The sequence below is a fragment of the Equus asinus genome, chromosome 27, assembly GCF_041296235.1.
Source record: "Equus asinus isolate D_3611 breed Donkey chromosome 27, EquAss-T2T_v2, whole genome shotgun sequence".
NCBI classification, from domain to species: domain Eukaryota; kingdom Metazoa; phylum Chordata; class Mammalia; order Perissodactyla; family Equidae; genus Equus; species Equus asinus.
This window is the reverse complement of record NC_091816.1, coordinates 18,551,416-18,695,594: the sequence shown is the minus strand read 5'-3', so window position 1 is coordinate 18,695,594 and position 144,179 is coordinate 18,551,416. Positions and strand designations below refer to the sequence as shown.

At 36.0% G+C, this 144,179-nt stretch overlaps 1 long non-coding RNA gene across 12 annotated transcripts; it reads left to right on the top strand.

Annotated features, from left to right (window-relative positions):
• Positions 1-53,701: 53,701 nt before the first annotated feature.
• Positions 53,702-102,790, top strand: LOC139042275 (uncharacterized). Of its 12 annotated transcripts, none has more exons than XR_011498819.1 (5): positions 53,702-55,220; positions 58,577-58,642; positions 93,932-94,031; positions 97,745-97,920; positions 100,691-102,790. It is a non-coding gene; the product is annotated as an uncharacterized lncRNA (long non-coding RNA). The 12 variants fall into 12 exon arrangements; XR_011498814.1 differs by having other exon boundaries at positions 97,745-100,913; positions 101,136-102,790; XR_011498809.1 differs by adding an exon at positions 88,086-88,129 and having other exon boundaries at positions 97,745-102,790.
• The last annotated feature ends 41,389 nt before the right edge of the window (positions 102,791-144,179 follow it).

The following is a 144,179-nucleotide window of genomic DNA, read 5'->3' as shown; positions in this document are numbered from 1 at the left end:
AAACTATTCTAATTTTACTGCCACTAACCACTCTGTTGTGAGTATTTACAAACTTGGCTTTGAACTTAGAGCAGTATTTGTTTTGCACAGAGGAAAAAAGTCTCCTGACTTTGAAGCACCTTCTCTCGTGTGTGTGTTCAACACAGTGACTATTGCACTGGGCCTTATGCGTCAATACAGGTCATCCACTGTCTTCAAGAAATCCATTGGAACCTCCGTTTACTAATTGTGACTTGTCCTTTTGTCAAGGATTTAAATATTTTGTATCAGTTCAACAGAGATTGGAGAGTTGAATGTATGTAATCTCTCTGCCATCTGGCATAAAAGTCCAATAAAATCTCATTAACAGGTGCTTCAAAATTTTTGTCTCTAAAAAATTGCTGTTTGAAAAAAATAGGATCAAATTATGGCCCTTCATGTTGCTTTTACATTTTTACTATTTTATAGGGGTCATTGTCTATAAAAATTGTGCCAGCCTGTAAAATCTGAATCATATCTAGACAATGTGCAATGATGAACGATGAGACTGAAAGAGGAAGTTAGGAATGCTTGGAAAATGTCATTAGCCAGATCCTGCCAGCAAACCACTAACAATTAAGGGTTCAGTTCCTCAGGAGGTATATTGATTCTGAAAGTCCGCTAATGTTCCATGAAATGAATTCTGAGTGATTCAGCCTAATGATTTGCAAGCTCACTTATTCACTTAAAATATGGAAAAAGCCTAGCTCAGTGTCTGGAACCCAGTAAGAGTCAATAGGAAGTTGCACTTTATGTTCTCCTTTGTCAATATTTGAAAATCAAGAGGGTTCTTTGGACTTGGCCAAATTATCTCTTACTAACATCTTCAGATGTTTGTGTAAATTTTGCTTATCAAGATGCAACCAACCATCAAGTGTTCTAATGCTATATCAGGTGGTACTTTCAAATAATAACTATTCAAAAATGATATATTGCACACGTAAGATTTGACCTTCGCTGGAGGTATTTTGTCAGAGGTTAGAGACCATCCCTTATAGGCATTGCACAAGGAAAAGATTAGACCTGGTGACTTTTAAGATTCCCTTAAACTCTGAAATATTTTGAAGTCTGAAACATTAGGGAAATACTTATAATTCCATTTTCTTATGCCTAAATTTTTAAAATTAAATCTTAAACATTTCCTTAAAGTAAACCTTATTCTTAGAGTTATGGTTTATTCTGCTAATCTTTGAGCTTTTATTTATGAAGGACCACATTTTTTGACGATAGTGGCTCTTGTTTTAGATTTCTAAAACAAAGGCAAGTGATTCACATGAATTTCACACTTTATATGCATATGTGCTTAAATTTGGAGAGTAATTAGATCAAGAGGAAATTCAGCCATTTTATTAATCTCAATATGATTTGAAGAAATAAGACACATTTATAAACATATTCTCTATAATATCTAGCACCTTTCACAGTTGTCATATTTTTAAAGATATAGGTAGATAAATTGTCATAAAAAATCTCTGGCCATTTTTGTAGGGATGACAAACATGAATTCATAGAATAAATTATGAAGACTTACTTAGGTAATATCTAGTTTAGGAAAAATTGCAGAGAATAAGAAATAATCTCGTTTCTGAATATTGATTTTTTACATTGTTTTGTATTATGCATTATTGCTAAAAAATATATTGGTATTTTTGTATCCCAAATATTGAAACATATGTCCAGTAAAATTTTTATTTTGGTTATGTGCATATTAACACTCTCAAGATTTATCCTCCAATAAATATAACTTCAAGGTATATAGATCAGCAATCATAATCTGGCATTAAAGAACATCAGTGTTTAGTTATGTACATAATCTTTTTCAGTCATAGATATATTAGTTTTCTATTTCTGCCATAACAAATGACCATGAATTTATCAGCTTAAGCAACACAATTTATTATTTTATAATTCTTTTAACAGAGGTCCAACATAAGTATCAGTGAACAAAATTGAAGGTTCTGGCAGGGCTGTGTTCCTTCCTGGAGGTTCTAAAAGATGCTCATTTGGGATGTTGGTGGGATTCAGTTCCTTGCAGTTGTTGAGCTGGTAGCCAAGGTCTTTTCCCATTTACTAGAGGCATCCCCACCCTCTTTGCTCTTGGCCCCTTTCCTCTATCTCCCAAGCCAACCATGATGGATCAAGTTCTTCTCGTGTTACGTCTCTCTGACCAGCTCTTCTGCCTCCATCTTCTGCTTTTAAGAGCTCATGTGATTAAATTGGGCCTATCCAAATAATACAGGATATTTTCCCATATCAAGGTTTATAGCCCTAATCACATCTGCAAAGTCCCTTTAGCTACATAAGGTAATGTAGTTACAGGTTCTCAGATTTAGGAAATGGATATTTTGGGGGGGGGGGCCATTATTTTACCTACCACAATAAATAGAATAAATCTAAAGTGCTAATGATTATAATATTCTTAATCACCTCCATATCAGCCACAAAAGAGAGGAGGTACTTATCAGAGCTTTTGTGCAGGGTCTCGAAATAATACATATTATAATAATTCAAACTTTAGCCCACAAACCAGGGAGTTATTTCTGTACTGTTTAGGGCATAGTTATTTCACCACTTCTTTCTTCACAAGATGATGTTTTTCTGATTTGCTATTACTCCTCCTTTTCCCAGCTTCTGGGGCCCTAACTAATCAAATGATAACAATCATCAAAATAACAACCAAAACAATAACAGCAATCATACGATAACTCCGCTTCCCTGCCAGCTAATATTTGCCAGCACTGTGTTAAAAGCACTAGTGTGTTATCTTTAAGATCTGCTGTTGCCTCAAGAAAACTTCACGAGTTGTCCCAGCTGGAAAGTCAGGAGTTAAAACCAGGCATGACTGACTCCAAAGTCTACAGTTTTTCACAACAATTTTGAATTGTTTTCCAGTTTAAAGTGTAATTTACGCTAGAAAATAAAAAAATGAGTTACAAGTAAAAAACAATGATATTTCAAGGAAATTATGAATATTCATACAATTGTCTTATTTTTATAATATTTACACATTCCGTGATCATTTGAAGCTAGTATTTTATTAAGATTATTTCTGGAGAATAAGACAGAGATAATTCTTATTGTGTTGAACAAAAATATACTAAAACATTACTTTTAAATCATTTAGAATTTTCCATTTTATTACCATTAGAATTTTCAAGTTTAATGATACCTTATGCCCCTCCCATTATCAAATCTAACTCCAGAAAAACTCTTGACATTGTTTAAAAAAAAAGCAAATAACTGATTTTTTTCTTTAGGTTGTGATGCCACTGCATTTATAAAAAGATTTAATTAAATTCAGATAATAGGTTTTCCCACTTCCTAGCTCTATATACACCTTTATTGATTACTTTTTTCCAAATTTTTTTTCCAAATACATGCAAAGATGTAACAATGGGTCTGTGTTACATTAATACATCCCGTATCAAAAGCTAGATTGCAAAATATTGCAAGTTAATAATACTGCATTATGTTGAGTCTGATCCCTGTGCATGGTACAGAACTTTGCTTGAAAGAGATGGGCAATTAGTAAGTGTATAAAAAGAAAGACATTAGTAAATGATAAAAAAGCAACCCCTAAACTGGCTACTGAATCAATGATCATAGTCTCCTTGGGTATCAGTCTTGATGCAAATGTAAGCTGTACCTTTCAGATCGGAGCCCTCATGAGTCAACATGAAGACTTTTTAGAGAAAGTACAGTGAGTTGGGAAGTCTCAGGAATGCATATATTGATGAATTTCACCATTATGTCAGGGATCCACTGCATTTCACTAATGACCAGCTTGGCCATCCAATGTGTACCACCTATATAAGCAATCATGATAGGGAAGAATTGATTCTACTTGTGATAAAGCTTATTATCAGTCAGATAATATAATTAATTATACCCTCTGAAATCTTCAGTTGCAGACTTCCTGTCTTGAACCTGTGGTTTACCATTTCTATTTAGGTGGAGAACCATCACATAATTAATAAACTTTTATAGGTTATGATGCCTTGGAAAATATCATTAACTTGACCCCAGCTACCTGTATTGAATTTGACCTCATGACATTAGAAACCATAAGCACCTGACCCTCGCTGGGAAGTGAAAATCTGGTGGTACTTTTCTCAGATGTCATTTTCTTAGCCCATTCTATTCTTCTATTATTAACTGGTACTTAAATTGCAAGACTCCACCCTTCATTACTGTCAGTAAACCATGTTTTCCTTTATGCCTATGACCAGTATCACAGACATCCCTCTGCCATTCCCCTCAATTTCCTCCACTGGCCCAGTCTAGTAAGCTATCCTTCTAAGTTTCAGCATGAAGCAGAGTTTCTACCATTCACCATGATTGTGTGATATCCATCCTGTTTTGATCACAATCATTCATATCTGCTTTCTATCTGAGCCAAACGTTGGAATGCTACAGAAGTTCATGTACAATCAATTTACCTTTCAGACTCACTGGTCTTATCACCATGTTTGTGAAACCTCCCCAAAAAAAAACCTCCTTTAAAAAGTAGCTTGAAGGGGGCCAGCCTGGTTGCCTACTGGTTAAATTTGGTGTGCTCTGCTTTGGGTTTGTGGGTTCAGATCCTGGGTGTGGACCTACACCACTCATCAGCCATGCTGTGGTGGCAACCCACATACAAAATAGAGGAGGATTGGCTAATCTCCCTCAGCCAATAAAAAAAAAAAAAAAGTAGTTTGGAGCTCCATCTGGAGCAAATATGAGTATTGAATGAGTACATTGAATTAGAAAACCTTCACATGACGTAGTCAGCAAATGTGAGAAATAGAGTTGGTAATTTGGCTCTTGCTGTCTGTTTTAATTTGAACGTCCTATACCTGAATTATTGCTCCTAGCTCTGATACTTTTGTTTTCCATTAAGTCAAATAAGACTGGATATTAGATTTTATTTTTCTCCATTTCAGCTATTGCTGGTGGATCATTTGACTCTCCTTGTTACTTCCTTATGATATCTCAATCCATTCTAGAAAAGACTCAATTGCTTTTCCTGGTCCAGATGCTCACTTATGGTGTCCTTCCACACCAAGAATTATTAAACAATGATCGTCTTCTTCTTCTTTTTTTGATGAGGAAGATTGGCCCTGACATAATATCTGTTGCCAATCTTCCTTTTTTTTTTCATTTTTTTACCCCCAAAGCCCCAGTACATAGTTGTATATCCTAGTTGTAAGTCATTCTAGTTCTTCTATGTGGGATGCCACCACAGCATGGCTTGATGAGCAGTGCATAGGTCCACGCCCAGGATCTGAACCAGTGAACCCTGGGCCACTGAAGCAGAGCAGGTGAACTTAACCACTCAGCCACAGGGTCAGCCCCAACAATGACCTTCTTAAGGAAAGTGGCTCAATGTCTTTACTGAAGAAAAAGGAGAGGAAAGAAAGAAAAGGAATAAAGGTGGAGTAAGAAAGAAAGGAAGAATGTGGAGATTCTGTAAGCAGCATTTACCATTATACACATTTATTATATACATTTAATAATATCAGGCCATACAGTGTAGGAAAAAAATGTGGTGTAAATGAAAGAGTGTGGCTTTTTTTCCAATAAAGCTGAATTTGATATCTAGGCAACCCTTTTGTGGACACTGAGAAGAGTTAGAAGATGAGCTTCGATTTCCTCATGCATTAAACGGAAATATCCCTGCACAGTTTTATGAGAATTAAATAATATAACAAATTGGCAAAGAGTCTAACATTCAATCACTAAAAATGCTGTTTTCTTATCCCAGAGACATAAAGATGTTAGTGCTATGAAAGTTGAAGATCGTGATGACAAAACGCATTCCAAGCTGCAATTTTGACATAATTGAGGAGATGACCAGAATAGATACCTAATCAAATCTGCTAAAATAGTGATAAGGGAGGTTGCCCTTACCACTGGCTGGGGTTTGAAAAGAAGGTATTAACCCTATATGTACCCATAGACTCTGGACACAGAAAATCAGGAGAGAGCCTTAATTTTTACTGGTGGACCATAGTCTTCTCCACTTCAGTGCTACTTTTCAGAAAATCCTTCTAATTCCAGGACAACATTCAAGGAAATCTAAGAGGTATAGTACAATGAGACCACAGAGGGATGCAGAGTCATAGCCAACAACCAGAACGTGCTGGAAGCTTATACACCAAACTGTTCACAGAAGCTGTTTCTGGGGATAGAATTATTTTGGAATGGGAGATTTTCACATTGTACCGTAAATAATTCTGCACTGGATTTGATAAAATGTTACCATAAACATGAATTGTATTTTTGATGAAGACGTAAAAATGAAGTATTATAGTTTTCAGGGTACAATAAGGAAATAAATTGTAATAGTTTTACGTTAAATATAATATGTCTAAATAATTTTATACTTCATCATGAAAGAAAGGTGCACACCTTAATTTATAAACATTTGATTAATGTAGGCAGAGAATAGTGTCTCCTGATTTAACAGTGTTCTCCGGAAGTTCCCGCTCTTCTTAGTTGCTTCTTGTCAATATCAAATCAACACGTTATTAGTACCTTCGTTGCGTGGGATGGTGAGGAGCCTGTGGTAACCAAATTATACATGAGACTCTCTTACTCTCGAGTTTATAGTTTATTAGAGGGAGAGATAAAACAAAATAAATGTCAAAATAAAGTAATATAATAATAATTGTGGGAAATGCTTTGAAGCCAGGGAACAGAGTCTTGTTAGAGCCAAAACTAGGCCCCGGGAATCTGGGTTAGACTGGGAGACCAGGGAAGGCCTATCTGAAAAAAAAAAGGCTGTTAAAGAGTGACCTGAACGTTGAATCGGGGTTAGCCGTGAAAAAGTATTAAAGATTGTACAGAGAATAGTTTTACTTCCACTTTCTTCGATACAATGCAGCAAAGGAAAAAGCACAAGCCCGCAAGGAAAATTGAATGGGGTAGCAGGAGACTTGAGAGCCGTAAGGGAAATAGAGGTATTAATAAATCATGAGAAGGAGCCTAGAAGCAAGCTGATTTGAACTGCAAGACTCAGAGAGGCTCTGGAATTGAAGACTCTCCCAGGAACCTCCGAAAGTGGGGCCGAAAGTGAGGCTGAAACAGGAAGCTGGGCTGAGAATCTATTTAATATGCGGGTCCCTGGGTTCTTCCTCCAACCCTGCAGAGCCAGGGGGCAGACGTCCCCGCTCTGAAGGGGGAAGCTTCAGGCTTACTTTCAGATGAAGGTATTTCAGAGTGATGTCAGAGAAGGAGAAATCTAGCAGAGCTAAGTGGTGGGGCGGTACACACTAAAACCTGGGGTTAACTAAATCTATACACTTAATCTTAACAACCACTTTCCACCCCCAAGCTCACTATGACTAGTCAGCCCCCATTGGAAGATTATAAAATACTTATGACCCATAAAACTGACATCAGGAATCCTCTAATAAACTAACCCAATCAGAAATAAAAACAGCATGGGAGGGAAAATAAATTTTAAAAATGATTAACACCATTTTCAAAAATGTAAGAGAAAATATTGCACCCATAAAAAAATAAAAGGATGCTATTTAAAGAGAAATTCAGAGATCCAAGAAAGAGTTGCCAGGAATTGAAAAGCTTAATAGATGGTATGTTAGTCTGCTAGGGCTGCCCTGGCAAAGTATCACAGACTGCAGGCCTTAAACAATAGAAATTTATTTTCTTACAGTTCTGGAGGCTAGAAGTCCAAGATCGAGGTGTACACAGGGTTGGATTTCTTCTGAGGCCTCTCTCCTTGGCTTGTAGATGGCTGTCTTCTCTCTGTGTCTTCACTTGGTCTTCTCTCTGTATGTCTTTACCTATATGTGTTCCTATTTCATCTTCTTATTAGGGTCTACCCGAATATTCTCATTTCAACTTAATTGCCTCCTTAAAGCCTGGATCTCTAAATATAGTCATGGTCTGGGGCACTTGGGGTTAGGACCTCAGCTGGAGGGTAGGAATTTTGGGGAACACAATTCAGTACATAACAGATGGCTTACAAGCTAAAGTTGTAGAAATCACCGATAAAGCAAATCGTAAGTTTAAAATATGATAAATAGAAAAGTTTAAAAATACAACAGGATTAGTTCTACAGGTTGAATGTAATAAGAATTCCAAATCGTACAGTACTCCCCCCAGCAAAACAATTAAATTAAGAAATTTTTACAGACTCAAGTGCTTTGAGTTTTCTGGTTGAAAAGATTTGTCAAATGCCTACCACAATTAATGACACAAATACCTACCGCAAGGCATATGATCAGGAAATGTTACAACACTGGGCACAAAGATAAGATGTTAAAGTGTTTTAGAGAGAGACAAAGAAAATAAGGGCACATGCGAAGCATATGGAATCTGAATAGCATCCAAATGGTTACCTGCAGCCCTGGAAGTTTAATCCCAAGTTGGAAATATGCCTTCAAAACTTAAGGAAAGTTTATTTCTATCCTATAAATCTATATTAAATATAAATGTCACTTACATATGATGATAGAACAACAAAGTTTTTCAGATAAGGAAGACCTCAAAAAATTGATTTCCCTTGACTATTTCTCAGGAAATTATTGAAAGAGGGGTCTCCCCAAAGTGAAGTAGTGAAACAGAAAACAGTAATAAATGGAAACCAAGAAAGAGGGAGCTCAGCACAAGAGAAAGAAGGTTATGGAATACAAGATCTCAGGGCAACAGCTGTGCAGCTGACCTTTCTGTTCCTGACTGAAGAGACAATCCGAGGGCTCCGGGGAGATGGCCACAAGAACGTGACAACATCACACCCCATGTGTTTGGATGTATTGAAAGAAGATTTACACTTACGGAAGGAAGTTATTGTGAATAATTGATAGGCATATAGCCAACTAAGCAAGGCAATTTTTAACTCCAGTTGGAGAGTTCAACTCCAGTTAAAATGTAGTAGAAGGGAAAAGAAATAATTTCTACCACATGGAACAGCTGTGAAGAAATTTTCCGAGTCATAACTTTTTCTTACATGCTGAATAGTGCTAAACACAACTTCCTGAATTTTGATTGAAGCAAATGAAATCTAGGGCCATTTCCTGAGTTGGTCAAAAATGGAGGAGAAACTGACAGGAAGCAGAGTTTCTAGTTCTAGTTTCGTCTAGAAGCAGGAAGAACCTAGTCACAATAGTAGTGATGGGGACCATTCGAAAAGTCAAGGCTGAAAGTTATCTACTCATTGTCCCTTGCCCTGTTCTTCCTTAGGACTCTGTTCCTATAAAGTCAGGGACAAGGATGTGCCCATCTGTAAAAGTATACTTCTCAAATTCCATTTTAGGTTCTTTCGACCATTGAGATATAAGCAGAATTTCTGAGGTGGTGATCACAGAAAATTATTTTTTTAAAGGGGCTAATTCAGCTAGGAGGCAGGCAACTTTTTGTCTTTCCATTCTTCCTCCTTGAGAATATAGACCTCAATCTAAGGATGGTGAAGAAGGACTCGCCTGACCTGCCCTGGATGGCTGACCTCCGGAATTCTTCCAGAGAGAGAGGGAAAGCTATTTCTTGTTGAGTCAAAGTTATTTGAGTTTGCCAATTTTTGTCACTAAACAATACCAACTGAGGGGCCTGCCTGGTGGCGCAGTGGTTAAGTGCGCACGATCTGCTTCGGTGGCCCGGGGTTTGCTGGTTCGTATCCTGGGTGCGGACATGGCACCGCTTGGCACACCATGCTGTGGTAGGCGTCCCACATATAAAGTAGAGGAAGATGGGCACAGATGTTAGCTCAGGGCCAGTCATCCTCAGCAAAAAGAGGAGAACTGGCAGCAGTTAACTCAGGGCTAATCTTCCTCAAAAAAAAAAAAATACTAACTGATAGAATATCAAGTTTATCTCTTTTGCTTCAATGTGATGTCGCCAATCAACATGTACCTCCTTCATGTTTTTGTTTCCTTGAAATGTCTTTAGATTTGCATTTTAAGCCCCACTTCATCTTTTGAGATGAGTTCCTCAAATTATCTGTGGTAAAGAGCAAGTTTATTTGTAATTTCAAATTTTTGCAGACTCATTTTTGTTAAAATATACTGTTGCGTTCTCAGATGTCATGCAATGGCAAATTGCTATTAAAGGGCTAAATGTATAGTCTCAATTTATATTCAATTTCTATACTTATATTGTCCCAGACCAGCAGTAGGATGTGCATTGGATTTCAACTAGCACTACCTTAAAGGAGATATCTATTTATACCTCATCTATCTGACTATTTTCTTTCTTTCTTTTTTTTGAGGAAGACTGACCCTGAGCTAACACCCATGCCCATCTTCCTCCCCTTTATATGTGGGACACCTACCACAGCATGGCTCACCAAGCGGTGCCATGTCCGCACCTGGGATCCGAACCAGTGAACCCTGGGCCACTGAAACAGAATGTGTGAACTTAACCGCTGCACCACCGGGCTGGCCCCTGACTACCTATTTTCATTTTATCATTACAACTTCACCTACACGAAGTTTAAACAGACATAGAATTGCAATCTTAGCTGCACTTGGAAAGGGGAAACCAAATCAGAGACAAGTGCTTTTACTTCTGAACAAAATTTTCCATTTTCAACTTTTCCTCCTCAAGGAAAAAAGAATACTGAAGTCATTCTGATATATTTTTTTCCATTTGTCTGCAACATTTGTATTTCAAACTGACCTTCTTCATTTTTCAAATTGGATATTTCTAGCATTGTTTTTCTTGCCCTTGAAGTGAAAATTTCACCTGATCTATCTGGATATTAGTTTATTTTAATTATACTTTTGTTGGTAATTAATGGATTTATTCAACTCAAGATAGTTCTCCTCTTCAAGAAATTCTTCTAGTCCCTGCTGCTATCTTACTTTCCCAGTTATTACGGCTTAGATCTCTAGTCGATCCTGCTCATGTCCCATGTTCTCATTCATGTTTCATGTTTTGTTCTGACTCTTCGAACGGCCTCCAATGTCACTGCTTTGATTTCTCTGGTAGCAGTCCTGTTCTTTACTTTAAAGATTCTAAAAGTAACAAATTCTGTCACTGTCTTTCACCTTTCTTTATTAAATCCAGCTCTCTTGCCATCTCTACTTTCTCCCTGGCCAACTCTTTGCTAAGGTCTATCGCCCAAACGTTCTCAACGTTCATGCCATGAACATCCTTGTTTCATGAAATGCATTAAGAAAACGGAGCAGATTATTTTGCTCCTTTTCTAGAGCCTTCCCTGAAAGTGTTGAATAAAAAGTTTCTAATTTTATGTTACTCAATCTTTTTATAGGGTTACCATTTTATTTTATGTAGGTATTTATTTATTGAAATGTTCTCTCGTCCTTCATTTAGAAGATAGTTTAGGCCTCAAGTTTGTCTTTCAACAGAATGGCCAAGTTCTGTGCATTTCTCCTTGCTCTCCTCTTGGTTTCTGTTGGAAGCCTTCTTTATATTAACTGGAGTGTTGCTTGCTGTGTTTAGCTCCTAGACCAATTTGAGAGTCCGTCAGATATTTTTGTTTTGTCTGTGTACTGACCTGAGAAAGTGTCTCCAGCCCTCGCTGCCTGTTTGCCAATATTTAAGAAGCGGAGTCTATCCTTGTTCCTTTAGCAGTTTGTTGTCCTTCTCTTGCCAGAAACAACTTACTATGAAGGCTGCAGAATACGTGTCCACTGGTGCTTTTGGATGGAAGAAGGGGTCATGGATCCCCTGTGGTCAGTGCTGGACCTGGATCTGAAGGGAGGAAGAGGTGAAAAGGTCACACCTTTGTAACCCTTCTGCCTCCCTAATATTCTGTCTCAGGATTCTTACTACAACCAAAGACATAGCTTTTCATCTTTCCTGTATTTTAATGACAATTTCAGCAAGAAATTAGGCACTGCTAACTAAGCTTTACTTTATGATAGCAGTTAAACTATCTTTGCTGTTTTGTTGCCTTGGGCCTGGTTATCTAAGGAAAAGAGAGAGACAGAGAGATTGATCCATTAGAGCTCCCTGAGTTTTCCCACAGCCACTAGAGTTGAATGTGTTTACATAAACCATTCGGTTTTTCTATGAAAACATTTTATCACTAAATCAGATTGCTATCATTTGATATATTTCCTTTTCTTCTGTCAACCTTTTTTTTTTTTAGTAGTTTCAGAACTGCCATTGTTTTTGGATATACAAGCGTTTCCTGAAAACCATTGAAAGAGAGTATAGAACTTCACTTCCATTTTATTTAATTATCATCTGGCTTATAATACATTTCTACATATTTCCTATTCCAAAAATGCAGTTTCATAAAAGCTGTCCTTCACAAGACACGAGGACTCGATTCATTTTGGAAGAAACCCTGGTTCCAAGTAGATTCTATCAGCTCTCTGACCATTACATGTGTTTCATCTACTGAGAAAGGCTTCTGGAAGCTGTCTCCTGATTATTTGATATGTCTTCTTCAGGGTCTTAGTCTTAATCATTTCATTTGTTTTGTCTAAAAGTATTCTGTTGAATTGAGCCAGCCATTTTACATCACTTTTCTATAATAAACGAGTTTAAACTCACAAGAGAGTCTTTTCTCTCCAATTTCTAAGAAAATCACTGTGTAGTTTTAGGATACGCATAAAATTTGACCAAAAGCAGTTTCCTCTTCTGGACTTTCTGGGGCTATGTTTCCTTTTCTTTGGATAATCCTTTAGCTTTTCTATCATTTTACTTATCTTACTGGTATCACATGAGGTCAAGTTTATAAAGCATTCAACAAGAAAGTACTGTGGAAATTGAATCAATAAATAAATGTGCATTCAGCAAGATTTTTCTCCCAGGCTTTACGTGCTTTATGTGCATTTATTATTATTCATAATTTAACGTTTACTGAGCACTGAGAATCGTACTCTGTTTGGAATAGAAAAGTAGATGCCATCTCTGTCCAAAGGACTTATATTCTCATGGAAAATTCAGTTTTTACAGTGTTTGAAAAGGTAACCCTCACTGTCAGATAAATCAAGGGAGAAAATAGACTGTAAAGTTTGAACAAATTTAGCTTAAAATTTATTTTTGCCCATGAAGCCCTGACTAATGTCTGCATGGAGATTAAAATCTCACTAAAAGCATTATTAACATACAAGAGTATTAAGTAAAAGGTGTGCCCTTGATAATCTGCAATGTAATATAGGCTTGAACCTCTACAGGAAGTCTACAGACAGGGCAGGCTCCAGGTACAGTAAGTACATCAAGACTCTAGCCCTCTTGGTTGCCATGATTCTCTTAGTTTCACCTACTTACTTTGCTTAGCTTCAAGGCCAGGTTGGGGTAAATCCAGCTTTGACAAGTTCTAGGCATCACATACAGAAATGTCCATGTCCTGAAAACATTAGGGATCAACTATTCTTTGTGTCTTTAATACACAGGCCAGGAATGTTTCTGAGGAGTTCTTTCACAGCAAACTTTCCTCGCTTCCTGTTGGCCAGGTCTGAGTTATTCGACCTTCTGTAAACCCTTCACTGTAAAGGGAAATGAGATTTCCTCTGGCATAGATGGAGGTTGCAAATGGAATCATAGTGACCATTAATAGGAGGTCATTTGTGTAGGGTAACAGCACGTGTAGAAAAACAGGATCTTAAGTCGGAATTTTTAGAAGTGATATGCTAATAAAAGGTTTGTCTTTTTAAAAATAACTTGTTATCGGGCTGGCCCAGGGGCATAGTGGTTAAGTTTGAGTGCTCTGCTTCAGTGGTCTGGGGTTCACAGGTTCAGATCCTGGGTGCAGACCTACACACCACTCATCAAGCCATGCTGTGCTGGCATCCCACAAGTAAAATAGAGGAAGATTGGCACAGATGTTAGCTCAGGGCTAATCTTCCTCACCAAAAAAAAATTTAAAAAGAAAATAAATAAAAATAATGTTACAATTCTTAATGACTGTCTTTTGCTTTCCTGTTTTAGGCCTTATAAACAAATTTATTTCAATTATAACTTCTCTCATTTTTGCACGATGAAGTCTCTATGAATCTTATACCCCTCTACTTTATATTTTTGCTTACAATTGCTTCTGTAAATATAAATGTTGATAATTTATATTTTTTAACTTTGAAAAATAAAAGTTGCTTTTAAATGTTTGATATTTTAAAAATTGCTTCTGACAGTATTTGAGGAATAAAACTTGACTGATTTTGTCAAATTTCTGGAGTTATTTTATGCATTTTTTATTATTTAGAACAATTTATTATGGTTTAACATGCACAGTCTTTTATGATATATGTAATTCTGAAATTCCACATAATTTGATGACAAATCTTTCCTGTATTTCTTTTATACTGTTCCTTTTAGAGAGAGCTCATTGGTACTTTAGAAGTAAATTAGTCTTATTTAATAACTCTAAAATTTGAAGCAATTTGAAGTCCTGATTCCTTTCTTACACCTAGCGAAGGAAAGCCAGGCCATAAGATTTGGTCTTGTCTAAATTTATAGAAGAAAACAGAGAAAGAGATTTCAGCAGTGCTACTCAAACTATGTCTATGGACTGAATGTTTGTGTTTCCCAAAACTCATAAACGAAGCCCTAATTCCCAATGAGGTGGGATTTGGAGGGAATTAGGGTTAGATGAGGTCATGAGGTTTAGGAACAAATATTTGTTGTCTCCGCCACCCAGTCTGTGATATTTTGTTACAGCAGCCTGACTAAGACACTGGTCTACAGACATGGCTGTACTTTGTATAGTTTGTCACTGGCATGTGATGAAGTAAGAAACTGAGAAGTATTTGGCTTACTCCATTTGTTGAAGAGACTATAGACCAACTTACATATCCTGGTCATGGTATGTAATGTTTTAAGGTTAGTCTGTCAATTGTAACCCAAAAGTATATAAAATCCAGACCCCACTTATTTCAACAAAAAGTAGTTGAATTTTGACTACAACTTTACAGGATAAAGCCTTAGAACTGACTACTGATAAAGGACTGAAAATGAATTTTGTAGTGTAGCATCAATTGCTTCGTTGTGTGTAACCATTAAAGATGAATATGCTCAACTTGCCAAAACTTTTCTAAAATCTCTTATACTCCTGTCCAATTTTTGTAGACAGTAAGACTGCTTTTATGCTATGAGTATTATTAAAATAGTTTAAGATTTTATTTTTTTCCTTTTTCTCCCCAAAGCCCCCCAGTACATAGTTGTATATTCTTTGTTGTGGGTCCTTCTAGTTGTGGCATGTGAGACGCTGCCTCAGTGTGGTTTGATGAGCAGTGCCATGTCCGTGCCCAGGATTTGAACCAACGAAACACTGGGCCCCCTGCAGAGGAGCACCCAAGCCACGGGGCCAGCCCCCTAAAATAGTTTAGATATGTTATATCTTAAATAACCAAATTCAATAAGCTAACAAGGATGAGACAAACATTTGCTACATTAACAAATTTATTATTAGATACATTGTTCATTTGAAGTGTCAAGTGTACTTATAGCTATCTGGTATGGGGAATCATTATTTCAAGCTCACATTTTCATACAAGTAAGATTGTGAAACCAAAAACAGTCACAACATGTATAGATTTTATACTTTTCTTTTTCCTATGATATATGTTTAAAAATGTGCAGCCTTTACTTTGTGTCTGTTTTTATTTCATTGTTCTGTTTATTCATTTTTAAATTTTTATAAAATATCGGTGCATAATAGATTAGGAAAAACCCCTCTGATCCTTTATCACAAAAGTTTTGAGACACACTGTCCTAAGAAACAGGGCTCTATCCATTCTCATTTTATATGGGATTAGTGAGCAGTGAAAATACAGATACCTATTAAACAAAATTCAGCTCTAAAATGAAAAGAAACAAGATATCATTGCATAAGTTATATCTGCAAAGATCTCTAGAAAAATTACGCTTCCCTGTCCAGAAGATACTAATCATGAGCCTCAGCATCCCCAACTTTTCTTTGTAAATCTGGTGGGTACAGGGAAGGGGTGGGGGAGAAAATAAGCACATTATAACAGAGTTGCAATAGAGATGTGCATGGGTTTAGGGACGTGGGTATAAAGAGACGCAGATGAGAAGGAAAAACAAGGCTGCAGTCAAGGCAGAGAGAAAAAAAGGGAAAAGAGAGAAAAATGGTGAGTGCCAGTAAAAGTAATTAACTTTCCTCCATCCTGTGGAGAAGGCCTTGGCACCCTGTGTGTCTTGGGTGGAAAGTAGGCAAAAGAAGCAGTAAGTACTTCTTAGACTGTGATTTCCCCAAGGCAGGCAAGTTTTTAAAAACACGTTAAATTAGCTAGGAGCATGGTGCCAGAAAGAGCAGAGAAGACTGAAGAGACGCCAAGTGACAGGAGAATGCTGGCAGCTTTAGCAGGTCAGGGTATGTGATGAGTCCTGAGCAAGGCTAATGGTTCAAAGATGGTACAAATGTAGTCAATTAATTTCCTATTCAATAAAGACAATACGTAATATTTAAAGAGACTTTATTTTGTACCAGGCATGTGCAAATTGCTTTATAAAGATTATTTTACGTAATCTGCATACCAATCCTATGAGTTATGATATTATCATCTCCATCTCTTTGATAAGGAAACAACCTTGGAAGTTTTTCACTGTTAAATGCTTTTGTTAACCACTAAATTATTCTGATTTAACAATTATGAGACTCCTTTGTATGTCTTTGGGTTAAGAGTTTTTGTTCCATGTTTCAGACACCACCGCAAGTCTGGCATGTAGGAAAGGAGTTTTACATTCAGAACACGTTCTAAAAGTAATTTCCTTGGGATGTTCTGTGAGCAATTTAAAAAATATGAGTTCTACACATTTTGGAGGCAAATAAAAGGAAAAGGTAGGGGACAAATGTAGGCCTTCAACAAATTAGAGGCATATTAGAATGACTATTTCAAAATGTTTTGAATGTCTTAATTATCTAACTTACATCTATCCCAGAAGGTATCTTTGAAATTAATTCATTCCCCAGTAAAAGAAGTTGGAAGAACTAGTTTTCTTGACTTGAGATCCTTTATACAAGGGTCAGTGTGCTCCATGGTGGTTGACCATGGGCTTTGTTGGACCTCCAATATTAGAACTGGAAGGCTACTCCTATCTTCTGTTCTTGGCAGATATGGCCAATGGATTAGACCATCTTTCCTCCTGAGTTCATATTGGATTTCAAAATCTCAGGAATTGGCATCCCAGAATGCCATTACCTACCAGTGGATTGTAGTTGATGCAAGAAGTGATCCATATTTGCCATCCATGTGTTAGGGAAATCCCACACAAGACTTTATTCTCAGTTGTGTATTTTAAGCTTCTACTATAAAGTTGACAAAGTATTATATAAATTTTGAGCAGAATATTGCTGTAGTAAATAGAATGTCAGTTACTTTAAACACTTGTCAAAGCTACGCCAACCACAGGAAGTCTGCAGCCAAAACCATTTTTTATAACTTCCTCAGTCTCTGAGCATGATGCATTCACATTTTGACAGTCAACTTTGTTTAGCTTTTGAACTCTGACAAGAATAAAGCCTCTAGTGGAGCAAGGAGGAGAGAGCTTCAGTTAAAAAGAATTATTGACAAATAGTGTTAGCCCCTAAGAAGGGGGAAAAAAGAGGCTGTGAAAAATAGATTTTTTTACAGTTTTGCTTCATTTGCAAATTGTAAATTGCCCAAATCATTAATATAGAAAGATCTACATTTTTATTGTCTGCCTTGTTGCCTTTTTTGCTTCAGTCCCTTAACTGCAAGTAAATGTTTATGTCTTATGAAAAATACCAAATATGGATTATATAACAGAGTGTCAAATCTTCACGGGGAACACATTATACTACCAATTTTATAAGGCACTACTAAATTGCTGAGAAAAGAAAATTACATTTGGATGAGTGTAAACTAATGTTGAATGGATAATTATATCTACAGCTTTTAATATATTGACTAGAGAAGCTGTCACATTTATAAGCATCACGTTTCTTCAAGTCAAAACCTTTTAGCTATGGTTTCATTGAAAAACAAAATCTATTGTACTTGTCATGCTGCTTTGAAGGCTAATAACCAGCTTTATTGGGAACACTGTGACACATTTATATCCGCACTGCTGAAGTGTGGTCCCTGAAATGAGGCGAGGGAATCAAAAACAAGCACCCTCAGACAGAGCACCCCACCAGCCTGGACTCTCAGTTATGCAGCTTGTAGATGGTCTGGGCTCACTGTTTGTACTTCCTTAAGCTTTTATATGAGTACCATATCCCATAGAGGGAAGGCAGGATATCAGACTTTTGATTTTGGCTAGTCCAACATAGGGTTTCATGAAGCAGTAGCTTACAAATATGGTAGAAATGCAATTTCTGATTATTTGTGCATTTCAGTCAGTCTCCCTGTCCCAAAGTCATAGGAGATGACTGTGTACTCTTTATGGTATTCAGAGTAGTATTCTTTGCACATTTCAAATAAAATTTACAGTGAAAAAAACACAGCCATCTGCCATGCTTATGTAATTTGCATTTCTATGACCAGACCAATAATTTAAAAAGCTGAAAATTTGAGTCATTCTTTATCTGGGATGGAATTAGGTTCAGAATCCTTTCTTCCAATTCAAAAGTTCCAGAACACATGCTGTTTACCTCGGGGCCAATTATACTCTTGATTAAAATTAGTATTCCTATATAAACATCTACCACGGTTGGCCTCAGAGTTGTATTAAATTAACCCTCAACTTAAAAACATCTTACAGCAGTAGTCTTTTGATCTAATGCTAATGTTAATGCACATACGTTAGGTCTATGCAGTTTATACTCTGTATAATCTTCTTAAAATTAATTTTTGATCAATTTTGCCCACGTTATTATTCTTAGCTAATTCTTTGTAGCATTACCGTTCAGTCTAATAAAAGCATTTTAGTCAGGAATTGGAAATGAACTTCAACCAAATTTATTATAATGAGCTCTTTTCTGCTGACACTGCCCTAGGAGCAGGACTGTCAAGCACAGAATGAATTGACTATGGGTATGAATGACATTAGGATATGTGTGGTATGATTTAGAACAGAATTTTCAAAACCAGCAGTTAAAACTTAGTTAAAGTCTTATGGTTTTCTTATAAGAGTGAGTAATTTTTGCTAAATATAATGGTCAATCAGTCTGGTTTCTTAAATACTTATGTCTCTATCACGATATATTCCCAAAGCCACTTATATTCAATCGTTAATTAAAAAATAGGAACTGAACACCCACTATGTGCTAGGCACTATTTACATCAGAGATCAAAACAGATAAAAATCTGTGCTTTTCTGGAGTTTTATTATAGGGGAGGTGGACCAACGATCAGGTAAATGTGTGAAAATATATAACAATGATAAATACTAGGAGTTGAAATAAAGTAGGGGAGTGGGGGTGTTGGTAGGAGGGAATGAGTTGCAATTGTTCATAGGGTGGCTAGGGAGGGTCTCCCTGAAAAGTTTTCTTCTGAAAGAATCTCTAGAAGGAACAATGAATATCTCTGGGGAAAAGCATTCCAATCAGAGGAAACAGCAAGGGCTAATGTCCTGGGATGGTTGGTCGTCTCACATTTCAAGGACCAGAAAGATGGTCAACGCTTCTGGCTGGAGCAGAGGAAATAAGAGGCAACCTCAGAGGTCAGGGTTGAAGTGAGGAAGTGAGGACAGAGAAGCAGCAGAGGGTCTGAACAGATAGGGTCCTGACAGTCACATGAAAATTTTGGTTTTTATTCTGAAAGATATGGCAGCTTTTGGAAGGGTTTAGACTCAAGAGTAAAATGATCTTGTAATTTTTACGGTATCATTCTTACCGAGAAATCAGTGAGAAGGTTATTGCAATAGCTCTAGGGGAGAGAAGATAGTATTTTGGCCCAGGGTGGAGGTTTGGAGTTAATGAGAAGTGATCTGACTCTGTATATACTTTTCCTGTTTTTTATTGTGGTAAGATTCACATAATATAAAATTAATCATTTAAAAATGTATAGTTCAGTGGCATTTAGTACACTCACCTCTGCTTAGTTATGAGAATTTTCTGATGCTCCAAGAGGAAACTCCATATGCATTAGGCAGTCACTTATACAGCCCTGTATCTCCAGTCCCCGGTACCACTAATCTGCTTCTGCTTCTGTGGATTTTCCCATTCTGGACATTTGATACAAATGGAATAATGCAATATATGGCTTTTTAATTTCTTTTCTGGTGAGGATGATTAGCCGGGAACCAATCTTCTAGTTTTTTTTATGTGGGATGACCGCCACAGTGTGGCTTGATGAGTGTTGCTGAGTCCATGCCCAGGATCTGAACCTGCAAACCCCCAGCTGCCAAAGCAGAGCATGGGAACTCAACCACTATGCCACTGGGCTGGTCTCAATATATGGCCTTTTGTTGCCTGGCTTCTTTCACTTAACATAATGTTTTGAGGTTTATCCATGTTGTAGCTTGTATCAATACTTCATTCCTTTTTCTGGTTGAATAATATCCTATTGTATCCATTCATCAGTTGATGGGCAATGCATTATTTCCACTTTTCAGCTATTGCATATAATGCTCTGGATACATTTTAAAGACAGTGCAGGGGCCGGCCTGGTGGCACAGCAGTTAAGTGCACACGTTCTGCTTCGGCGGCCTGGGGTTCGCCTGTTCGGATCCTGGCTGCAGACACGGCACCACTTGGCAAAAGGCATGCTGTGATAGGCGTCCCACGTATAAAGTAGAGGAAGATGGGCATGGATGTTAGCTCAGGGCCAGTCTTCCTCAGCAAAAGAGGAGGATTGGCAGCAGTTAGCTCAGGGCTAATCTTCCTCAAAAAAAAAAAAAATTAAAGACAGAGTAAAGAGGTTTTGCTAATAGACTAGATACAAGTTTTGGAAAAAAGAGAGGAGTCAAGGTCAACGCCAAGGTTTTTAGGGTAAGCATTGTAAGTAAGTGCTAACCGTTAATAGAAAACAGGAAGACTGTAGGAGGAGTAGGCTTCAGTTGAGGATGGGAGATGGGATAGCATAGCTCAGTTTGGGATTTAATAGCTCAAGATGACAATTCCAAGTGGACATGTCATACAGGCAGGTAGATATAGGAGCCTGGAGTCCAAGACTTGTCATTAGGTGGTACTTAAAGCAGTGAAAATGGACTATATCATGCAGATACTTATTGTGGAGAAAAAAGAAAGATTTTTCAGGCCTCCTAATGCTTAAAGATTAGGGAAAATGAAAAGGAAACAGCAAAGGAGACATTGCAAAGTGGTCAGAACAGGTGGAAGGAAAATCAGAACACTGTGTTGCAGTCATTTATTATAGATTATAACTATTACAATATATTTTTTGTAAATGTAAATTGTTAAATATCTGTTTTTAAGATTAAATACCCTTTTTTTGTATTTACTATGTGCTTATTCTGGCTTTTAGTGTCTCTGATACATTTAAAAATTGTTGATGATTTCTTGATATAATAATACAAGAGGATGCTGCTACTGTATTTAACTGTGTCTACACTGGTTTTTACAATAAATTTTATTGTAAAATTAATAATGTTGAGATATGAAAAGAAGCATAGGAAGAAATATATTTCACTAGTTTTAATACTTATTAAAAGTTAGTTTTGTCAGTCACTTTTTTTATTGTTGAAACTTCAAGGAGGGTATAAACATATACATCATGTATGGAGAAATGAAGCTCTAGATGTGGGAAAATTGGACCTATTCCTGGAAAAGAGTAATGGTACTCAGGTCAATCCATTGGAGCTTGACTGAGTTAGTCCAGTGGGTTTTTTTTTCTGCTACATACATGTGTATTGATTAAATTTGGATCAATCCAACTTTGTTCAAGTATGTTAGAAACAAAAGCACTGTATAGATAGACACATGAGTTCCTGGAAAGGAGGATTATTACAGGCCAGATTTACTCTGGACAGTTCCAATTTGCATATATTAATCCATCTGGGAAACTAATAGTTCTCCCTTTTACTATCAAAAGTGTCCCATTGGCCAGCCCAGTGGCCCAGTGGTCAAGTTTGAACGTTCCACTTTGGTGTCCGGGGGTTTGCCAGTTTAGATCCTGGGTGCGGACTTATACACCGCTTGTCAAGCCATGCTGTGGCAGGTGTCCCACACATAAAGTAGAGGAAGAGGGGCATGGATGTTAGCTCAGGGCCAGTCTTTCTCAGCAAAAAAGAGGAAAATTGGCAGCAGATGTTGCTCAGGGTTAAATTTCCTGAAAAAAAAAAGTGTCCCATTTTGGAAGATAAATGACATATTTATACTTATGGTAAAGAAACAAAAAGAGTTGATAAGGAACATACAAAATACTTTTGACAATATCTCATCCAAACAAGGGAATATTACTCATTATTCTGAAATATCGAATTATGCAACATAACCCACATTTTAATGAGCAAGGAACTATGCTTGAGACATTCTTTTCAAAAGTTCCCACATAATGCAAGCTTCTTTTTCCATGGAAGATTACATATCACCAAAACCATGATATATTAGGCTGCACCATGAGTTTGCCAATACTCAATCATAACCTACAAATTAGAAATTTCATATAGTCCGAACCCATAAATCAAAGAGATATATATATATATATGTCTTAGCATATATATACACTATATATAAGTATATATGTATAAGTATATATATATGTTTTAGTAGTTTATTAGTAAATTTTAAATATCTCTTGATAAACATAAGATCAGCTGCCTTCCTCCAAAAAAGACTTCACCTCTTTTTTTCAAATGGGAGTGGTTTTACTCAAGACTGTATGTATTCCTAACTTTTAGTCTAATACATATGCAGATATGTTTTCTTTAATACAGTAACTTTGCCTTTAACTCAACAGATGACATTTTCGAGTTATGAAAGCTGTAACAGCATTGCTCCAAATTATACATTAACAAGTTACGTTCTCCCTAGAGTTCATGGAGTGGAAAACAGATGAGCTCCCTTAGGCACAAGGAAGAGTTGTGCCACCATCCAGAGTGGCCACATAGTTATCCATTCAGAAATGTGTCTCTCTGGATGAGAAAGCAACAACCACAAATCATAACCACACCCTTGCCACAGAGTCAATAAGAGAGAGAAACGAATGGCCAACTGGTAAGCATATATATACACTTTCACCTCCAGTGTCTATGAAGACTTCTTAAAAGAAAAAAAGGAGTGCTAAGATTTAGTGATTGTCTATTAAGTGTCAGACACTTTCATATACATTTTCTAGCTGAAGGAACAGGCTGAAAGAGGTGAAATACCAGCTCACAGGTGGATGAGGTGAAACTGCAATTCCAAAATCTGGCCAATGGGACTTCAAAGTTTATATGTTTCTCCTGAATTACGTAATATTTTGTGGCAAATTTTATTGATGGCTAATGAGTATTTGTTAAATAATGAATAGCCACTTCCAATGAATTCCCTAGTCATGTACAACTGTGCTTGAGAAGTTTGTAGGTCAGGATGTTCAGAAGATGGGAGGGAGAATATTACACGGTCATAATCTCCCTGGCTCTCATCCTTACCCCTAGTTTTGAACAAAATAAAAATTGATGGCATCCTCCATGGTTGCTTGTTATCCAGCAGCACAGAAGCTATTGCTCCTTTCATATTGTGAGCAAAATATGCCCAAATGAATGTTATGAGGGAGGTCCACAAAGGGGTGCCTTCTTATGCCCACTAGAAAAGCAGTCCTGTCGTATAGATTTTAATAATGTATGGCTATGGGCTCCACAGAAGCATTTTAAGACTTCATCTACCTAGACAAGCCAAATGATTGTCAATCATACAATCCAGCTACACTTTGCCCTATTGAGATTACCTCTACTATCCAGGAACTGTCACAGTTTACAGTTTGCACAGATATGTTTTCATTTGAATTTTCAAGTCTAAAGAATAGCTAGTGCTGGGTGCAATTGTGGGTTACACCTGCATGTACTCAGCCTAATATGTTAGTTAATCCCATTATTGGGCTTAATTCAGTGATTCTTCATCACACCCACACAACTGAGCTCTTGTATTCCTGTCATAGAGCTAGAAACTCAGGACATCATAACAATGAATGTACCATCCTATCAGTTCTTAGAACTTTCAGTCTAGGAGGAGAGGAGAAACTGATGACAACATGATAAAGGCTACTGTAAAGATATTCAAAAATTCCATGGGAGCACATAGGAGGGAAATCCTAAAAATATTTTAGCAAGTGAATATCTCAAGTGAGGTTTGCTAGATATATTTAGAGATAAGGGAGGAAAATATTAGCATTTCTCCATTTAACTATTTTAATATATAAAGAATTATATATTTATCAATATATGGTAAGTGGGTTGGCATCCTCACTAAGTCCTTCCATCAGATGGTCTCATGTTGGTCTCACTTCACACATGATGCCCACATACATTGAGGGACAAAGGGAAACCCAAGAGTGCTAATCTAAAGTTTTCATTTGCTTTTAGGGGATTGAGATATTTTATAGTTTTCATATACCCAGTAAACAGATTTACAAATCACATTATCTAATTGGAAAACAACTAACCCGCATGAAATGAACAAAAAGTTTATAAAGATTACTCCAGGGCCATCCCCAGGGGCCTAGTGGTTAAGTTTGGCACACTCCACTTCCACGGCCCTGGTTTGGTTACCAGGTACGGACCTACACCTCTGTCTGTCAGTCTGTCAGTGGTCATGCTGTGATGGCGGCTAACAAACAAAAACAGGATGATTAGCAACAGATGTTAGCTCATGGTGAATATTCCTCACCAAAAGCAAAAAGATCGCTCCAATCAATGGGCAGATTGAAGATAATACTAATTTTTAAAAAATAATTAAGGGATGAAAATGATATGGCAGAATTCTCATCTCACTTTCATGGAGTAAGCTCTGCATCAATCAAAACATGAGGTGAAAATAATTGTTGTCAAGCAATCAGGCAAAATTTAAAAATATTGAGGAATTTATAAAATTTCAAATGAAGAATATCTGTGATATTTACTTGCAGCTGCTTAATTGAGAATGAACGTCAACTTAACTTACATGATGCCTTGAGGTATTAACATGTGAAATATGAAGTCATCATTAGAATGACATTTAAATCAGCATTCAGAAAATGAAGATAAACTTTTGTAATGTTTAACTAATATTTAAAAGTCTTAATGCTCAATTAGTACTTTACAAAATTCCACTAAACTTTGTGATAAATATTAAAACACTCTTTTGAGATTTCTTCCTTACCAGCAATGGAGCAGACTGCCACTTTTGGAAACACATTCTTCCTGCTAAAATAATAATTTGGGAAGCTATATGGCAAAAAAGTAATATTTTATTAGCAAATATATAATTGAAGATTTGAAGAAACTAGTGCCAAAATAAATCATACAATGTACGTCACTTGCTGTACAGCTGAACAAAACTGCAGTCTTAGTAACAAATTTAAATTAATGGGGATTTGGAGGTTCTGTTCCAATGATGAAATACACAAAGAAATCCTTTTTCTCAGCCCCTAAAGCAAAGGTATTTTGAAAAAAAAAATTGATCTCAAGAGTAAATAACTTGTTAATAAATGACAATAAAACAATGTTTTAGGCAGAAAACTTGTGTACACAAAGCCATTATTGGAATAGCTGCTTTGAGTAGAATTTTTAAAAAGGGATTCTGCAGAGGGAGCACCACAAGAGAATTTCAATCACTGCATCAAGCACAGACAAGAAAGTGAAGCGAAGAAGCAGAAGTCAGAAACACTACCGAATGTCACTCTTACGGTAATATTTAAAACGTAGTTCTTCAAACGATGGTAGGATATTTATAAGAATTTTAATCAGCTGGAATGACAAACAAAGCTTTATTGCTTTTCCCCAGTAAAGTACTTATAGATTTTATTGCTACTGAATGCAACTTATTTATTTATTTACCTGTTATAAATCAATTTATATAAACTAGAATAAAAAACCATTTCACCCATTTCTCCCACCCTGCCCCCCGACTTCTGGCAACCACCAATGTGTTCTCTGTATTTATGAATACGAGGTTGGTTAGCTTTTTTAGATCCCACATATAAGAGAAAGCACACAATATTTGTCTTTCTCTGTCTGACGTATTTCACTTAGCTTAATGCCCTCAAGGTCCATTCATGTTGTCGAAAAGGCAAGGTTTCATTCTTTTTTATGACTGAATAATATTCCATTGCATACACATACCACAATTTCTTTATCCATTGATCCATCGATGGATGCTTAGGTTGTTTCCATATCTTGGCTATTTTAAATAATACCACCATGAACATGGTGGTGCGTATATCTTTTTGAGCTAGTGTTTTTGTTTTCTTTGGATAAATACCCAGACGTGGAATTGCTGGATCATATGGTAGTTCTATTTTTAATTTTTCTGTTTTCCATAGTGTTTTCTATAGTGGCTGCACCAATTTATATTCCCATCAACAGTTCACAAGAGTTCCCTCTTCTCCGTGTCCTCCCCAACACTTTTGATTTATTGTCTTTTTGGTAATATCTACTCTACCAGGTGGGAGGTGATATCCCATTGTGGTTTTGATTTATATTTCCGTGATGATTAATGATGTTGAGCAACTTTTTGTGTACGTGTTGGCCATCTGTATGTCTTCTTTGGAAAAATGTCTTTTCAGATCCTCTGCCACTTTTTAAATCAGATTGTTTGCGTTTTTTTGCTATTGAGTTGCATGAGTTCTTTATATGTTTTGGATATTAGCCCCTTATGAAATCTATGATTTGCAAATATTCTCTCCCATTCAGTAGGTTGCTTTTCATTTTGTTGATGGTTTCCTTTGCAGTACAGAAGGTTTTTAGTTTGAGGTAGCCCACTTGTTTATTTTTGCTTTTGGAGTCAGATTCAAAAAATCATCGCCAAGACCTATGTCAAGGAAGTTACCACCTATGCTTTCTCCCAGGAATTTTATGGTTTCTGGTGTTATATTCAAGCCTTTAATCCATTTTGAGTTGATTTTTGTATATGATGCAAGATAGTGGTCCAGTTTCATTCTTCTGCACTTGGCTGTCCAATTTTCCCAGCGCCATTTATTAAGGAGACTATCCTTTCCCCATTGTATATTTTGGCTCTTTTGTGATAGATTAATTGACCATATATGTGTGGGTTTATTTCTGGATTCTCTATTCTGTTCCATTGATTTAGGTGTCTGTTTTTATGCCAGTACTATACTGTTTTAATGACTATGTAATATAGTTTGAAATTAGGGAGCATGATGCCTCCAGCTTTATTCTTCTTTCTCAAGATTGCATTGGCTATTCTTATAAGTATAGGAATACAAATATAAATATATACGTATATTTGTTTATATAGATTTTATTGTTACTGAATAAAATGCAATTTATTTCTATATATTGATGTTGTATTCAGAAACCTGATACCGTAAAATTTTATCTGGAGATTTCGTTTTGTATTGTTGCAGTACATAATCATCATATGAAAATAATGAAAACTATATTCCTTCCTTCTCAATTGTTGCAAATCTGTACTTATTTTTCTTGCCTAACTGAGCTTGCTAAAACATTTAGTACAACGTCAAATAAAATTGGGTATAGCAGGTGCCCTTGTATTTTCCTTCACATTAGAGCAAATGTTATCTTCCTTTCTCTGTGAAGCACACTGTTTGTTGGAGATTTATCAAGTTTAGTTCAGTTCATAGGTTAAGATTTTTTTTCATGTATGGGTGCTTTTCTTCACCTTTGAGGTGATTAAAGGGTCTTTAACTTGTCTAATGTGGTGAACTTCATTCTTTCTAATGTTAAAATCAACCTCTCTATTCTGGGATAGATTTCTTAATGTTTTATGAATAGCTGAGTCTACTGACTAATATGTTTGCATCTTTGTTTGTGTTATGATTGACATGCCATTTTCCATCTTTTTACTGTCTTTTCAGACGTGGACATCAAATCAAATTTATTAGTCTTGTAAAATGATATGGGGAATGTTTCTCTCTTTGTATATTCAGGAAGTATTTATTTAAAATTAAAATTGTTTGTCCCTTAAATGTTGGGTGAAACTCACTTGTGTAATTGTGTTGATCATCTTCCATATTCAGGATTAACTATTAAGTGCCTTCTTACTTCATCAAGTTCCCACTGTAACAGAATTTTACTTTAAATTACTCTTTTTCTATATTTTAAATGGCATTTTAAAATTATTTTCTGTGGCAGAGTCTGTCAGTGTGTTTAGTCTATCATTCTTCCAGAAATGGAAGTTCTCTCTCACTCATGTTCATATCTATTCTTATTCTCATTTTATGTGGAGATCTCTGCTCTGGAGGGTAAAGAAAGTTTCCTATATGAGAAAAGTTTTTCTTCTATTTGGTTTTCCTTTTGAATGAAGAAGGAAAAGAATATACTCAAGGTGAAATCATAGCACATTCACGAGTCCAGAAGTGAGAGAACACGTGGCTTTTTTTGAGAACTGAAAGTAACTCACCATGACTGGGTTTGGCAGAGGGTGTTGTCTGAGTCGTGCATGAGATGTAGGTTTACATAAAATCTTGGGAGGCATTCAGAAAAAGCTGAAAAATTTGGATTTTACCCTGAGAATAATGGAGAGAATTTGATTATGATGATGGTAATGATGGTTGTATAAACTTATACTATTCACTGAATTATTGCCATTTATTACGCCCTGTGCCATAAACTACATGGATTGTTTTTAATCCTCAAAATAAATCTGTATAGTCAGTTTTGGGAATTTTAAGAAATTAATGGGCGAGCATTAATATACTATGTATCAGACATTGTGGGAACTTGAGATATGACCAGACTTTAGTGAGAATGACTAATTAGAGATGGGTAGAGTCTATGAATGGGTAGTATTGATAGTAACAGTGATAGTGTTAATATTATGAAGCAAAAGAAGTATCTTTTTATATTGTGATCTTTTCCATTGTATAGTAGCAACGTTTTGCCAATATCACATATTGAGTTGCTCAGGTGTTATCTTTCTTTTATCATCAAAACTGTCTTTTAGAAATGATATCATAATCTCACTCAAAATTAAGCTAAAATTTTCCCAAAGAATCTATATTTTATTTTGAAGAAGGAAGCCTTCAGGTTTAATTGTTCCATTTCAGCAATCATACAAACAGTAAAAAAAAAAAAAAAAAAATGTGAGAGATGTGCAAAATTTCTACTCACCACTCTGTTAAAGAGCAAGAGGGAACTCATTTCATCCAACTATTTGGAAAGATATGTCAAGTTTCAGGTCGATTTGAACTGAAAATGTTCTAATTTGTTAGGGGCTATATGTTATGTTTATGTATTCATTCATTCATTCATTTTTACGCATCAAGCATGTATTGATAATCTATTGTCTGCAAGAGGTTAAGGATCTATAATGATGAATTATAAACAGTTCAAGTCTTGATAAACTTGTAGTAAAAGGGAATATTAGAAAGTATATAGGTGGGAATTCCAGGTTGAGACAGTACTATAAAGCTGTCGTACACAATTTTCCATTTCAGTATCTACAACTTGACAATAAACAATAATAATAACATGAAAATAATTGCAACAATAACAGATAATAATAGCATTAATACACACATACACACACACACACCACGCTTAGTAAGAACCTTAGTATACTTAGCCTGGTTAGTAAGAACCACGAGAGTATTCTGGAGTGGGAAGGCAAGGATTAACACGCTCCGTATCCCCAGGAGCTAAACTTGGAGGGGAGCCTCAAAAATTCCAAAAATTTTCAGTAATACCCACAAATGTAAAACATAAAACATGCCACAGAAAAGAAAAAAACTTAGAATGAAAAAAGAAAGATAACGAACTCAGCATGGAAGACTGCAAGGGACTGACCGGAATGTGCACAAGTATTCTGAGTTATACGGTAATTTAAAAGAACTTGAATATAATGACACAAGAGCTCAAACACAAATTATAAAATTAAAAAATTAAATAAGGGCTCGGTCTGATGGCACAGTGGTTAAGTTGTGTGCTCTGCTTCGGCAGACCAGGGTTCACAGTTTTGGATCCCAGGTGTAGACCAACACACCACTCATCAAGCCATACTGTAGCGGCATCCCATATAAAATAGAAGAAGATTGGCAAAGATGTTAGCTCAGTGACAATCTTCCTCACACACACACAAAAAGAGAGAAAGATAAAAAGATATCACAAATCTCAGGAAATAGCAAAAGCATTTTCTCAAAACTCATCAATAAATTACAAACAGCAAGGAATAGATTAGATAGAACAACAACAAAAAACCCCTGAATTTTTGGCATAGAGAAAGGACGAAATAATCAGTGAAAAGGCAAGAAGATTCTCATCAGTATAAGAGTTTTTAAAGGCAATTCAGTGTAGAATAAATGGTGCCTATGATTCAAAGAATTTAGTCAATAAAAATTTTGTCATAGATACAATTCAAGAAAACTTTTCTGAAATACAGAATCCTTAGAAAAAAGTGCACACCATGTGCAAATGTATGTGCACCCATGTGTGACCTGACCATATATATAACATAGAAATATATATATGCAGAGATTCATTCAGAGAGAACCTAAACCACAAAAAGAAAAGCTTTAGACTGCCATCAGTCTTTCCATCCAATGCCAGAAGACAATAGATAAAATTCTGCAATATTTTATAGGAAAGAAAATGTTACAGAAGAGTATTACACCTAACCGAGTATTCATTTATGGATAGAAGTGACAAGCAGGCTTACTCAAATGTGGAAGAACTTATGCAATATATCGCCTGCTAACTTCTGTTAAGAAAAAGACAAACTGTGTATTGAAATTTATTTAATAAAATAGTTCAACAAATTATGTAATGCATCCTTATGGAGAACTCAGGAAAGGCAGAAACCTTTATCCAGTATTGATTATCAATGACTCTCTATAAATGTAGAATTTCTATAGGAAAATGTGTGAAATTAGTGCAGAAGAGATAAATATTATACATTTTGTTCACAAAAATGAAGAGGTGATCAGAGTAGAAGTGAGAACTATGAGAGTTCCAAGGTTTTTAATCTATGGTCAGGTAATATCTAAAATTAAAACAGATCGTTTAAAAATAGTGACTGAAGTCCCTTGTTTTAATTACTATTTGTTCCTAAATGCAGAGAGATCTTTCAAGAAGATAATACCTCTTGTGGTAAAGAAACTTATATTCGATTTTTAGCAGTGTTTTATTTAGGTTTTCAGTTTTACTTGAAATTTTCTTTTACTAAATTTAAATAAATCCAAATTAGCATTGTTATTAAAACAGCATAAACTATATGATAACGTTTTAAAAATTGCCTTTTTAGCTCTAAAAATCAGAGCTCATGCCAGGTAGCCCAGTAGAAGGACTTGAATATTGGGGACTATTTGCAAAGGTGTTTGAAGAACTAAAAGGCAATTAGGGGCCATTAAGGAAGTCCATAGATTAGCAACACCACGAAGTCAGTCCCACTCCATGGCTGGAGATGATAGAAGTGATGGTACCTCGGCCCCAAAGCTAGGGTGGCCAGATTGCAGTGGGCTTGCTGAATGTACATGTAAGCTGCCTGGTAGCAGCCAGAACCACAGATGAAGGGGCTGTCCAGGGTGAGCCGGGGCTGTGAAGAAATATAGCTACTGCCAGAGGAGCAGCTCAAAGCAGAATAAAAGGAGACCTATCTCTATGTCTGCTTCCTAGTCTTTAGGATCCTGTCAATTCCTCATAATAGCAAGACCTAGCCAGGACCCAGTGGTCAGGATAGCTGGAACTCGCAGAGGAAGAGCAGGGAACGGATCTGAGAATAAACATTTAAAGTCGCTGGTACCTCTGCATAGAAAGATATTTAGGTGGATGGTTATCTTTAGCTTAAAAATGGTTATTTCTGAATGTTGGACTTCTGGATGATGTTTAATTTTCCTTATTTTTGCTGTAGATGAGTTAGAAGAAACTTACAAATGCTAATTCTTAACTTTAATATTTGAACTTAGATTGATAAATGAGAAAAAATATTTAAAGAGGAGTGCACAGCAGTGGGAAAATGATTAGAATATTTGGAAAAGATTAATACATTTGATATTGCTACCACAGTTTACATAGAATAACATTCGAGAGAGCATGATGAGAGGATGGTGAGGCAAGTATGGAAAGGGGCTTTCTTACCAGAAGTTTGAGTTTTTTCAGTTTACATTGGACCATTCTAAAACATTTATGTTAGAAAGACAGACCCACAGATGTGCTTTAGATCTCCAGCCCTCACGACAGCTAAGGGATATAGTGGAGGAAAAAAAGTTTCAGAAAATATTGCCCAAGTCTGCATTACAGTATTTATCTCACATGCTTGAGTTAGTAACAATGCTTTAAACTTGCTATGGTATTTGATAGGTGATCAGCTTAGTCCTGGAAAAGACATTTATATTGTCTTTAGGTTAATAGTTTCTCTCCCTGATAACAGGGATGTCATTGGAATATAAAGTGATGAAAAATTTTGGAAGTTTGATAGCTTATTATAGTTGGCAAAAATCTCATATATAATTTGTTGAATAAATTAACCTCAGGCCTAAAACTGATTAGCCAATGATTCCCTGTTAACCCTTACAAAGTTTAACAGTTCAATTTTCAAGTATTGTTTAATGCCTAGTGTATGCATTTAATAACAGGCACTGAAGAGGAAATATAAATGAAGTATAATATATTTATCTTAATAAATTTACAAGTTAAATGGAAGGCATAGTATGGATTCAGTATTAGAGTCATTGATAATGTCAGATTGTATACAATGAAGGACAAATTGAATGGTTGGACAGCAGGTGTCATAAAAGCTCAAACAGTTGGGAGACCACAGGGAATGGAATAGTTGAAGAAAACTTCATGAAGTAAAGAAATGTTAGGATCTCCCTAGAGTTTTATGATATTTTGTTTTTTTCATGATTATCATTGTTTAATTATTTCTAAAGGACTGCTTTAAGTATTTCTGCAGCCTGTTGATATGGAATTATTTATTAACAAATGAAATGCTTGTGTTAAGTTTTCTTTAGTTCACAAAGAGCAGAAATAATTATGATTAAAATGTAATTCAAGTGTCTACATTAGCTTTTTGGATTATTGCCCTTCATTTGTCTTTCAATGAAAATATATTCATCACCACATTGAAGCACCGACATCCAAATTCAGTCTTATTAAACCTATTGGGTATACATATCCTTGAAATATTTCAATGTCATTGAAACGATTAATTGATGAAATACCATATCAATGGCATGGCAGATAGTGATTTGTTTTTCAAAGAGACCCTTTAGCATAGCAGATGACACTGTTGTTCATTTATCAGTGTATATGGAGAAGAATCATAAGAATATAAAGTAAAGAATGAGTCTATCATACTGTAAAATACTTAACCATTCTGACTTGAAGTATTAAAAAACAGAAAATAAGATTCAGTAGATTGGTTTTGTCTAAAATGTAATGACGTGTTACATTTACTTTTAATTTAAGAATTTTAAACCTTGAAATATGAAAAAAGTAGTTTTCTCTGTTCCCTAGTTTTGCCAGGGTGATTGATGAATACAATGTATGTTTTCCTTTTTCTTGGCTGCTTATCTTATGGTGAACATCTGATGTTTTATCTACTACTTAAAAACCAACCAACCTTGTGGTACTGTTCCTCTTCCAGTCCAACTGTGAGGTTAGGTTGGATCTAGCAATCGACATACTCTGCCACGCTACTCACAGTTGGGTGCATGGCAAAGGCCTGGTCCCTGTTCCATGACCAAGAAGAGTGAGCTAAGAATTAACATGTGAACCCAGTGAAGTAATTGATTATTTTATCCAGTATATTTCCATATAGAGCTGGCAAAAAAAGGCCTCTTACTTCCCCAATATAAGTATCAGTACTTAGACAAGGCTCCTGAAGGCCTTGTCTCCTTTCATCCAGAGAAGTCTGAGAGAAAGTAGCCAACAATTTGCTCTGACTGCCTAATTCTCAGATTGAAATTATATTAAACTGAAACTGCTATGATTCTGATATCTCTCTTTATTTCTACATGTGATTGAAGTACCCATCTGTGAATCTCCTTTTTTTTTCTTTTTGCTGAGGAAGATTCACCCTGAGCTAATATCTGTGGCAAATCTTCCTCTATGTTGTATGTGGGCTGCCACCACAGCATGGCCAGTGACCAGTGGTGTAGGTCTGCACCTGGGAACCAAACCTGGGCCGCTGAAGCTGAGCATGCCAAACTTAACCACTAAGCCACGAGGGCTGGCCCTGAATCGCCTTTTTAACTTAAATTACTTTGAGCTGTTTCTTTGTAATCTGAAACCTAAGTGCCGGGGTCCCGCCCCGGCGGAGTCCAGGTTCCTGAGGGATGGACGGCGTCAGCGCAATGAGGGAGGGGGAAAATAAAGGGGACGTGAGACTTGGGTTGGTGTTAGCAAGTCCGACTTTACTGTGCACAAGTGTCGTTTATATATTTTTCAGGATTAGTACAGAAATAGTTCTACAAATATTCTCAGAGAGATAAGGAAGTAAAAAACGAGCACAAGAATATTTATTAGCATTCTGTTCTATAGAGCATAAGGTTAATGGTAGTCTTCTCCGCAATTAACTAGTGTTTGTTGTCTCTAAGCTAAAGGAGATAGGTACCTAGGCGTCTGTTGTAATTCATGGTAAAGTTAAATCAAAGAGAGAAGGTCCAGGCCTCCGGACAGGACAGCAGTCCGTCTGGTTGCATCCTGGTGAAGCCATCCCTGCCTCCCTCAATCATTTACGCCATTAGTGTAGATGGTTAATGGGAACAAAAGGCGACTCCAGGGTGTCTTATCCCCAGGGCTATCTGCATTCTCAGCGGGCAGTTAAACATCTTTACTTTTGCGCGCCCTTTAGGGGGTGGAAGCATTCCTTTGTCTTTTAGATTGTAGAGCTAACAGTCCCTTAAGTACACTGCCGGAGAAAGTATCACTTTGTTAGTAAAGTAAAGGGCTGAAAAGCTAAGCTAAACTATATATCTTCAAGAATAAAAAAGAGAAATAAGTATACACATAACCTTGATAGAAAGCATGCATGTAATTCAGAAAATATCAGGGGTGTCGGCCGGCCATCCTTCACCGAGGGGCATTCTTGCACCCCTCGGCCCTTCTACTCACCAATTATTTATTATTTATTGCTTTTAGGAGAAAACCTCTATAACATTTTAACAGAAAGCAGAAGGTCAAGAATAATATATAGATACTTCTTGATCATCCAATTAACCAGCAAACTTAGAAGGACGATGCATATGTATATTTAGACAAAGAACTGGAGGGAGAAGGAAACATTAACCAGATGGAGGCCATAAACCTAATTCGACATCTTATCTGGGCAGGATTCCTTTCTGATTGTCTCAAATGGGACTGTGTGCTCCTCCATTAATTAACTGAAAAATATCTTGAAAGTTACCTGCAGGTGGTCACATTCTCTTACTATATCTAATTTTCCCGGGAGGTAGTGCCTCTCAAGCAGCCACCCAAAGGAGTGAAAACTGGAGGTTAAGAAAGGAAAAGGAATGAAGGGCAATTAGAAGCAGCACAGGTTTCAGAACTATGTGAGGGGCTGGCCAGTTATTCTTCACCAAGGAGCGACCCTGCACCCCTCGGCGTTAATCGGCTGGACCCTGTCAAACAGCCGATCAAATGATGTAGCCACGGCTCCCAGCACCTAAGAATATCTTCTGTTTCATATCTTCCTCATGGCAATATATGTGAAAAATAATTACAGGTCCACAATATTTTATTCTAGATCCTTGGGGTCAGATATGGTTCAGAAGTCAGATGTCATGTAAAATTCCAGGAGTGTTAGGGCTGCACTCTGGAGACAAACTCATTATGATTTCTATAGTGAAATGAATGAATATTCACACTAAATGGGATTAAAAAGAGTTATAAATGTGCAGATGTTGTTTCAGGTCAGTTTTGTTTCCAAATGACTTTTGACACCAAAACTAGGAAAAGCTTATTTTCAGGGGTCTTTGGATTTTGGAATTGCAGAAAAGGATTAGGAGCTATGCTTGAGTCTAAGCTACTATTGAAGAATAAATCTCCTAATCTTAAAGATACAATTTACAGAACCACATTTGATGAAAATTTGCAGTAACTATCTCGCACATTGCTTCCAGCCATTCCGGTCCCCAGCCTAGAAGCTGCCCCCGCAGTGAGGTGAGGTGGTATGCGAGGTTGAAATGGGCATGAATGTGGGTGTTTGGAGATGAAATGTAAGCAACAACAAGATTTTATCTAGTATAAAATATCCTTCTGAAAGACCAGGAGAAAATCTGTCCTGTTTAGATAGTAGAGTTTATCTGCTCACTGCTTATGACAAAGATATCCGGGGCCCGTGTTAATTCTGTTCAAAAAGACATCTGATTTGATAGTACCAAAATTTAGGAACTTATCTATTTATCCATTTTGTCATTTCCTTTTTTCCAGGAAGTAAAGTTTCAAGCAACTTTAAGAAAAGAGAAAAAAATCACAGAGAGCCAGATCAAAAACTATCATTCCAATTATGTCAAAGAAATGTAAGAATCTTTTTGTTGATAGTAGGTAAGATTTCATAAAATGGTTTCTCTTAATGATCATCATCATAAGTATAAAACTCATCATAATAGCTAATATTTATTGAGAATTAATTTATTCTGAGCCATGCACTCCGCCAACACTTTACACGTATTATTTACCTTAATTTTTACAACAACCCTGTAAGGTAGCTGAAATAATACATTTTATTTTACGATTAAAAATTGCGATTTAGGTCAAATAATTGTCTAAAGTAGCATATTGTATGGCCACCTAATCCCTATTGAGAGAATGAAGGAAAGCTTTTTGTAGCAGATAAAAAAAGTCTAAGTTGAGATCTGAAATAGCAGTTAGCTGAATGAGAAAACAAACAAAAAAAAGCTATGTGGGAAAGCCAAAAGATGTAAGCATACTTGTGCATTTGAAGAATAGAATGTAATCTGATATTGTTCTAGGACAGACTACAAGTGTTGCAAAAGAGGCATCAAGAGATACTGGAGAGGTAAGAATAATTCAGTTCATGCAGGGTATTCTAAGCCATATTGAGGAGTTTAAATATTGTCTTGAAGATCATGAGGAGCTATGGAAATGTTTATGCTAAAGAGAAAACTATTAGAATTTACATTAACTTATCTTTCCAGTTGCATTATAAAGAATGGGTTAGAAAGAAGCAAAAAAGAAGAAATTCATTTAGAAAGCTACTATATATTATAACAACCTAGGTGAAAGATTAGTGGTATGAAGTAGGATAAAGAAATTACAGTGGTGGGTAAAATTGGTTGGATTCTAGAACTTTCTAGATTGTAGAATCTATAGGAACTGATGGTTCATTGGTTGTACAGGGTGAGATAGGAGAAGTTAAAGCCTGTGCTGAGGATTCAGTTGTAGGCCCCAGTGCAGATGGCAGTGCCATTTACTGAGCTAGAGAACAAGGAACATGAACAGGGATTGGGATAAAGACAAGAAGGTGATTTTTCCACAAGATGGGTTTGAACTTCCTTTGGAATGTTCCAATGGAGAAATATAATATTTGGATATACGAATATATATTTTGAGAAACATCAGAAATAAAAAGACTTGAAGCTGTGGGAGTAAATGGGGTCAGATCACAAGCACTGAGATTGTACAGTGAGAGGGGAAACTCTTGAGAAGTGAACTCTGAAAACTCAAAAACTCTAAAGATGGGACAATCAAGCCTCAAAGAAGCCAGTGGAAGAGAATATTTCAAGGAGGATGGTAACAAGACATTAAGTTTGATACCGACAGAAGAGTATCCATTAATGAAGTTGGTAAGAACAACTTCAGTAGAACTGGTGAGACAGAACCTAGGATTCAGTGGGTCACGGAGAGAAAGGGTAATAAAGAAGTCTGATTGAGAAACTTTGGTGGTCTTATAGCCCAAAACAGTAAAAGGTGCCACCACCACGTCCATATGAAAGTCAATGTAAAATATTTCCTTCGAAGCAATGAAAATAAATCCCTAAATTTAAAGAGCTTCTTTTTAGATTTTCTGATTATAAAATTGTGGCTAAATTAAGTGAAGCTAAGCTATGTGGTTCAGTACTGAGAGTGAAGAGGGCTGGACAGCCAGTACAAAACAACAATCTCAGAAAATATGGCTGTCGGAAGGGGAGAAATACTGCACAGGGCAGAAGGGGTTGCCAAAGAGGAGAGAGTTTTTTTTGTTTGTTTGTTCATTTGTTTTATTTTTGTGATAGGAGAGAACTGAACACATTTAGATTTTATAAAATTTTATAAGACATAAGAAGAAAACACCCTCACAGAACCATCCAGAATAGTGTTTGACCAAATACCTGGGCACCCCATGGTCTGGTGGAGTTGACACATCAAATTAACCAGCACAGGGAAGTAAAAATATTTCCTGTCTGGGAATGCTTTGTAATGTGATATGTAAATGTCATATATAAGAACAGTCATAATTTTCCTTCATTTCTTCACTTATTGTTCGACTAAAATGAAAAAAGATGGACTCAATCATGAGGTACCTGATTTATTTGAAAATCATGCTCTTTTCTACTTTAAATACTTCAGGAATTTAATATAACTCATAATCTTTTCATCACCATTGATACTCTCCTCTAGTTCTTGAGTTCTCAGTATTCCTCTTAAAAGAGAAGCTAAAGGAAATATTGCCTAATAAGTTAACATTTCTGTGAAAACCAGAAGCTGACAGACTGTCATATAAAACATTGCCTATATTTTGATCATTAAGGAATTCTGTTGAAAAAAAAATCACTATTTGAGATTTCATCTTTCATCTTACAAATTTGAAGTAAAAATTAGTTTAATTTTGTAATTAATTTCTGTTTTCAGCATTGATTTAATCATATTTACATCAAATTACATATTACTCATGTGAGGATATTACTTCACTGGCTTATGTAGTTGAATGTAGATTGACCTTAAAATGTTTTTTTAGGAATTGAATATATTGCATTAAAAACTGATCTATGCCCCACAATTCCAGTTACTTTGGCTTCTAATTTTATTATAGTTCAAAAAGATACACTTCCCCCTCAAAAAAACAATGAAAGTCGTGAAAATAGCCTGTGTCTGATAACCATTCTTTCTTCAAGAACAACAGATTTGTAATCTGCAACAGAAAATTCCTAGTTCTAGAAAATTATATACTGCCAATTATTTAGAGTGTCTTTTACCAACCAATCATATGGAATTATTATCAAATAATAATTCACCAACATCCTCAAAACTAAGTAACAGGAATTACCAATGGTATCATTTCTTATAAATAAATATAAATGCACTATTTAAGTAAATCAAAAATCATTGTGGAGTTGCCTACTAGTTAATTCAACATAAATGGAAGCTTCAAAGATAAATATAAGATCTTACTCCATGTCAGGCATTCAGGGTACAAAAGGTGACCATGTCTAATATAGTCCCTGCCTACACATAAAATATAAGTTGCAAGACGCGTTACAGCTCATTTGCTAAGAACCATCAGTCTGGCTTTCCAGCATGGTCCACCCCTGGTGCTTCCTTTGGTTAGTTTTGTTGGTCGAATTGCAGTTTCCTCATCAGTCCTAGGGAGATGTTTCTTGAGAGCTACTTTAAAACATTAAAAAAAGTCAATTTTTTTTAATAGGGAGATCAACCTTTATTTTTTGAAATGGATACACGTTACCATATATAAAAATATATATAGCATACACACAAAATTTCAGAACAGCATTTGGTTGTTTTTTAACAGTACCTTTTTGACCTTTACGCATATAGATAGTTTGATTTTTAAAGGTTCCTCTGAGGTTAAGGAGTAGAATTATGAAAAACTTAAAGGCAAAACAATTTAAGTTGCAAAACAGCAAGACAGCACCAGAAGTAAATCCTCCCTACTGGGAAGTAAGCTGATTAAAGATGATTACCAGATGCAAACAGGAAAATGCAAAAATGCATAGATTATATAAGGTCATAGCAGGAACTGAAAGCCAGCAGCAAGTCAGCAGTCCAGCCAATACTCACTTTGTGAGGGTGTAGTTTGCTACTTAAAGATCCAGATTTGAATTCTTGGATCCACCTCTCTAGTTCTTTAAGTATAATACCCTCATGTCACCCACACGTATTTGTCTGGTGAATCCAAAAAATGAAAACACATTCAGACTACCCTGGGTGGACTTCCTTGCAGACTGTTAGTAGCTTGAACACTAGGACACAATTCAGGTTTTTACATGTGTCAATTCAGTCACTTCTCGAACCATCCCATAAAATCCAAAATACCTATACTATAAAATATCTTAAAAGTTAGGCATGTTTTCAAATGTTTAAATATAACCTAAGCATATAATTGTCATATTGAATAGAGCAGAGTAGAAACTAAAGAGAAGAAAACAGAGGGAATTAACATGAAATTAAATCTGAATTTAAGTTCTCTTTGATGAGTTTAAAAATAGGCACTTTCTTGCCAATGCAATATAACACGTGTGAATATTCATTTATTACTATGAAATCTAGTTTGCTTCCTCAAGAAAGTACAGCTAACAGCTATAATTTTCACAATTATCAACTTAAAATTTTCTTTTTCATCTTCCATTTGAAAATTTAAAGAATTTTGATTATCAGTGCTAATCAGACTGAGGAGTAATATATACAAAATGTATAGTTAGTCTGAAAAAAGAAGTTTCAAGTTATATATTTGGTTTGAAGGACCTAAGGTATTTTTCCCAAGAAACTTTACTTTTATGTGCTAATGAATACTTATCATGGATCACTTATTTATTTATTTATTTATTTATTTATTTAAAGATTGGCACCTGAGCTAACATAGGTTGCCAATCTTCTCTCTTTTTTTCCCCCCTGTTCTTTCCAAAGCCCCCCAGTACATAGTTGTGTATTCTAGTTGTAGGTCCTTCTGGCTCTGCTATGGAATGCTGCCTCAACATGGCTTGATGAGCGGTGCCAGGTCCATACCCAGGACCTGAACCAGGGAAACCCTGGGCCATCGAAGCAGAATGTGCAAAATTAACCACTCAGCCACAGTGCTGGCCCCTCATGGAGCATTTATGATGAGCTCAGAGCCAGCTCAGGCTTTCAGAGAAATTTATACTTATAATCTCGTTGAGGAAACAATTTGCACAAATATGTAACAAGCAGTACAAGGCAGCGTTGAACTGCTCAAGGGTGTGTCATCAGCGGTTCAATTTGCACTAGTTGGACAATTTCTTTCCAGCTAATGCAGGGAAAGCAAATCATATTCTCCTTCCTTCTCATGCCCCAGCTTTTTGCAATGAACCCACAGAAGTCCTGATCTGGAAGGTTCAGCTAGATTCTAGTACCTGAATTTTCTGCACATGGGCCTTTTCTTTCCTGGAAAATTCCTTACTGATCATCCTGTACTCAGCTAGGGTGCCAACTTCTCCAATAAGCCCTGCTGGACCTTCCAGACTGGGTCAATGTCTCCCTCCCTGTGGTCCACTGCACTTGCCCCACTGTGCTGTAATGACAGACTCATTTACAACCTCCTTCCTGATTGGACACAGAGCATGTCCAAGCACTTAGCACAACACCTGGGTCTTATATGAAAATAGGATGAATGAATTCTGTAAAAAATAATGAAGTAGAAAGTACATAAATTGTCCTTCTAACCCCAAACAGAGGAGTAAGAATGAAAGTGCTCTCTCTGAAGCTAAGATCTGGTGGCCAAATAAACACTGATGGGCACGCACATTATTTTTAAGTCTCTAACAATCAAACCTGGGACAAGACAACTTCAATGACCACCACTCTAACTGCCAGCCATTTCACGAGCTGCTTCTCTCTCGCTCCCTCGTATACGATGAGTTCCTGGATGCAATAAATTTCACTCTAAATCTTTCACAAATGCATCCACTTTCCTATCACTTATAACATTCTAGTCAAACTACGATCATCTCTTACTTGGACAAAAGAAATATCATCCCAAATAATTCCATCAACTTTGTTTTTACTCCCTTCCAAATTTCTCTCTTCACTGAAGACAAAGTTATATTTTGAAGATACAGATTGAGTCAGAGTAATTTCCCTTCACTGGCTTCCCACAGCGCTGAGATCACTCCTAACATGATGCGTGGATCTGCCCCACCAGTCTCACCTGCCTGACGTCCTACCAACTTCCCCTGTGCTCCACGCACTGAGCCACACCTGTGTTCTCTCAGTTGCTTCACGATGCTAAGCTTTATTCTAACTCGAGCCTTTCTATATGCATTTCCCTCTTCCTGTAAATCTCTAGGACTCTGCTCCACCACCCCTGCCTAGCTCGCTCCATTCATTCTTCAGAGAACAGCTCAAATACTCTTCTTCCAGGAGAGCTTCTTCTGTCTCCCAGTTGAGTCTGGTCTCCCTACTCCCTCAATGCTTGTACTTTTCCTTTAATATTACTCGCTACAACTTATAGCCATATACTCATGTATGTGATTATCTAATTAGTCTGTTTCCCCTACTAGGTTAAAAATGGCAGGGAAATTCGGACTGTTTAGCTAAACAGTTACCTAATATCTACTGTAGGGCCTGCCACATCATGGGTACTCCAAAAATCTTTCTGGAAGAAATTAATGAATTAAAACTGCAACAAAAACCAAATTGAAGAATCATGAGTATAACAAATAGTAAGAATATGAGCTTTCAGTAATAACAAGGACATGGGGGAAATAAATTGCTAGATCATCATGCTGAAAACTGAAACTAAAGCATGCCTACATATGATTTCCGTTTCCCCAAACATTTTTGGAATGGTCCAGAGCAACTTTGTTTCAAAAGAAACTGACAAATGAACAGCAGATGTAGCAAGTGTATCATTAACATAAGAATTGAGTGGGTGCGCATAGGACTCCATCTTCTGCTATGAGCTTTGCACAGAAAGCAAAGGGCAGAAGCTGAGCACTACGGATTGGGCTAACACTGTGTGAATGTGTGAGAGGAGGTACCAAAATGGAACAGCCAAGTAGGAAATTCAGACTGTTTCTCCTTTGCTAATAGATTACTGGTGCAAATGAGATAAAATAAAAGACAATGATCAGAAATGTGTTAAATCATCGAAAAATTTTTCTTTGGGTACAAGAAAGTTTGTGAATAGGAGAAGAGGCTGGGTAAATCAGATAAAATTCCTGACAGATATTGGCCTTGATTATAGAAAATGGAGTTCTTCTGTGTGTCAGAAATAACTCAGACAAAGACTTTGATGAAAATATTAGGTAAACAATTTTCCAATTGTTAGAAGCTTAGAGAGCTGGAAATTTGAAGCATCTTGGGCTCTTCAATTGACAGCTGCCACACAGACCTCGCCAAATGCAGATGACCAGGGCTAACTTAATTGGCTATTGCCAAGAGAATTAGACATATTCAAACTTAATAATTTTCCTAAAATATTTAAAAGGAAGGAATTCTGGGAGTGGAGCAGTGCATAAAGGACAAGGGGATCATCTTGGAAGAACAAGTATTTTATACGCAGTTTTCAAAATTCCTTGCCTGGAGTGCATCCAACATTTAAGGGCTTAAATTTTACCTTCCCTATCTTTGGATTTTTTTACATGAATGATAGACTATAATGTTGGGGGTTTACTTATTTTCTTTCTCTACTTGCAATCAATATTCATTTTACCCTTGGTTTTCTTTGTTGTTTTTGCAGTTGCTTCTTCCACTTCTCACCAATTCATTTTTAGTGCCAAAACAAAAAGGTTGGTAATTTGAGGCCAAATTCTCCTTATTCTATTCCACATTTGCAAAAATGAAGCAAAGGCAACATTTGTCAGCTTTCTGGCAGAGATGCTTATGATAGACAATCATTTGTGTTGTTTTTGGAGAAAGAGGACTGAAAAATCTTACTTTCTCATCCCTACATAATAAATTTTGGACTATATGACCACCTCTAAGGCCAACTCCAATATGCAGAATTCCAGCAGTTGGATTTTTTTCGGAAACAACTGCAGTATTCTGTGTGCTTGTGGCTTTATGAAAAGCACCCATCTCTTTATTCATCATCGTGCGCATTCTCCAGGTTATCTGCTCCCTCCTTAAGCCAAATATATTGGTTCTGAAATTCAGTTAGGGTCAGTGTGGCTTGAAAAGACAGATCATGGGCTTTGGTTGCTGTCTGCTGAATGAATCTGTTCCTTTTTTTCTTCCATTCTCCTTCACCCTCCTGCCAAATTGCCTTCTGCATCATTTTCTCCCACCCAACAATGATTCCCTGTGGGTGTTGATCAGAATTTGGAAAACAAGAGCTCAAGATATACTTTGAGTACCCAACCACAAGTCTGAAGACTGATTTGGCAGGCTTGGTTGGCCTGGTATCTCAACTTCCTTTGGAACCTGACCTTGGAAATGAAGAAATCAGGATACCTATTGGGTTACTCCTTCTATAACAAAATGACTCTCCGGGAGCAGTAAATTCTGGCACTTCATAGTAATGAGTTTCTCAATTCTTTATATAACATACTTAGCTCTTTTGGTTCTAACAGGTTCTTACTCGAACATGGTGCACAACACGAATTCCTAGACAAACACAGGTCCAAGGCAAAGTCATAGAATCTATTGCCTGCTGTGTTGCCTTGACCAAGCTGCTTTCTCCAGTGGTTTTTTGGCTCTATTCTCTATTTGCTAATTTCTAACATTCCGAATGAGGAAGTGATGTTGCATTGCACTATTTGTATGGAAGAAATTCAAGAATGCACTCAGAAGTTTTATTTTATGTAACTTCAACATGTTATTTCTGTCTCTGACTGAACACTGAGTGTAGAGCATTTTTCTTCATTTGGACAGGAAAGATTAATTTGTTCTTGGGATTCATGATTCTCTTTGCCAGGCATTGGCGGAATTTGTGGATGACAGTGTCACAACTGTGTTCTATGACACAGACACACTTAGAGCTTTTCAAAATGAAAATGCCTTGTTTTTATTTACTTTGGATAAGATATATTCACATTTCCGAATGGGTATGTATATCAAACATCATAATAAATAAAAATTTCCAGCAGAACAATAAACATTTTATTAAATAAGGTAATAATGCAAGCAAAATATCTACTACCAAATAGAAGCCTAAAATGGGGGCTGGCCCCGTGGTCGAGTGGTTAAGTTTGGGAGCTCTGCTTCGGCAGCCCAGGGTTTCAGTGGTTCGAATCCTGGGCAACGACATCGTACTGCTCATCAGGCCGTGTTGAGGTGGTGTCCCACATGCCACAACTAGAAGGACCCACGACTAAAATATGCAACTATGTACTGGGGGGATTTGGGGAGAAAAAGCAAAAAAAAAAGAAGATTGGCAACAGCTGTTAGCTCAGGTGCCAATCTTTAAAAATAAAAGAAGTCTAAAATGGAGAATTAGTCAACCATCTTTGTTTTCTAGTCTAGCTAGGAATTATAGAATAAAATTTGGGGAAAAAAATTGTAAAGTTACTTTTTCCTCCTTATAAAGATTCAAAAACTAAAGCATTTCCAATTGCCTGCTATGAGATTTCATGATTTTATCTCTATTCTCTATAGGTTTTGGAGGTTACTTTCTTATTCCCTGTTTGAATATTAATTAGTTATAAAATATTAATTAAATAAAAAACCATAGTTATATTCTACAATTCCTGTAATTATGAAATGTTTATAAATTGATTACCAGTAATCATAATATTCTGATAGAAAATTAATTCTGCAACTGACTTTCTACTCTGAGAAAATTTAAATGACAACAGTTACTAAGACCTATTTTTCTGTTGAAACAGCTGTAGTTTCAATAATTTTATGTAGAGTTTAAACAAGAAGACTATATGTGTCATTTCCTTTGTTTCATTTCTGTCAAGTTAATATTTTTGTGGCTAAATGTACTTCAAGCACTTTTTTCATACAATTTGCTTCCAGGTTGAAGCAATTTCAAAACCCAGATAAGTAGCTGAAGTAGAAAGTTTTATTTTTGTTGGTAATAAATCAACAAATCCAATTAGGAAAATGTGTGACTCCAAAAGTTTGACAAGACAACATAGTCAGCTTTCAGTTTTATAGAATCAGCAATTTAAGGCCAGTAAACATAAAACAAGCTCAAATATATTATTCAAGAAATGGGCCATGAAATTCCATTGTTTAATCAGCAGAAAAGATTTGTCAGGGGGATAAATTGTTATGTGGAGCCTGCAGGTTTAATCCAAACCTGAATCTTGGTTTGCAGTGCACACGACACTTACCTTGAGGCCTGAAAGGATGAGTTCTCCAAGGACCACAGATGGAGAAGAAAATCTCTCATATAAGGGTAACTACACTACCACTGTCTTTTTCTGAGAGTAACACATAATCAGCTAATGACTTCTTCAGAGTGAAGATGGTTTACAATTAATAGAATATTTTTCTCTAAATTCTCTTGAAGTAATATATAGTTTTATAAAATAGAGCCACAAAATCCGACTATTGGAAAAGGCTTGTCTTTCATAAATTTCATAATTGTATTTCTCATAACCTTTATTTCAGAACAGTTATAGTTTGAGTCTTGGAGAATGGTGTCTCGACAGTCCATGTCAAAAACAAAAACTTGCTAATGTAAAATACAAGAGCTAGAAAAAAATGAGTTGATTGATTTTAAATTTTAACAAAGTTTTATTAAATAATAGGTCAGCATTCTACGAGGGATTATGTAAAGAACATTAAAAAATCTTTGACCCTGTCAAGGCATTATGCTAAATTAATACATATTATAATTTTTAATGTGTGGTTACTATTCAGTGCTTGTCCTCTGTGAATATTGATCATTTCATAGCAGGATCAGTTTTTAACTTTATAGCTTAAAATCTGCTGAACATGAATTAAGAGGAGATGGCAGTGGATGAGACTGAGGAGAGCTGGCATGTTGTCTTTCTCCCTTCCTTCTGAGATCGTCTCCATTCAGTTTGCTAGTCCGATCAAGGGAGATCCTTTTGAGAATTACCTCTAAAGAGATAATTTGATAGTGACAGGCTTAGTTTCATAGCACAGGCGTTTTACTTAAGCAAATGATGATGAGTGGTGGAAGGCTCCTCTTTCCAATTATATCTGCCCCATTGGCCATTTGAGAGTTCCCCAGTGTGTACTTTCTTGGAGATGAAAATGCAAGTGTTACCTGAATGTTCGAGAATGATATTGGCAAATGGAAATAGATCCAAAGACAAGTAATTAGCTTCAAGAGGGCCTAATAAATATATCATATGAGGAATAACTAAAAGGACTGTTGACAATGTGCAAAATGGAAAATTTGGAGAGAGGAAGCTATTTCTCTCCCAATCTAGGAAATGCTGCCATATGCAAGAGAGAATGTAGCACACTAATTGTAGGTAACTTCAAGGGCAGAAATAGGAACAATGGCTAGAAATAGTAGGGTATCCAAGGTGAATAAATATACAAAAAGATTTTACAATTTCAGTGGTCCAAAATGAAATGAACTGCCATAGGAGATAATGGTACCTCTGTCAAAACGGACTACTTATGCATTGGCTAGAAGCCATATGCTGGAGATGATGGAGAAAATAAAGTTAACACATTAAATGTTGTGTGTTCCAGGCCTTGTTTTAAGTGCTTAACGTATTATCAATGCATTTAATCCTGACAACAATCTAGGAAGGTAAAATCTACGTTACTCCTTTCTATAGATGAAGCAAAGAGAAGTTTAAATAACATATTCAAGGTCACACAAGTAGTAAATGTGGAGTTGCGTTTTGAACTCATGCAGTTTGTCTTCAGTATCCATTCCCTTAACCACTATACTGTAATGTAATGTAACTCCAAGCGTGGTCTATGTTACGACTGTTGATATCAATATTATACAAGTATTTTTCAGTTATCTAGTGTGATGGAACTAGGAAGAGTACAATATGTATGGAAAGGAAAAGGAAGTCAGAAAAAGTCAAGGTCATTAAATGTTGCTGCAAATACCACTCAGAATGAAACCTCAAGCAAGATTTAGAAGACTTCCCAAAACAAAGTTCCCAATATATTTTAGGCTGATCATTGCTTATAGATTAGAGTGGAGAATGCTGTTTCAGTCTTTATCAATTGGTAGACTGGGGAGTAAAATTTCTCTAACAAAGTAAACTTCAAAGGAACCTATTTTCATCATGTTTTCTCACTGCTCTGTAGTCTTCCAGACCTTGAGTATAATTCTAGGTTCCCCATAATCTGACCCCACTCTAATGTTCAAACCCTTCAGTGAGACTGATTTTTTCTCACTTCCCTTCTCCTTCTTCCGTTTTCTCTGTCTATATGCAACCTCACTTTAGCCTCTGTTCCTTCACTTATCTTATCTTATTAACCTAAAATTACCAAATCCTAACTCATCTACAGGTGCATGTTAAGTTTGATCTCTTCTTGAAGGCTTTCCAGAGTTGACAGCACCAATCTTCCTTTATTCTAAATTATGATTATAAATGTAGTTGGGAGGTTTAGCATTTCTTTATTCTCTAATTAGTTCTCTCTATGTAGGGTGTAAACCTTATTATGCGTACTTGGACAGCTGTAGTTCAATATTTTTATTTCTAATACTATGGATAACTGCTAATGATTTACTTCTAAATTTCTTTAGTTGACAGATACAATTATTTCTGGAGGGGTTAACAGTGAGTAGTTTTTGTCTTGTAACAAATTTCTTTTAGATATTAAAAAAATCTTATTAAAAATACATTTTCTGGAGTTCCAGTTACTGGTCTGCTGGTTCTCAGCTTCATTCTAACCCTTCTTTGCCCTCCTCTGTGTGGAGGCTGGAAATGTGCAAAGTAACCTCTTCATACTCCCTTGCTGGCAAGTTTCCAGTAAGATTTTGCCCGTGGGAAGCACTGGCAGGAGGTCACAAGAGGGAGGAAGAAAGAAGCATTATTTATTTTCTGTTTCTGCGGTGCTTCTGGTGGCAGCAGTGGCAGCATGGGGAGGTGACTATGGGCTCCAGGAGCAATTTTAAGTGCCAGAGTCACAAGCATATCAATAGCTTCAGCAACGTCAGTGGAATCCATGTTCCCAGCTCGGCAGCAGCGAAAGGAGCTATAGCATCCATGTGTCTACGTCAGCAGACGGGCTACTTCCTGTGTTCAGCCCAGGGTTAGAAGGAGACACCTGATTTCCAAGTAACATTCCCTTCTCCCTTTTACTCCTCCCCTTCTTGATTTTACTTCTTTTGCCTTTCCAACAATTTCATAGGCAATTTCCCTGATTCAAATCCTTCTCTACTTGAAATATCTGGAGTGGTTGCTGCCTTTCTGACTAGACACTGACTGATTCATCTAAACTGATTCCACATCTGGTGCTGGGATCATCTCTACAACATCCTCTCAATTAAGTGTCTATTCTCTGTTAAAATTCTCCCAATGAGGTTGCATACACTCAATAAACACATCCTATTTCTGAAGAGCCTTCATTAAAAGAAAACAAAAGGTATTCTATTATGTTGACTTGAACTCTGTCTCATTGTATTTTCTTCTCAATTCTATTTTATGGGTTTCAGGGCACCCAGCAAATATTAGTCATTATTCCTGCCTGAACGCTGAGCTTCTTAGAGTTGGATTAAAGGCATAGAAAGATAGGCATAAAATTATTTACTTGAATACTGACAAACGCTGTTTAAAATGTGAGTTTAGAGGCCAGCCTAGTGGTGCAGTGATTAAGGGCACACCTTCCAATTTGGCAGCCTGGGGTTTGCCGGTTCGGATCCTGGATGCGGACATGGCACCGCTTGGCAAGCCATGCTGTGGTAGGCGTCCCACATATAAAATAGAGGAAGATGGGCACAGATGTTAGCTCAGGGCCAGTCTTCCTCAGTGAAAAGAGGAGGATTGGCAGCAGATGTTAGCTCAGGGCTAATCTTTCTCAAAAAGAAAAAACTAAAATCAAAAGCAAACAAAAATAATGTGGGTTTAGATCTTTAACCTAATGTGCATACTAATATTTGAGCCATGGTATAAAATTTACACAGCATATTCATTGTTGTTCATTTAGCAAATACTTATTGAGCCCATTCTATGATCCAGACAAATTTCTAAGTACAGGGTGGATGAGTGAACCAAATAGATGACGTCCATAAAATGGAGATGAGGAAAGGCTGAGGTGAGCACATCTGATTCTTCATCCTAAATCCACCAATTAGAGGAGTAAATCCTCTTTCTCCAAGGTGGAGTGAATAGGGCTCTTGCAGAGAAAACGAGAGCCAGTTAATGTCAATTGGAAGGCTCCTTTTGTAAACATGAAGCAGAGACCTTGAGGTTCCCTTTGGCTTAAACTAGAAATGGCCTATATTAAAATTCAAACATCATGGGAGACCGAGCAGATTAAACCTTATCTTTCATTTAAATGTCAGGGTGATATTTTCTGTGAATAGCTTTTGTGTATGGGTATCTGACAAAACTCTAGGAACATTGGAAGTAGTGATTTTCAAAGTATTTGACAAATAGTTTGTCATGGGTACTGACCAGTCAGAGTGGACACTGGCTATCAACTATCTTATGGCCATATCAGGGTCAACTGGTGAAGCTTGTCATTGGGCACTGAGGACCTGAGGAGGAAAGATCAAGGTGGAGAGTGATGAGGAATCCGGAGGTACTAAAGAGAAAGTCACCCACTTTTGCTTACTGACACCTGGCCTAAACATAATTCTGACTCTAATTTTAGTAAATTATATAATCAAGAATCACTTTTACTCTGAAATTTAAAAGATTGCATTCAACTTTTAAATTATTTGGAACATAGTCACTTTCCCATATGTTCTAGACATAACTTTTTATTTGATAATGTATCAAATGTTTATTTAGCTCCTTAGCTGACCAGAGTTTTGAGCAGGTGTCTAGCTTCTAGCTGTGCAAGTAATCTTCAATGTACACGTTTATTCTCATTTCAGTTATTTCTAATAATTCTATATCTTATTATTTTTATATATTTTTTTCAGTTTTTCAATACTTGTCTATTTATTTTTTTGAGGAAGATTGGCCCTGAGCCAACATCTGTTGCCAATCTTCTTTCTTTTGTTTTTCTCCCCAAAGCCCTAGTACATAGCTGTATATCCTAGTTGTAAGCCATTCTAGTTCTTTCTATGTGGGATGCCGCCACAGCATGGCTTGATGAGTGGTGCTAGGTCTGCACTCAGGATCTGAGCCAGCGAACACTGGGCCACCAAAGTGGAGCACATGAACTTAATCCCTTGGCTATGGGGCCAGCCCCTATAATATTTCTATTTTGTATTTTTTCTACAATATGATGAAAGTACTTGAGTCAGTTTAAATAATCTCTCTTGATTTGTCATTATCATCAATGCTGGGTTCTTTGAAGGCATTTTTAACTGAGGGCCAAGCCATTAAAATAAAGAAAATAATAAATAAAAACATAAATAAAAGTCAACTTTTCCTTTTATAGTGTAAAATATTGTTGCTGTATAAAACTTTTTTCTAAAATGATTTTACAGTCATTTATAATTTTTATTTTTTCAAATGTCAAAAATATTTGCTTTCATAATTAGAAAAATTTTGCATAAATAAGTCCTTTGTACACATGATCTAGATACATTGGGTTAGCATTCTTTTTAATTCTGGCACATTTTCATTCCAATAAAATTAGAGATTTTTTTATTTTTGTATTGGCTGAGGAAGATTCTGCCTAAACTAACATCTATTGCCAAACTTCCTCTTTTTGCTTGAGGAAGGTTCGCCCTGAGCTAACATCTGTGCCAATCTTCCTCTATTTTGCATGTCAGTTGCTGCCACAACATGGCCACAGCTGAGTGGTGTAAGTCCGTGCCTGGAAACCCAACCCAGGCTGGCTGAAGCAGAGCACACCAAACTAAACCATTAGGCCATGGGATTGGCCCCAAAATTGGGGAATTTTGTGGTAAGCATATTTTTATTTGGTTGCATTGTTTTAAGAAATAATGCAGATATATTTCCAGCTATCATTAAATATGTGTTTGCTTCAACTAAGAACTTAGATTTATTATGAAATCAATAACAAAAGCAATCCCTTTCTAACCTGTTGCAGACTCAATCTTTATAAAGTGCATTGATATAGTTTAGTAGTATTATAATGTCATCTTCAGGAATCTCAACAAAGATAAATAAAAAGACAACTGCTCTAGATTTTTAATTAGAAAAATATGCAATAATCACATTATTGCCTTGGTATATACATATACAAACATACCTGAGTATTTCAATTTTATAACCAAAGACAAACAGCTTTAAATTTCAGGGCTCATTTAGTACTTATTAATTTTAATTTTACTATCTGATGATTTAATCCTTTAAAATTGTATACCACGATAACATGTAATAAAGAGATATTAATTTTTGTAGCCTACATTTTTAATACCAAAAATTGTGATCTTTTATGTTAAATACATCTAGTTTCCCAGATTATAAGAGCTAGAGCTGTAATACAACATAGAACAAATCTCAATTTTCAGAGGTTTTCATAAACTACTCTAAATTGTTACCTGATATTCAAATGACTTAATTTAGGAGGGTGAAGAGTTAGCTCGCCTCTGCTCGGATGCCACACTCACACTTCCATGAAGACAGGGTTTGTATGGGTAACATTGGCACATAGCCGACAATAGATTGTCTACTCTGATTTGAATGGGTAAGTTTAAGCTACATATCAGTGTCATAAGAGTAAAATGATTGGTTCATATGTAGTATAAATTAAGTTTTCAACCTTTACCATTGGAACAAGTAGTTTATATTTTGCATTTTCCTTGGTTTTGTACCTCTCCAATTCTATTAAGTATCAACTGCCATGGTGCTCCACTTTTCTTTCATTAAGTGAGAAAGAAAAGAAGGGGATGGCTCAGAAGGACTTTGGAGACTCCTGGCATTTATGTGGGTATATGTCCAAAGGACGTAACTCTGACTCTCAACAAAGTTTACAGAAGCCTATAAAAGATATTTAGTTATGCAGGAATTCCTTACCTGACTATGGGAACCAATACACTACAGTGGTTGAGAATATAAGCTCTGGCACCATACATGATTGCAAATCCTCCTGTCAGCGCTTAAAATCTATGTGAATTTGAGCGGTTAATTAACTTTCCTCTGCTTCAGTTTCCTTAGTTTAAAGCAGAAATTTTAGTGGTATATATAGGTGGTAATACCTGTGAAAGCCTGTCATGACAGTCATTACTATTATTTCACAAATGTCAGGTAATAAAATGTGGAAATTCAGAAATGATCATTGTTATGAGATTATTCATCATTGTAAATTGGCTCAGCTTCTTTCCGACCACTGATTTCCCAATGCAAATTGACTATAACCACCTTTGTGATTGCCGCTTACTCATTATCTCTGAAAAAATGATTTGAGTCAATGTATTTAAAAGAAGGAATGGCACATTATTTATTGAATGAAGTAAAATGAAATTCGTCTCACATTTTTCTTTCTTTTCCCAATTTTAAAAAATAAATCAGGATACTAAAATTTAAGGTTAAGAAATGTTTCTATATTTTAAGTTGTCACATCCTGAAATAGAATGAGAATTAGAAATAAATAGTAGGCATGCCTTCAATGGTGATTGGTACACATTCAATACTCCTTTATTGATATGGCAAGTTGTACTGACATGTCACAACTCTTTGAAAATGAGTAGATTGGATTTTTTATGCTACTGGGATGATAGCCTTCTTAGATGTTACTTTTTCTGAATCCTAATTGCAACACATTTGAGTTAAATCATGTCCCCTGAAGAAGATATGTTGAAATCCCAACCCCCAGTATTTCAGAATGTGACCTTATATGGAAACAGTCTTTACAGAGGTCATCAAGTTAAAATGAGGCCATCAGGGTGGGTCATAATCCAATGTAACTGGTTTCCTTATAAAAAGGGGAAATGTGGACACAGAGAGAGGGAAGAAAAGTGAAGATGCAGGGAGAAGATGGCTCTGTGACTGAGTGATTCATCTGCAAACTGAAGAATGCCTAGGCCTGCCAGAAGCTAGGAGAGAGGCCTGGAAAACGTCCTTCCCCAGGGCCTTCGGAGGGAGCATGGCCTTTCAGAAGCCTTGATTTTGGACTTCCAGCCTCCAAACTTGTGAGACAATAAATTTCCATTATTCTAGGCAACCCAGTTTATGGTACTTTGTTACTGCAGCCCTTAGCCAACTAATACAGGGCCTTTGATCAAATCTGGACCAGGATTAAGAGGGTTTTAGATCGCTTTCCTATTTCCATTACAGGGAGCAAGTTCCTTTAGGCTTTTACCCTTTTTCTGGCAACTCCAAGCCAGCACTTCATATAAAATAGCCAGAGAGAAAGTCCACTCTATGTAGAGTTTATGAAGATCACTTTCTCACACTATCCTTTTTCAAAAATCCATCACTTTGAATTAAGAAAATAATCCCGTGAAGAAAACCTTGGAAATATTTCCTACAATCAATAATTAGCCAATTGCCTTAGTTTCCTATAACTGCTATAATAAAAGAGGTCTCTCTCCTCCCTTTTTGTTTCTGTTGCTTCATCACTGTTACTGTCTTTGAACCTCCTACCTCCCTCTTATAAAGGCCCTCGTGATTACATTGAGCTCAGCCCGATAATCCAGAATAACCTCCTCATCTCAAGATTGTTAACATCATACCTTCAAAGTCCTTTTTGCCAGGTAAGATAAAGTATTCACAGACTCTGAAGATTAGGATGTAAACATCTTTAGAGGACCATTATTCAGTCTACGACAACAGTAAGTACCCCCTTTGCAAAATATGTTGCTATAAATACCAATTAAATCTTGAAAGAAACTTTTCAAAAGCTGGTCTTTTAAAATTGTTCCTAAAGAAATAGCTGGGAAAAAAACATACAGATTTAATAGAACTGCTACACCTTTTCTATGATAATCTATTCATTTATTCAGTAGATATTTATTTTTAAAAGTGCCATGTTTCCAGCACTTTCTCGGTTTCTCCTCATGGAACTTACATCATAGTAGAGGGAGGAAATTACAATAACTAAACAAAAAAATAAGTGCTATAGTTTCCAGGCCCTGTGAAATAAAGTTGAGTGAAGGAAGATAATTACTATTTGGGACAAGGATATTTCTCTACAGAAACTGACATTGGTACAGTCTTGAATTAAATGAGGGAGAAGACAAAGTGAATACTTGCGTGTAGATATTTCTGGGGAGGAACATTTCTATTAGGAGGTTCTTTGCGTCAAAAACATACTATTCTTAAGTGAATAATAATTTACTATATCTTAATAAAAATAAGAAATTTCTCTTAATCTGTTGTCGTACCAGATATAACCTAAGGGATCCTGACGCAAAATAAAAAATGAGGATGCTCTCTCACAGGTACGACGTGGAAATAGACTCAGATAGAATCAACTCCATAATTTTCAAAAGGAGAAGAGTTCAGTCATTAAATTCTTTACTCGTTAAGGTGAGGCTCAGATTCAGAAGCCAAGACTCTAAAAAATCCTCTCTCTCTCTCTTTCAATATATATACATATAATTTCTGTATCTAGAAGGGTAGTTTGTTGACATTCTTGTCTATGAAGAGAGAAAGTTAATTGTATATAAAAGCTCATACTTTTATTAAACTATTGATTTGTATATAGCTATAGGATATCAGATATTACAAAAGTTAATGTATATCTGGTTTGAAATAGATACACTCAGATAAACCAAGACTTTTTCTTTTTTAATGGCAGTACTGGAGTATAACTTACACACCAGGAAGTTTATTTTCTTGTTTTAAGTGTCTGTGGAAATTTGTTATGTTACAGATGACCTGTAAGTAGAGATGGATATTCCTAAGAGTAATGAAATGGTCAATGTTCAAAGGTTTTACAATCTAGCTGGAGAAATAAGCATGAGTACAACTACCAAAAATGTAATAATACAGATATTATTACAATTCAAATAAGGTATAATAGTCTTTTGGCTATTTTCTTAAGTAATTCTTTTTTTCTTTTTATCTTCTTACCTCCTTCACCCATTTCTACTACCCCCTACCCCCTGCCGCTGGCAACCACCAATCTGTTCTCTGTATCTGTGAGCTTGTTTTGTTTTGCTTTTAAATATTCCACATACGAGAGATCATATGGTATTTGTCTTTCTCTGTCTGACTTATTTCACTTATTATAATGCCCTCAAGTTCCATTAATGTTGTTGCAAATGGCAAGATTTCTTTCTTTTTATGGCTGAATAATATTCCGTTGTGTGTGTATACAATTTCTTTATCTATTCATCATTGATGGTTACTTACGTTGTTTCCATATCTTGGCTACTGTAAATAATGCTGCAATGATTGTAGGAGTGCATATTTTTCAAATTAGTGTTTTTGTGTTTTTTCACCAGAAGTGAAATTGCTGGATCATATGGTAGTTCTATTTTTAATTTTCTGAGGAACCTCAATACTGTTTTCCATAGTGGCTACACCATTTTACATTCCCACCAGCAGTGCAAGACGCTTCCCTTTTCTCTACATCCTCTCCAACACTTATTTCTTGTCTTTTTGATAATAGCCATTCTAACAGGTGTTAGAGATGTTGAGCACCTTTTCATGTGCCAATTGGCCATCTGTGTGTCTTCTTTGGAAAATGTCTATTCAGATCTTCTGCCCAGTTTTTAATCGGATTGTTGTTTTTTTTGCTATAAAGTTGTATGAGTTTTTTATATATTTTTGGAAATTATACCCTGACCAGATATATGTGGTTGCAAATGTTTTCTCCCATTCTGTAGGTTGTATTTTCACTTTGTTGATGATTTCCCTTGTTGTGTAAAAGCTTTTTAGTTTGATCTAGTCCAACTTGTTCATTTTTGCTTTTGGTGTGAGATTCAAAGAATCATCACCAAGAGCTATGTCAAGGAGCTCCACTACCTATATTTTCTTCTGAGAGTTTTATGGTTTCTGGCCTCATGTTCAGGACTTTGATCCATTTTGAGTGGAATTTTCTATATGATGTAAGATAGTGGTCCAGTTTCATACTTTTGTATATGGCTGTCCAGTTTTCCCAGCACCATTTCTTGAAAAGACTGTCCTTTCCTTTTTGTATATTCTTGGCTCCTTTGTCATAAATTGATTGACCTATAAGCATGGTTTATTTCCTGGCTCTCTATTCTGTTCCATTGATCTTTGTGTCTTTTTTTATGCCAATATAATATTGTTTAATTACTATAGCTTTGTAATATAGTTTGAAATCAGGGAGCATGATGCACCCAACTTTGATCTTTCTCAAAATTGTTTTGGCTATTTGGGGTTTTTTGTAGTCCCATACAAATTTTAAGATTGTTTACTCTATTTCTGTGAAAAATGCCATCAGAATTTTGATAAGGATTGCATTTAATCTGTGGATTGCTTTCAGTAGTATGGACATTTTAACAATATTTATTCTTCTAATCCGTGAACATGCAATATCTTCCCATTTGTTTGTGTCTTCTTCAATTTCTTTCATTAATTTCCTCTAGTTTTCAGTGTACAGGTCTTTAACCTCCTTGGTTAAATTTATTCCTAAGTATTTTATTCTTTTTGATGCAATTGTAAATGAGATTGAGTATAGCTGTAGTAGATTAGATATTACAAAAGTTAATTATATCTGGTTGAATATAGAGACACTCAAATAAACCAAGACTTTAAATTACATGGTATATCATTTTGAAAAGTAAGGATTATCCAAAGGCCTGCAATCCATTCTTTCCATTTACCAGATTATCCAGAAAGAAAAGGAAAAATGCAACCTGATCGATTTGCCAAACAAAATGCTAAAAAGTATTTGCTAACGGAACAGTCACTAACTTTGAAATGATTTTAGTAGAACGTATTTACTCTATCTAGATTTGTTTGTGATAAACAAACTTGAGATCTATGGAGTTATTGAATATATCATCTATTATGTCAGTCAGTATCAGATTTAGCAACCATGGAAATGGTTGACAGATGCAGAATAATGCCCCCCATCCCCCCACAAAAGACATCCGTGGACTGATCCATGAAACTTGAGAATGTTACCTTACATGGGCAATGGGGAATGAAGATTCCAGATGGCATTGAAGTTCCTAATCAGATGACCTTAAAATAGGGAGATTATCTGTTTTTGGATTTGAAGATGGAGGAAGGATTTCACAAGCCAAGGAATGCTATTGACTTCTAGAACCTGGAGAAAGCAAGGAAATGGATTTTTTTAGAGCCTTTAGCAGGGAATGCAGCCCTGCCAACATGTTGATTTGAGCCTAGTGAGACCCACACTGGACTCCTAACATACAGAACTGTAAGATAATACAGTTGTGCTATTTTAAGCCCTAAATTTGTGGTGATTTGTTACAGCATCCATAGAAATGAATCTAATATTTCATGATCAAAATGACTTATTTTGTGTAAGTGATGATACATAGAGCTCTGAGAGAACTCATTTGCTAAATCAGATTTAGCCAGGCTATGTCCTGATGCAGAAAAGAAGCACCTTGAGAGCTGTATTGGCAATCCAATACTTTCTGCTTCATCTCTGCCTCATGGTTACTTATATCCTTGAAATTAGTAGTAAAATGTGATACTGTGTAAAATCTCTTATTCCTGTGAGTCTGATTTAGCGCACCAATTGTTTATATTTTCTCATTGCCTGATTTTTTTCTAAATAAGAACTATCAATGATATATTATTATTCAATTCAGTAAGTGTTTATTTGGCAGATACCGTGTCCTAGTAGAGAATTAGATAGTATGTAAATGCATAATAAGTGAATGAAATAATTACTGTTTCAGGGAACTTACAATCTACTTGAATCATTTCAATTACAGCTCCATAGATATCAGAACATCATTTGAAGATGCTTGTTTCTCCTCTGCCCAAGATGAGAGTCAAAAGTATGTATTGACTTCAAGAAAATCTAACAAAAACCTTCATATCTTTACAGCAGTGTTGGCAGACTTTGAATCCTATTACTGAAAAAAGAAAATTAATCAGTTCTGGAAAGTGTCAAGAACAGAGAAAAAAATGCTAAGATAAGGCTGCTTCTGTGAGCCAATGGGAATTTTATACATAGTAGGCCTTCAAGAGTTGTTTGCTGAGAGTGATTGAGTCATCACCGAAGTTACATGGAGAAAAAAACTAAGTCGAGTTCACTGTGCTCTGCTCCTGTCTCCTCTATCAATTAGCAAGAATAAAGCCAACTCAATAAGGTGAAAAGTACAAACTTTTCAAGTCTAGAATAAATAAGCACAAGGTCTAGATCATTACTATAACAGGGAAAAATTGGAAAATCTGGTTTAGACATTGCTATTATACTTTAGAATTTAACTGTAGCTTCAATTTTGAGAAACAGATTTGATTCTGTACTGCTTCAAACACAGTCAGGACAAAATCTAGGTTGAAATAGCAAGGAGTACAAAAATAAAAATCTCAGAATTGAGGAAATTGAACTTGTCTAAAAACTCTGACAATGATCAGGGATCAATATCTGATAAAATCTCTATAGACTAGAACTGAAAACAACTTAATTAAGTGAAATTATTGATTGGGGCATGTAGTATAATGGTTACTTTATGTATGTAATGAGCATCTAAAAGTAAAAGTATTTCAGAAATATGCCAAATTTTATTATATCAACTCAGAGCTCTATTATTTTAATGTCTACTATTCTTAATGTTCCAATTTCCCTTGAGAAATGAAAGAAATCCCAGTGAACTGAATGCCCACCTCAAAAGGTGCTTTGATGTGAGGGTAATAAAAATAATAACAGCTATCACTTATCAAGTGCTAACAATATGTCAGACACTACATGCTCTATCACTGCGCAAATTATGTCACTTACGTCTTTCAACATCCTAATGAGATCTTATATAGCCCTTATTTATATGGGGAAATTAAGCTCAAGAAAAATTTGGTTATGTAGCTTGATAATACATGTAGTATGTAAGAAAGCTCAAATTGGAATCCTTGCCTATGACATAGCACATGCTTTTAACAACAACCTAGCCAACTTCTCACTTTTACTTACTCCCTTATTTACCCAATGTCCACTGTCCACTGGAAAATGTTGGTTAATTTAAGACTCAGATGAAAGGTCATTACCCATCAGACTATTTCTCTAATATTCTAGGCATAGTCTAATGCATCATGCTTCTGCTGATCTATAGAGAATATACAAAAGTTATTTAACTTTAAGCTTTTCTATAGCTGAGAGCATTATTTCCTGGCAGAAGCTCCTGCATGAACTGATAAGTACAGGATTACTGATAATATGCAATTTACAACCATAATGAGAATAGCCAAATATTACTTAACAAAAGAACATTGAACACCTTTAACAATTTCAGGGGATTTCCAGGCATCAGAATGGATGTAGAAATACGAGTGACCAGATAGTTAGATTCAATTTCTGAGCTTGCTCATTGTTCCAACTCTATTGAGAATTTCCCAATTTGCACATCACTCTTTCTTCTACACTTTCAATGTGCTAACTCTGATAGCCGCCTCTCCCCACCCCTTTCCTTTCTCTCCCTCCCTCCTTCTCCCTCTCTCTTCATACATCTCCCTTTCCCAGAGGTCACTAACAAATTGCTTTCCTAAGCAAACTGTTGAAAGATTAAACTTGTCTTCAACATATCTTCTCCATAACCCACACCAAGTAACATATTGCCACGGCAGTTCACTCTAGCTACCAGTAAAATGTAGAGATTGAAAGCATAAACTAGCTAATATAATTAACTTATAGGTGTCCTAAGAGTACTGGGAAGTCACTTTCGTTGCAATTGCAATGGAGTCTTGGGGATGATTTCCAGCAGTGGCCAGCACTGAGCACCCCTAGCAAGCTTTGGTAAAGTGGCCTGGCTCTAAGATCAATAGTACACAGGAAAATTTAAATACTTTAAGTTATATTAATACACAAAATAATACAATGTTAACTAAAATAAAGTGAAAAGAGATTGTATCTGCTGGGGTGATATTCTTGTGAATGAGTAGGAAGGTGACACCTTGTCCTTGAAGGACTGAATCCTCCTGACACGTGGTTACTTGGGTGCCTGCCGTCAGATCTTTAGGACAGCAGCTGTGTCTGAGTGCTATTGCTGCATCCAAACTGTGAATGATTAGACCAGAGCAATCCACACATGTCAAAATCTGATGAAGCAGGTCCATTTCCTAGATATTCTGGGACCATTTTCTGCAAAGGGCAGTGTTTTGCTTGTTTATAATGACTGTGGTTACTCTTACTGACAAGTGATAGCCTTTTGTGCAGAGGTATAACCAGTTCCTAATGTACTTTCAGGATTTCCAGACAGAAATGTTTATTATTGGAGATATGCTCACAAATACCTCAGTATCTCTTCACTGATAACTTCTTCTATGCCTCCTATTTCCTAGCTTCATATTAGGGCCTTTAGGAGTTGTTGTTTTCCTTTAGATTATGATGTGATGGCAAAGGCAGGATGTGGTGTCCTCAGGAGGGTATCTGATAAACTCGAAATAACTAACACTATGTGACATCCCGTCTACATTCCTGAGGATCTAAATGATGCCTGAGAGGTGTCTCTAAGTTATTCAACATTATTAAAAATTGTGAACAACTTTCCTGAACTTGATGCTTTGAAAATTAAATCACTCTAATTTCTTCTCTTAAAATCCTTTAACCTAAGCATGAAGGCCTTTAACATGGCCAGGTAGGAAGTTATGACATCAGTATAACTAAAAATAGGAGCGGAGTTTGAGTAAAAGAAATGTGTTTTATTAACATTATGATATAACTGTACCATCTAGTCGTAGTAACTGCAAGGAAGTCGTTGCTGAGAACTGGCACAAATACCCAGTTGCCCTCCCAGAATGTAGCTCTTTAAATCCAGGCTGAAATTTGCAGGTTTTTTTTTTTTTTTTGGAGGAAGATTAGCCATGAGCTAACTGCTGCCAATCCTCCTCTTTTTGCTGAGGAAGACTGGCCCTGAGCTAACATCCGTGCCCATCTTCCTCTACTTTATATGTGGGACACCTACCACAGCATGGCTTGACAAGCAGTGCCATGTCCTCACCTGGGATCAGAACTGAGTAACCCCAGGCTGCCTAAGCGGAACGTGAGCACTTAACCACTGCGCCACTGGGCCGGCCCCTGCAGTTGCTTAAAGTGACTTTAGACCCAACTTCTTTCAAGGGCATGTTTTTTATGTAAAGTTGGAAACTTCAGCTGAGCATAATGCTTTTTGTAAGAATAGATGTGTAGACTATTATAAATGGTAATAAATAGCAACTGTGGCTTTTAAAATCAATTCCATATAAACATACAGTATAGATTCCTATACATATATAGTACTATCAAATCAAATAAGAACATGTGGTCAAGAAAACATCATACAATGAGAAAAATATCAAAATCAATTTTAAAAAATTATTTTCTTTGGGCCAGCCAGTGGTGTAGTGGTTAAGCTTATGCACACTGCTTCTGCAGCCTGGGGTTCGCCAGTTGAGATCCTGGGTGTGGACCTAGCCCTGCTCAGCAAGCCATGCTGAGGGAGTATCCCACATAGAAGAACTAGAATGAAAAGAAAGAGGGAGATTAGCAACAGATGTTAGCTCAGGGCCACTCTTCCTCACCAAAAAAAAAAAAGTTTCCTACAGCTGTTATAACAAAGGACTAAAGAGTGGCTTAGAACAATAGAAATTAATTGTCTCACCATTTCAGAGGCTAGAAGTCTAACATCAAGATGTCAGCAGGCAGTGCTCTCTCTGAAACCTGACAGGGAGGCTGGTTCTCTGTGTCTTCCAGCTGCTGCTAGTCCATGGTGTCCTTGTCTTGTGGCATTCTCCTATTCTCATCACATAATCTTCCCTCTGTTCATATCTGCCTCTGTGTCCAAATTTCTATATTTCATAAAGACATCAGTCATTGGATTAGGATCCACTCAAAATGACCTCATTTTGACTTCAGTATCTCTGTAAAGACCCTATTTCCAAATAAGGTCATATTCTGAGTACTGGGAGTTAGGACTTCAACACATCTTTTTTTAAGAGGGATATGATTCAACCTATAACAAGTTACAAATATTTTTATTTGAATTTGGAAAATTTCTAGGATTTCTCCTTAAAAGCCTGTGCATTTTCCCCTTTGGTGACACAGTGTATTAAGTTCCATTGTTATAACATTTCTGCTTTTTGTGAAATATTAGAATTCCCTCTGATCACATCTAAAAGATTTATGATACCCACCTTTGTTCCGTAGATGAGATTGGAGGCAAAGATAGAATCCTATGATACTGATTTATTAGAATTAAACTAGAATAGTTGTTTTATGTAAGTCCCTGTTTAAAGGAAGGCAAATTAATTTTGCTCAACACAAATTGCTGTTTTCCACATTACTTTGATTTTCAAATCCTTCACAAACTGATATTTTCCTCTCACTTTGGGTGTCTACTCTGTTATTTCAACGTATTTCTGGATAACTGTGGCTATTCCGAGGAACGAGACTAGCTCGTTTGACTTATCAAATGTTTAGTTGTTTGTGGAGCATTGTCTTCGTCCTTTCTTTGCCGGTGGAGCAGAGCACTGAATGCGGAGATGAGCAGTCGTTCAGGTGTCATTTTCTAAGCACTAGCGCAGGATCTCTAAGTAGGATACTTCCATGTTGGGAATTTCAAAATAGCAACTCGACCTTTATATTGCAATGAATTACCATGCAACTCTTATTGAGAAATAAATTAGGAAGTTGGGTTTTTCGTTTTTGTTGGTCACTGTCTTCTGAGTTTTCTAGTAAAAGATAATGCCACGATTTACGTTCCTCGGAAGCAGACTCTATGATGGCGTTTAACAGGCAGTTCGTTTATTCAGGAGTCTCCTTGGGATCAGCGCTCAAAAGTGAGAAGTCAACACTGGGCACAAGAAGCAACTGAACAGTGATGCAGACCCAAGACAGTCTTGGTCAATCCCAGGGAAAGTTCTGGAGGTAGAATGGTCCTTCAGAGTTGTCTCTTATTGCGTTGAGCTGGCCAGGCCATTATAATCTCTTAGGGATCAGGCTGCGAGCCATTGAGGAAAGGCACCATCTTGGGGAGACAATCTTCTCCAGCTGAGGCGATCCCTAAAGGACCTGATAACTGACAGATATCTGCCCACAACCCACCCAAGAACTGAGACAAGTCCTTCTTTTCTGGGGAATCTGGGCAGTGTGTCCCAGTGTGCACCACAGGGAAAAGATTCCTATAATAATTTTGAGATGTGTTTTCACTGCCTATGCACTCATAATGTGGATCCACAGAAGCTATAAAAAAAATTTAATGTTGTATTCATTGCATAACAATATAAAAAACAACTCTAAGCTTATATTTTTGTTTTCACTTCCCTTATTAATCTTCTTTGGATAGCATATAACAGAACATTGCTTCACCTCTGTTGTAACTTGAATTAGAGAATATGAATATGGAGTTATTTCTACTCAAAAATTGCTAAACTGTGTAAATGTTACCCTCATCCTGATCTAATGTTTTTTAATGTGAAGAAGTGTGTGTTGGTCTGTGTGTGTATGTGTGTGTGTGAATGGGGACGTGTTTGTAGTCCTGAGAATAACGTCATTCTGTTACCAAGCATTTTACATTTGTCTTGGCTATAGCCAGAGAAAATATGATAGACACATGTAGGTGCTAGTCTCCTATTCCTAATGCCGTCCTTGAATTCTCCAGAAACCAAGCAATATCTTGGGCTCAGAAAGTCCAAATCTATTTTATTTGTTGATATTTCCACCTCGAGTATGCATAATGCCTCATTAACAATTGAATAGAGAAATAGTAAACTTTCAGTCTTGTCAGCAGAATCATTCTGAATTGTGCTAAAATAAGAGACTGGAAGGACACAACTCGTATTCTGATGACAAAGGAAGTGATTTTTAGAGAAAATAGATATCTTTTAACTTAGGAATCAACAGCCTTGATGAGAAAGTTTTCGAGAGAGTGCAAAAAATGTAACCTTGTTGCCACCTATCATTTTCCCTGTCACATTTGTCTCTAAACACCTAAGAGTAGGTCTGGTCAGTCGTAACTACATCCTGCTAATGTACGATGTCTGTTCAGTATGGATTTTTTCTATTCTGAGCTTCAGTTAAATTTATAACAGCTCCTGAAATATGACAAAATTTTCCTTTCCAATCAAGTTAGTCAAAATGCCAGCTTGGATTATTGAAATAGATCTCTATCTGGGTTCCCAACCTCTACTGCTCAGAATCAAAACAGTAGTTTAATTTTCCAAACGTGCAGCTGGGTTTGAACCACATCTCTGCTCAAAAAACTCTATGTACCTCAGCGCATATAAAATTAAATAAAACCTCCGTGCTGGATTCAAGGTCATTTGTAAGATTGTTTTAGTCCATATTTAAGCTCTGAATTCACACTACTCTTACTGATGGCCCCTATTGTATCACACCACTCGAACCCCCAACCTGCATGAGCCCAATCAAATGAAGCTAAAGTGAACTCCAGGGTCTTAAATTAAAAGTCTGTATGATGAAATATACCCACCAGCCCTCTCCCATGTTGACAGATAAGTTAATTGACTAAATTTTTAAAATTTTCCTCAACTCCACTGTTCTAGAAGTTTTACAAAAATACTTTTATTTTATTGTCTTCCTAATTATACATTTCCTTCTTTCCTTCCTTCCCTTCTCTCCTTTTCTTTTGTCCATCCTGTTCTTCTTCTGAGAACTGCTTTCAAGTTTGCAATTTCATCCCCACTACGTGGAGAACAATATTCAACAATGTATTCCAAGATGGATCTGACTCGTAAATACGCCACTTATGAGATGACTGTATGCATTTGACATGCTCTTCACTCTTCTATAAATTATTTTATTTTACTTACTTTTAAAATGATGCAGCAACTTTCTGAATTGATATTCATATAAACAGACATATTTATTCCACAGTTTAGATTTTGGGGTTTAAAAAAAATCTTATTAGGTATGCCAATCTGGCAATAATCACTATATTGCACCATTCTTTCATTTCAGCAGACCATTTGAAGCTTGTGTGTAATTATGATCTGCCAGTCTATTTGTCTTTGGAAATTATAACTCTGTTCTTTAATCTTCTTTGTTTTTAACGAAGAGCTTAATTGGTGTTTTAGACATTGATAATTACAGAAATGTTTTTTGATAAATTTTCCCATGGTGCGACATAAAAAATGCAAATAGATGAGAACAGTTAAGAAATTAATGTTAATAATTAATTAACATTAATTTTAAAAATTAATAATTATGATGGTAAATTAAGATTCAATATAACTGTGAAGAAGAATACAGAGCAAAAGTAACAGAAACAATAGTCAAGCATTAAAAATTATAAAACTTTCCTCAGGTGAAAAAAGACCAGGAAGAACAATCTATAACTATCCAGGTGGGTAAGAAAAAAGAACTTATGTACAAAAGAGGTCAAATTAAGCTGGCTGCAGACTGCTCACCAACGTCAAATGTTAGCAGGCAAGGGAGAAATATATGCAAAGTTTTGAAAGGAAAAATGTTTTAAAGAATTTTTTATTCATCTAAACTGTCTTTCTTGGGTAAAGACATTTCAGTTATATGGGGATTTAAAAATATGCATTATTCTTCTTTTAAAAATACTTAAATTTGCCTGCCAACTGAAAAATTGATTACAATTAAGAACCCCAAAACATAAAAATTATGCATGCAATATCTGACTTGAAGCACTCAAACCAAATAAGCATGGTATCAATATCTATGCTATTATTGTTAGTCTTGTTACAAAAGTTGAATCCATTTAAACAGAAAAATCTAATTTTAAAAATAGTCCTTCAATTTCTAGATTTTTTAAACACATATCAAGAAGTAGGTAGACAAAAGAAATGAGTAAGTAAATAAATATAACCTAAAACCATAAATTTAAAAAAAGTTAAAGAATACTGACTCTTTGAGAAGGCAGCAGATGCCAAGGTGAAGCTCTAACCAGTGGTTACTGCAAAAGAGCTGACTGCAAGAATAGAGTGAATGGGACAGCAAGGCACCAGCCAAGAGGGCTCCATAACCCAAAAACACACAGGGGGATTTGCCCCCGAGTGAACAACCAAGAGTCTCAAAATCAACATCACGAGAGCCAATAAATACACTCAGCAAACAGGAAAAACCTCCACTGAGGAAACAGAGATGACAGTGAACATGGACACAAGTGCATTCAATACCCTACTGGAGGTCTGGGGTACATCACATACGTTATATAACAAGGACATGTTTTCGTGCCACCAAGATCAGAATTAATGCAAAATATTTAACATTTAGAAATATAAAAATGATTAGATTTGAAAAAATTAAACCACATATTAAGATGGGCTAAATAACAGACTGGCAGTAGATCAAGGAAAAACAAGATAAGTGGTAGATTTTTCTGAAGACAGCATAACATTATAATTATGATATTATCATTAAAGACAGGTGGACAGAAGGTAAAGAGATGGTAAATGTGAAAGGGAAGAAGGCATAGATATGAATATATACATTCCAATAAGATTTTTATAGACCTTTCAGAAGGAAAGAATAGAGAAAATAAAAGATTTTGTTAGAGCTGCTACCATAAGTAAGATAATAACAAATAGTACCAAAAATGATGGGGGAAGAGAAGGCATACAAACACAATGTGGCCAGTCCAGAAGAATATAGATCTTGTAACAAAAGCCTATGATTCCCCACAAGGACTTCCCATTCCTGAAGGCCTTCATAAAAGTATAAATTCTTGTAAATAGGAGTTGGTAAGTAATCTGATAAAGCAGAGACTATTATATTATGGAAAGGGAAATTTCTGAGCTAAGGAAAACACTAAGACCACAATTCACATCATTAATGATCAAATAAATAACTTAAAAATAAATAACTTAGAAGCCCACTCTTACAGGGCCTACACACAAATTTATCCATTTTGGAAAGCAACCTAAAATCACCAGAAAGAAAGATGCATAGCCCTTTGGTGAAAAGAGACTCACTTGATAGACTCTGGGTGCATCTTGGTGAGAGAAGAGACCTCCCTAGGCTGGGACCATCTGCCCAGGGACTGAGACTTTGGTGGCAGCCATTATTGTGACCTAGTACAGGTGTACTGACCCAGATGCTGGAAGACATCATTGGAATTCTTCCCTTGCACTGTTTGCATAGGGGTCTGCCACAACAACTAGAGCACCCATTTAATACAGCTTAGCAAGGGCAGGCAGCCTGCCCTAGGGACTGGCCTCACCTAACAACAAGCCTTTAGGCAACTTGTGGGCCTGCATAAGAAGGGTGCCTGGAATCAGCTAGGCAAGTGGGTCTGCTTCTGCAGGAGAGGGCATGCATGAGGGGTGGGTCTGCACTGGTGGAGTGTGTGAGGCTTCTGCAGCAGGGTGACTGGGTCTGCTTCAGTGCATAGGGGCATGCTCATGTGGCCCTGCAGGTTTTGGGGCTTGTCAGCTGTAGCAGACTTGTGCTTCTCAAACAGATACATAGGAGATCAGCCCCACCTTCCAAAGCCTGAAACTATTGGGTATTCCCATGTCTGGTGTTGGCCCCACTCAGCTGCACTCCTGAGAGAGCTGACAACAGCCTTGCAGTCTGGAGGCCTATAGCAGTTGTAAGCCCCTGAGCCTAGCAACCAGCCATGCTGGGGGCCAACTCACTTAATAGAAAAAAACTGCAACAGGAATATGCTGTTAGACCTTGAAGCCAGCTAAGCTGACGCATCCCATGCCTGATAAAGTGGCTGAAGGGGCCATAGCAGTCACATACAGCTGAGCACTACAAGCAGCCTGCCAGGGCAACAGCAGCAATAAGATCAACCCTGCCACAACAGAAGGACACACATAACCCAAACAGGGGACACTCCTGGAACATTTGGAACTGATGATGAGAGGGAAGCATACTGCTGGGTATTCCCATTAGACAAGACTTGGAAGCAACCTAGGTGCCCATCAAGGGATGAATGGATAAAGAAGATGTGATGTATATACATGATGGAATACTACTCAGCCATAACAAAGGATGAAATCTTGCCATTTGTAACAACATGGATGGACCTTGAGGGTATTATGCTTAGTGAAATAAGTCAGAGGGAGAAAGTCAAATACCATATGATCTCACTCATGAATAGAAGACAACAACAAACAAACACGTAGAGATAGAGATTGGATTGGTGCTTACTAGAGGGGGAAAGGGGAGGGAGGAGGGTGAAAGGGATAACTAGGCAGATGTGTGTAGTGATAGATTGTAATTACTCTTTGGGTGGTGAACATGCTGACTTCTACACAGAAATCAAAATATAATGATGTGCACCTGAAATTTATATAATGTTATAAACCAACGTTACTGCCACACACACAAAAAAAGAAATTTTGAACAAATTTTACCTTCAATTCTGAAAGGTTGGAAATCAGCTAAGAGTAGAAAATGTTCAGATAGTTTCTGGGAGCATAGTAAAGATGACTGCACTGACTTAGAGTTTGATAACAATGTGTAACATTAGCTATAACATTGAATGAATTAAAACCTAGATAAAATATAATCTCCATTAGAGACTAATCAATTTCTAGCCATTGAGCAAGAAAAAGTAATGCAGAACAGAAAGAGCAAAAAAGATCTTGTCTGCCTTGGAGAGCCTGGAAAAAATAAGAAATATTTTAGACTGAAGTAAGTGAAGTGAGGAATGTGGGACCTCAGCTGAGAACTTATCAAGTCTGTGTATAAATTAATTACAAAATTCCTTCACTAACTATAAAAATGGTTTCCCCCCCCCAAATAACCCCTTTTCCATCGCACTATAAGATAACTAACCCTTAACGTCCAGATCCATGCATGTTCACCCGATCCCCACTTGTCCTGTTAAGTAAGACTTGAGGATCGTTTGGTGATTGATCTCTTTCCTTTTAAAGCAGGAGACACACTTCCCAGTCAGGCCAGGCCAAGACTTGATCTTACTCCTCAGTTAGAAGCCACAAGGGAGGCGCAGGCATATCTTGAAGAAGACAAACATCAAGACCACCAGCCTAGGGTGAGGCATTTTCACCGTCTCTAGGAAGACCGTCGCTCTAGGAAAGGGGATGGGGCTGCTTCTACCGGCCCAGAGGATTTAGGGCAATTTGATACTCTGACTTTTTCATAGGAGCCTTGTTGGATCTGCTAATTTGGCTTTCTTTGGAACTCTTTTATTCTCACAATTATATCCTGGACTCAGTTTTTGGCAGAGTCTGTTCCCTGCTGCTGGAGATGAAAGGCTGTTTACATACTGACACGGAGGCCTTCTGGCTTTCGCACTATGCCTTGAATTAATAACTAACATGAACCTGCCATTTTCTTCCTTAAAGATTTCAACGGCAGTTAACAACGAGTTATTTTCTTAATTCTTATGTATTTACCAGTTTACCTGTGTCTTTCATGGTTGATATGTTGCATAAGTCAGTCCATCTTTTTCACCGATCCCCATCCCAATTAATCTCAGGTTTTTGGGTAATTAGGCATTATTAGCATTCTTAATCACTCCTGGTAATAGGGCCCATGTTGCCATCTGGTATGTAAGTAAACCAATTCTAAAATTTCATCCTGAGGAGTCTGTCTCCTAGAGCTGCTTCTGGCGCCAGTTCTTTTGATTTGAGCTCCCCCAGAAGCAGTCTTTGGGATGAATATTTGAGTATAAGTAGCTTATTTGGTTATTTGGTCTATTTGGTAGTTATTTGAGGTCAGAAAACAATGGTAGGGAAGTGGGGAAAGTGAGCGAAGGAAGACGTGAAAGCCGATAAGGTGGTGTTATCAAGTAAGTTATCACTGTAGGCAACTGCAGCTCAAACCCGTGGGGAAAATTGGGGAAGCAGCGGAACACGCCTCAGAATCTCAGAGAGGTGAAAAATCTGGGAAATTTTCCAGCTCTGATGAGTCCATGTTTGATGGATGCTCCTGGAGTGCGTAAGTTCTTGAACACTTCTGGTCTGTCCTTCAGGAGCCCAGAGAAAGCCTTCAGGCAGAAGTGGAGGGGCTGGTAGTTGAAATTTGGGGTAGCAATGTCAGAAGTAAGCGCTAAGTTGATAGGAGCAGGACAATGACAGCATGTGTGATGAGAAGAAAAAGAGTTAAAATTTTTAGGAGCCAGCCTAGTGGCCTAGTGTTTAAGTTCGTGCACTCTGCTTTGGTGGCCTGGAGTTCACGGATTCAGATCCCAGGTGTGGACCTACACATCGCTCATCAAGCCGTGCTGTGGTAGCATCCCATGTACAAAACGCAGAGGAAGATTGGTGCAGATGTTAGCTCAAGGCTGATCTTCCTCATTAAAAAAAAAAAAAATTAATGGTCCTTGTACTATCAAGAGGGGTAAAAGTTTTGATTAATATGATGTCTGATAAATTAAGTACTCATGTTTTAGTCTGGGATAACCTATTAAAAAGCAATTCTTTGGGATAAATATCATGCAGTGCTCATGATTCGCTTTTGTCTTTAATAAAAATATTTCTTTATTAAACATAAGAAACTAAACATTTCTTAATAAGTCGAACTTATAACTCCTTCCTTTTCCCTTAGAGCAAATTTTCCAAATGCTGTTAGACTTTGGAAGTTCTTTGTACTTATTTTCCAGAAATGCTTAGAAATAAAAAAATCTCACTTAGAATTAACCTGAACCACTTGGCCATATTAAAATATTAGAATAATTTTTTCAGATGCACAGAAATTCAGAAAACATTCAAATGAGCACACTTTTTGAAAAAAAAATAGAAAATATACTCCAATCGATCAAATATTTCCTACCCAGGTTCATACCAGATATAAACAAAAGAAAATGGGATTGCCATCAGATTTTTAGACATTAATATTCAACATTGTTAAACAGTTGAGCCATATTTAATAACACTCATGGAAAGAAATCGAGAGCCAAGGATTTTATAATTAGCTGGCCTTTCCTTTAAATCAAAAGTCTACAGAAAACAATTTTGAATGCACAATAACCCAGGAAATATTGACTTCTGATGATTCTACTACTAGAGGATGTGCTTCATTTCAGGAGATGACTGAGGAAACCATGTCAGGAAAAGACAGACTGGTGGTGAATACTGAATATTTTTTTTAATAAAATTAAGAACAAAGAAATCAAAGACTGATATAAGATGACAGAATGTTCTGTGTTATATACTCTGATAATGTCGAAACAGCCCAACTAACAAAAAGTAGGAAGAGAAGAGTTATTATAAAATAAGCCCATTTATTGCCTCATAGGTAATAACAAAGTAAAAATATCTTATTGGAGTTGACAAATTAGGCAGTAAAAGCTTAAGCATATTTCTGAACATAAAGATGCACACCAAAAAAAAGATAATACTGTTGACTAAATAGGATAATGGAGGAGAAGAAGGACAAGAAATTCTATTTTTGTTTGTAAAAAAAATGAAAAGGAGACTAAAGATATTAATATAAAAGTCACAGCAGCAAAGGTATGCACATTTTTTAAAATAATAGAATGATAGCAACAAAAAAGAACAAAGCAAAACACATCAGATATTGAAAGAGTACATGTGCATATGTGCGTGTGTGAATAACATATTCATATATAGCCATTATATATGTGAAAGTAGATATAATATACATATATATTCACACATAGACATAGACATATATAGATAAATATATACACACATGCATATATGCATATATACATGTACATAAAATATTCTTAGATTTTTATTCACATTTTTAAAGTAATTTGTCTCAAATTATTTGCATTGGCAGGTACAAATCCACAGATGGAGAAATAGTTTATAGGTTGTGAAGTATCATGGTACTTTTGTTATTTAAAATTCATGTCAAATTATTCCCCAGCATGTTAAAATGGCAAATGTCTTTTCTGGGAAGGTGTCCAGGTTTACATGGATTTTATTTCTTTGAACAATAATTTCACCCTTTTATGATGCAAAGTCCAAATATGGTTTTTTATGACATTTCAGAAACTTATATGCAGTTCAGTTTTTGAAAAGTTGTAATATTCTCTTACTAACTTCTTCTGCCCATAAGAGGACATTAGATAGAAACTTGTTATTTTATCTTCAGAAGTTCATAATATTAAATTGAGGTTTCATGTTGTGTTAAAAATCTAACAATGAATTCATCATTTTGCTGTTAACTGTTTCCAACAAATTGTACTTTTTGATGTCCTTTTCTTGTAGTGGCTTCATGCCTTTCAGAGTGCATCAAATTCAGAACTGTTGAATTTCCCTTTATTACATACGTTTCTCACTACTCTTCCTTCAACAATAATTGGTTGGCACATCTCAGGCATTTTATTTTCCCAATGCCTCCTCACTTTTCTATACTGTCTTCCCATTCCACAGTCTCTAATGGCTCATTTTCACATTAGTGGGATCCTTCTGACTGGCAATGCCTGTCTACCACACTGTGTGCAATGTTGCCAGACAGAGCTCTCATATCATCTCTCAGCTTGGAAAATTTCAATAATTCCACTTCAATCCAGAATCCTTTGCCTAGCAACTATTGCCACAAAAATTCTGTCTTTTTTGCCGGGGGGAATATTTCTCATGGATGATTATGTATATTGTTTAAAATATTTTTAATTGAGGTATAATTGACATGTAACATTAATTTCAGGTGTACAACATAATGATTTGATATTTGTATAAATTGCAAAATGATCATGAGAATTGGTCTAGTTAACATCCGTCATCATACATAGCTACAGAACTTCTTTTCTTGTGATGGGAAATTTTAAGACTTACTCTTTTGGCAACTATCAATTATGCAATACAATATTGTTAACTATAGTTGCCATGCTGTACCTTACATTCCCATGACTTATTTATTTTGTAAATGGAAGTTTGTACCTTTTGACTCCCTTCACCCATATTGCCCACTCCCCAACCCCCACCTCTGGCAATCACAAATCTGTTGTCTGTATCTATGAACTTAAGCTTGAGGGTTTTTTTCTGTTTTTACATTCCACATACAAGTGAAATCATATGCTGTTTGTCTTTCTCGATCTGACTTATTTCACTTAGCATAATGTTCTCAAGGTCTATCCATATTGTTGCAAATGGCAAGATTCCATTCTTTATTTTACGGCTGAATTATATTCCATTATATATTTTTTTTCGGAGTTTTTTATGGTTCCATACAAATTTCAGAATTGTTTGTTCTATTTCTCTGAGAAACGCCATTGGAATTTTGATAGGGGTTGCGTTGAATCTGTATATTGCTTTGAGTGGTATGGATATTTTAACAACATTAATTCTTTCAATCCACAAGCTTGGGATATCGTTCCATTTATTTATGTCTCTTCAACTTCTTTCAATAATGTCGTAGTTTCAGTGTATAGGTCTTTCACCACTTTGGTTAAATTTATTCTTAAGTATTTTATTTGTTTTTTTTTGATGCAATTGTAAACGGAATTGTTTTCTTAATTTCTCTTTCTGATAGTTATTAGTGTATAGAAATGCAACAGATTTTAGTATATTGATTTTGGATCCTGCAACTTTGCTGAATTCCTTTCTTAGTTCTAACAGTTTTTTTGGTGGAATCTTTAGGGTTTTCTATTTATAGAATCACGTCATCTGCAAACAGTGATAGTTTTACTTCCTCCTTTCCTATTTAGAAGCATTTCATTTCTTTTCCTAGCTTAATTACTCTGACAAGGACTTCCAATACCATGTTGAATGAAAATGGTGAAAGTGGACATCTTTGTCTAGTTCCTGACCTTAGAGGAAAAGCTTTCAGCTTTTCACCATTGAGTACGATGTTAGCTGTGGGCTTGTCATACATGACCTTTATTATGTTGAGAAATGTTCTCTCTATACCCACTTTGTTGACAGTTTTTTTTATCATAAATGGATATTTAATATAGTCAAATGCTTCTTCAGCATCTGTTGAGAGGATCATATGATTCTTAGCCTTCATTTTGTTAATAGAGTACATCAAATTGGTTGATTTGCGGATGTTGAACCATACTTGCATCCCTAGAATAAGTCCCACTTGATCATGGTGTCTGATCCTTTTAATGTATTATTGAATTCAGTTTGCTAATATTTTGTTGAGGATTTTTGCATGTATGTTCATCAGACATATTGGCTTGTAATTTGCTTTTCTTGTGAGATCCTTGTCGGGTTTTAGTATCAGGGTAATGCTGGCCTCATAAAATGAGTTTGGAAGTGTTCCTTCCTTTTTTATTTTTTGGAAGAGTTTGAGAAGAATCAATATTAATTCTTCTTTGAATGTTCAATAGAACTCACTAGTGACGCCATCTGGTCCTGGACTTTCGTTTGTAAGAGGTTTTAAAATTAGTAATTCAATTTCCTTACTAGTAATCAATCTGTGCAGATTTTCTATTTCTTCATGATTCAGTCTTAGAAGATGTGTGTTTTAGGAATCTATCCATTTCTTCTAAGTTGTCCAATGTGTAGGCGTATAATTGTGTTTCTTATGATCCTTTGTATTTCTGTGGTATCTGCTGTAACATCTCCTTCATTTCTGATTTTACTTATTTGAGCTCTCTCTATTTTTGCTGAGTCTAGGTAAAGGTTCATCAATTTTACCTTTTCAAAGAGCCAGCTCTTGTTGTCATTAGTCTTTTTTATTGCCTTTCTAGTCTCTATTTTAATTTCTGCTCTGATCTTGTTTTTACTTTCCTTCTACTAACTTTGGGCTTTGTTTATTCTTTTTTTCATTTGTTCCAATTCCTTGAAGTATACAGTTAGGCTGTTTGAGCATTCTCTTGTTTCTTGAGGTAGGCATTTATTGCCATGAACAGCCCTCTTAGAACTGCTTCTGCTGTATCCCATAAGTTTTGGTATGTTGCATTTCCATTTTTGTTCATCTCAAGGTATTTTTTTATTTTGCTTTTGATTTCTTTGTTGATCTATTTGTTGTTCAGTAGCATGTTGTTTAGTGTCCACATATTTGTGAATTTTCCAATTTTCCTCTTTTTGTTTCTAGTTTCATACCATTGTGGCTGAAAAAGATACTTGATATGAGTTCAATCTTCTTAAATTTGTAAGCCTTGTTTTGTGGCCTAACACATAATCTATCCTGGAGAATGTTCCATGTGCACTTGAGAAGAATATGTATTCTGTTGCTTTTGGATGGAATGTTTTATATGTATCTGTTAAATCCATCTGATCTAATGTGTTGTTTAAAGCCAATGTTTCCTTATTCATTTTCTGTCTGGATGATCTATCTATTGATGTAAGTGGGATATAAAGTCTCCTACTATTATTGTATTGTTGTCTACTTCTCCCTTTAGGTCTGTTAATATTTGCTTTATATGCTATGATGGGTGCACAAATATTTACAAATGTTATATATTCTTGCTGGATTGACCCCTTTATCAATATGTAATGCCCTTCTTTGTCTCTTATTACAGTCTTTATTTTAAAGTCTGTTTTTTCTGATGTTTAAGTATAGCTACCTCAGATTTATTTTGGCTTCCGTTTGAATGGAATATCTTTTCCCATCTCTTCACTTTCAGTCTGTGTATGTCCTTATGTCTGAAGTGAGTCTCTTGTAGGCAGCATATAGATAGGTTGGGGTTTTTTTTATCCATTCAGCCCCTCTATGTCTTTTGACTGGAGAATTTGGTCCATTTACATTTAAAGTAATTATTGATAGATATGTGCTTATTGTCATTTTGTTAAATCTTTTTGGCTGTTTTGCTCTTCCTTTCTGCTTTTCTTCTTCTCTTGCTTCCTTCCTTTGAGGCTTGATGACTTTCTTTAGTGATATGCTTATAGTCGTTTCTCATTATCTTTTGTGTATCTACTGTCAGTTTTTGCTTGCTGGTTACCATGAGGCTTACATTTAATGGTTTATATTTATATCAGTCTATTTTAAGTTGATAACAACTTAAGTGTGAATGCTTTTACTTATCTTTACCAGTGAGATTTATATTTTAATATTACTGGTTAATAGCCCTTTTTTCAGCTTAAAGAAGTCTCTTTAACATTTCTTGTAAGCCTGGTTTAGTGGTGATGAACTCCTTTAGCCTTTGCTTGGCTAGAAAATTCTTTACTTCTCCTTCAATTCTGAATGTGGTCTTTGCTTGGTAGAGTATTCTTGTTTAGAAATTTTTTTCTTTCAGTACTTTGAATATATCATGCCAATCTCTTCTGGCCTGCAAAGTTTCTACTGAAAAATCTGCTGATAGTCTTAGGGGGAAATCCCTTGTATGCAACAAGTTGTTTTTCTCTTGCTTCTGTTAAGATTCTTTCCTTGTCTTTAACTTTTGACATTTTAATTATAATGTGCTTAAAGTGTGTCTCTTTGGGTTCATCTTATTTGGAACTCTCTGGGTTAGCTGGATCTTGATGTCTGTTTCTTTCCCCAGGTTAGGAAAGTTTTCAGCCATTATTTCTTCAAATAAGTTTTCTGCCACTTTCTCTCTCTCTTTTCCTTCTGTGACTCCTGTAATGCAGATGTTAGTCTGTTTGTTTTTTTTTGGAGGAAGATTAGCCCTCAGCTAACTACTGCCAGTCCTCCTCTTTTTGCTGAGGAAGCCTGGCTCTGAGCTAACATCCGTGCCCATCTTCCTCTAGTTTATACGTGGGACGCCTACCACAGTATGGCTGCCAAGCAGTGCCATGTCCGCACCCGGGATCCGAACCAGCGAACCCTGGGCCGCCGAGAAGCGGAACGTGCGAACTTAATCGCTGCGCCACCGGGCCGGCCCCGGATGTTAGTCTGTTTGAAGCTGTCCCATAAGTCACTTAAGCTATCTTCATTTTTTTATTCTTTTTGCTGATCTGATTGAGTGAATTTCTCTGTCCCATTATTGAGTTTATGGATCATTTCTTCTGCTTTATCTAGTCTGTTGTTGAATTCTTATAGTACATTTTTTCACATACTCATAAAGAGAGTATGACCATTGCTTTCACCTCTTTATCATGTAAATTACTTATCTTTGTTTCATTAAGGTTTTTTCCTGAAGTTTTATCTTATTTCATTTGGACCATATTTCTTTGTTTCTTCATTTTGCTTGACTCTCTGTGTTGGTTTCTGGGTATAGACAAAACAGTCACTTCTCTCAGTCTTGAAGGGTTGGCCTTGTGTAGGAGGTGAAACTTACTGTTCAACCTTGCCCTAGCTCTTGATTGTCTCTCAAAACTTTGTGACTGTTCAAGCAGCCTATTTTATTTTTAATAGCTCCCAGTAGTTGAGAGAGTGTCAAGACAGGTCAGTGTTCCAAAGGGGAGGATCTCAGTCAGCACCTAGATTCAGGCTGATTGAAAGCCAGACTCCCAAGGCAACGGCTTTTAAAGAATGCAAATATATGTAGTCCTGTGGGACCTCAAGTCTAAGGCCTGCTAGTTCCCAGAGTTAGGAAATCGGGAGGTGTCCCATGGGCAGCAGTTGCAAAAATCAGAGCTCCAGATAACTCTATAAACTACTTTCTCAGAGATACCAGTGAGCTATAGTGAGGCAGAGGAAGAGGCAAAGATGGCTCCCACCACCCTGTGTTCCCTGAATAAACCTCCTTAGCCTCTAGATGTGTGCCAAAACTGAAGTCTGACCCTCAGGTCAAAGCTCCAGGACTAGCAAGTGGGCCTCTTTCACCGAGATGCTGGCGTGTGTTTCAGTCTGCTCTCTGTGCAGTGCCCTAGGACTGGTAGCCTGCCAAGAACTGTCTCTTCAATTCTTACAGTCCTATAGGAACCAGGATCATAAGCCCCTCTGTCCAGAAGAGCTGGGTGATCAAGGAGTACCCCCTGGATAGCAGCTGCAAAAACCAGGACACCAAATGTAAAGACTAGGGTACCAAACGTGTATAAGAGTTCCCTCCAAGAAATGCTGGTGCTCTGGAGCGTGGCAGAGGGAGAGTGTAGATAGCGTCCACCCTCCGTGCTCTCAGGAAAGGTTTATAGTCAGCCATTACACATGTGTTTAATTAGAAGCCTGCTGCTCAGGCTGCAGCTATGATGATAACCTAATGGGTTTCTTTCCAGGAGGATTGAGTTTCTGGGCCTGTTGCTCCTTGCTGCACCCTGGGGGTGGCAACTGTTTAAGAAGACTTTCTGCATTAGTTACAGTCCTGTGGGAGCTGTGAACATTAGTTCTGCTGGCCACCAGAGCGAGGTGATATAGAGATGTGGCCTGGCAGCAGCCACAAATATCAGGGCAAGAGAAGGGTATAAGCTCCTTTCTGTAAGACACTAGCAAGCTGGAGTGAAACAGAGGGAGAGCGCAAAGATTGCATTCACCAGCTTCCATGCCCTGAGAGCAGCTCTGTGGGCCCTTATGGTGTGCCAAATCAGAAGCCTTCCCCTCAGGCCCAAACTGCTGGGCCAGCAAATAGGCCTCTTTCACAAAAAGACTGGGGGGGTGTTTCAGTCTGCTGTCTGTGCAGGGCCCTGAGAGTAGTAGTCTACCCATAACTGTCTCTCCAATACTTGGAGTCCTGTGGGACGCAAGACACAAGCCCTCTGGCCTACAGAGCCAGGGGATCAGGAGGTGTCCCCTGGGTGGCAGCCGCAAAACCCAGGGCACTAGACATGCAAAGGTGGTGCCAAATGGCTGGAGCAAGGCAGAGGGGGAGTGCAGCTATGGCAGAGTACAAAGAAAAAGAGAAAAACAAAAAGAAAAAGGGAAATAAAAAGAAAAACAGCAGGTGCCTGTCAGCTTTAGTAAGGCAGAAGAAGGGCAGGAAGGTGGCACCACCAGCCTCCATCCCTGGAGATTATCCCAGCAGGCACCTGCCCCTCAGACCAATGCTTTAAAGCTGGGAAATGAGTCTCTTTCACATAAAGTCTGGGCTCTTCTTAAAGGGCTGCTTCTGCACTGTGCCCCGGGGCTGGTGAGTCAGTGCACAGGCCCTTTAAGAGATGTTCTTCTGTTCACCACAGCTGCAGGCAGCATGGGTACAAACCCCACTGGTTTTCAAAGCCAGATGTTTTGGGGGCTCATCTCTCAGGTGCCAGTTTTAAAAATTGGAGTACCTGTTGTGGGGTACAAATCCTTCACTGCTCAGAGAGAAGCTCCGGGGTTTGAGTTCCCTCCTGGTTTTGGGTTGCTGTGCCTGTGTGGGGTTCATGGTGAGACTGTGGATTGGCCTTCCCTCCCCACTTTGATGTGCTTTCCCTCTCATCTGCCCAATGGGAAGAAGCCGCTCTGCCAGTTTTTAGGTTTTTGTCAGAGGAAATTTTTCCATATGTAGCTGTAGATTTGGTGTGTCCACGGGAAGAGGTGAGTTCAAGATCTTCCGACATCACCATCTTGAACTGGAACTCCCAAACTCTAATTCTGATCACCATCTCGCCTTCTCCTATAATTCAGTCAAACTGATCTACTTGTTTCCCAAACCACAAGACATATGTTGAGAGGCTATAGAATAGTAAAAAGCATAGACTCTGGAACTAGAATTCCTGGCTTCGAATCCTGGCTCTACCACTTGGGTGAGCTTGAGCGTTTCTAAATTTTGTTCATGCCTTGGTGTTGTTATCTGTGTAAATGACACAATGGGAATGCCTATTTTAAGGAACCAGTAAATATTAAGCACTTAAAATGGCATCTGGTTGGGGGCCGGCCTGGTGGCACAGCATTTAAGCTTGCACGTTCTGTTTCAGCAACCCAGGGTTCGCCGGTTCGGATCCCAGGTGTGGACATGGCACCACTTGGCAAGCCATGCTGTGGGGCACGTGTCCCACATATAAAGTAGAGGAAGATGGGCACAGATGTTAGCTCAGGGCCAGTCTTCCTCACCAAAAAGGGGAGGATTGGCAGCAGATGTTAGCTCAGGGCTAATCTTCCTCGAAAAAACAAAAAAGGCATCTGGCAATAGGTGCTCGTCAATTGTTAGCTGGTATAAAACATGTCCAGATGTTCCTGATTTTTGTATTTCTATTTGTTTTCACTTGCTCTTGGCTTGTTAGCTGTTTTGCTATAGAGTGTCAGCTTCTGAATAAACACATTTTAACTGATTAATCTTGAGTTGGTATAAATGATGACAAAAAACTAGAAATTATGGATTTAAACGTGCTAGTAGGCATCCTTAACAGATCTTATTTATTTAAGCTAAATGTTTCTGCTACTTTAAAAAGGAGGAGGGCTGTTGCTTGGTTGTCAGGTTTAAGAATTTAAAAGGCCATTATTCCTTTGCTCTATGTACGACTTTTTGATTGCCTGTATTCATTTAAATATTATATGTGTTTTCATGAAAACTGGCTAGCATTCTGCCAATTTAGTAATTGAATAATTTAAACATTTGAAAGTGTCTTCAAACATTAAGAATAGATAACATTAGTTTTTACAACCTCTATAATACCTTCCTTTATTATAACCTATCAACTAAACACTATTTCAACTTGTGACAGGATTCAGAGATTTTAGTGTAGAGGGAATTGAAAGATAATTTTGCCTAGTTTTGTTATTTCCCAAGTGAGATAACTTGACTTTACCCAGGCTCACTGAGTTCATGCGTCAAATCCAAGATGAAAACTCTGGTTTGCTAAATCCGTGCCTTTTGCTGATCCACATATGTGTAAGCGTTTGTGGATTTATACAATAGAAATTCAGAGATTCAGGAATTTCGTTTATTATTCAGTCTTAAATATTATATTTGTGAACTTTGAATGTTAGCTCAATACATTGATGTTATTTTTAAATATTAATAGAGCGATATATTTCAAAATGTTAGGCCTCTTCTATGTTAAACATTCTATTATTTTAAGAATTTAGTCAGAATTTAGCGGGTGATTCAATATATCTCCAGGTAGAATTATCTGGATATATGTCTAGACTTATTCATAAAGTGAGACTGTATGTGATTTACTACATATTCGGGCCTTCCTAGTACAATTAAGATATAACTCTACTTTCTTGCACTAGTGTAAATGTTCATTCCATTTTGTCAGTTTTTGAAAATCTTTAAAAATTATAATGCTATTTACTTTACACTAAAATTATAATTCTAATCAATGTTGTTATTGATTTTTCAAAAAGCATGCATCTTTAATGTGTCATGCTTAATCAGTGAATTTCAACAAAAAGCCTTATTCCATGTGCTATGCTACAGAGTTTTGCACCATGGCATCAGGACTTCTAGCAAAGCAAGGTGTTAGTTTTCTATCTTGTGGGAACAATTATCGGCTACTCCAGTGTGTTTGGTTAATAGGGACATCTTCATTTCACTGTGGAGCAGATGCTTGCCTTTTATTCTGTATCTCTGTGGGCGAAGTAGGCTGGTGAGCAGTGAGTCCAAGGAAAACACATCACTATCTAACGCTGTGGTCGTTGCTTGATTTAAAGTGGAAAGTAGTTGAATTTTTATTGACCTTTTGGAGGCCATGAAATCAAAAGTATCATTTCTGAGGATATCTATCAAGCATTTTAATTACTAAGTAACTTTGGTTTATTTATTTTTAAATGTCTTTCTTAGACCCGCAATAAGAAGATTAAAGACTCCCCCCAATTAATTCTCATATTATCCCTGTTAAGTAGATGGCAGCGGTGTAACAGAAGAACTCATTACACGCATGAGCAGGTTGAAGCGGTAGGAAGTTTGATGTTAATGCCAAACAGCATGTCAGCAATGAGGCCAGGAGCAGAAGCAAAGCTTTCTACTTCCCAGTGGTGCTCTTGCCACTAAAACACATGATTTCCTCTATAAGAATGCAAAACTGGTCTGCAAGTTTGAATGTGATGTCATTTTTATCCTATAAAGGAGTAAGGCATTCATTTGCTAATCAAAACAGCATTTGCAATCACACACCTGCTTATACAGCATGGTGGAATTCGATACTAGGTGATAAAGTTGGAACCAAGATCACAGTCTATGAGCAATCACGATTTCAAACTTCTGAACAGTTTATTCATTTTGTGACCATGAAAGCATTAGAGGAACATTGATGGGGAGTTTGATAGATAATATGTGGCTAAGGACATACATATAATTGTGATTGTGTCTTTGTGTATTAATATCGCAGAAATACACATTGACACATGGCTAATCCTATCTGATTTTGAGCTAATGACTTATGAACACTGTTTTTAAAACTTCTTTTTTACTTATTGGCACACAAATTCAGGTCGTGCTTTGGAGAAATCTAGAAAACAATGTATTCCAGCTTTTTTAAGGAATAGGCCTTAAATCTCAAGTGCCTTTTCTTCAGGTTTACCTTATAACTCAAAAGTCAAGATTTACCTATGTTACCACAAGCCAGTCCATTTTATTTCTTATGTGTTTTTTATCCTTGTACAAAAGTGACTGTTTATAATTGGAGAAGAGAAGGCAATATCTTGCCATATGTAACTAATTTTAGGTTTTGTGTCACAGTAGCATTGAGAATCAATTTCAAATGATTTCTCCAATGTCATACAAGTGACTCACGACACTTGTAAATAGAAACCAGATACATGTACTCCCATGCCAACATTTGACTAGCAATGCTATACGGAAACATTGCAGAGAATGAGAAAGCTTTAAATAGATCAGATAACCAAATTAGATGATTACAAGATACAAGATATATGACTGTGAACACAGTGTTTGGCTCATAGTTAGCATTCATTACAGGTTTGTTTATTTAGAATGTCTTTTCAACTAGAGTTTTTTGGCTGGAAAACAGACTTTAAATCAGACATATAAAAGCAAAACAAAACAAAAATTCTTTTTAATTTACCCACGATCGTGATCAAATACCTGATATTCAGTAGCAGTTATACACATGGTACAAAAACAATGTCTTTAAATCATCATCTTTTGGATATCTCCATTTTTTTTAACCATTAGTCCCCTTTGATGCAATTAATCAAATACTACTCATGAAAATCACTGTGTCAGTTGCTCTAAGACTGCACTGTGCGATACGATAGCCACTAGCCCCAACCCCAAGTGGTTATTGAGCCCTTTAAGTATAACTAGTGTGATCAAAGAACTGAATTTTATACTTAAAAAAACTATTTTTTGTTTAGAAATCAAGGCAGTGTATAATATATTTCTATTAACACAACTTTATTGTTTTGTAGGAATACTTTTTACTTTAATCATTGGGCAACCTTAGCTATTGTTATGTTGTAGTGTTCAGGCATTTGCATCATTTCTTTTATTACACATAAACTCATTGTCAACGGACTGATTCATTTTGAATGAATTTTTTTCTGCACACCAGTGAAAACCACTGCAATATATTTATTTTCATACAGTATTCAGACAGCATGAGTTAGTGATAGTTAGGTAAATTGTAATGGTAATTAAATTGTGTGTTATTTTAATTATAATTATTTTTCTAGTTTAGTAATACGTAAGGACAAATTTGAAAATTTAAATTGGAGGTATGCTACTGATGTACAATCAAGAGGAGATACAGAAACTAGTGCCCTGCTGCAAATTGCTACAGAAAGGCAAAATAAAAAGTTGTTTGTCTTAAAAAATATCAAAAATATTAACATGAGGGGCCAGCCTGGTGGTGTAGCAGTTAAGTTCATACGTTCTGCTTTGGCAGTCCCGGGTTCTCCAGTTCGGATCCTGGGAGCAGACGTATGCACTGCTTGTCAAGCCATGCTGTGGCAGGCATGCCACATATAAAGTAGAGGACAATGGGCATGGATGTAGCTCAGGGCCAGTCTTCCTCAGCAAAAATGAGGAGGATTGATAGCAGATGTTAGCTCAGGGCTAATCTTCCTCAAAAAAAAAATTTACCTGAATAATTTTATGAGACATTTTCATTAAATAGATAGTGGATAAGATGAGAAACATCATCTCTATAGTCAAAAAAGAGTCAATGAAATTGTCACCTGAAATATGAACTAAATGTCCAACAAAATTTTATAAATGATTTAACAGGTTCTGATTGGTAACTTTGACCACCTATAAAATGAAGGTCTTAAAGTCTTGAAAAAACAAAAAGAAAGAAAAAAGAAAAAAGAAAGGAAAAAGAAAAAAGGAAAAAAAGAAAGAAAAGAAAAAAGGAAAATATTTTAGATGGAGAGAAAGTAAAATAATTATTTCAGTTAGAGAAATTTTGCTAGAAAATTATGAGAAAAGTCCGAAATATGCAGTTTACAAAAAGCAAAAGACTTATGATTAAGCCACCAAAGAATATATAGAATATAAGATTTTTTTTTAGAGTGTCAAAGATCAATTGATTCAAATTTTGAAAAATTGCAAGAACTTTTCTTTAACTTTGGAAGAGTCATGTAACAAGGGAAATACTATGTAAATAATACTTTGGATATGTTTCATCTCAAAACGCTTCCATATTTATGAAGAAATGTTATCAATTTGTGACCTAAAAAAATTTAACTCATGGGGGCCGGCCCCGTGGCCGAGTGGTTAAGTTCGCGTGCTCCATTGCCGCGGTCCAGTGTTTCTCCGGTTCGAATCCTGGGGCGGACAGGGCCCATCAAGCCATGCTGAGATGGCATCCCACATGCCACAACTAGAAGGACCCACAATTAAGAATATACAACTATGTACTAGGGGGCTTGGGGGAGAAAAAGGGGGAAAAAAAATTTAACTCATGATAAAGATAGTTTTTAAACGTTTTACATCTGCATGTGAATAAACTAAATTTGAAGTTTTGGGGAAAAAAAGTTTATTTGTAACCTAGCTAGACAGAAACGATACCAGAATTTATTTTGAGCTGAAACTTTTCATAAAACTTCAAAGAAATAAGGATTGTGAACTTTTTTATAACATGATTTATTATGCAAAAGGTTTTAATTTTCAATGTAAAATGGATTCAAAAATTACAAGAAAAATTTAAAGAACCACTTATTGATATTAATGAATTTAGAGTTACTTTTCAATTTGTGCAAGGTCTCTCTAAATTTGATCTTAATGTTACTGATTTGATGCAAAACTTGGACTTCGCTTAACTTGGACAGATGTAGTTTTGAAACTGAAATGCTTTTGCTTCTAAGTCAATCAATTCTTATAAACAAAATGAACCAGTTTTGCAATGCAGATATGAATATTAAAGAAATATGATTGGTACTTGACTCAGCTTCTGGAAAATTTAAGTCTGGTTGGAACAACATAAGCATATGAATCTTCTTCTTCAACTGCAAATTTTATTAAATCAAATATTTTGGATGACCATTTAGTGTCTGAATTGAAGTATGTTATTGATGTAAAATGTACATCAGATTTTAAGGGCAATGTGAGAAATCTTAATAATTTGCATAAAGTTGCATGTTTGATAATATTTTAGGTTTATTAGTTTAAGTAAAATATGTTAAAGTTATTTGCATCTGTTTCTTTTTACTTTTTTGAACATGGCGTCTAGAACATTTAAAATTGTGTATGTGATTCACATTATATTTCTATTGGACACTGCTCTAAGAGATAGAAATATATTTGTCTCATTCTCTTCTCTCAGTAATCATATAATATAATGAGGAGAAATAGAGGTTTGTCTAAAAAGCCAGAATGAAGGCACAGAAAGTAAATGACTTTTTTTGTTTATTTTTCCCTAAGTCTTCAGTCATCAAGCAAATACTCAGTTGTTCAATCCAAAAATAAGTATTAGTTGTTTGCTGTAAGCAGAGTGCTAAAACAGTTTTATCTTCTGACATATTTACCATATTTTCCAATAAACTCTTGATGACAGAAAATTGTAGAAGCTCTTCTTGTGGAAGTATCAAGAAAGCATTTGTATATACATGTCTCAAGTTATGAAAGAAAGTTAGAGCTAAAAATATAGACTTTGGGGTCATTGGCATATGTGTGATAATTAAGGGTATGTTTAAGACACAGATGGGTTGCACTCAAAAACAATAGTAGTTCATAAGAGGAACAGGTTATCCCACACCAGAGCAAAAGATCTTCCTGTTTCAGGGAATCCTTGAGATACATTCTGAGAATAGGTAAGATCTGGACTGTTGGGAAAAACATTAAAAAGAGAATATGGCAAGGCCAATGCATAGACACAAGAGTACAGCATATTGTGTTGCATGTAGCAGATATTTTGTATCAGGGGAGATAAGACAAGAATGGAAAATTCTGTCAAGTTATGACTTCTGAAGTTTTAAAATGCTATGTAAAGTGCTATATAAAGAATATGAACAATACCCTATTATCATTAGCAAGCAATTAAGAAAGTTGAAAGGAGAATGACCTGATTATAATAGTGTTTTAGGAAGATTCTTCAGCATTAGTGTGTTGGGCAGATTAAATTGGACAATCCCCAAATGAAGAAAGTTAGCCAAAGTATCAATTGATAAATACATGGATTACAATGTTGGTCATGCACAAAGGAAGACAGATGTAAGAATGATTAAAAATAAAGTTTAAATAGGCCTTAGTGATGGATGAGATATAGGGAATAAGATATAGGGACTAGCCAAGATGAATGATATTTCCAATCTGGCTGACAAGAGGCAATTGAATTTGAGAAAAAAATGTGTATTTTAAGAGTATAATAAATGCCAATGCTGAAAATATAAAATCTAACAGAGGAAATAGGTCACTATCAGAAACATACAGTGGAAATTCTTCCTTAATGAGATGAGAGTTGAAACAACAAGGAAAAATTGTTGCCATGGGAGAAATTAAAGGAGAAACTAGGCAACAGCAGATTGATTTTTAGGAATGCATTTATTTTGTGGTCAGAACAATAAAGAGCCTCAGTTAATTAGTCTTAGTGCTATTGCGACAAGAGGAAGAGAGAAAAGAAGATAGAAGACAAGGAGGTAGACAGAAAGAAAACTTCTCAGGAAGAGAACATAGCATGAAATGTTGAAAATCCTGAGACAAAAGATCTAAGAACAAAAAAAGAACAATGGAGTTATGTCATAAAGTTAGCACAGAAATTGTTATTCTGTACATTAAATTAGTCAAAGACATATACTGTTTATTCTTACGTGGCTTATAAAAGATGAGAATAATGAATTCTCCCAGAAGAAACTAGCAAGAAAGGAGCATCTGATGCTTGGTGAGTTTACTAAATTTGGGATTTATTACATGGACATTCCCTAAGATGTCAACTTTTTGATCTGGAACTCTTGGAGTAGTAACAGTTAACAGTTTTTTAAGAGGTTTATGTCTCTAAAATGTACAGATTCATTTTAGTCTGAATAACATTGTACAGTAATATATTTTCTTATTTCTATATCTTAGATAAAATAGAATTCATTTAAAAGTTGTGTAAAATTACACTATTTTTATCAATTATTCACCACCACCCTCTTTCTGTAAGATTTTGTACCCTACTAATTGCCACGATTTTCAGTTATCTATTGTCATGATAATGCCACAATAATGGCATAAACTGTTTCAAAATCTAATGTCGTAAGACAGCAACCTTTTATCACTTGTGAGTCTATTAGTCTTCCAGACTAGGCTTCTGATCAGGGCCAGATTTGGCTGATCTTGGCTAAAATCATTATGGTATTTGCAGGAAACTGAGGAAGAGGCTGACTTGACTAGGATCGCCTCAGTTGGGTGAGTTGTCTCTTCTCAGGGGGTGACAGGGGTCCAGCAGTGATAGTAAAAGTGTGAAAGTCTCAAGGTCCATGTTCAGAAGTGAAATACCACCACTTATACCACTGTCTATTGCCCAAGGTCAACCACAAGGCCAGCCCCTACTTACAGGGTGGGAAAATATTCTCCATGTCTTGAAGGGAGAATTTAGAAAGTCACATTCCAAGAATTGTGGATACAAGAAGGATAAAAAGTGTGGATGTTTATATAAGCAACCTACCACGCCATGTGATTTTTGTTGGAGGAGAATGTTTTCTTGCTCTGTTGTTTGGTTTGGCATGTGATTTGCTTTGGCCAAAGTACTTTGAATGGAAATATTGAAAATCTTTTCCTCTTTAAGAGACATTGCATGCTTTATCCACTCTCGATCTTTTCTCTCTACCACAAGAACAACTTGTCTCTAACGGGGTCTGTTGAGTAGCTGAAATGCTGTTATTAAAGACACTTGCAGTAGTTCTGTGATCAGACATAGCCATCAATATTTAATGTGAGTGAGAAATAGACCTTTCTCATTGTAAGTAACTTATTTATTTACTTTTTACCACAGCACAACCTTCCACGAACTATATAGAAGTGTTATTGGAAGCTTTATGTTACTAAGCACTTTTTCAACCAACAGATATTAAAAATACAACTTGTTTCCAGTGTCTGCCCTCATACAATAAACATTAGAAATCTGGGTCTTGAAGTAGTCTGTCCCATTAGGAGTGAAAGTAGAATATGATGTGAATCACCCATCTAGCTTTTTTTTTAAAGATTGGCACCTGAGCTAACATCTGTTGCCAATTTTTTTTTTCTTCTTCTTCTTCTTCTCGCCAAAACCCCCCAGTACATAGTTGTATATTCTAGTTGTGAGTGCCTCTGGTTGTGCTATGTGGGACACCACCTCAGTATGGCCTGATGAGCAGGGCCATGTCTGCACCCAGGATCAGAACCAGCAAAACCCTAGGCCGCAGTAGTAGAGTGCGAGAACTTAACTATGGGGCCGGCCCCCTAGCTTTTTTCCCTGACATATAAGTGATCTATTTGTGAGTTTCTTATTTCATTCCAATTGTACCTTCAGGACTATTGAAGCCTTGTTGAGCAAGGAGGCTGCTGACCTGAGAGTCAGAGTGTTAAATTCTACTTTCAAGAGTAAAAGATCAAAGTGGGAGGAGGGCATACGAAAACCAAGAAATATTTATAAAAGAGAATTGAAAGTGTAATATGATACTATTATGTAAACAATGACAAAGGTCTTAAAAACTGAAACTCTAAAAATTCTACTTATTCGTTTTGTTATATCAAAAGTAGAAAGTCTTCTGTTTTCTGTACAAGGAAAAAGTTGCGAACTGACATGCAACTCCCAGTGTGCTATCTTGAATTCACAGAGACTGGACCCTCAAGAAATGGTTATAAATGACAGCTTTTAGAAAGAAAAGAAAAGCAGACAATTGCTGTTTGAAAAGTAGTAAGTGGCTCATAGGAAACTAGCCTAGTTTGAATAATGAATCTGGAGGCTTGACTACCAGGAAAGCAATGTTTTCTTATGTTTCTACAATTTTTATTCATTTTTCCTCAAATGTTTTAAGATATAGCCTTAAGGGTTAGAAGGGAATGAGATAGAGGCAGAAATTTTAAATAGAGTGAGAATGTGGTCAGATGACAATAAAAAGAACACACTTGCACAGGTCTCCTTTCCTATCACCCATCCATTGGTATATCATCCTCATTTGAAGTAGAGAAAAACCTTTAGTACAAATTATCCAGAAATTCATTACAGCTTCAATTTAAAGTAAAATAGGCTGAAAGGGAGAGTGTTGAAACATGTTTATTTTATGGTCTTTGGAAAGATTGATTTAAAAATCTCCAGCAGAATCCTCAGGGCTCTGTCTAATTCTGGGCAAAAATCTATGAAGGTAATACATATCTGGTTCAGGATTGCTGCAAATTCATGTATTTATGGACTTCAGGACATTTGGGAAACCTCAATGATATGAAATTCCTATTAATGAAGGAAAATTTATTGAGCTTCTCTTATGTACAAACCCTCTCCCCTTATGTTTTTTTTTTCAGTATCTACTGTAGTCAAATCACTTTTAGTATCCACTGTACATAGAGCAATGTGTACTTTGAAGAGCAAATGGATGGTTCTTTATATATGACTCGTTAAGACTCTTCGTTTTTTTCCATTTGAACAACTCCCCAGTAAGAAAAGCATTGTGGAGATAATACTAAGATTTATAAAAACATTAGTGTTTTACCTCTTAAGAGGAAAGATATACATTTGTTATGATAGAATCGGCTTTATTGCAGTGACGCCCATCCCAAAAAGTCTCTGTGGCTTAAGACAATTAAAAACAAAATGTTTTGTTCCACTATATGTCACATGAAGGTCTGTACAGGGCTCTGTTCCACACAGACCATTAGGGACTCAGGCCAACAGAAACTGTGTCATCTTTTAGCTACACCATTAGGAATATATCACCTCTGCTGCTCTGGCATAAAATGAGACAATAGAGAGAGGTGAGCTAGAATTAAATGCTTAGGCCGAGAAGTGACATGTGTCACAAATACTTGCTGCCTGTTGGTCAGAACCAGTCATTTGGTCCTGGCTAAGTGAAAGCTCAGAAGTAAAGTTGTCTGCTTACCTAGAAGACAAAAGAAAAAGATCAATATTGGTGAGAAATAGCAATATCTCAGATGTTCAGTAAATTTAAATTAAAAAAATATTGCTGAAGATCTTCTATTAGAATGACATTGTGTCAGATATTATGATGTATATAAAAACAAGCAAAATGCAGTCACTGACTAGAAAACATTCACTTTAACTGAACTAACATATTTATACAAAAATTAAAAAAAAGAAAGAATGTGATATCATATTAAATTTGAAATTGGCCCCCAAAATCAAAAGGTACAATTATAAGGTAAAGTAAAGACAATGTTAAATAACTGTTCACATACATATTCCTAAGACATATTTATTTGATAATAAGAGGCTTATTTAGTCATTTGGTAAAGATTTTACTTTAGTGAACAGTTGTGCTTGTAAAATAAGAAGACAAATCTAGAAAGAATAACTATGTCAACATCACTCCAGACTATATACTATTCTACCACAATAATCTTTATGAATTTCCTCTTTATTAATGATCCATCTGCCTTATGTTAGTTAACATGTCTATCTGAGGTATATGAATCCTCATATTTTTTTTTATTTCTTTATAAGTTCCTCATTCAATTTTTCATTCCTAAATCCTCTAAAGGAGATTTGAAACAATAGCTTTAGAGAAAGCCAGATGAACATATACATCTGGCAGTTCTATAGGATACAAATCAAATCATCCAGAAGAGATAATTCAACAAAATAAACATTTTCTTGAAATAATTTTCTTCTGTCATGTTGTAGGGATACTTTTAGTAAAATGTTTAGCTATTTGTAAATTAGACTTCTAAAATGGGTGTCCACCTAACGATTGTACTTCTTTCTATGTTTTTACATTGTCTTTATTAACATCACATTCTTGTTCCGTGTTTTATGTAGAGAAAGAAAAATTTTATATGGCTCATCTAATACATCATCTCCCAATCTTTCAAATAGATAAAATCTAAATTCAGTCAGCAATAGTATTAAGAGCTTATTCAGGCAATGTCCTGTTTAACCTTCTAATTTCATTTTTAAAATCCTCCCCACAGTTTTCTCTTGTACACCTTGCATTTACTTCTCCATTCTCTGTGCCTACTATCCTTCTCTAAAATGTTCATTCACCTGCATATTTTCAGATCTAATATTACTTATACTTCAAATTCTCAATATAAATTTCTTCTCTGCAGTGAATCTGTTGTTTACTTGCTTATTATCCAACTTATTTAGTGGGTGCTAAAGATTAAGAAGAAATGGACCTAATCAGTTTGATATCTCACTGTACACTCAACATTGAGCATAGGGCTTGGCATATACTATTCACTAAATAATTTTTCTTTTTGAGGAAGATTAGCCCTGAGCTAACTGCTGCCAATCCTCCTCTTTTTGCTGAGGAAGACTGGCCCTGAGCTAACATCCATGCCCATCTTCCTCTGCTTTATACGTGGGACGCCTTCCACAGCATGGCTTGGCAAGCGGTGCCATGTCCGCACCCAGGATCCAAACCGGCGAGCCCTGTGCCACCAAAGCGGAACGTGCACACTTAACCTCTGCGCCACCGGCCTGACCCCTGAATAATTTTTAATAAATAGTTGAACAAAGAAATGAGGCATTAAAGAATGGTGACACCATTGCTAGGAATGCTGGGCTTGAGCAGGGCCAGTCAATCTTTGACAAGAAGGTAAAATTGAGAATAATCTTAATAGATGCATAAGAACATAATAGATGGATACAGGTTACCAAGGAGAATGACAATGTTGCAAAACGTCACATATCAGGGAGACATCATTCTGTCATTGGGAGATCACACTGAATATCATCCTTGTAAGATTTAGAATTTGAATTCAGTGATCTTTCAAGGTTAAGATGAGTAATAGGGCTCTATCATTCTATAAATTAGTAAAATGGACAAATTCCTTGAAAGACACGAATTACTAAAACCGATGAGCAAAGAAATAAAAAACCTGAAGTACATGAAAGAACTTGAATTTTAATTAAAAACTGTCCCACAGAGAAAGCTTGAGGCCTAGAGTTTCTCTCCTAATGACACCAAACACTTAAGGAAGGAATAATACTGATTCTATGTAAACTCTTTCAGAAAATAGAGAAAAGGAAACAATCTTATTACACCAGTATTATTCTGATATCAAAACCAGAAAATGACATTGTAAGGAAAATAAACTATATATTAATATCCCTCATATAAACAGAAACAAAAAGTATCCATAAAACACTAGCAAATTGAATCCAGCAACATATGAAGAAGATGTCATGCATGGCCAGGCTTGGTTTATCCCAGAAATGCAGGGTTAGTTTAATATTCAAAAATTAATCAACGCAATTTACCATTTTAACAAAATAAAGAAGAAAAACTATATGATCATTTCAGTAGGTGAAGAAAAATCATTTGAAAATATTAACCAACCAATCATGATTTTAAAAAAATTCTCAGAAAGCTAGGAATCCAGAGGAGGGATGCTTCCTCAACCTAACAAAGGATATTTCCCAAAAAACAACAGCTGCAGCTAACATCATACCTAACACTAAAGCACTGAATTCTCCCTAAGATTGAGAGCAGATCTTCTCTACTGTTTCTATTTATCATTAATTAGAAATCCTATTCAGTGCAATAAGGCACAGAGAAAAGAAGGCATAAAAATGATAAAGAAGTAGAAATTCCTATTAATACCAGAATCAAAATAATGGTGCCTAATTTTACTACATTATTTGACAATGTGGAATTTCCTCTTCAAACTTTCTATGTTTGGTAAAACCTCTTAATAGAAAGTTTCCATTTAGTCTGACTTCCACTGTCTTGATTCCTTTATTCATTCAATAAATGCCAGACACTATTTTGGTACATGATGCTAGGGATTATCTTTTAGGATATTACTACAGTTTTCTTCCCTGGAACACAAAAAGTTGTGTGATGAATGTTTAGATAATGATCAAGCTTTAGCTTAAGTTGTGACATAAATTACACAGCTGTGGTGTGTTTGTGTGAGGGACATGGGGCAGCTATGGAGCTATAAACCTGGTTTTAGACAGGCCAAGTCTTTGTTACTTGTCTTCATATCCATCGTGTTTGAATGTTACCCCAAAACCTCAGACTTTCTCTTCTCATTGTTCATCTACAGCAATTTTTGAAAAAATCAACACAGCTTTGCCATAATTCAGAAGGAGTCATACCAGATCTTCAATGAATCATATCTCCGCCAATAATATCAGTAATAATAGGTAACACTCTGCCCTTATTATATACAAGATATTGTTCTATAAGATGTACACATGATAATGAAATAAATACCCTTGAAAACTAATAAAGTCAGTTCTATTTTTTTTTCCTATTTTGCAAATAGAAAAGTGATACAGACAGTTTAACTACCTGGCAAAGTTTGGCTTATGAAAGTAAACTACCTTGAGACCTAAGGTGTGATGACTGGCAAATAATGGAAACACTTATCTTTTGTTCACAATGCTCAAATTAATAAATCCCTTTCCATTATTTGTCCATATCTGAATGCTCAATTAAGGTGAAACGTGAGCGAGCTAGTTAATAAAAATAAGCTGCTCTTAATTTGTTCTAGTTAGTCTGGAAGTCGTTCTAAAACAGAATAAAGTCTAAAAATAATCATTTAAAAAGTCTTTTCTCACTTTAATAATATATTTTACTTAAAATGTTATTTTTCTTTTCTTCTTTTTTTTAAGCATTCATACTATTTTGGGAAAACTCTACATGATAAAATGTATTATATGTTGCATGGTATAAAATTTTATTATTCAATAATTTTGAATCAAATTTTATAACTATAATTGTTTATGCTACAGTTTCAAGATTTATTAATTAATCAACATATATTAATTTGATACTGACCCTATTTAGTTCAAAGGAGATCTATGATTAAAAGAATCATTTTCATAAAAGATTATCAAGAAAAGAATAAACAAAAATACTACTACTAATAAAGAAAAAACTAGAGGAGAGATTATGAAGAAAATAAGAGAAACCTTTGAACATTACATTGTCAAGATGTTTCAAACTTAAAAAGCAAAGATCAATTCCAAGAAAAACATAGCTTTCAAAACAGATTCATAAGTAGGTTGAATAGATTTATAACTAATTAAAGAATTTGAATACATTTTAAAATATCCAACAAATAATTTTTAGATGATTTTAAAGTTTAGTTCACCAAATCATCAATAAATAGATAATTCCTATAAACATACAATTCCTATTATTTACAGGCTTTTCCAGAGAACATGAAAAGAACACTACCATTTGTTTTATGAGGCATATAATTTTGTTATCAAAGTCAAATAAAGATGAGATAATCAATCTCACTCATTTATATTGATGTAAAAAATACCCATTTGAGCTTATTCAAGAAGGAATAAGCTTCCTTCAACTTGGGGGAGATTTTACTTACCTTATTCCTCACGTTAGCAAATGGAAGGAGCACCACAAACATCATCTTATAGATGTATAAGAAGCATTTGAAAAACCTTAATATCACTTCATTTTTAAAATACTTTGCAAACTTGGAATACAGTGAATCCTTAACACAATAAATGATATCTACCAAAATTTTATTACTAATATCGGATTAATGAAAATCATTAGAAGCATTTTTAACAATAATAAATGAGAAAAAATGGCCATTGTCATGGTTTATATTGAATGTTTTATTTGTCGAATAGAAAAAATAAATTTTAAAATATGAGGAAATATTTAATATTTGAAAACAAACCAAGCCACAAATTAAATAATTGCCTACCTAGGATATCATGAAAGTTTACAGACAAATTGCTATAATTCATCAGACAATTCACCGAGTGGTTGCATTCAAAAACAAAATACAAGAACCAATTGCATTTCTCTATGCTGAGAAGCCAAAAATCTTGATTGACATTTACCATAGAGCTATGCTTATAGAAATTAAATTAAATCAAAGTAAATGGAGACAAATCATATACATGGACAGGAAGACTCACTATCATAAAGATATTTGTTGTGAAATTGATTAAAATATTCAATGATCTTCAATTAAAATTCCAACAGGGATCTTCACGGAGCTTGCCAAGATAATCATGGTGATGAAGACGCGCACTAAGAGAAACACTCATATACTGCTATTGGCTATGTAACTTAGTGCATGAACTTTGAAAATTCAGGGTGGTATTCTCTTGTAGAGTTAAAATATATATACCCTTTGCCTTTACAAAGTCCTAGAAACTGTTGCCATGTATACCAAGAGACACCATCAAGAACGTTCTTTGCAGCTTTATATTTAATAGCCAGAAAACCCCTAGAAATAATCCAAGTGACTATCACCAGGAAAATGAGTAAATGTCCTGTATTATACTCATCTAAAAGAATAATATACAGTGGTAAAAACTGAGGGATCCGCCCTTCACTAGTGAGCATGGCTAAGTCACAAAAACACAATAAGATAGAAGAATAAATATAATATGGTGTCATTTAAATAAAGTCTATAAACCTACAAAACTAAGATCTTTATTTTATGGACATACATTCATATACGTAGTAAATCCACAGTGGAAAACATGGGAATGAGTAACACTAAGTTTAAATAGTATTGACCCTTTTATGGGAGATAAAAGCATATTATTAAGGATGAACACAAAGAAGATTCAAGGTTATCTTAAATATTCAATTGCTGAATCTGAGGAGTAGATCCACAGGTTTTTGTTTTATTATTCTTTATACATTAAATATACACTGCATATTATTTTTCATGTTTGAAATACTAAGTAATAAAAATAATTTCAAACAAAAAAGGAAACAGAGTAGATATAGTAGCAGCCTGGTCCGTGTGGCATAGGTGCAGAGGAGAAGACATTCTAAGCAGAGGGGCCAGGCACATTGAGGGAACAGAGGTGGCAAATCACAAGAATTTGGGGATAAAAATGCATATCTAACTTTAGGTCATTCCTTCCCCTATGACTAGAATTATCCCTCAGAGAATAAATACCTTATATTTGAGTCTTTACAAAGTGTCTTGTAGGGTAGAAGACTTTCTTGGTTCTTTCTTTTGAGCAAAAAAGTACTTTTGGAGGAAAGATACAATAGCCTAAAATTACCTCAGTCTATGAGAGTTGTAAACAGTTAGAGTTCACCTGAGGGCGTCAGCAGCCAAGAGTTGAGGGATACCGCAATCCAGCTTCCGGTATCTATTAAGAATAGCAGCTCTTCCAATCTCCTTTTCCCTCCACAAATTATCTGAATGGGTCCTAAGAGAATATTAAAATTCCAGGGATCACGGACTCTCATTTAAAAGGTGAAGGATTTTGAAACTATTTAAAACACAGACTCACACATCAACTCTGATGAAAGAATGTAAAAATGCAAATTTCAGTAACCATTGCAAATTGTTGCTTCATGTATGGCTAAACTTAAATCGGGAGATTTAAGTAGCATAATAAACTTAAATTTAAATAAATTTGAATTCACTGATGATTCCTTGTTGATTATCTCTGCTGCCTGTAGCTTTATTTCATTTTTCAACTGAACGAAGAGAAATATCCCAGACTTTGGTAAAGCTATTTGGGTTTTGTGCTGGCAATATTTTGAAAGGCTGAGTAAAACATTGCCGGAAAGAAATTTTTTTGTCTTCACTATAACTGGATGCCACTACATGGAGCTTATAAGGAGGCCATAAAAGCTTTGAAATATTCAGCTTTTAAAAGAATATAAAAACTTTAACTTATGTCTGCTAATTTTCTCCCAGATGATAGCATTAAACCAGGCTTGTATAAGTGTTAGATGACATAATGACTTCATTACTGCTATAGCTCTTGTCCGGGCCAGCCCTCATGAATCCCAAAGAATAAATATTTCTCACTCTAAACACTCCACTGGTGCAAAGGTTTCTGAATCATGAGAAAAGATTTGGTTTTACGTCTTCTTTTACTTGAATGTTTCTTTAAAGCTTTCCCCAGATATTCATGCCTGCCAAGCCTATTCAGAAAAGTACTTAAGCATTCCTGGATTCATGGTGAACAAGCAGAGCCTCATTCCCTGTAATCATACAAAACAGACTCTTTCATTTGCTGAACAGCGTGATGCGGGATTGCGGCAACCGTACGTAGTGCTTCTTGAAGAAAGGTAAGTGTGCTTACTGCTAAATTAACATTCCCTTGGAAAAAAAAAAACTAAATTGTGTTTTCTGGTGGCTAATCACAGAATGGGTAAATTCTATGACTCAAGATAAATACCACCTGCTGACAATAGTTATTTCCTTATTCTCAATTTTAATTAATTACGTTGTCAAAGGTTTTAGCAAACTCTTGGAAGCTGTACCAGAAGTAATGCTCATAAGTTAAATAAATAAGAGTTTACATTGCATCATTAAAACCCAAAAGCTATAATCACACCACAATATGTATTGTCTGATAAAATATGACAGCAATAAATAGGCAGAATTTGCCAAGATATACATTTATGTTGAAATTTGCTTTCCTGAATTATTAAATTGAAGACATGATTAAAGAGTAACAAAATCAAGGGATTTAATCAAATTTCATAATATGCAGTTTTTGTAGGTGAAAAGAAGTATTGAACATCTCTAGAAGCAATAATTAGTATTCCGCTTAACAGCCTACTGCTTATGCCTCCAAAATAGATTGCTTAAATTAAACATATTCATATAGAAATAATCATGTTTGGCAAAAGTCCCTGACCATTTTCTTGAGATTTACAGAGGAAAAGATATATGTTTCATGGTACAAAAATATATTAATAAGATAATATTTACTTTATTTCATTTCTTCAAACTTTTCATAAAATACTATAATTAATTTTGTAGGTTAAATATTTATGGTTTCATTAATATTTACAAGACATTTGTCTTCTTTGTTATACCTTTGCTAAAATTGTTAAGATGTATTTGGCCAACATAATAACTGTAAAGAATTTTGCAGAGATGAGAAAAATTAAAATGGTTATAATGAAATCCCATTTTTAAGACATGATTATTTACAAGTAATTTTGTGTTGTATACATCAAAATATTTAAGAAGGATAAAAACTTTGAGAAATCTATTTGAAAAGCTAGTGTTTGAAATAAAACCTGGAAAGGTCAATGCTTTTGGAAAATGGAGAAAAACCCAGAGAGATGTCTCCTTATGCTCAGTGGTAAGGGTACTACAACCTTGGCTCCCTCATTGCCTACTACACATAGGTTGGTGCCATATTCATCATATTCTCACCTTTCTATAGAGGAAAAATTATTTTATACTTTATGTAGCTGTGACCAAAGATTTCACAAAATAGAGCAGGATAAGTGAGAACAGTTCTTCTCTTTCTCTCTTTTTGCATCAAGCTAGTTTCTGTACTTCATCTTTATCATTGTTGCCAGGCAATGGCGTATCCATCATCCCAGATCCTCTTACACTAACCATTGTTATGGCAGGACAAGAAACTGAACTGTCATCTAGTAGGCGCTCGATAAGTACCTGCTGAATTAAACAAGAACATGTCTTCCTATATCTAAATTGTCATCTGTTGTGCACACGGAGTTTCAATGAAATTCGAAAACGCTTCCTTTCCTTGTGATTTTTGGAGATCCCTTTCATGAGCTTATTTTTATTGAATACATGTTCTACCTGTGAACTGCCAGAAACATTCAGTCAGTTTGAAGAACGAAGAACATAGGAGCAGAAAAACAGCAAAAGCAAAGAAAAAGAGGATAAGGGGAGATTTTTAGTCCTTTTGTTGCTGGATTTTTTCCAGAAGTTTTTGGATGTTTGTCTTTGTCTCAGAGTTATTAGAACACGGCAGGAACCCTTTTTGTTATTATTTTAATTTTTTTCTTATTCTATATTATCAAAACTTGGCATTATTGATGAGACAATCTTAGTTAATAGGTCTTTCTTTTAGAATGAGCAATTCCATTCAAGAAATGATTGTGAGAACCTTATAGTTTTGTATATAACATTTTTACTAAGTAGTGTGTTATTTGATATACAATGAGGTGATAAAGAACATGGTTTTGAAGGTAGAGAGTGTTAGTTCTGGGTCCCAGAGATAAAACTTCAGCAGTTAACTCAATCCTTCTAGGCGTCTGATCCTTAAGTGGAAATGTGAGCTTGCATGCTTGCAAATGTTATCATGTCTTCTAAGACCTTAACACAGTGCCTGGTATATAATAAGCACATGATATGTATTATTATTATTATTATACCTGTAAAATTTAATGAGAAGACAAAATGTCCATAATTGAAAGAGTATGATATAAGAGACAATAACAAATTATACATAGAGCTACTGTGGAAACACTGAAAAAGCAGCTTACTAATATGACAGCATGGTAAATATTTCCCTCAGAGAGAAAATGCTTTCCCTGTAATAATTTTTTGGGTTTCTATTCTTGTATATAAGACACAATTGTAAGTCATACTCTTGAACGAGCAAATGTGAACTGGACAGTAAAGAACCAGAAGGATTTCAACAAATGGAGATGTAGGGGAGACATTTCAGACTACAGGAGGGAGAAAATGTGAAGGAAGGTGTATATAAGGAAGCAAGCTAAGTGTCTCCAGGAATACTTGTCCTGAAGTCAACAGAGTTGGTGAAGAATAGGGCAACGTAAAGGTGGGAGAGTCAACACCAGATTGCAGAGGGGCATCTGTCGCCCTAATGATTACCCAGGTAAGTTCAATGGTTTTGGCTACTTGTCACCCACCATTTAATGTGCATCCCTACTCAAACATATCCCACTGGAAGGAGAAAATCTATTTCAGCCAAAGAAGGGATATTCTTGCTTCAGTAATTTACTAGTAGCTAAACTGCCCTGCTGGAACCATTAAACAAAATCTAAAGATTCATTTATGGTACAAAAAATAATATCATCTCTTCATCCCCTGCTTGGGTGGAAGGTACAGGATGCTGTGCATGGGTGTGGGTGATTCCGGGACTCTATTGAAGAGGAGTACTTTCCTGGAGGCCTCTTACCAGCATTCAGTCAAATTCCGCCTCAAGAACAGAGTCAAGGGAAGCAGTCTTGGCGGGAGAAGTTTCTGATAATGAGAATAGACTAACAAGAGCTGTCCAGAGATGTGCAAAATCCCACTGGTTCGCTCCTCAATTCCTTGTACTACAGTAAGTTTACTCGCAGGCTCAAATACCTTGAGAGACATCTAGAGGAGTCTTAACAGGCCAGAATGAAAAATTATCATTCAAAATACATCGTGATTTTCAGTGAAATGCAAAGCACAATTTTAACTATAAATAGAGCTCTCCAGAGCTCAAGGTTCAAATGAGGTCACATTAACATTTAACTCAACTCTCACTCATTCTTGTTGTCCTCCCTTTCTTCAACAGGTCTCCAGGCCCAGGTGAAGTACACAAACCAACGTTTGTGCTGCTTTACTAGGGTAAAGCTTTGCCGTCCACAGTTCCTGACTAATGGCCAGCGCTACTTCTCTAGTCATAGCAAGAGCCAGGGTTGCTCTGCTGGCCCCCTGGAAACAGCCCTGCCTCCAATGATCTCTGATGGGCAAACATCACAGCTTCACCTTGCTGTCAAGAACAACTGTAGTTTGCTGGGTTGAGTCAGCAGAATGCAACAAGGGGAAGATTCCCACCATTTTGGAGTAAACTCTTTCAAAGCAATGTTGGGTTTTTCTCAATGATTTACGAATAGTTTTTTTGAAATTTTTCTTATAGTCCCTTACATGTACACAGGGCAAGACCAAAGCCAAATTAAAGAAATAGAAATCATAAACTCTGAAGAATCTCTATTCCTCTTTGGATTACTAAGAATTTGTTTCTCAGTTGATGCTATTTTGCTAGGCAACTTCCAAAATTTCCTAGAGCAAAATTTCTCTCACGACATTTTCAGGGGCCACATCAATAGACTTCTGCCAGTTTATCCCATTAATTTTCAGCAACACAATTGTGGATATCGGGACTCTAATAAGTGGTGCAGATCCAAGAGAATCTTTGCCTCCATATGAATGGAATTTTATCAGGTTGGTCCCATCAGATTTCCAAATATGTCCATAAATACCTAAAATCCTAGCAGTGTACAGAGAGAGCTAAATTCAAAATGAGAAGGTTCCTGTTACATTAAAAATTATGCAGATGACCCAATTTAAATTACTCATTTATCAAAATCATCCTATTAATTTCTAATGTTCTTCTATGTTTGGACCACAGTGAAAAGTAGTGCTTAAATTTACTTCATCTCCAGAAGAGTAATCTGAGTCTTTGAATGATACTGTACGTATCATCTACCAGCTGCTTTTGAAATAAAGTTGTGAAGTATTAAAACATGACATTTAGGGTAGTAAAGGGTTATGTCTATCATCAATCAATTATAAAAAATAATATATTCCAAATATGAGGCTTTGTGGTCATTTCTTCCTGCAAGTTAAATAGTAGATTTAGCTGTCTGAAGTCTATTTTAGGTTGAATTATTTTTTCAGGGTTTATGAGAACTAACTAGAGTAAGAAGAGAAGGCAAAGATACTTTTGATGATGGCGAGAATGGAAAATAATGAACTTCTCTAGGAATAGAGTGAAGAATACTTTTTGTTGATGATTGGATATATGAGGTCACATAAATTTAAATGCAGAATCAAGTCCAGATGTGGGCAGGAGACAGCACAAGGGTCTTAAGTACTTTGTATATTATGACCGTAGAGGATAGTAAGAATTCCTGTGCTGTACAGAGCCATTCTTAGTAATCACTTCACTTGTAATAACCACATACTGGATCATGCTTAATTAATAACACTGTCTTATAGCAAGAATAATTTTGATGTGAGTCAAGCTGTAGTTAATATTTCTACAATGTTTTAGAAAGAAAGCTCTATACTAAGGTCACAATGAAAGCACTCTTCAGTAACCTTCGATTCTTTTTTTAAGCTACTATACAAAAATGATAAGATTTGAATTCTTTGTGAGGGCTAACTCAAGCTTCCAGATCTTGACACTCTGAATCCAACTTATCATTAAAATTTCATTCCTTTTTCCTTTAGCCCCAATCAGACTGTTCTCTTTTTTGTCCTTAGAAAAATGTGTTGCTCACTTCCATGAATGTGTCTACAACATTTTTTTTTATTCGTCGAATGGTCACTCCTGTCTGTCCAGTTCCAAAAACATTCCAGCACAATTCGTACCAGCTTCTCAAAGAATATCAATAAAGACATCCAAAATGACATTTTTCTCCTTTGAAATTTTCCCACCCATTTACTCACTGTATCACTGCTTTAGCAGTGAATAATATTATTTTTGTGACCTTTTTTGCATTATTATTTACCGTTTCAGAACTTTTTAAAACTTTCTCTTTGTATTATCCTATAATTAGATTGTAAAACTCAGGAAAGCAGGACCTCAGTATGCGTTTTAATGTTATACAGCACCTTTGAACATAAAAGCCCTAAGTAGTCATTTATTTTTAAATGAATATGATCCCTTCCAATTAACGAAAATATGCATACCATTCTCCAGAGATAATTGTATAACTTGGATCATAATTGGTACTGTGAGAAAGAGAGAAATGCAGGATTGAGGTATGGTAAATGTTCCCCACCGAGTTTCTGTGGAGAAGATAAACTTCAAGTAAACATAGGGTTTATAACCATAAAAAAGCAATCAAGGACTCTGAAAGTATTGAGTTAAAGCCGGGATAACTTTTTGTTAAATATAGCATGAATTCATCAATTATTTAGGCCAATGATGTGAAATGGAATCATGAGTATGTGAGGCCATGCCATATATATCTTCATGTTTCTTTCTGCCTTGAATGCAAGGCCAGGGGGAACATTTGCAACTAAGGAACATCAAATTATTTTCATATTTGAATGCCTACTGTGTTCTTAGCACCAAGTGAACACACTAGAGGACACAAAGGAAAATGTAATCCCGTATTTGCTTCCTCTAGGGAGCCTGTGATCAAAACTACCACATTGAACTGATTGGCTGAATAAATAGAATTTGGTAACTTCAAATCAGATTTCAGCTGAACTGAATAATAGCTGCGAAGATGCTTACTAGACCACGTCCTCAGCCGGTCATTTCCTCCCTGCCGCCCTACTACTATATATAGCACTTTCACTTCCAATGTTCAAAAGGGCCAAGCCTAGGAACCACTTGCTTCCGAGTCCCACGTCATAGCTGATCGGACTAGCAGTGCCTATCTGACGCAAGGGGAGACAAGCAGATTCTCTCTCTCTCTGGAATTTGAAATTGATACAGTGAAAGAATATTTTTTGTTGATGATTGGATATATGAGGTCACATGAATTTAAATGCAGAAGCAAGCATTTCAAGGTCGCTGTGGTGAGCTGTGCGCAAGCAGGTGGGTTGCCTAAAGAAGACTTTTTGGAAAGAGAGTAGAATTAGGCACACAGGCAAAGAGGCCACACAACCCAGAGAGGGAGTGAGCACCATCTTGGTTCTTGATGACTTCCCAGTTTCATATTCAAGTCTCTCAGGAGGCCCTGCATATGCTTCCCCTTTTACTCTATGAGTCACTCCATATCCTTCCAATAAGTTCCATTATTTTGCTTAAGCTTAAAATTTAGTGTTTACTCTAGCTTGATCACTGACTTATAAAAAGTTATATGAGTCTAAACTGAATTAAAGCAATATTTTATACTACCCTTATGCTATCACAATAAAATGAAAGTTATTGTTTGCATGTTTTCCGTAATTCAAGTAATTGATAGTGATAAACACTTTTGAAATGTCAGCTTTGATATCATTACAGAATCATAGTGGCATTCAACATTCGAAATCTTGCACTGAATAAAAAATTTTTGCCCAGAATAATTATGTGATAAGTAACATCTGTTGCTCAAATGTTGGGATAATCTAGCAAATATTGTGTATTAATAAGGATTCATGGTTCTAAGCAATAAAACTCAACTCTAAATGATTCTACACGAAAAAAGGAGTTTAATAAAAGTATATTGACCCAGGAATTCTCCTCCTAGGTATTCACTCCAAAGAAATGAAGACACATGTCCGCAAAGAAGACATGTGTATGAATGTCCACAGTAGATTAATTCATAATAGCCCCAAACTGAAAACAAATAAAATACACACCAGCGGGAGAATGAAAAAACAAATTGTACCATTTCATACAAAGGAATACTTCTCAGCAATAAAATAGATATGAATTACTGCCCCTTGTAATAACATGGATGAATTTCAAAAATATTAGATTGAGCACAAGAAGTCAGACACAAAAGGATGTATACCATATGGTTCCATTCATATAAAGTTTAAATCACCAAAACTAATCTGTACATATGGAAGTAGAATAGTGCCTCCCACAAGGGAGGGCATTCTGATGATGAAGGGGCATGGAAAACCTTTAGCAGTTATGAAAATATTCTATACATTAATGAGGGATGGTTAAATTGGTGTATATGTACATTTAAGTTCTGTACATGTTAATCTGTGCAAAATATATATCAATGATTAGAAAAAGGATATTGAGTAGCTTCCAGAATCATTGGGAGCTGCTGTAGACTGAATGTTTGTGTCCCCCCAAAATTCGTATGTTGAAACCTAATCCTCAGCATGATGGTATTTGGAGGAGAGGCGTTGAGAAGATGGTCAGATCATGAAAACAGGGCCCTCAGGAATAGGATTGGTGCTCTTTTATAAAAGAGACCCCAGAGAGCTCCTTTGCCCTTCTACCACGTGAGAACACAGCAAAGACAGCTGTCTATAATGCAGGAAGCTGGCTTTCACCAGACACTGAATCTGCCAGTTGAATCAGACACTTGATCTTGGACTTCCCAGACTCCAGAACTGTGAGAAATAAATTTCTGTTTTTTATAAGCCACTCAATCCATGGCATCTTGTTATGGCAACCTGAATGGATCAAGACAAGGGCCTTTCAGAACAAGAGACCGAACCCCTTATAGATCTTCTTTGATGAGAACACAAAGACTTTTGTTGTAACCACTGAGCTCCAGACCCAAGCACACACCTAGAGATGAGTGCACTTCTGACACACACATATATGTGTATGTATGTATATGGTGTGCACCTATGCACACGTTTTTATGAGTGTTCCTCATTGCATCTGACTATCTCTGTAGTCCCTGATGCTACAGCTGAGCTCGGGGACCCAAGGCTCTACTTTGCAGCTACTACTATTGGTAGTGCCACCATAATCCATCCCTCTTGTGTCAAATGCCTATTGAGTCAAGTGTGGCACCAGTGTGTCTGATTCTCAAAGTCTGGGCACAAACCTATGCCCCAGAGAGGCTGAACTCTAGTATCCCACAGCTCAGGTTCCCTCCCTATCAGATTCACGGAGTGGGAATATTCCAAAGAGGATGTGAGGTCTGGTTCTTTGAAGTGAATATCACTTGGTATCCATGAAATCCGTTTTCTCTTTTGTCATGGGCATGTGGCAGAACTATGTTTCTTTTGGGTATTTTTTTTTTTTTTTTTTTTGCTGTTGGCTGTAGTATGTGTCTGAGGTCTTTCCAGTGACATCTGAACAGGAATAACGTGCACCTTGCAAGACTAGGCTAAAAGAGAATGGCAGGGCTCTTCGGCACTCTCTTTCCCCTTACAGTCAACTGGAAACCAGAGCAACCTTATTTTGACCATATGGTGATGACAATGTCCTAGAAGACTGAGGAGCAGCAAGACAAAAAAGACCTTGTCCTTGAATGACTGCGTAGGTAACAGCCACCTGACAATTGGAGCTTCATTTCAGGCTATTACCTGAGAGGAAGATCAACTTCTACCTTCTTTAATACAATTCTTCCAGTGTCTTATCCTTACCTTAACATACACTCAGAAAACAATAACTAATAGCTAGGATAGTATTCTATGTTTAGTTGTAGTTATTTCACCTACATTATGCCTATGCTATTGGTCAAAAAGAAACCAGTAAGCTATAGTAGTCACTTTAGTTACTATCTGTATTTTATGTGTTCTTTGGAGATTATTCAATTTAGATTTACTTTTAAAAGTAACCTTTCTTGTAATATATTTGAAATACCATATATATTATCAAATGGACACATAGTGGCTTTTCTTTGTTATACATTCATGATTCTTAAAACTGTATTTTCTAGCCCATATTAGCGTTTTGGAAGATATGATATCAGAGTCCAAACTGTTTGATTACCCTACATTTTTGTACATAGTATTTCTTTTGCCCAAACTAATCTTCCCTTTGTCCTCTTCTAATTGGCAAATTCTTATTTATCATTCAAAGCCCCGGTCAGATGCAATCTCCTTTACAAGGTCCCCTAAGCAGTTTTCTGTATTATCTCTGCCCTGTCACTCTATTTATATGTTATTCCATTTTCACAAGCCCTCAATAATTTTCATTGTTTCTTTATGTCTCTGCCTCCCATGTTGAATTGTGAGTGCTAGTGAACAAGCTCCATTACACCTTTCTTTTTTGATATCCTCTGACACATTTGTGGCACAGTTACAAATATTTTCTAGCTGAATCTTATTATACTATAGTGAAATTATTAATATATTCCTATAACGTAGCAGTAAGCATGTTTTTCACTTGAGTGGTTGGCATGAAGTAGTGCTTCTTAATATTTCTCCCAATTCCAGATGTCCTTTAAAGTATATCTGATTCTGTTCCGCTCCCCTCCAAAACACAACATGAAACAAAGGCAGAAAGCAAAGATTTTTATGCAAAACTGCTCAATATCTGTAAACTAAAATATTCATATTTGACGATCTTGTTATAAGCATCAATCCTTCCAATTTTCCCAATATCTCACGACCACCTGCACTTTGCTTTCCTGAGTTCTCTCAGTATCTCAGTCTTGGTATCTTTTTTCCTCCTACCCTCACTGACTTGTCCTTCTAGGCAAATGAACTATTCTTTAACCAGCCCATTCAATGTTTGTATCCTTCTACTATACAAATCCAAAATATTCCTATACCTGGTTACATTCTAAAATGTCTTTTTCAGACCTAAATTGGAACAGTTGAGTGCTACTGGGAAAAGAGTATGTTTCAAATGACTGTGCCAGCTCAGATTAATAATTGTAACTCTCTATAATCTCATGAAAATTCTTATTAACATTTTATTTTATTATTTTATCATTTTTACTGTAAAACATAATTGCCACCATCCCCAAAATTTTCTCCACTCTCTGAATAAACAACATTCTTTGACATTTCATCAAGAAGAAACCTCATTATTCGTAATCTCTTAAATTCTTTCAGACTTGCCACTTAACATGATTTTAATACTCTTATTTACATATAGTGGACATGTAACAAACTAGACATGGTTAGACTGTACAATTTGATATGCTTTGAAATATGTATATACTAATGAAATCATTTCAACACTCAAGGTAATGAACATATCTGTCACCCTCAATTGTCTGCATGCCAGTTTGTAATTTCTCCCTCCTGCTTCTTTTGTCCCCTCTCCCTCTTCCCAGGCAATCACTGATCTTTCTGTCACTCTAGATTAATTTACATTTTCCAAAATTTTGTATAAATGGAATCATTCAGTGTGTAATATTTTTCTCTGGAGGGCTTCCTGCACTCAGCATAATTATTTTGAGATTCACGAGTGCTACTTCTAGCAATAGTTCATCTTTTCTTGTTGCTGAGCTGTATTCCATTTTATTGATATACCACAAGATTTTTATCCATTCACTAGTTGATGCACATTGAGTTGTTTTCAGTTTGGGGATATTAGAAATGAGCATCTGCATAGAAGTCCGTGTATGGACAGATGCTTTTAATTCTCTTTGGTAGGAGAAATATGGTAGGTATATGTTTAGCTTTTTAAGAAACTGCCAAATTGTTTCTCAAGGGGTGATATCATTTTCTACTTCTATTAACAGTTTTTAGAGTTCCAGGTGCTCAACGTTGTTGCCAACATTTGGTATGGTCAGCTTGACTTTTTTTTTTTAAAGATTTTATTTTTTTCCTTTTTCTCCCCAAAGCCCCCCGGTACATAGTTGTGTATTCTTCGTTGTGGGTTCCTCTAGTTGTGGCATGTGGGACGCTGCCTCAGCGTGGTCTGACGAGCAGTGCCATGTCCGCGCCCAGGATTCGAACCGACGAAACACTGGGCCGCCTGCAGCGGAGCGCGCGAACTTAACCACTCGGCCATGGGGCCAGCCCCTCAGCTTGACTTTTATCTATTCTAATAGATGTGAAATGTTCTCTCATTGGGTTATAATTTGCATTTCCATTATGGTTAATGACATTGAGCATCTTTTCATGTGTAACTCTATTGTTAACAATCCATAAATCTGAATAATAAAGTGTTTAAATTTTTTACCATTTTTCACTGGGTTTTTGATTTTCTTATTGGGTTTAGATACTTATTTACGTAATCTGGTAGCAATATTAATCCAATTTTGTTCTCCTTTTTGAATTTCTTTTGGCTGCTTCTGATCTTTTGTATTTCTACCTAAATTTTAATATCAGCTTATCAATTTCTTCAAAGATCCTACTGTGTGATTGGATTGGATTGAATCTATAGATCAATTTGGGGAGAACTAATGTCTTAAAAATATTGAGTCTTCAAATCCATTAACGTAGTATATGTAGTGCATTAATTGGCTAGGACTGCTGAAACAAAGTACCACAGACGGCATGGCTTAACCAACAGAAATTCATTGTCTCACAGTGCTGGCAGCTAGAAGTCTTGAGTCAAAGTGTGAGCAGGTTTGATTCCTTTTAAGGGTTGTGCGGAACAATGTGTTCCAGTCGTCTCTCCTTGACTCGTAAGTGGTCATGCTCTACCTATGTCTCTTCACGTCATCTGCCCTTTATTTATGTCTCTGTGACCAAATTTCCCTTTTTTATAAAGACATCAGTCATATTGGATTAGGGCCCATCCTAAGGACCCCATTTTAGCTTGATTACTTCTGCAAGGAAGCTCTCTCCAAATAAGGTCACATTCTGACTACTAAGGGTTAGGACTTCAACATATGAACTTTGAATTTCAACATAATTGAACCCACAACTGTAGCTAGTGGCTAATATAATGTACAGTATAGCTAGAAGATCTCTCATCACCAAATTAAAATATTTGGCTCTTAAATCATTGGCCAGAACCTGTCACATGGCTCTTACTTCAGTGACTGTGGGAAAGTGCAATGCAACCCTGTGTCAGGAAGGCAGGGAACCAAAAGTATTTATGGATGGCACTAATGATCACTTGCTCTATTATGTGATTTACAATATTTTTATAGTAAGCAAAGGAGGAATTAACAATCAAGGTAAGATACTGGTGATCACATTCTTTTTCTACACAACTATCATTTCTCATATACATTAAAATGTTCTATTATTCCTTTTCAGTTTCCTATGGTTATAGAAAAATGTAAAGATACAACAACAATGATATTTTCATCATTCTATTCATGTAATTTATATTGTTGGAAAACTGTAAAGGTTTCTATAGGTAGGCAGATGTCTTATTTAAATATTATGCCATATGAATTCCCGTTGGTGGAAAGGTTTGAGGAAATCATGGCAAAATTAAATCTTATTAGGATTTAGAAAGGTATTAAATAAAAGAATGCCTTCTTGAAGAATGGAGCACTCTACACTATATTATTTGCTTTTTGATTTCTGATTATAATAAAAACTGCTTTCTCCGTGACATGACGAGTCATATAATATACCTGCCAGAAAACACCTTTTAAACCCTAACACATGCCATATAGTTAATGCTTTGTTGAAACTTACGTCTCTTAATAATATTGAATTTTATTATGTTGTATATTTAATATTAAGTTTTAGGACAAAATTTATTTATTTGGTTTTTCTTGTTTTTGCCACTATTGAAACATCAGCACATAATTCAGTGACCCAACATAATCCTCTATTATTTTCCTTTTCTTTAATATTATAAGCTACAAATACGTCCCTGTTTATATATAGATATCATCTATCACAAAGTTTATTTTCTGCAGGTGTGTGTGTTCCCTTGTCTGATGACCTTAGCTTATTGTTACAGAAAATTTATTAAATGTGATTCTTTGTCTGCATAAACAACCTTCACATTCTCAGTTTAATAGTGAGAGCCACAATGCTAGGACACCTTCACATATTATAGTACTTTCCTGAGAATGTTCATAAACAAATGTAAAGGAATCTTCTGGGAAACAAATAAATGTTAGGAACAGAGTAAAGGAAATAGGAAATAATTCTCAAAGTGTAAAATACTTTAAAAGAAATTTAAACTCACTGTAAACTTGTTTCTTATTTCAGGCCTAGATTTATAGAAAATCTATTATTGAAAGCCCATTGAATTTTGTGAAATATGTTCTTCACAATACATTAAAACAGAAACCATTCAGTGATAGTCACAGTAGGGGGGGCAATATTAAGTGCTAAGGTTAGGAAGAGGAGATAGCTGCATTGTTTTCTAGCAAATCCAAAAACATATAGAAAAATTTATAGAAATAGATACTCAAAAATCTACAGAAATATTTTAAAATATAAGGAGAATGTTGCTTTAATCATAACATGTACCATATCTGAGACATACTTAAGTTTATGTACTCAATAATTATATTATTATAGGTAAAATGATAAAACTAAAAAGAATGTGTCTTATTCAGCTAATATGCATGCATATCTCAGTGTCCGTGGAATCATATGGTTAGTTCTCTGGTTCATTTTATTGCTAATCAATCCGCTAAATGACACTTACTATGTTGTTTTCTCAACTATAACTTAATTATCCATCGAGACTCACCCTTGAGAAGTGGAAGAGAGGGAGGGGGCCAGTGCCAACACTGCAGTCACCGCTTCTCAGTGCCCTTGCTGGCATTGCTGCCAAACTGTATTGTAATGAAATTCAATGACAGTTGCAGGAGGACGTGGAAATTGCCAGGAGAGTTCAAAGAAATAATGATGTGAGCCCTTGGCACAAGTGGATAGGAGAAAGTTGAGTCTTGTGTTTCCTTCTCATCAAGATGATTGTGCTATCAGTCTACAGTCCTCTGGATAAATTACCTGCTTTCTAGAATATGGTTGTCTTCCACTTTCTACCTGCTGCTAGACCACAACAGAAGTCCAAAAACTGGCTGTAGATGAATGTAGATGGTGAAAAGTGAAGGGGGTGTTCCCACATTTGTTGGCCTTTTTCTAAAAGTTACTTTCAATGGTGCTTGGAAGAGTTCTCCTTGGGCTCACGTTTTGGCTTATTTGACTTTCTGAATTCTTTCTTTTTTTTGGTGGGGGAAGGAAGATTGACCCCGAGATAAAGTCTGTTGCCCATCTTTCTCTTTTTGTTTGAGGAAGATTGTTGCTGAGCTAAAATCTGTGCCAACCTTCTATTTGATGTGGGATTCCACCACAGCATGGCTTGATGAGTGGTGCTAGGTCTGCACCCGGGATCTGAACCTGCAAACCCCAGTCCCAGAAGCAGAGCGTGCAAACCTAACCACTATGCCACCAGGCCAGCCCCAACTTTCTGAATTCTTGATTGCTTTACCTATTTATTCTTCTTTTATTAATAGCTAAAACTAAATGAAAAGAGAGAAAATTAAAACAAAAATCAAGTATGCAATCAGTGATATTCAAGGACAAATTGAAAGTGTTTGAGTAATAATTAGGATAATAAGGAGAAATCACTGTGCAGATTTGCAACATATTTTATTGGCAAGTAATTGTCATAACATTGACATAAATCATCTTGATTAGTATGGAAATTTAGAAATTAAAAAAAGACAAAGAAAAAAATTTACCATGACCAGGAAAATGCCTGAGAAAAATTCTAAGCAAAACCTGGTGTATAAAGGTGCAGAGACTAAAAGAAACCATTTGTAGTCGGATTGGTATCATAATCAAAACTTGCTTTTATTTCCTCATCAGGTTATTTAAAAATAAATTAAATCAGTAAACTCTGCAGAAAAGGCACAGTGAGCTTTAAATCTGTTATTCAAACTGACTGGCAAAATATATGTGTATTAGCATGGTTAGTGAATCATAAAACACATTGTTTGTTGTTTTAGTCTAAGATGCTGCTGCTAAAAATCTTATCTGTACCTGCATCTGTAACTAAAGGGACAAATATAAAACTCTTATTGTCTTCTAAGTTATAATGGAATAAAAATAACACTACAATTAAAGAAAATCAAACCTGTTCAGCACTGTACTTTTGTTTTATACAAATATTACATCATCTCAAATGTTCCCTAATGGTTTGATATTGCGATGTTCTTCAAATCACCAGGTATTCAGAACTTGTTGATGTGATTCCACGTAATTTTGTAAAATTCTGCTGTCCTTCAATATTTCATCACACAATGAATAGCTAATTAAAAATTTGTCATTTACTCCTGAATTTCACTCTTCATCAGGATTTCTGGGATTTGCTTTCATTAGCATTCCCTGATCTAACATTTCCACATATTCGCCACTTTCCAATTCATTTTCTCTAATACAAATAGATTGGCATTTCTCATAAGGCTTCCTTCTTTGCCTCTGAGTATTTGTCTGTATTTTATTAAAGATATTATTCTAAGCTAACTATATATGGGCCCACCATAATAACCAGCACACATGGGGTGACCAATGGTCCTGATTTGCCTGAGACTGAACAGTTTCCCCTGGGACACAAGACTCTCAATGCCAAAACCAAGAAAAAACAATAAAACCAAGCAAATTAGGAAGATTTGGTGACTCCAAACATACCATTTTTTCAATAAATGTGAAATTCTTTTTCTTAATTCAAATAAACAAAAGATAACCCCTTCTATTCATGAATTACCTGAAAGATTTGTCTTCATGAAATACCATAAAGAGAATTTAATCCGGTAAAGAGGACACGAATTGTCATAATGTCCCCTCGTATTAGTTATTTTATTATATATGTGTACATAGCTATGGGTGGTTATTCTGAGTCCTGCTGAATATGGCCTTGTCCACCCAGCTGGAATGCCAATACCAAAACAGCTCCATCTTATATTTGAACATTTTAATGTATAACTATCTGCAAAATGACATCCACTCCATAACTCAGCTGTGGGGATCAAATGAGATAAAGTCAAAAGGCATTTAAACCCAATTATTACGGTAGGATAATTTATTCAATTTAAGTCGTCTTTTTTTTTTTTTGCTGTTTTTTTCCCATTCCATGACCCAAGAATGTTGCCTAGATGTTTTGTGCCCCCTTGCTCTTTGTGAAATTACAAATTTCAAAGACAATCACAATTTCTCGGGATTGGTTTCTGAGGTCATGCTAGAGGGATGGGGGTAGAAAGAGCAGGAAGCGAAAGAAGTATGGTTGGAGGTAAGATCTGCTACATAATTTGTGCGGCTCAGTGCAAAATAAAAATGCAGGCCTCTTGTTCAAAATGGAAGAAGAATGTTTCTTCCTTTCTTTTGCAATGTCTCTTAACCAGTCGTGGTATTTTAAAATTTGCTCTTAATGTCACACTCCCTCAGCATAGGATAACTCATGGGGAAGTGCAGACCCTCACAGGTGCCTTAGGCCCCACTTTGACTAGGCTCCTGAGCATGTACCCAACCCCGACCCTCCCCACAACTGTGTCCCCCCTTGGGGTGCAGGGTGGCAGCAGTCACTGGGTGGAGACTGGGGAGCCGGCTCCCTACAACTTGCCCAAGAGAAGTAAGGAGGCCCTAAGGAAAGACCATGTGTGAATCCATGCTCCAGGCTGCTGGCACACCCTGCTTATCCCATCAGACACCACTTATCAAATACAAATTCAAAGGTAAACTTGTTAAGATTGTTAAGACAGCAACCAAAGAGCATTAAATCCCAAGCCTGTGAGTGACACAGGACCTGTGACATTGCGCTGGTCACACACCCATGAAGCTCCCCCTAGACGGGGGGTTCCCATGATTAGGAAACTGGATGGGGATCCGTGAATCTCATAGCTGGTAGGAGAAGATAGGACATCCAGGCCCCCCAACTGCTGGCCATAATCCTCCAAAGTGAAAGAAACTCCCGGGAGAAGGATACGGGGTGCACCTAGAGAGATGGCTAACTGGGCTTTCTGAATTCCAAACTGTTAACAATTCTCTTGCTTAAATTTAACTTTAAAGGGTCACGTGGTCCTTAACAGTGTGGATATCAATGACAACGTCGGCTTGAACACAAAAGACTCTTTTCCAAATTTTGGACAGTACATGATGATCTCCGATTCTAGCCCAATATTGGGGAGGAGGAATTACTGCCATTCGGGTCCACTTAATAGATATCACAGATTCATAAAGATTCATCTGAAATTGACTTCATGCTCTAAGGCTACTTTCTCAGGTGTTTCCTGCCCCACTTTTGGTAATTATTAATGAGCTTTTTCAGAACCTTAAAGGAATATAAACTGAAAGCTTGGAGATCATATAACAAATTGTACTTGAGAATCTTAATGTACATTTAAATGTGGAAGTCTAAATTCAGAAAGAGCTCAGACTAAATATTACTGCATTCAAATATTAAGTTATTATAAAGAGATAAGTATACAGAGTCATCATTTAATATGAAAGAAGTGTTTGTAACCAGCCTAATTATCCGTTAATAAGTGGGTGGTATATTACACATTTAAAAGCTCATAATCTCTATGATTTTCATTGGAATGGAGCCAGACTGAAAATATGCCTTAAATATGGCAAGACATTTTCTCTTCCAGTTACTGTTGCTACATGAAAAATTATCCTAAAACTTAGGTCAAGCCATCGTGGCATTTTATGGGTCAGGAAATCGAGAAAGCCTTTTCTGGGAAGTTCTTTCCTTGAGTCAGTTGTGCAGCTGCAGTCACATGTCAATAGGATGCTGTAAAGAAATTCAGGATAGGCAAATGAAAGATGAGAGTCCACGTGGAGAGAGACCCAGGAAGGCGAGAGGCCCTCATTAGGAGCGATCTGCTGCAATGCCCCATCCTTAATCAGTGCAGTCACTGTGCATCAGGTAAAGATTGGAGTGAGAACTTCCATTCTTGTGCAATCCTTTTAACTTATTATTTCCTGAATCCAAATATGATTTCCACTGTCAATGGAAAGATGGCGTGATCTCATCCCTTTGGCTGAAATTCCTTTCTTTTTTGTGGGAGAGGGGATAGGAAGGCAATTAGAATGTTGTTCTTGAATGGACTCCCATATGCCAATTTCAATGCCAACCCTTAGAGATCCCCTATGGATTCTTGCAAAAAATTTAGAGCTCATCTTAATCTCATTTAGATCTAAGGTATTTTGCCACCAGATGGCTTCCCAAAAGCCAATCGTTAACGTAAGAGCTAGTGATGGCATAAAGTGTTATAAATTATCCGACGAATTTTACTTTGTCTACAAGACTGTCTAGTCAATTCAGATAAGGACAAATTTAATTATTTCACCAGGAGAATTTTTGGCAAAATTATAATTTCTGAATTTCATTTTAAGTAATTCCAAACCCTTAGGTTTATATCAGCCAATACTTCTCTTTTGTCTTTGGGGATTTGTTTTTGCAGCAATGTGTTTGCTATAAACAAAGGATAATTCTTGGTCAAGTATGCAAACATGTTTTATGAGTTGCAATATAACGCAAATGAAGCATGAAGAAGAGTTTTGCAAACTGCACAACTAACTCGGTACAATGCCATACATTTAATTATTAGTCAATGTAGATAGTTCTGAATAAAGCAATAACTAAATCTCTCTTTGATAAAACCATTTGGTCAGTTAGATTATCCTTACACACACTAAAGTATTTTTTGTCTCCCACTCTATTGTCTGTGATTATGATGAAAAATAAATTATATTTTAACCAATTTTCATGGATTCCTTATATAGCTTTGCTTATTTAACTGGTTTTAAATCATCCAATGCTGCATAATAACTTAATAAGAAAATTAATTAAACAAATAAATTATATAATCTATTTATTATTTAGCAACCAAAAAATGCAACATTCATTTTAGTTGACTTCACTGGAATATTTCCTCCCACTTTTTATAATAAATCACCTTTCTCTGCAACTATTTTAAGAAAAATATTGCAGATATAATTATGAAAAATGTTCACTTCATGGAATTTTATAAACTAATTAAACCTATAGTACTTGTTGTACTAGAAATTTTATTTTCATTAGTAGTAGAGTTAAAATTAAAAGACATGTGCATGTAACATATAAATGTATCAATAACACGTATGAATAAACATACATATTTATACATATATGTGTATGTTACATACATGGGAAGTCCCTCACATTCAAAAAGATTTACAGAGATGATTGGTAAATCCATTGTTAATTATTCAAAATACATTTTCACATAGAAAAAATAATGATCGAGGTCAGACCTCAAAAGAATAATTTATCCTTAATTAATACATAGTTCAAATGGTACCATTTCAATGCACTAAACGATCAGTCAGACATTGTCACTACTATTGAAATATACCTTGATCTACAACTTGAAAGGTTAGGAATAATCTTCCTTCTTCACTGGAGGGGATAGTGACAAACAAGTCGACTTCAGAGCTCTGGCAGCCATGGCAAACACTGTTTCAAGGGCTCATGTAACAAAGAATTCAAGAAAGGGAAAAATGGTCAACGTTCAGACAAGTGTACTGCATTAAATTTGCCAATATTTTAAATTGGAGAACATATGGGTTGATTCTTTTACAAAGGTGGATGGCAATAATACAAACGCATACATATGCAGGTATTCATGTATGCAGACAACTATGTCATTATAGAGAGTAAGACACAAGAAAACCCAAACTCCGTTTTATTTAAGAGTAGAAAAGTATTTTCTGTGATTTCAGCCCTTGAAGTCAAAATGACAAGATTAAATCATGGTTCCACAGCTTACTAGCTCTGTAACCTTGGGCAAGTCAAGTAAACTCTATGCTTCATGAGCCTCATCTGTAAACTGGAAGTAAACATAATTTCTATTTAAAAGATTTGGGGAAAGATGGTAATGAGATAACCTATGTTATATGCCTGAACTAATGCTTGACACATGTTAGACGCTCCGTGAATGTTAACTACTATACTGGTTATTTATTGCTACACAATGAGCTGCCCCAAAGCTTTGTGGCTTAAAACAAGTGACATTTATTTAGCTCATAACTCTGTCACTCGGCAGTTTGGGCTAGACTCACCTGGATGGTTTGTCTGCTTCTCAACTAGGCTCATGCATGCATCTACAGGTTACTTTTTGGTTTGGCTGTTTGTCTCAAAATCTAGCAGACTAACGTTAGGTTGTTCACAGTTGACTGCTTGTTAACTTTGGCTTGGCAGATCAGGGTTCCAAGGGAACAAGAAGGAAAGCTGCAAGGCTTCTGGAGGCCTAGTGTCAGGACTGGAATGATGTCACTCCTGCAATAGTAGGTCAAATCATGTCACAAAGCAAGCCCAGATCCAAGCAGTGGAGAAATCGACTGTAGCAACTAATCTAGAGTTACAAAGTCCTGTGGCCATTTTTCAATTTTTTTACGTCTAGAATTATTATTCTCTGCAAGGTACACAGTTCTTTTCATTTAATATTTAATAGGTACTCAATAAATGAATATTGATTTGATATATTTATTTTGAATTTACATATGTCTATGCATAAAATTTAGACATGAAAACAAAAATTGTTTGTCCTCTAAACGTAATAAATTTATAACATTAAGGCACACTTGAACCAGAAGTGAGTTTTGAAATGGATGCTTTAATTACATCTTTTGGTAAACGAATAAAGAGAGCTCCGTTGAAACTAAATATTGCATTCGTGGTAATACAGTGACTTAGTCGGCTGGGACTAGAACACCCAAGCCTCTTGATCCTTGTGCAGTGTTCTTTACCCCTAATGAAGTCATGATAAACTTGGATGCTTAGCAATTTCAAATTCTGCAAAAACAACACATTAACAGAATGAATGAACTGTAAGTCAGTAATAGTTTGTTTCTATATTGTATGAAAATACACTAATTTAAGTATAATATTTATTCTCTGACTCTCCACTTTACCCGTCCTTCTGTCACCTAATTTATGTGGAAACTAAACAAGCATTATTAATTTTTCAAAAGGATACTATAGATCTTTTGATGAAATTTGTAATAAAAACATAGAGTGTGATTTAATAGGGAAATAGCTGTCTCTTTAGAAAAACTGAAAATGAAATCAAAATTACTATACAAGCAACATCAAAATACCTCAAGATGATGGATAAAGATGACATTTACAAGGTTTGGTAATGCCGAATAGCAAAGTTTACAGGAAATTAATCTAATATTGGAGACATATCATTTTTCAAAGGAGCTGAATCATAATTCAGCTGTCTCTCCCTGGCAAGGTCAAAATTTACCGCTATGCAACTCAAATGCTGTAGCTGGAGCAGTTTCTTCACATCCTGAATCAGGTTCTGTATAATTTCATATATAAAATCAAATTCGGTGGAAAGTATCTGTCATTAATATATTAAAAATTAAAACAAGAAAAACCTTGGAAACTTTATGTTCAACTATTACAGCAAAAAAACCCTGCAGTTTGATACATAATTAATCAGAATTATCAGCAGCTGGGTTTCCTCCATATTGCTGGGAATTATAAGGCAAAACAAAGCCAGCTGTTTCTTTCAACAGATCAACGCCATTACTGTCTCAAGAGCTATTCTGATTAAGCCTAACATGATGTGATCACTTTCATCACTTTGCAGCTGCTCTTACAGTGTTTAGATTTAAAAATCAGCATATGCTGTATATTCTGAAACCTAAGTAAACTAAATTCACATCTGTGTTATTTAAATCCTTCCAGAATTAATAGGCATGCTTTCACTAATATGGTAGGTACTTTCCTTTTTCCTCCAGTTATATGCTCTTTAATGAAGTAGATATATTTTGAACAGGACTTAGCTTCATTCTTTAGAGGTTTGTGAGATGATGTAGAAGACCTTATAAAATGTATGGCACTTAAAAATATAAATATAAGTCCAAAATCAGTTATGAACTGAGCATGAGACGGTAATGAATATAATAAAAACGCAATACTAGTATTCACATTCTTTATTTAGAAATGGCTTTAAGTGATGGTGGCAAATTCAGAATTTGCTCACTGTACCTACTACAACTTCCTTTTTCTTAAAACAATCTTATGATTAATCAATTCATTAATTCAAATGAGTAACCACTGTGCCATTTATTTCAAATATATTTTCTTAGTTATAGTCAAGAAAACTTTTTGGTTAACAGCCAGTATGCACAGCATTCTTCCCACCATCCTTGCAGATATACTTTAAGCAACTCATCATTCAACAAGTTACTTTTGCTTCTTTTAATAACCCATTGCAATCATATCTTTCTCCGAGAAGTTTTTATAGTAAATCAAAGGAAAGAAAAGATAAGTAGGCATCTTGCACTTCAAGAATAACTCTACCGCATTTATTTAAGGCACCTTCCATTTCTTCCTGTCTGGGAAGCTCTTTCTCTTAAATATTTAGTTGTTCTCTCTCAACTGGATGCTCAGTCTATGCACAAGCTTAATTCTGTAAAACCTGCTTTAAACTCAAGATTGAAAATAATGTCTCCTTCCTTTGATGAGTGATTCTCAAATGTAGGCATACATAAAATGCACATTATCAGATCCTGTCTCAGAAATTCATTTTCTGTCTGAGGTCTGGAAGGAAAATACATTTAAACTAGTACTCCTGTTGAAACAAGATCCATGTTTGGAAACATCATTCTATATTCCATATATTTCATTTGTACTTCTTCTGAAATATCCACCATATTCTACTCTGCTGGTCATCCATGCATATATTTTTTTCAAGCAAATTGGTGGTGGGAATGAAAATTGTGCACCAATATGAAAAACAGTATGGTTGTTCTTCATAAAATTAAAAATAAAAGTACTGTATGATCTAGAAATTCCAGTTCTTGGTGTATGTCCAAAAGTACTGAAAGCAGATACTCAAACCGATAGTTGCACAGCCATGTCCATAGTTAGCATTATTCACAATTGCCGAAAGAGGGAAGCAACCCTGGTGTCCAACCATGGGTGAATGGATAAACAAAATGTGGCATATGCATACAATGTAATATTATTCAACGTTAAAAAAAGAGAAAAATTCTGACGTATTTTGAAACAGGGATGAACCTTGTAGACATTATATAAGCCAGTCACAAAAGGACAAATACAGCATAATTCCACTTCGTGAGGCCTAAAGTAGTCAAACTGGAGAGACAGAAAGTAGAATGGCAGTTTCCAGGTGCTGAGGGGAGAGAAGAACAGGGAGTTACTGTTTAGTGGGTACAGAGTTTCAGTTTGGGAAGGAGAAACAAATGTTATGTAGATGAATGGTGGTGACGGTTGTGCAACAATGTAAATGTACACTTAAAAATGGTTAAAATGGTAAATTTTATGTTTCTCATATATATGTTACCACAAAAACCTGACAAAATATGTTGGGTAATGTGTGCTTGGTTATCAGGAGGGTATAATTCAAGGACAGTGAGGTAAGATATGCATAATAAAATTCATTAAATACACATGATAATATTTCAAGGGAAGTGATTAAAAGATAGATATAAAGGCTTCAGCTTCCAAAGCAGTACAAAAAATTAAATAGGGGGAAAAAAGCTTAAATCAATCCAGGAAAAGAAACAAAGGGAGAAAAACATGCATAGAAAATGCAAGACAAAGGAAATACAGTCAGTAAGATAGCAAAACAAGTCCAGATAGATATATAAATGTAAATTATTTAAACTTACTAGTTAAAAGAATAGACTATCACACAGGAGTAAGAAAGTAAACAAAATCTAGTTATATGGTGTTTGGACAACATGTGTAAAGCATAAATACATGAAAAATTTGACCTAGGTAGAAAAAGACATCCTAGGGATATACCAACCCAAAGAAACCTAGGGAAGGTGAATTAATATCAGACAAAACAGACGTCAGGAAAAAAGCATTATTGTGGATAAAGAGGTTATCATATTATGATAAACGTTTCAGTCCACCTGGATGATAGGATTCTAAATGTTTATAGAGGTGACAAAATAGCTTAACTCTCTATAGTGTAAAGCTGAAAGAATTTCCTAGCCTATTATTAAATTTATAAGTCAGCTCAAAGGACCAAGAAGAGCCAAGATTCTCGTGAAACATGATAAAATAGAGGGACTTTAGCTTTGAAAAATCAATATTTAATATACATATTTTAATGAAAATACTGTCATGGTGGGCAAGGATAGACAATAACCATAACCATTAGAGCGTATCAGAGGGCTCACTTATACGTGCAATGGAGATATACAAAGCAGATGACATTGCTAAGGAAAGAGAGGGGCTATCAATATGAGATGCTAACACACTTGGATATCCGTATTTTTAGAAAAAGAAAATTAAGTCTCTACCTTATGCAATAATTCCCTACCTCATACAGTTCCAAAAGATCAATAGTAGATGTAATGGTAATTAAAGGTGAAAAGCAATCCAGGCAGCCATTGCTCGTATGTTAGTGCAGGACCATAAAGATGACTGAGCAAGCAGAAACTGTACAAAATGATCTTCATAATCAATGGGGAAAATTACGATTGTTCCATGACCTATAAGTTGTTTTCTAAAATATTAAGACTCTCTGACTGTTGCTTATAAATGTATAGGGAGAGAAAAATGCAATAAAACTAAAATGTGTTTAGTACAATGTTAATGTAAAACATTAGGAACATTGAGGATTACAATGTTTGCTTCTTTGTAACAAAAAAATCAGTAGTGGCTTGAACATTTGCCTCCTTCTCATTGAATATGTCCAGTGATAAAGAGCATGCATCCTTCATATGCTTTTGTGAATTGCCAAAAGTTTAGATTCACTTCCAACATCTTCTCCTTTGTGCTTTGAAGGTTGTGAAATACCTCCAAGCATTCTTGTAATGTGAGTTTTTTACTAGTGTCATTTCCTCCGGGACATCATCTTTGTCATCCCCACTTCATTCCTCATTTATGCTGATAAGTTTGCTGTCACTAACTTCCTCTGGTTGCATGTCTAGAGTCTCTCAAATGACAGCATGTCGACATTTCCATGTCAGCTGTTGCATTTATAACTCCATTTCTGTTCAATTTGAATTTCACTTCTGGGGTCATCATTTTTCTTTTATTTACTGAATTTGTATCATTTTTGGTCAATTCCCTCTTTTTGATTATCCATTCCTTTAAAATGCCTTTTGGGTTTATCACTGGGAGACAATGCAACACACTTGCATGCTTTCTTGTCTATGCCTTAACTGAATAAGAGATACACAGTGACCAATAATCAACAGACTTTGAAAGTGACAGGATTTGTCACTGGTCATGGTATGCATCTTTTATTTATGTATCAATTTGTAGACTGAAGAACTACAGTGAAGTTTGTGCTTTATGCAATTATTCACAGTTAATATGCCATGCTAACTCAAATTTGACCTGTGTTTTGGGGGGACCAGTCTTATTTAACTGAACTGTGATAACTGAAATTTGTGCATATCAGAACGATGAGAGGCAACGGATGTCTGTACTTTAAAATGTTTTTGAAGAAATCATAAAGGATATTTTTATGCTCTTGGGATAGAAAATTATTTTATAAGGAAGACTCCAACATACTATAAACGAAAATATCAGCAAATTTTTCCACCTTAAAATTAAAAACTATCATTACTCAATGGATACCATACAACAGAGAGGTAACAGAAGCCACAAATATAATAGAAAAAAACTAGTTTTATAAAATATGTCATTAAGCAAAAGTCAAACAAATCAATAAATAATGTGCAAAGAATACGAATGGGCAATAGAAGAATAAATGCCTACAGAATGTAAAGAAAAAGACGTTTGCACAGAGTTAAATGTATGCTAAGATTATAGTGAGACCTAAGAAATCAATAAAAGTTTAAAAACCTAATAATAGCAAGTTTTTGAAAGAATAACTCTGTCAAACTATTGGGTATTATCTCATAAAAGTTGAATTTTTGCATACTCAATTTGTGTGTGTGTGGAAAACTCTTTATTTCATTGTCCTTTAGAAAGATATTTGTGCAAGTTTTAAAAAAAAATCTAGGTTGACAGGTTTTTTTTCAGTACTCTGAAGAATTTCCGTTGTCTTCGAGCATTCATCGTTTCTGATGAGAAAACAACAAACAGCATTATACTCTTTGCTATGTGCAAAACTTGACTTTTTTTCCTCTCATTGCTTCTAACATTTTCTCTTTACCACTGGCTTTCAGCATTTGATTATCCTGTTCTTTGGTTAGTTTCCTTCATGTTTCTTTTGTTTGGGGTTCATTGGGCCTCTTGGAACTGTGCGTTTATACTGTTCATCAAATTTGAAATTTTTTAGCTATCATTCTTCAAATGTTTTTTCCAGCCCCCTGTCTCTTCTCTCCTTTGGCGAGTCCAAGTACACATATAGTTAACCAGTTTAAATTGTCTCACAGCTCATTGATGGTCTGTTTTTGTTGTTATTTGTTTGTGTTTTGATATACTTTCCCCACTATGTTTTTGGATAGTTTCTATTGCTGTGTGTTCAAGTTCACTAATTTTTTCTTCTGCAGTGTCCAATCTGCTACTGAATACATCCAGTGTCTTTTTAAAAATCTCAGACATTGTAGTTTTCACCTCCAGAAGTTAGATTTGACTATTTTTTGTATCCTCCATATCTGTATATAACATGCTCAATTTTTCATCTAGCCTTTTTTTTTTTTTGAGGAAGATTAGCCCTGAGCTAACATCTGCCACCAATCCTCCTCTTTTTGCTGAGGAAGACTGGCCCTGAGCTAACATCCATGCCCATCTTCCTCTGCTTTATATGTGGGACACCTACCATGGCATGGCGTGCCAAGCAGTGCCTTGTCTGCACCCGGCATCTGAACTGGTGAACCCTGGACCACCGAAGCAGAAAATGTGCACTTAGCCACTGTGCACTGAGCCAGCCCCTCCTCCAGCTTCTAGAACTGAAATGTTGCACTAATAACAACTATTTTAATGTTATTAACTATTAATTCTATCACCTGTGTCATTTCTGAGTCAGTCTCTAATGATTTATTTTTTTCCTCATTATAGATTGTATTTTTCTGCTTCTTTTCATACCTGATAATTTTTTATTAGAAGCCAGATGGTGCTGGATATTTTTGTGTTCCTAAAAATATTTTAGAGCTTAACTGTGGGCTCCAGTTAAGTTACTTGAATTTAATTTGATACTTTCAAGTCCTGCTTTTAAGCTGTGTTAGGTCATACGAAACAGTATTTATTTGAGGGCTAAATTTTATCCCCTGTTGAGGCAAGATTTTTCTGAATTCTCTGATATTAGTAAACATACTGTTACAGTATTAAATACTGATGCCCCCCCTGAATTATAAAGTTTTCCACTCTGCCTTGGGAATTGGCATTATCTGTGTCCCTTTGTGATCTGTGAGACTGTTTCCTATAATCTTTTGCGTAGTTTTGCTCCCAGCCTCAACTAGCCTCCTCATGTGATTCGTCAGTACTCAGCTGAATACTTAAGAGGACTCTGCACATCTCAGGAGTTCTCTTGCTGTGTAGCTTCCTTCTGACCCATATTCTGCCCTGTGGACAACACCACTTGGCTTCTCCACATTCCTGGTTTACTCCTCCCTGTGCTATGATCTGGATACTCTCCACAAGAAGGATAGGCATTCATAGGTGTCACCTCATTTAATTCCTGTCCCTTATGAATCCATTGTTTCTTGCCCAATGACCAATATTCACAATACTAATGTTTCCTACATTTTGTCCTTTTTTATTACTTGTTTTGCATGAGAGTGTAAATGCAGTCCCTGTTATTCCAGCTTGAATCAATGTGTAGATTATTTATTATAAAAGTTTAGTCTGTTCTAATACAATTGTTATAGAATTGTAAAAATACAAAATTGTTATAGAAAACAGTGTGCTATGTAGCTCAAAATATGCTGTCATGTCTTAGCAGTCAGGCAGCTTGTAGCAAGTACACAGATATAGCAGGTTTGATAGCTGAACACCTCTCTTGTGTCAGAGAAAATATTTTCCAAAACTGTCATCTTTGATAACTTGGAAAGCAGACTATATGCCTACTAAGTTTGCAGTTCTAGAGGAAGCATTTGTACAGAGCCAGAATATTAATATGTATCAGTGGTTCCTTGAGGATTATAGCAAGGTGCTATAAAAATAGAGATGATCTTAGGCAAAAATTGAGTGCTTTACAAGCAAGCAATGGAAAGAGTTCATAAATTCAAGGCCTTTAGTTGGAAAACTAACTGCAATTGCATTTCCTCCCAAGACTAGTGTTTCAGATAGCCTCAAGATATACACCATTAAGTGTGTGTGTGTCTGTGTGTGTGTGTCTGTGTGTATGAGGGAGAGAGAGAGAGGGAGACAGACAGACAGACACAGAGAGAGAGAGAGGAGAGTAAGAGATAGAAAGTAGGGCATAAATGAGAGCAGGAATGAGTACAATATCTAGAAAAGATTTTGATGTGTTTGCTAGCACATAGATCTCACTATAATCAAACTCTTCCAGAAAACTATTCTTTTTTTTTTTTTTAGGAAGATTATCCCTCACTAACTGCTACCAATACTCCTCTTTTTGCTGAGGAAGACTGGCCCTGAGCTAAAATCCATGTCCATCTTTCTCTACTTTATATGTGAGATGCTTACCACAGCATGGTGTGCCAAGTGGCGCCGTGTCCACACCCGGGATCTGAACCAGTGAACCCTGGGCCACCGAAGCAGAATGTGTGCACTTAATCGCTGCGCCACCGGGCCGGCCCCCTCTTCTATTTTTTGAGAGATTTATATTACTGGTGAAATCCCAAGCTTGGGGTAAAAAGTCCATGCCTAATTGACACTTACTATAACTCTTTGGATCCCAAACTTACACTGTTTGAAAGCAGGCTGCGAAAGATTCTCATTTCTCAAGAAGGGCGTATTTTCCTATGGCCACTGAATTGTGGTACTAGAGGATTACAGCAGTGTAAAGAGCATCTCAGAAGGTGAACACAGAGCCAAGAAGAGCAATAGAGGAGGGATTTCCATGGGTCAAGGTACTTGCTCCACTGATAAGGAAGAATGTCTTCACCATACCTCTCCAACAGCATGCCATCATTATGTTCAATTCTTACTGTTCCACATTTTCCCTTTTCTACTTAGGAAATTTTATTGCTGTTAATGTGATTTGTTCTTTGTTGCAGTTATATGTATATGTGTATATATATATACACATACATACATCACTCAGAGATCTTGGACTTTGATTTGAATGCATTGCTTCTATTGGACTCCTGGTTGCCTTGATTTAGGGAGGGAGAGAGTGTGCTCTAAAGGTGAGAAGAATGCAAATGGATATTTGGTGGTAGGGAACAATTGTGGCAAGGACTGCTGGCTGACCATGCAATGCATCTTGTCTTCCTGAGCACACAAATAGGCTACTTTTCCCAGCCTCCCTTGCACTTAATTTTGGCAATGTGTATAAACTCTAGGAAGTGGAATGTGAATACAATTGATGTGTGTTAATCTGGGTTGTGACTTCTAAAGTAGAAGTGTATTTTTCCATATACTGTCTCCTTCTGAAAATGCACAGAGATGACAATAAGACTTTAGAAGTTAGAGGAATTAAATAACAGAAGGAGGCTGGGTTCTTGAATCACCACATGGAGCAAATCTATGTGCCTACTAAATTCATTCTCCCAATTCTCCATGGGGGGGAAATCCTCTATTGTAATTGAGCTTTTATGTTTTGTTATTTATTTGTTGTAGTGATTTAGCCTATTACGGTTAGTGTTCTCTGACATCTAACAATTCCTCACCTAGGACACCTTTCAGATCTGTTGCATACATGCACAGGGTCATGTATAGAAAGTAGTACAGTGCACTAAAGCAAAAATCTAGCAACAATTGAGTGTCCTTTAACAGGAAAACAAATAAACAGTGATATATTCATTTAATAGAACATAGTGCATCTAGAACAATAAACGGATGTGTACTAGAGACAGTATCCTGGATAAATCTTAGATATGTGATGCTTTGTGATAGAAGACAGATCCAGAAGACAACTTACAGCATATCGTTTTTTAAAGTTCAAAACATAGTTGAGAAATTTGATGGTTAAAGTTACATATATAAGTGATTAACTTCAAAAATAAAAACACAAAATTGATAAACCCAAAATTCACATATTTATAGGAGGAAACTGGACAACGGGATAGTGGGAGAAAGGATACCAATCCAGGTAGTGGGTGACATTTTAGTTCTTTGGTGATATATTGGTTTCACAGGTGTGAATTATACGATGTTTAATAATTCATATACATATTACATGTATTATTTTGTGTTTATCAGATACTATATATAAAATTCAATGAAGGAAAGATCAATTCAAAAAATAAATGATTGCAGGTGCAACAAACCAGAAGTTTTTGCTACAAATTTGCCTCCCCTTTGCTCCCTCACTATTTCAGTGTGGGACTGGCTGTTCATTCCATGCAAACATGCCAAAGCTAACGGTGAGAAGAACGGAGGTGAGTACTGACAACCAGGCAATCATTTGTGAGCAATGTGAACAGATGTGGAAGAACCCACACTGTGGTGAATAAGAACTGAGTGAGAAAGTCCATTCAAATCCCGGTCCTGTTTCAGAGGAATTATATCTGCCTCCTTTCCCACACGTAAAGCCTCTGAAATAATAGCAAAAGACATTTTAAATGGACTAATTCTATATACATATCGCTAAATTAAAAGAGTCCTATGAATGAATCATAAATTTGGAATTCCTGAAAAAAGGAAAACAGGCCAACTATAATTGGTAGAGTAAAAAATCATGCAAAATATAACCGAGTGTGGGGTAAAGGTGGGAACAATTCTGGAGGCACTCCAAGTGCAGAATCAGTAGGCTCAAGGCAAGAGGGAGGGGCCTTTGAGCCATTTCTTGCACTATCCCACAGCCTCCGGGCAGGTCCCTTATTCCTTGCTGCAGTTTGCATTAGACAGTTGATAGTGGTGATGTCTTCCCCAGGATTCATTCAGTGTCTTCAGACCCTGAGGCCAGAGAGGTAGAACAGTATTATCTATCAAGTAGATAGAGATTTCCTGAAGGAAAGCGAATGGGAGAATCCTGCATGGAGAAGACCAAGGACTGTCATAGCTGGTTCAGCAGCACATTGCACACTCCCGCTGAGAGTAGACCTTCCACTCTCAATCAGGAACATTAAGTTTCTCATGCATGAAGATGAGTTCATCAAACCCTTCAGCATCTAACATTCAAGCAAAATAAATGCCAGAGAATGGAGTACCAGAAGAAAAGGAGTTCGTAGTATATCCTGATAGCATCAAAGTCAGATCTACTCACATTCACTTAAGAAAATAAACATAACACATTGGTTGAATTACTAAAGGGGAGCTTCTTGAACTGGAATATTTAGCTAAGAGATTTATCTAAAACACAGAAGCAAGGATACAAGAAACAAAATGAAAACAAAGTGTGGACCGAAATATAAGGGGAAGCAGTCAAGTGTCCAGATTGAGGGTATACTTAGAACTGAGAAGGTTGGAAGGGAAAGGTCCCACACCAGAACAATTATAGTGCTATTTAATATTTCCAAAGATAAGGAGACCCTAATAATTTTCAGAGCATAACACGAGAGACAAATGAGCTCAATGGCCTAGTGGAAATCACCAAGCACGAAGCAATGTTTTCAAGGTTGGGGAGGAAATTATTCAAAAGTTAGAGAATCTTCTCTCCTGCTAAGCATTGTAGAATGAAGGAAAACAAAGATATTATCAAGTCACTAGAGGAGAAAAAAGATGAGAAAAAGAAAAATCAATCAATCAAGAGAGATTAAGAAAGGACTAACAAAAAGGAAAGATTAGGTCCAATCATATCAACAATCTCATATATTAAGTTATATGAAATCTCATACTAAAATCACATATTAAATGAAATTATTTCATTATAAACTTTCAGATTTGGTTTAAAAGATCCAGGTTTATGATATATTTAATAGGAACAACATGAAATAAAAGCTACATATGCATCAGCAATTTCTAACAAAATAAAAAGATTTGCACTCTTCCAAATTTAAAATCCAAAGAAATCAAAGTTCAAATATATTAAACACCCTCACATTTAATTCCTATATCAACCTTTATGAGTCAAACTTCCAAGAAACTAAAGTTCAAAATTTCATTCTTCCTAATTTATTATTTGGCTCATTCTAAGGTAGACGAGTTCTCAGTACTTAGACAGACTTAGTTTAGGATTTGAGTTTCGTTCTCATGTTGTTTTATTGTTGTTGCTGTAGCTTCAGTTGGACTGTCCCTCTGGAGAATGGAAGCAAAAGTTTTATTAGTTCAGAGTTAAATCTCTGGTTTCCTTTTGAAGATTTAAAAAATATAATAGGAAACACAAAGTTATTGCAGCACTGACCCCCATCGATGGTGATAAATTATTATTTGTCTACTCGTCTACCTCTCTTTCTGCCCTTAGCATGTCCTTCTGGAGGTTATATTGCCCAAGCCCATTGACTCTGGATTTCACCATGTGAATTGCTGCGCCCAGAGCAAAGCTAGTGGAAGAGCAGTATACTGGGCTGAGGCAAGACTTTAGGATGCATTGCATGCTTCTCGTTGACTTTCTTCGGACATCTACTCTCTCTTTGCAAAGAACATTCCCCACGTAGCTCCTGCTCCTTTGCTTGGATTCTGGGACATGATGATAACCGACTCAACACGAGGTTGACATAAGGAGAGCCATATTGTACAAAAGAAATCACATTGTAATTTCAAATGACCCCTGATTAACTAGCCCGGACATACTCTGTAGATTTTATGGCCATGCCCCTCTCAGCTGTGATAAGATGATAACTTTGCTCTTTTGAGTTCTCTAGGAATGTGATGACAGATGCCGCCCCTTCCTCCCTCCCCACCCCAGGGCAGAGAGCCTATGCTGATGGTCATCATCAATGACAACTGAAAGATCAGGTTATAGGGCATTGTTCCGAAGGTCTCTGATGCATATCCAGTAAAACAAAGGACTATCAGGAACTAAGACTAGATGTCTGCTCCCACCTGGAGGCCAGCTGCCTCCCCAACCCAGAGACCAAGCCCCTATACAACTGGCCTGTAGTCTCTGTTCTGTAGGATGGTTCCTTCAGACGTTAGTCAGCCATCTTCTCTCTCGCTAGCAAGCTGTAATAAAGAAAATCTTTCTCTCCTATTACCTTGCCTCCTGACTGATGAGGATTTTAGGCTGGTTACTTTTGAGACTGCAGATGAGAGGCAGGCTCTGAGGACTGGAATTTGCTTGCTCTTTGAGAGATATTTGCATTGTGAAGGAAGGGGGGATGACCTTGTAGGGACCTGAAATTGGCCACCCCAGGATATGTCTCTTTGGCATCAGGATTGTTTGGGGCTGATTGCTTTTGATAAATTGGGACAGGGAAGGAGGCTCTGGGGAATGGAACTTGCCCTTGTTGGGACACATTTACATTTGTAAGGTAAATCTCTATCTATAAAAGTTGCCTCCCTCTCTGTACCAGGAAGAAGAAGAGAGATGACCTTGTCTCTAGAAACTCTTAATGGGGAAGGCAAGAACTTAAGTTGGTTGCTGTCTGGCAATCTCATGTAACTGATTTAGGGTGGTGGCTTCTGACCTTTACTTACTCCGATTTGATTCTTGTCTAAAAGTCATGGGATCACCCAATGACCAGACCCCACCTGCACTGATACCATTTTAACTTTTTTTTCATGTTCTTTCCTTTATCTTGTAAAGCGATGACTCATATACCCATGCCTTAAAATTAGCCTTACACGCCACTCATGTTTGCAGCAGAAGCGCAGCAGCAACATGCCAGCAGCAGCTCTGCCTGCCCATGGGTCCTGTCCCCATGCTATTCTATTCTCTAAATAAAAGAGTGCTACTGCCAGATCTTAAGAGTCTAAGAAATCTTTCTTTCGACTCCTTGGCTCACCGACCCCGCATCACTGACTATTGACAGGTCTTGTGGCAAACAGCTGACCCTCCTTGGGTGGTAACAACGAGACACTGGAGCAGACCTGAATCTGACAGGCATCATCTGAGGCCTGACTCTGAGTTGAACCATGTTGTAGCCGACCCACAAACCTATAATAGAAAAACAGACATCTCTGTTCTAAGCCACTGAGATTAGGATGTTTGTTACTCTGCTTTATTGTAGCAATAGTTGACAAAGACACTCACTAATCTCCAGGACCTGGAAGAGTTATTGCAGGCAAGCGTTTGTTTCCACAATTCAATACTTAACATAATAAAAAGTTTCCAAACAGCTTGGAAACAGTTTGGAAAATACACTGTTTCCAAACAGCATAACTGAGACTTAGTAATTTCTAAATCAACAGAAAAAAATGTGCCTCTCTGTGGCCTTGCATGGATGCTGTTCAGTATATGGCAACTGTTCGATGCTCAGACTTGTGTAATTGAACAAACCTTGGAAAATTCTCCTCCAAAAGTTTGATTATTGTACCCTTTCTATAGTATGTCGACGAAAATAATCCATAACCAATCTATAAATGAAAATTTGGGTGAGTTTATTCTGAGCTTAAATCTGAGGATTATAACCGGGAGAGTTTTTCCACAAAGGAACAGAGCACTCCAAAGAGGTGGGGGGGTATACAGGGTCGTTATATACCCTCAAAGAGGATGTTTCACATGTGATTGGAATGTCCCTTTTACAATAGTCGCGAGACTACTCTGTCGGCACAGCGATTGATGGAAACAGCAGGTAGGTCTTCTGTCTCGGTGAACACAGCAGGGTGGCAGTCTGTTGTCTCCAACTGGGTGGTCACAGGTGAGCTGGGAGGTGAGTGCAGCAATCAGTTCCTAGCCTAAGGAAAAATGCTAATGTCGGGGGGAAGTTGCATCTTTATCTCAAGGGCCTTTTTTCTGGCCATAGGAAATGTCTAAGCAGATATGCAATGCCGCTCAATAGCCAGTCAGGCCCTTTTGGAGGAAAAAAAAAGAAGTCAGGCCGAATTAGGTTTATACCAAATGGCTTCCTCATATACTCCAATATATCCTATTGCTTGCCATTTTTATTTGTCAAGTATACGGGAGGCAAAAATTCTCCTATGGAAAATGTCATCTTTCACAGAGAGTGGCGTTTGAGACATTGCCACCCTATTACAGAGTTTTGAAATTCTCACTGGGCACAGCCCTGTTCCACTGGTCTTATTTCAGTTAAATTTCTTTCCCACTCAAATAGTGTAAACCTCTTAATTTCAGTGTCCCTCTTAAGCCCAATATTTTGGGAGCCCTGTAGTTCATTGGGAATGGTGGCAGGATGTCTTTGTGGAGTGGCATAGAGTCCTCCATCTTTCAACGAAAGCCATTATCAGTGAGCGAACACTCCTTGATAGGGAGAAGTTACTGAATCTGGCCCCCATCTCTCTTTTTGCTCCCTCTTTGTTCTCTGTCCTTGGCATTGTTTTGTTTCCTGTAACATATTAGTTCTGAGTCTGCCAAAAGCATATAAGCATTATTCTAATAAGTCTTATTTACCCTCATCTTTTTGAGTCCGAATCCATCTCAGGAATAGTCTCCCATCAGACTAATATCAAAATCAGATCCGAACTCAATATGCTTTGTAATTCCTGACTCTTCTTTAAAAAGCGTCCCACTGATCCATCTTCCCTTAGAGTCCTGTTATCTCGCATGAGCCCCTGCAATAGCTACATCATCCTGAAGGTACCCAAGAAGTTCTTGTGGTATTTCTATTTCAACGCGAGCTTTTGAAAAAGTCAAATAAAGTCAATTGTCCCCCCACAGCCCTCTCCTGTAGAAAGGGGATTGGATTCTCAATTATCCAGCCCAGTCCTACTTCCCTAGGTCTGTCACTGACGGTTTAAAGGTAAACTGCCCTTAAAACTAGCAAATACTATTCTTCCCATCAATGCCTAGGAGGCCTATATTTAAAAATAAAAAACAAAAAACTCACTTTTTCTGAGCTACACCGGTCTCAGGAATTTTGCGCTTCAAAATTCTCTTTCTCATCTGTTTCTCAAAGGACTTGGCCCTGTGCACCAGATAGTAGGATTGAACTAAATTTCACCTCTTATCCCGAAATATAGGCACCACTCTCCATTCCAGTCTTTGCAGACCAGAGGCTATAACTGCGAAGCTTATCATCTGGAGGAGAAGATCAGAATGTAGGCTTGCTGTGTGATTTGATACATGTTCAGTGTTTCTCCCAAACTCCCCAATAGGATAATTCCCTTTCTTCCCCTGGGAACGAGAGAGCAAGGGGCCTGAGAGAGGACAGATGTGTTCTGCTAAGAGAGATCCCTCCACTTTAAAGGAGCTATCTGGAGTAGGGGAGAAGCATCTTTCCTCAAAAAAAAGAAATAAAAGTTACAGTATTAGAAATTATTGTAAACAGCTTTTTCTAAAAAAAATTAAGCGTGAGGAAGTTTTCTTCAGACATCCAACATGTTTTGATGCTTTGAAGGAAGAGACTGACACATTTGACTAGATAAAATATATTTTAAAAGAAGACTTTTTTAATGATAAAAAGCACCATAAATAAAGTTAATAGATAAGTAACATATTTGCAAAGCATTGAACATAAAGGATCTTATAAGGCAATAAGAAAAATAAAAGGGCAAATAACCCAGTAGAAAATTTGGCAAATGAGAAAAAAGAAAATGTTCATTAAACACATGAAAAAATTATTACCTTTGCCTTGACTCGGGAAAATACAAATTAGAAAATCAACGAAATGTTTTGCTGTCAAAGCAGCTAACTGGAGACTATCCACTCAGGAAGACTGCACGTTGGAGGTAACTTTGTCAAGGGCAACATGGTTAAAATTAAGCTGAGCATATTTTTTGGATCAGCACTCCAACTCGGAGAGATTATCTTAGAAAATTTTTTCATGTGTGTACAAGAAATATGTACACAGAAAGCTCATTTTGGCATTATTTAAAAGAATCATTCTCATACAATGCAGCCATAAAACCCATTTTATAGATATATAAGCTTAGACATGGGAAGATCTCTAAAACTTGTTAAATTATTTTTAAAAAGGTTATATAAGAGTATGCATGATATGGCTCCAGGGCTGTGGTGTAGCTGTTAAGTTTGCATGCTCTGCTTCAGGCGCCTGGGGTTTGCCGGTTCGAATCCTGGGTGCAGACCTATGCACCACTTATCAAGCCATGCTGTGGTAGGAGTTCCATATAAAATAGAGGAAGATGGGCACAGACGTTAACTCAGAGCCAATCTTCCTTAGCAAAAAGAGGAAGATTGGTGGTGGATGTTAGCTCAGGGCTAATCTTCCTAAAAAAATAAAAAAGAGTATGCATGGTATGTTCCCATTTCTGCAAACAAAAAAGGAGGAAGTGTATGTAAAAGTACAAATATATACGTAAACGTACAAAAAAGAGATTGACACATGCCCTCCATTTGCTAATCATAGTTGAGCTCTCTTTTGAGATGGAATGTGTTGCTAAAGTACATCGTTAGATTATTGGATCTGAGGTTTGTCAAAATGAGTACTCCACACATAAACTCTACACAAGTAACATTTTATTGCAATAAACAATAAAGGAACATTTCAGGACACTTCAGGCTAAGGCAAGTTAACAAAACTGATTATTCAATTTTCTCAAGTTGCTCCAGGGAGCTACCCTCAGCTTGGTCATCATGTTGTTATGGCTGTCCTATCCAGGGTGATTGTAAATTAAATGAACTTCCAAGTGAGTACTTCGAAAACTTTTTACGCCCCCAACCATGTTACTTTGAATTTGTATAATGCCATCTTAAATTATTGTCGTTGCTGCTATATTCAAGTGGCCATCTGATTATAATCTGCGTTCTGGGCAAAAATTTTTTGCTAAACTACAAATCCCATTTTACTATACGTTCCACAAATGAAGTTTTCTCTCATTTGGAAGGAAGACCAGACTATTGGCTTATACAATTCTTTATCTGTAATATCAGGAATAGACTTTGCCTGGCAGGACTGGGCCAGACCTAGCACACAATGACGGGAAGGGGAGTGAAAGGGAACTTTTACGTTATTGTAAATTTACATATTCATGTTTTATTCACATAAGCCTAAAGGAGTTTTTCCAGAGCCATCAACCACTAGATGTGTTGAAGAAGCTGATCTATGAGCCCAACACTGTCCTCATGTAATGCAAATTAAGCTCCCCTTCTTTAACTCTTGCATTCCCCAAAATAAGTTCGAAAATCCTGCAAACTATCTGACCCCTCTTGAAATTTCATTTTGAATATCAGCATATTAAAGCATATGTAAAAAGTATAACGAAACAATTTTAAGTTTATTTAATCCTACATTCCTTAAGCTAAAAGAGAAGGCATATAGTATTTCCTAAAATATAGCTACTAACATCCCTCAGAAGAGTGTTGTTTGGGAAATACTACACCGGGTTTATCCTGACTATCATCTCTTTGCAATAGTCTTCCTTCAGACAGGATACAGTTCATACCATTACAGATCCGCAATATTATAATAGGTCTGCCTCCTTGAGGTGACATGAAGTTCAGTTATTTTCAAATCTCTTTAGTTCCTGCCATTAGATATTCTTAGAGTTTCCTACCACAGATGGATAATTCCATCCCTTCTGTGCAGATGTTATTAAAACCCAGGGCATATATCTGATTTCAAAGATCTTGGTGCTAAAGTATTTGTGTTTGGGGGGGGGGAGGTGGGTAGCAGAGTGGAGGAGAGAACCACGGAGTAGGTTTATCTCAATGTCATTCTTATGAAGAGTCTCTAATCTAGTGCCTTTCCACATACATTCATGGATTTGAGGGGGAGCAAGGTGGAGGCTGCATGGACACAGATCCGGTCCTGTTTGCTGCAATCCATCTTCCTCTTGAGCAGTTTCCTTGTTCTATTTTATATACCAAGTTTCTACATGTGATTTTCCTGTGAGCAAAAAGAAGAATGCTGAAAAATGTTTGAAAATCACTGTTATAATTCCATCCTTTTATTCAAGATAGGCAGACTGAGATGTAGAGAATTTATGCAACTGCACACAGGTTACAGAGCTAGTTGGTCTTGTAGTCAAATAGACTTGTATGCACTGCTGCACATTCTACTTTGCTCTTCCTATTGCTGCCCTTACAAACCGAAAGGTTGTTTGATGTCTCTCTTGCTGGGCATGTAGAAGGTGTTTCTTGGAGATCCTCTCTCTGACGTCTTTATTTTAAAGAGGAGGAAAAAAATAGGTGTTTATAGAGATTGTGTGACTGGCAAGGGGGACAGGAAGCCAGGTCATCTGACTCCCATCGAGTTTTCCTGCAATGATGTCACGTGGTTTATTTATCACATAGAGAGTGCCCTTAAAGAATCATGTACCCTAACTATTCCAAAAAGTTTGCTTCTAATAAGGCTGTGATCCCAATTCAATCTACAATAAATCAGGAAGAGATGCTTCTGATTTTTCTGAACTCATTTGAGAAACAGTCAAACTCAACTTGAAAGAACATCCCAACTTAGGAAGCCCCTTTTGGGAGTACAGGAATGAGGTAATAAGGGGAAGGTCTTATTTTCACATAGATCAGGGCATATTACGTGTTCCATATACTCTAGCTTTCCAATCAACATGGCAAGGAGAGCACCTATGCCTCATATATTAAATAATATATTAAAAAGGATTTCAGGAAAGGATTTCTCATATACTGCACATAATCACTGCTGTTTGGTGTGACTGTTAGTGTATTTCAAATCCTTTAGTGAGCTAAGTTGAGGTTACTGAATAAACACTATAGTTTCAGTTGAATGTACCAAGAAGTTTCTTTATTTTGTTGTAGAATGCCGTGACACAACAGTCTAAAAGTTGGCGATGGCTACTGCTCACTTCAACAGTTATGAAATGAGCCAAAGTGAAGGACCTGCAGGACAGCTATAAAATCATGCTAGTATCCTCATATATATTAACTTTGCAAAACTGTACACAGAGATAAAAAAAAAAAAGCACTTAGTTATAATAAACAAGGCAACAAATAGCTATTAAAACTTTTACCTTATGGTTTTAAAAAATGTATAATATGAAATAGCAAAGAGGAAATCCTTTCCATCTTTTTTATTATACTGAGTCTTTAAAAATCTATTTAATCGTATGTTTTTGAAATAACTTTTAAAAAATCAATGCAAAAATCCTTTTGGTGAACTGTGTTTTGATAACCTCTCTACAAAAGCTATTCTGGGCATCCTTCACCACTTGCCTGTGTGCATTATCTGTAATTGTCTTTTAATAGACTGAAAGTAAATTATTAGAAAAAAATTGCATCGCCAGGGAGTAAAGGTTGTCAGATACCACTGAGATGTAATACATCAAACGCTCAGGTGTTCAGCTTTATCTCATAGGCTGTTTATTTTCAAGACACACATTTAAAAAAGAAAGTTTTCAACCTTTCTAACCTGTTCTGACTTCAAATGAGGAAAGTAACGAGCAGCAACAACAAGGAGAACAATAGAATTAATGAGTCCTGGACAAGAACAACATATTAGATACAGGATTTGTGGCTAAAAGGAAGATAATGCAAGTCTTTTATTTCTTACCAAGGCGCAAACATTTTGCTCTCAAAACTAATTAAAAGTTCTCAAGGAAAGAGTTTTCTTTAACAGTCAGGACTCACAATGGCTTCACATTTTTTAAGAAAAATATGATATTTAGTAAATGAAAAGTTTTGTGATTATCAAAGATGTATTTTTGTTGGTTTTATATTCTCAAGAATACAGTATAATTGTGGGTATGTAATTCATTTCTGAAGTAGCTCTATATAGCAAAAAAATTAATAAAAATTAAAGGTTTGATATAAGAAAGAATTATAGATCAATAATTTTAAAATTAATTTATTTTTAATTCCAGATTATTTTTCTTTCAGTTGAACTCCATCTGCCTCAATCATTTTTAATCTCTCTGGACATTTTCTAAATCTTTTGTGTCAGGCACAAATACCTGACCATGACTATTTCTTCCTCTATCATATATTAGAGTCTCTTCCATATTTTTCTATCAAATTTTTTCTTTAATTCTTCTATTTTATTCTTTAATAGTGATCTAGCTCTATTGTTTATTTATTTGTTTTTGTTATTTACTTCCCTGATCAGAATTGCTTCTTTGCCTGTATAAATCAAATGACAACCCTTTGTCCTTTAAAATACAGATCATCATTCAATCTCTCAATCTTGTAATTTTCTGAGAAGAAACAAGATGTTTCTGATCTAAATGTGAGCGGTCTATTCCAATCTGTACCCTCTCATCTTTGCTTTAAAAAATGCTCGAAATTGCTGATATGAAAAGCCTCAATATTTATGTTCCCCTTAAGCCAGCAATTCCACTATTTGGAGTTTTCTTTCTGAAAATGGTGCAAAGGATTTTAATTAAAAGAGGTTCATAACATTGTGTATTAAATAAGAATCATCGAGAACCAAGTATCCAGCAAATAAGGATGGGTTAAATAAATCATGGTGCGCTGATTCATTAATTTACAAAATAAAGTAATGAAAATAATTTAAAAATAATTATTGAGCTGAAAATATATTTTAAATGAATAAATAAAAATCTGTTCAGCACTATGCTTTTTTGTTTAAAACACAAATTTTCAAGTAGGTATATTGTCATAGAGAAAAACTGTGAAGTATTTCATCATACTCCATATATCACCTTTGTTTAATGGGATGAAATGATAATTTTTTTGTTTTCTAAATTTTCTAATTTGTTAACAGTAAATATGTTTATATGAAAGGAAAATATTATTTAAAAATACATGTATTCTAGGTTGGTTTCTTTTTTCTTCTAATGACAAGAGCTTTTATTTTTAACCAGGGCTCCCCACTACACAAAGAACTCCTGATGAATTTCATTTTTGTTTTTCTTGAAAAGGACATAAGCAATGTCATGGATGACTATTTCTGCCTGTATTAATAATCTTAATTCTACACTTTAGACTCAAAACTGAAATAGAAAAACTGCAATGTTCTTAATTTTTATTTTAGTCATGTTTTCATCATTATGAATAAAACTTTATCCAAAGGGATTTTTGGATTGTTTTCTAGACCTACTCACTTAGGGAGATGCCTAAAGATCAACCCGGTTTGGTCCTCTGTCCATCAAATTCTTGAAAGCAAGGACTGTGTAACAAATTGTTCTTGTGTTCACTCTCATACCCAGACTCATGGGTACTATCGTGTGTTTAAGTAAATACACTAAGAATATCATTATATTTATGCCAATATACTTTCATGGCTGAATTATTAGAGAAATAGAGAAAAATAATTTATAATACCCCCAACCTGAGTAATCACTTTGAATATTTTGGTTCATAAATTTCCAGATACTTTTCTATATTCTTTTGTAGAATTCTGTGTACAATATATTAGCTGCTTTTATAGTGTTTAAAAATTTTTAAACAATATGGTGTTTTTAATTTTTGTGTAGTGGAATCCGTTTCTCTATCGTTATTTCTATGGGAGAGGGGATCATACTTAGAAAAAATATATACACACACATATCCCTATATGGTATTTTACATGTGCGTGATTTTTCCTTTTCATAATAAAATATACACAAGTTTATGAAACCTTTAATAAATAGGAAATAGATATGTCAATTTACTGTTTTTTTATTTTAAATGGATCTTTTTGCTAATACTCATTGAAATATCAAACTGTTATGCACCGTCTCCTCAAGCTCCACCATCACCCTCTACATTCTCAAAAAATGTGCTGATTTATCCCTTCATCTAAAACAGTAAGATTATCAAATAATATCTTTCTCATACTCGCCCCAGACTCTAATATATGGCATGAGTGGACATAAGATAAATATTCATATCCTCTTATTGCTTCCCTCCTTCAGTTTCAGACGATGAGTTATTTAAACACTTGAAAGCCATTTATCATGAATTCCATGGCAGCAAGATCATGTAACTTTCCCCGTTCCTCCTTATTTACTAGTCAATTTTTAACTTTTATTAAAGCAAGTTTCTAAATTCCTTGGTTTTAAAGAAAAGGAAAAAATAGAAATATAGTTTTTGAAAAACTCTATTTTTTTTTTTAAAGACAGAAGATGTTTGATGAAAGTGATGTCTTGCACGAAGTCACCTCTGCCTAAGACATATCAGGGTAACATAGTAGCTGATTAAAGATATATCTGAGCAATGTGAAGCCGAATCGGTAACACAGACGGGTCAAAATCTTCAGTCTAAATTGGCAGGAAAAAACTGTATGAGTTAGAGAAGGTCAGGCCATTTCTTCTCTGGTTCATCAAAAGAATTTTATCAGCTTAATATCATTTGGAAAATTTGCAGAGCAAATTATTTATGATAACAGCTGTAAAAGAAATGATGAAAGTTGGGGAGGCTTCTGCATAGAGTGAAGAATCTATGTATTTCCTCCTTTAAAAATCCTTTTGATTCCCTCTAAACAATGATAGTTTATAAAATAAGTAATAAAGGAGTCTTTATATCATATAAATCTTAGGAGACACATAGCAATTTTTGTGAAAATTATGCTTTAAGAGGCTGTTCTATCAGCTCTATCTGATAGTTAAAACACACACAGAAAGAGGGCAGACGTATTTCCCCACTAATAATCCTTTTGCTTTTATTTATTTTTTCTTACTTCATGCATAAGTACTTCAATTTTTCTCACTAACTGTTTAATATAGTAATATTAATATATTCTTGGATTCATTTTTAATTTCTGGTTTTTCATTTTTGTGGTCCTGGCCCTCTCACCAAAATAAACCTTTAAGTTGAAACATTCTGATGATGAACAATATTCTTGTCTTTGACTACCAGAATAGATTCTTGAAATTCATAGCAGAGGAAATAATCTGGAAATTAGAAGATTTTAACTTTCAAGAGTGCTTTAAAACACAATAGCCTAAGCCAAGAAGAAATCAAGGAATAGCGTGTGTACCGTAATCAACAGGTTGGCAAGAGGGTATAGATATGGAAATAACAGCAGTAATTAAATTCTAACAACCGACTGATTGTACATTTACTTGAAAAGTGCACCTACGATAAATAATGCAATGGCAAAAGATGTTTGAAAGCTGTGAAACATAGAGAAAGGATATATTGGGTTTCTTTTTTTTTGGGTGAATCTGTAACAAAACCAATCTTATTTTCCTACAAAAGCCTATTTAATCTGTTTATTATGTGAATATCAAATGGTTGCTTTTATAATGTCCTATTTACATGCAGTACAGTTGAATTGTGTTGAAACCCAATTTGACAAATTACAGTTTTTGGTTAAACCAACCAATGCAATCATTCTATGTAGCTGAAATCTCTTTCCACCACTTGTCAAAAGCACAAGTGTTTGATTTTATTAAAAAAAAAATTCTCTTGGAACTCTTTGAAAATGATTTAACTACAAATGATTTAGGTATAACATAAATGAGAATTGGGAGAACAATTGAAATACATGAAATTGTACACCAAAATTTTCAACGGTTTCTGCTTTGTGATTATCTAGAAGCTAGGAATTTTCTATGAAATTAGGACCCTGATCATAAGAGATGACATATCCCATCAGATTCCTTGCTTTCTCTCTGCACAATGAAGAGAAGTCAACCCACTATTGACCAGACAGCTAAATTCTTTCACAGGATGAGATCTCTGGGCTCCAAGAACTATTTGAAGTGTTCTCAATGTGATGAAATTATAAATGCCCTTCACCATTAAGTTGAACATTTAATTAATCAAATGCTGTTCTCATTTTCCTTAGAACCATTTTGCTAGAAAATGCATTTAATTCTGCCCATACTTTTCCAAGCATTTAAGGGTAATTAAACTTTTATAAAGTACACTTAGGATGTCCTAATCTGTACTATCTCAGAAATAGCTGCATGAAATTAAAGTATTAGGATCCATTTTTATATTATATAGGTTTCATAATTTAATTTAGCTATATAGGTTAGCATCTCTGTTAAAGACAACATTTGAAATATTTGAGAGATGGTAAAATATTTTTTGATAAGTGTTTTTTTAAGGTACATTCTTAGAAAATTAGGCTCAGCTTGCTTCAAAATGTTTTCTGAATTAGTAATTGAGCAGGAGTTTTCAAGCATGTAATTGTCACCAATGCACTCCTGGTGCTCTGGCCTTCTGAAAGAGTTAAAATGCCTTCCAAAACTAATTTACTCCCAAGTTATAGCTTATGCCTTGGGAAAAATTTGGATCATGATGCACCCCAATGACTAAATTTTGTACTGCCAGAGCCAATGACGGGTAAATTTCTCTTTTCCTCAGCACAGCTATATTGAACGGAAACTTTGAGGAAAACTAGCAATAAATCAAAAATTGCTTTTTTATAAATAAGCAAAAATGTTTATTGACCAGTTTTCCATTTCCAATGTAATAAAATCAACTTTTATCATTCTTATAACATTCTAGGGATCCTTGTATTTGAAGCGTAAATGAGTATCTATTTTGTTGAGAATTTATATGATGCCTGATGTAATAGTGCAAACAGTGTGTAAAGGAATTCCACATTGGTTGCACATTTCATTGTAAAGGAATACAACAGTAAGTTATAGCCAAAGTTGTTATTCCAAGGATACAATTGTCAACTACCGTTACATTTTTATGGTGGTAACTCTAATGATGAGAGACACCACATATTGTCTTAACTTAAAAGATTTAAGTTAAATTCTCCCCTAATTTATATGTGTAGTAATTAGCTTATAATATATAACAGAATATAATACTCAGAAGTAAATGAAGTCTTTACCTCTTGAATTAACTTACTGTTTGCAACTAATTAAGAGAGTCCAAATTCAAAATATATTTCACGTGAAAATTTCTCAGAAGACGGCAAAAGGTATTAGAGATGCACATTTCTAATTTTCTCTTTAAAAAATTATGGATTGACCAGAAATCAAGAGTTAAAAATATAGATAAATGTTTTAAGGAGTAACATTTACAAAGCAATCACAAAAAGCCGAAAACCTAGGAATAAATTTAACATATCTTGTTATATGCCATTAAGTAGCATCTTGAGAGAGAGAGAGACAGAGAGAGGAGAGGGAATTATTTATTTTACAAATGGAATACAATAAAGCAATTATAAATATATTAAATGTTCTATAAAGCACCTTGAGCAACGTTGTGTTTATTGTAGGCAAAAAAGAACAATTTCCCCTCCAATGTCTAGTGTTTCAGGCAGCGGCTTATAAGGACTTTGATGCTAGAGAGATTTGTATCACATCCAGGGTCCAGAATATGACAGCTACATGACATTGAACAAATTACCTACTTTCTCTGAGCATTATGCTTCACCTTTACAATGGAAATACTCCCATCTCCCTCCCAAGTTCCTGCTAGGAAAGAACTGAGCTAGAAGACACAATGCACCTAATGCATCACTTCGGACCCGATAAATATTGAATGGTAACTAGTGTCAATCCTCTTCTTTTTTGCCTTATATGACCAATGTGAGTTTTCTGTATTATTTGAGAAAATGCAAT